Genomic DNA, 144,179 nt, shown 5'->3' with positions numbered 1-144,179 from the left:
TAAGAGTGAAGGAGAGAAACTGATTTCATTTCTCTCAGAGAGGAAATGACAGGCAGAGGAAATGTCACTTTAGGAATCCCGTGGGTGCCCCGTGTTCTACTGCCACGCACCCTGCACACTTAATGGAATCTGTGCACTTCTGGTTTCCATATCAGTGGAGCTGAAATGTCAGGGGAGTAATATGGACATCCCCCTCCTGACCCCTCAGGCTTAATTAATGATCCTGGACACTTCTCTATGATACCAAGAGAAAAAAACAAAAGCTTGATGGGGATGTTTAGTTTCTGTGATGATGCCATGTTTCTCTGTCATATGGCAGTTGTAGTGTACAAAAATAATGAGCTAATTTTGTATTCATTGTCCAAGGGACACGGAAGTTACAACTCATGTTGTTGTTGTTGTTTATCACTTTTGAGCAAGAATGTGACGCATAACACATTATACCGTGCATGCATTTCAGAACTAACAGCAGAAAATTACAACATATTTATAAGATATACTTACAAAGTTGCAGGATGAACAAACCTGCTGTTGGTGTTAAAAAAATTAAAATGCATGAACAACCTCCTCATGCCTTCCATGCACAACCTGGCTGTGGTTCCACAATGTGGCCTCTGGGCACCGAAATATCATTTATAGACTCATCTGATCTCATCTGATTCAACACTTGTGAATGTGTGTGTGTGTGTGTGTGTGCATGTGTATTTCAAAGCTGAAGGCTAGAACAGATTCAGCTGCAGCATGGATTTGGGGTTAATGTCAGATTTAAACATGAATCGTGCCCAGAGATAAAGTTGAAATCGTTTTTTCAATTTTAGCACATGTTGCTTATACTTTTCTCCTGACGTATCGATTTGGAATGAGCTCTAACTGAGCTAGCACCTTGGTGTTGAATAGAAGCTTCAAAGAATGGACAAATTGACAAATCTCTATGTATGATGGCTATCTTTCTCTTTTTTTTGTAGGACTGCATTTTAGCCATGCCCTGTATTACAGAACTAGAGAGCTGGGTGGCTGACCAGATGCTGGACACAGGCTGCTCTGAGCATGCAGCAAACACCCAGAGGTTTGTATACCCAAACTACCAGCTGATGAACTTGCAGCTACATTGATATTCTTCCACTCACAACTGCCAGTACACTGGAGCACCTTTTAGCATATGGTAGGAGACCAGGAATAGTTCTGACCTACTTGGAGCTTCTGTACTTCACCATCAAACTTCTGTCTCCCTCTAGATTCTGGATTCCCATGCACTGGGTACCACAGCCAAGTCACTAACTTTACTCTGTAAGATTTTCTGTACTCTTCAATATGTACTCAGTTTTTACTGGCTGTAGTTAAGCTTTTGTAATTGTGTCATATCAGAGCATGGCACTTTATGCAATTGCACCTCTAAGCCATGAATCAACCTTGAGAGATTTCCTTTTTCTTAAGGTTGGGATACACTGTATTTGAAAAATTTTCATGACACTCCAGTCATTGTTAAGTAATGTCAAAAGGATAAGAATGTAATACAATATTATTTTAGCAAAAGTAACCTCAATCTTTCTTGACTGCACATTGGAATAATGCCTTTAATGCTATCATTATATTTAAGGCATTACAAAACACTCACAGGGCTGTATTTTTCATGCACTCCACAATATCACATAAACCAACGCACCCAATACTGTTTTTCATTACTTTCTGATGTGGATCGAAAGATCCCCATGCAGTTCTGACTATTGATTGACAAGCCAGGGGTTCTAAGAGCTTTGACAAACAGATATAAGTGGAAATAATCCATGCTGGCCACATCGAGGCTAGTGTCCATTTATATACATGAAGGTCAGTCAATCAATACTTGGTATTAAAACAAGAAATACAAGGTGATGCTTTGTCAGATCAATGTGTGAGCAATCTATCGCTGTAACTCCACCAAGTTCTGACCTTTTCAGTTAAATTCTAAATCTAACAAGTTCTCTATAAGCAACAATTTTAAAATTAAACTGAATGTATAAAATATTTGCTTGAAGCATATTTAACATGCTCATGCAACATTCACATCTAATAGCGTGGATAACAATCCAGATGAACTTAGGTTACAACAAAGGAGATTAATTATTCATAAATCCTCCATGTAGCTGTTAGAAAGCTGTTTTATGAATCTGCTATAAACTAAAGTTCAAGTTAGATGTCACAGAGAAAGGTTACAATTTCAGTTTATCCTATTTTTGCTGCCAATAAGAGCGCTTCTGTGCATGATAGTTCAGCACCATGGATAGCTCCCCACCAACTGCTACTCATGTTGCAGCTTGAGTTCAGCACCTTGGGCAGCTCCCACTGCTCTCACTGTGTGATACAAGGTGCTATGAGCTTTTCTTCTTTCTTTGTTGCTCCCATGGCCTGTTACATGACTACATACCATTGACACAGGCATTGTAGCTACACTGTAGATTTCTGCCAGTGTCCTTGCTAAGTCTGGAACACTTTGGCCTTGTGTGCATTCTTTGCATCTCTATTGTGACCTTCCATTTGTGAATACCACACCTGTTTAATGGGATCTACTTGAAACCTTTTGAGACAGTTTTATTAGTTATTAAATTGCCATTTGTCTAATGAAAAATTGAGAGCATTCGAAGATAAAGCCTGAACTCAAAGTGGCTATCCTTGTGTTCATTGTTCCAGTCTCCTTCACAGCACTAGAGCCATGTCTGATTTTGATTCACTGTCTTCATAGACACTATGAGTCACACAAACAAGCCCTCGGCAAGTGTCTTCACTGCGTGGTAGTTTGGGCTTTCAGTGAACTTTTTAATACACTTATTGTGGTATAGCAACATGCAGGTCTTTGTCTACCTGTCTTGCATAGCAATGCATCAAACACACACACTTTTGTAAAGCAGATAGAAGCCTTGGCTTCCTAAAGGCTGCACACTATTACAGATAGATATTCAAATTTCCCTGGCGGAGTTCTCAATCAAATGCTAATTAAGTTGTTCGAAGGACCCTAAGGCTTGTAGTTGAGAGAAGTGTAATGATGTGGATACCTCGTGTAAACGGCCAGTGTATAACCTGGAAAGGTGAAAAGAGGTCCTGAAGTTGATGTAAACCCCAGGAGTAATGCTTGCTGGAGCGATAAGGCCCTGTTTGTTTTTCCCCTCTACTGCGGTAAGCTAAAAATTGACTGGCACTATCTAAGCCTCTGGCGATTATCTGACGTGCCAGAGGGTTCATGCCGCAAAGACTAATTAGTTTCATTAACTTGCACTCAAGATAAAAAACAATTGCTTTCATGTAATTGAAATGCTGATTTTCCTATCCCTCAGCTCTCCCCTTACCGCTGCCTCGTTTCATTCTTCTCGGGGTGCTATATCTGTACCTCGCCCCACCCCCCCTTCACCTCTTTAGGTTGATCTCACCATCAGCCCTCTCTTAGCCTTTTTTGCTAATTAATTTCGTAATACACTTACACTTCATCAGCTTTGTGAGCTCCTGTGAAAATTGTTCCTGTGTAAGAATGCTTATTTTCGGAGGTTTCACACTTTGGTGATCTTGGCAGCTTCTAAGACAAAACTGAAGCAGTTTTTTAGGGTGTGCTAATCAACACAGAATATTATGTACAAATTCATGATGATTGAGCGAATATTAAAGCAGGTGATTTTTCTTATACTGAAATAACATGTATGTATTTATGTAAATAAAGCTTAAAGTGGCTATTAGTTGAATTACCACGTTTTATCAATCAGGAATAGAGTAAAGATCAGCAACCATATTATTCATATAATATTTTTAGATCAAGTTTCATCAATGTCACTATTATTATGACATATCCCAACTCCACGTCCAATCAGCATCATTATTATCGTCATCATAACAAACAACAACAGCAATTAAGGCTGCAGCATCCATGCCGGTCATAACTGCAGAAGATACAGCAGGATAGCTGAAGCTAACAGCTGCCATCTTCATAATGAAATGTCCCGTTTGATTCAAGATGGAATCCAGAGACTGGTAAAAAAAAACAGTGATCTGATAAGACAGCCGGAACAGCGTGTCTTGTACTTTAACATGTATGTGCACATATGAGAAAGTGCTTATTGACAGAGCTGTAGTCAATAAAGCTGTAGTCAAGGCCACTGCAAACCACACATTTCTCTCTTTTGTTGGTGAAAAAGTCTCACTTACTTCACAGGTTTTAAGCATTCCTTGCCACACTGCACATTTTTGTTCTCCTCTCACCCATGCCCTTTTACTGTTCTGCTACTCTCGGATGTTTTCTTGACTCCTTATTTATTTAGTTTGTCCTACTCACCTTCTACTGTCCGACTTCACAAAGCCATATCATGAATGTCTCTAAGGCCTGAAAGACTGTTAGACTACTAGATTATATATTCCCATAATTATAACAGCTTGTATAATAATAATGATAAAAATAATTATATCTATTTGTAGAATTATAGTTACAGAACAGCTGTTTAAACATTAGACATCAAACAAAATGTGCATTTTTAACCAAGTTTATGCTACTTTAAACCTATATGCAGTTTTTTTCAGCATGCATACTACCCACACAGTATTTTCTGTCACCTCCCACCTCTTCTCTTCACTCCACCTGCTCTCCTTGTCCACTTCCTCTCTTCAAATGGGGAGTTATATTGTTCACTATGGAAACAAGGCTGCAGCTTACTGAACCAAACGCCCCCTACTCCACTCACTTTGCATATAATTTACCCTTTTCCCCTGCTCTTTCGTGCCCACAGGCTTTTGGTCTTTTATAACAAAATAGATGAGGGATGACGTGTGTGATTTTGTTTGGTATTGTTTGGAAAGTGACACACACCAGGTTTTGACAGAGAGGCACAGCAGGGACTAGTGCATGCCCGCTTGCCCTATGAAGAGGTATCGGCATTTCGACCAGAGGGGTCTGGGCCCATCATTAATGACCTTTTCAAACACACTGGCTGAATATATTTTATTGAGGCTTGCACTGTCAAACCTCTCGCTGGCCTAGAGGTGCTTTGTTCTCTGACGTGTTAGCGCTGCATAAATCAAAGATATAAAGATTTTGATATCTTGCTTTTTAACAGCAATACCGAAATAACAGAAGTAGGCACGAATAGGAAAAGGGCTGTAGTGCTATTTGAGATATTTAACACATATAATTTGCCGGTCGCCATGAACAAATATTAACACTAATATATAAACAGATGTTTCTCAAGTAGTTTGAGAGATGATGAGTTATTATTTATCAGCAGCTGCATTCAATATCAATATATTTACAAGTTTATAGTCTTCATTAAATTATTTAATATGTTTTAAACATTTATGAGCTTTCTTTGAGGCTGGCTAGTGGATGATGATAGTTGTTATTGTGGATCAACAAGAAATCTCTCAAACTGTGCTCATACTAGACTATAGTCAAGTGAAATTAATTCATTTTAATTAATGTGGGCAGTTATGATGCATTTGCTCTCATCATCAGTGTCAGTTTAACAAAACAGAAAAGAAGAACTTTAGAGCTTCTTTTGACACCGAATAAAACAAATCCGTAGAAAATTCACTACAACTCATTTCAATTTTGGAGCTTCCACATGGATTTCAGAGCTGAACATACTGAAAGTGATTATGTGCCATGAATGATTACGGGTTAATGCGAACAGAAAGTGACAGTAATAAAGCACCGCAGGATGAACAGACAGACTGACTGGCAGGGAGAGCAAGATACTTCCTCCCTCTGAAGCATTACTTCCTGAATTTCCATTTCAATCACCGGCAGCCTCTTGGGAGGCGCTCGGCCCCGGAGCCTGGGTGGGAGGAGTCAAGCCCTCCGGTTGCCAACAGTGGTTAGCATCGAGCGGCGCAGCCTGACGTCTCTGCATAGTTGTGCTCCTTCTGCTGCTACAGTATATTCTCTTTCACACCTGTGAGGAATCGTGCACACAGTTGGCATGCAGCAACATTCTCTTTCCTCCCAATCTCACCATCTCTCTCCAATGCCCCCACCCTTCTCCCTTTTGCAAACACCTCACTATCTTAAAGCACAATGTGATAACAGCAAACTTCCCTACACAAAGAACTTGAAAATCTTCCTAAACTTTGCCTCCACTTTCCCCCATAGTCATCACTATACTAAGTAGAAAATAATTAAATGCCTCAAACTATAAGAACAACTCAGTAGATTTCTCATCCACCCCGCAGGCTTGTTTCCTGCTACAGCGGCTCAGTCATGGGTCATTTGAGATGGTCTTTACACATTAGTGTCTTTTGGCCTCAGAAGTGAAGATCCTATTTAAGGCGTAATCTAGCCATATAATCTGGGTTAAAAGGAGGCTGCAGCTCCCTTAAACAATACGCCTGCCTTCTCTATGTATGTGACGTGTATTGTATGCCTGAATGTGCTGAGGAGTCAGAGCAGCATTTTCTGTCTGTAAGTGGGATGCACTGATGCTCACTGACATAAATAGGTCCCGCATATTTGGTAACACATTGCCTGGATATATTTGGATGTGTTGCAATAAAACCTCTACTTGCTCTCTCTCTCTCTCTTTCCTTCTCTGTTTTTTCTTATAAGACTGTCACAACTAATATGTTTTATCTCTTTGCGCAAATGAATTGTAGTGTAAAAACTTCTTAATATTCCAATTGTTTATGCAGGCGCAGTCACACATAATATCCTCTTGAGTACAAATGCGCTTAAGGAGAATGTGGATAAAGTGATCGGGGGAAAAGGGGGGGGGGGGGGGGATTGGCTAGAGTAAGTGGTTCCCTTCTATCTATCTATCTCTCTTTCTTTCTTTCTCTCTCTCTATGCTGTCGATACTGTAAGTAAGATGAAAGGGCTGTTTAGTCGAAATACAATAAAGACATTTCTGCCTCCGGACACACTGGCTTAGGATCGATGGCTGCCAGGCATGTTTTCCTGTAACAAACATACATGAATATTATTAGAAGATAGATCTGTAGTTAGTTACAGATTTTTTTCTCCCATGATTTGAAACCAGCCACGCATGAGGAGAACGTTATCTCACAGAGCTTTATTGTGCTCCTTACTGGAGATTAAAGGCATCTGCTACATGTCAGACATGTGATTATTTATGCTGGCACATACTTTACATTGGATTATTTTTCTTTGCTATAGGAGCCAGATATATTTGCAGCTCAGCCCCTTGAAAAAAAATCTATTGATCTATCTATAACAGACTAAATATAACATAATGAACAACACATACAATGAGAGCTGGGAGTTGTACCATCTGGCAAAGTGTGACATTCAGGTTTTTGAATATGGTTATTGCCAACTTTGAATCCTATAGGATTTAAAGGTATAGGCCTGTCAAGTTTTTACAGATCCTTTGCCACTCAAGTATCAGCAATTCTGACCACATGACACTGTCAAGCTTTAACAAAGGTTACATTAAAAAAACACAGACAACAACAACAAAAACCCATCATGCTATTAAGAAAAAGCTTTCACACTTCTTCAATCTAGTCCATGGCTAAAGAAAGCTGTGCCAAAACAATCTTGCCTCAGGAGTGGAATCAATATCAAAGAGGAGCACAAAGACTCATGGCTGAAAGATACACAAAGCTTCCAAATCTATTGCCTATTGTATTGTATGACAATGCATTGTAGATGAGCAACTGCAAATCCTAAAGGTTTTATAGTATTCTGTATGGTACAAAAATGCGTAAGTATTTCTTTACAGTTTTTAAATGATAATGATGCCTTCTACTTGAATATTCCCCAGCTCCAGAAAAACACCAGTAAAAACCGAACTAACCCACCAATTTAGTTCATCTGTAACAATCTGCCCTACTGTGCAGTTCATTTTAATTTGCTCAAATTAATGGTTGGGTTCATTTCTGACACAGTTAAATTAAATGGTTAAATTAATTAACATGACACAACACATTAATTATTGCACAAATGTGGCATGAATAAATGTGTCCTTGTAAATTATGTATTCATAAAATGATCTGACAATGTGTTTATGAGTAGTAATTTATTACCGCTGCCCACTCTGTGTTTCACCTCTAACCAACCCAGTGTCAATGATGGGTGTGGTTGGGTGTGGTCAGAAGTCACTGAAGCAACATCAGATCTCAAAAACAAGATTTTCATGCTCTACGATGGTCAGCATAACACAATACATTCCCCAGGCCACATCCTCCATTTGAGCTTCATGTGTATAGGAATGATACCAATTCTGTTCATTACAGAAATCTTGAAGGTTGAACTGCTGAGATAAGACGATAAGAAAAGCAATATGCAATAATCTGATACTCATTGGCCTTTACTCATATGTACTTGGCAGCGAAATTAAAGACTTGAAATCCTCAAAAAAAAGGTTCTTAATCTGCTTTACAGACGTGTCCTCATCCATCCAAATGAGTTACTGTACTGCTGACTTTTGACAATAAATTTAAGAAGGAAAAATTAAAGGCATAGGTTAAAATATTTCCTAAGGCCTATTGAAAAAATGATGTTGTTTGTTTTAGGTTCTGATAACTTAAAATTTGGAGACATATTTTTTGTTTATCTTATAACAACAAAGTAATGTAAAGTACGTAGCGATGAGATGTAACTTGATCTTGACTTTGGTGTGATGATCTAGTATTAAAGCTAAATATTTGTTTGTCTTTTGCTTTCTAGCTCATTGTGGTTGTGTGCAGATCTTTCTGGGCACATTTCACTCCTGTTCATGTTACTGTCTTGTGTTTTTTTGTGCACATAGAGTGTGTAAATGTGCTTACAAGGCACAATTCCTGTTTTTCTGTTATTTCCCTTTCTGAAGGCAACAGAAGACATCTTATGAAAGCACAGGACTTTTAAATAAACCACACCAGTGTTTGATGTGTAAATGTGTATTCCAGACATGTAAATAGAATGCTATCAGCGTCTAAGCATCTGTCTGTCAGAGTTTCGACTTGTCACCAATGTTCTTCTTCTTCATCTGTGAGCACTCCTCTCTTATGTATGTTTCCTTTCTGCCTTGACAATAAAGCAAACTGGCAAGTGTAGCCGGAGGCAGAGCAAGTGAGCCTTTGTTTAAAAGGTTATACATTCGTGCTCATGCTGATAGAGAACTTACAAGCCCAATGGCTTTGCAACTGTTTGAAATCGTTTCATCTGGGACAGTTTGATCACATTTGCACCTGAATATGACAAGTAAAATAAGCTCCAGATGTTCAGTTTTGTCAGCTGATATGTGTATAAACATATATATATATATATAAATATGTGTGTGCGCATGTGTGTGTATGTATGTATATGTATAACACATATAAAGTAAATATAAGAAATACATTTAAAAAGTCATAAATACACACATAACACATTCATATATACTGAAATCTTACATGCAGATGCACATGCCTCCTTGGCCACAGCAATAAAAGTAAACATCAATTAATGCACCAAAGGTGAGGTTGCATGCAAACGACAAGTAAATGAGGACTGTATTTAGCCATACTTTGGTGACCTGACCTGAGTGGAGTGTACACATAGACAAAGAAGAGATGGATTATGCTTAAGAAGAAGTTTTTTTGCCATGAAAACTTGTCAACATTTGAACCTACAGTAAACCACTGCCTACCCACTACTATACTCTGTTTTCCATGAAGGCGTAAACTAGAGCTACCTCTCTGTCTGCAACTGGTGAGTTTTTCATATGCAAATACATATTTATGGAATGGAGTATCACCTTAAGATGACAATTCCAATAAGATGCATCATAATATAATAACACCCATTTTTTCCATGTGCGGTATAGCTTCAACTTTCCTATATCCACAGTTATGACAACGATGCAGCAGTTTCTCCAAGTCCCAGAAAGAAGAGAAAACATTACATTAACCATGTCTTTATTGACCCATCAAGCAGCTGGCTGTAGTTTTCAATATTTTAAATATTAAACATTTCCATATTATACTTTTAATATTGTGGACATTGTTCCTTGTACCGTCTCTCTCCCTCTCCTCTCTCTCTCTCTCTCTCTCTCTCTCTCTCTCTCTCTCTCTCTCTCTCTCTCTCTCTAACACACAGACACAGACACACACACATTGTTGACATTTAAAAGAACATGAGTGAAAGGAAATGGTTGTACAGTTCAATTCAGAATTGCTTATTATTCATGGGCATCTGTCTGTACACACAACCTTCAAGCCACATAACTATGACATACAGGGTAAAGCTTTGCACAGTCTCTGCACATTCTTTTTTTATTATTATTCTGTAAAAAAAAAATCTGCACCACCGGTTCAAATATTATTCAAGATGAATTCCGCTTTAATTCCCCCAGGACCTATGTATATGTGCTGATGCATGTGTGCGTGATGTCTGAAGAACCAGATTAAAAACACATATACATACCGTGTGGCTTGTCTCATGGTATGCGTTCAAATAAGTTCTGTCAGAAAACATAGCCTTTGGAAATAGCCCCACATGAGCGCAACCCCTGTTGGGTGATACGAAAACCCATCTAAAGGTCACACATAGTGAAGCCGTGGCTCTCCAGAGCTGCCACTGTATGATGATGATTTTGCCACCACCACTGTTTACTTCATAACTCAAAACATTTGTTCATTTCATTTGTGGCTTTTAGAGGAACTAAATATCCCAGAGATGTTTAGCCCTTTAGATGTCTGATCTTACCATGAGCTCATTAAAAATACATGATCTGTATTCCAGTTTTGACTGTTGGATAACTGCTTCGCTCACTGTCTCTCTCTCTCTCTCTCTCTCTCTCTCTCTCTCTCTCTCTCTCTCTCTCTCTCTCTCTCTCTCTCTCTCTCTCTCTCTCTCTCTCTCTCTCTCTCTCTCTCTCTCTCTCTCTCTCTCTCTCCCTACCATCTGATGGAATTAAAAAGTTGTTATTCACAACTTTTAAATATTATAATTCCACCCCCAAGGGGATTTACATGCACACAGTATGATGGCAACTTGTCAGTGGCTGCTGTAAGTATATGTACAGTAATGTATATTTCAGGAAATATGATGTGAAATGGAAACGTTTTGTTAATACCATGCATATAAATAGTTAGTATTCGTCTCCTTATATGTATTGAGTTCTAATAATAGCTAACAATTTAGTAAAGCTGATTTAAACATAATTAAAGATACATTTAGATAATTAAAATGTAAATAAAGACATGATTAGTTTAATGAGTGTAATAGACTAAAGTGATAAGTAATCATGTAGTTTTGTGAATTGTTGAGATGAAATAACACAATGAAAATGTTAACATGCAGATTTTGTTAACCCTATTTAACCCATGTTTTTACCATTTTAGTTAGCTTGTGTGTTAGCATGTTAACACACATGCTAACACACATGCTAACAAATGAATTGGAAATGAGGTGGCCATCAGCATCAAATCCAATAGTTTTAGAGTCATCAGAGCCTAAAGAGTTAGGGGTGTTGAGAATTGTGGCACTCATTGTCAATCCTTGATCTACTCGGCCTTGGATTGCGCCTCATGTGGACAAAATGAATAAATGTAAATGTATGGATAACCAAAGTCATGAGAATATTCCTCTGGAGCCACCTGTATCAAATTTTATGGCAATTCATCACACAGTTGTTGAGACAAGAGTTGTGGAGATATTTCAGTCTGGACCATCTGTCTATCTGTCAGTGCGTGTGTGTGTGTGTGTGTGTGTGTGTGTGTGTGTGTGTGTGAGAGAGAGAGAGAGAGAGAGAGAGACAGAGAGAGACAGAGAGAGACAGAGAGAGACAGAGACTCTGATTTCAGTATCGATATCACAGATTTCACACACCAGGCACCGAACTGTCTGAACACTTTAAAAGAAGCCCCTTGCAGCAATAAAGCCTCTCTGTCTTATGCCAACAGAGACTCATTCGTGTCCAATCAATGTTCTAATTGCCTGCAGAACTATACCCTTTGGCTTTGATTTGAAGTAAAATATATCTCTTCCTTTATTCGTCATGTATTTCGGGTTGTTCATACCCCGTCTCTAAAGTCATACGCCAATCCCAGGTGAAAGGTCTGAGTTCAAATGTTGAAGGACTCATAAAACAGTGGAGGGCAGGGAACTCTTCCCACTTACTTGCACTGCAGCATCCATAATTAATGACCCACTATCAAGGACCATCGCAGCTGAGAGCGACAAACTTGGTACAGCATGCATGGTCATTCCAGGTCACAAATCCAGTGATCTATATTTCAGGAGTTATTTTGTGAAAGTGAAGCCCCTCTGTTCTTTATGATGAGTTATGAAAGATTCCTTTTTGTTTTCCTCTATACTTTTTTTAAAATGTAAGTGCTTCATCAATATTTCATGCGGCCGGTCTTCCTGTCTTTTGTGTGATGGCTTTGAGGTTAGCCTGCACTTTCCCTACCTGAATCCCATGTTTTTTTCATATCCACTCTAACAAGCAGCTATGCATCCACAACGCATTCCACATTGTATTGTCCAGAGTATTAGTTTATGATAATAAACTGTTGTTCAGATAAAGAAACATAACATCCAGAGAACTAAGAGGGTAACAGTTACATAAAGAAAACTGTGTTGAGTTCTATCCATTAAATGTTTATGCTCACTCTTCCTATTGAGGTCAAAAGCTCCAATTTCACGCCACTTGCTTTTTAGAATGAGGAGCAAATTCCCAGCACTGTAATGGATCTACCCTGGAAGTTTTGATAACCTATCACAAGTAAAGGGGTGCTCATACTGAGAATAATATGCTAATATTGCAGCCATAAATTGTGTTTATATGTTCTGTTAAAGAGGGGATGCACGTGTCAAGATCATGCTGTGTCAATATAGTTCTCTGCTTGAAGTTCTCAGCACTCCAGCTTTTGGATGTACAACACAAATTAGCACAGGGTCAGGTGGGGGTATCATTAATTAAAAGCATGTGCTCCACGGAATCGCCTCTCTGCAATGCAATAAAACAAGTTTATAGGCCTCCGCTGCCCACATTCTTTTTCCCCACTTTTCATCTTTATGACAAAATACCCTCTCCCTAGTCAAAGCATAACTCTCCCTCCGCTGACAGCTCCAGGATTACAACTGTGGGGAAGAGGGTGAGGTGAGACGGAATGGGAGGTAACAACTGAGCTCCTCAAAGTCATCATGGCAGCCATAGATTACAGAGTATCCTCTCCCTCACTCTTCTTGGCAAGCGGACAGTGGGCAACTACGTGCATGCTGATCAGTTGTGGGAGAGATGAGGGAGAAAGGACGGTAAGGCAGGATCGTATGGCCAGAGCCTCGAGAAGAAAAGCCACCTGATCCCACAGCTGCTGGTGCAACCCAGGCGCCTCTCACTCTCCCACTCAATAGGTGGAGACAGGAAGGGCTGGCGTGAGCTGACTGATATGACTGGAACCAAAGCCATGTTTTCATCTGCTTTGTGTGTCAGCGTTCACACCATAGGCTGTGCTCATATACGTAGCTGTGTCTGGAATAGCTCACATCAATTCTTGGATGCAAGGTATCAGTGTCACAGACATATTTCCTGTTATATACGAATCCTACTAACACATCAGTTGCAGTGTGTGTATTTGTTTGCTCTGTCATGTTTCATGGTGGTTCCCAACCTTTTTTGTAGTAAGTACCCCCACAGTCTTATAAGACAGATTCAGCTACCCCTTTATCATACCCCTTCTAAAGATGTGAAAGCACCTCGTAATATTGTTTGATAGTATTTCCCCAAAGAAAAAAACACAGTGGCTGTGGTAGATCCACTGATGTACATGCAAATGATTATGTGGATTTTTGACTATTTCTTCATTTTTTTAGTACATTGGGTGGGTACTGTTGAAGTGCAATTGAACATTTCAATTATGTATTTATTATTTTTAGTAATTACCTGCATGCAAACTAGTTTTCGAATATGTTCAATTGCAATACTCTGTGATAAGGTCAGTAGAAAGCTAAGGTGTATGCAGTCGGCATGTAGTTGCTGGAAGCTTACTGTTTATAGTGACAGTAAATATAGTAAAGACTTACTCCATAATCTTTCCAGGTATCCCCTGCTAACTGCAGAAGTGACCCCTGGCTTGGAACCGCCATGACCCTGTGTCATCTTTGCTGAAAAATGGCCACTGTGGTCACAAGTGGCATTTAAATGACCAGGTTAAATGCTGAATGTAATGTACATCCAAGCAATTGCATCAACTAACTGAGTAATGTCAGTTACACAGAGATATTCATCTAAAGTAGCTCACCCTAGCCACAATAAACTACATACAGCACCAGACGGCTGTAGCAACAAAACCCCATTGTGTGTTGAAATGAAATGTATGTTCTATTGCTTATGAGTTAAATTTTTCATTTAAGAGAATGAATCAATCCATTTATTCTCTCAAAAGCTACCTATTCTTGCTTTAGAGCTAGTTCAGCCAAGCAGCCATAGACAACATTATGTGAGCTATCTCAGGTGGTTTAATACTTTACTTATTGTCATGGCAACGCTGTAAAATGACATGCCTTTCACATGCGTCAGAACCTGATTTTCTGTGGTCCATAAGTTCAGACAAGAAAAAGAAAAAAAATCAGATGTCATGCTGCTCTTTGCATCACATTGACTAGAGAATATCAGATCTGTGTCACCCATGACAAGTGACAAAAATCAGAATCGGGAGGCTTTTCAGCTGCAGTGTGAATGTGCCCTTGTCTTTCCATCTGTCTATCCTGGCTCTATTTCTCTGCTCCCTCTATTGGCTGTGTCTGCCTGTTTCTGCCTTTGCCTGTCACCTTACTATCATTTTCTCAACGTCTTTCTCTCTCTCTCTCTCCCTTGACTGGTCTCCTTTGAACACATTTCCTTTACTTCTGCGCTGTCTTTCGCTCTCTCCTTCCCTCTCTCTCTCTCTCCTCTTTTAACACCATGATTTTGTCCCTTTGGAACCTGACTCTTCTCCTCCCAATCCCAGATGGATTAACATACATTACACATTTCACAGTGACTCTGTAATAAAAGACTGTATTCAGCTTGTTTCTCAGAGAGCAGAAACCAGTATGCACATCTCCCCAAGGTCAGTACAGACCTGAATAGCCCACCTTAATTCATTTTGGGGGTGTGCCAGTACTTTGGCATGCTGTCTATTTTGCATCGCCTAGTGGCCCAGGTGTTACTTTTAGATTACACTGTGTGCTCACACAGGCAAAGAGAAGGGCTGTAATCAGGTTAGCTGAATAAAGACACACAGCTCCTCAACCCCTTCATAAAATTACAGCCATTGTCACACTCAAGACCATTTATCCCTGAGACTCTCTGACGAGAAACATGGAGCTGCGTGCGACTGCGTCTAGCTGTGAGTGTGTGAAGGTAAACACGATGGCGATGCAGCTGGAGGTGTGCTGAGGTTGAAAGTGACAGGACAGCAGGCTGCTGCAAGGTGAGAATAGCTGGCTGAATCACCATCACAACATGCAAAAGACAGTCCATCAGACACAATGTCTCAACACTCACCCGGACCAGTCTTCCACCCTCTTCACAGGTCTCTCTGGAGACATTTGGCAGACAGTAGAGCATCTGCCATTATCTCCAAATTTAGTTAGGATTCCCTTGTTCCCTTGTCACTGATCTGTCTGTCCGTATTATGCAATCGCCCCAGCAATACACACACATACTGTATATATATATACAACACTTCACACCGCTGCCTGTCGGTCTATTAGGGAAATCACTCAAACAAACTGGAGCAGTGCCATTTCACACTGTGACCTCGCCACCCACAGTCTAAAAATAATTAATAGTGTTGTAGGAAGAAGCGGCACACATCACTAAATTTCATCGTGTTTCAGTGGGTGAAGACTAAACAATCAATGAGAAATACCTCATAAAATCAGGCCTAAGGACAATATTATGGTGGAAACATAAATGTTCTCTCTTTGCCTTGGGAGAATGGGGAATCGGAGTTATTGATGTTGGCCCTGGACTTGTATTTGCCATTCAAAAATGTATTGAAGTTGAATTACAAAGTGTAGATTTGAATCAGATCATATACTGAGCATGCGTGAGGTTTGCAGTCCCTGGTAACAACATTGAAAGGAAGTAAACACCTCAATATCTCTTGCAGTAAAACTTAAGGGATCACTCCGGTTCATTACAAAATTGGTTTTATACAAACTTCTAGTTTAGCCAAACTTAGTTGGAACAGGAAAACTAAGACAAACTGTAAGATTACAAAGCAAACATTGTAAGGGACTGAGCTGGCAAGCAAGAGCAATTACAAATAGTTTCAAAAAGGAGGTTTTATTTATCCCAAAACAAAAACATTTTAACTAGAGTTCTGGTAACTAAGTGTGTTAGTGATGTTCTGATAACTAGATGTGTAATTAAAGTTCTGGTCCCAATTTAACCAACATACCAAACTGACCTAACAAACTAAACACAATGGGGAATATATATAATGTCTGATCAGACCATTTGGTAACAAAAGGTTGACACACGCACAACACACTACCAACTGAACTACAAATACCAAAAAAACAGGACAGTTCCTCCAAAGGTTAACTTATTTAAATATTAACCAAAGCAAACACACAGTACCAAATCCATATATATTCTATAGAGAAAATATCTTAAAGAATTAGATGTAGCAGGAATTTGGTAGAGTCCGATTGGCCACTAACCCTAACCTTACTTAACACAACTTAACTAAAGATAACTTGAATGTCACTTGTATAAAAGTTAAATGTGCATGCTACAAATCAGAACTACGGTACTTTCAAAAACTGCTCAATAAAGTATAAGTATGATGTACAAAACAAATGTAATGTAATATATATGTTTGTGATGAAGATAAATGAAATACATTAAACATTAAATACATTACATCATTGTGTGAGACCATCTCAGTCTATTACAGTGTATTTCCTATTACCAATTTCCTGGTTCAACTTTGACAGATTTTATGTATCTCAGTTGTGCATGTGTATAGTTTTCCTGTGTAATAAGAGAATATTACCTGCATTTTAGGTGTACTTGCTTTCAGTTGTATTGCCAAATAAACTGGGAAAAGTGGGTAACTGCCCAGGGGGCCTAAACCCCTTGAGGTCTACATACTTTGATTAATAGCACATTTGTTTGAAATTTTCACAGCTGAAGTATAATATTAACTATAACATGTTCTCCTCCTCCTCCTCGAGGTCCTGGACTTGATTTGTTGTAAAGCTGTGTTTTCATCAAATTGCACACATAGAGCTGAGGGCACAGGAGTACTGTAAGGCTGCAACCAACATTATTTTTATTATCAATAAGTCTGACATGCCTTGATTGATTGTTCCGTGTATACAATGTTGAAAAACAGCAAAAATGGCTCGTCATTATTCTGTGAAGCCTAAGTGAACATATTCAAATGACTTGTTTTGGCACTGTCAGTGTTGAGTTTACTGTCATGGATAACTGGGAATATTAGCAAATACCACATCTGAGAAGCTGGTAGGCTACTAGTGTATTTTGAGCATAATCAATTGTTGCCATTTAACTTTCTGTCAATCATTTATGGAGTACTATGTCATTGGGGTCAATAGGAAGCCAACCACAAACACAAGGTGGAAATGTACTTAATGTCTGAATACACCTCCTTTACCACCTTTCAGTTATTAAGAAATAATTGATAAGAAGATAATTCTAACTGTGATTAGAGTTTTATATTTTCAGTTTATGTTATGATGTCAGAATCAAATGTGTTTGTGTGATATTATTTTGGAAAAGGTGTGGCATTCGTTCAATGGCCCAGTGTGTAAAATCTAGTTGCATCTAGTTGAATGGACTTGGCAGAAATGGAATATAATATTCATAAGTATGTTTTAATTTATGTATAGTCTAATGAAGCTAAAATTAAGAATCATTGTGTTTTTGTTACCTTAGAATGAGCACTTTATATCTACATAGGGAGCAGGTCCTCTTCCATGGAGGCCGCCATGTTACACTGCCAAGTTTCTACAGTAGCCCATAAAGGACAAGCTAAACAGTGACTCCAGAGAGAGCCTTTTGTGTTTTTCTCGTTTTTTCGTCTTTAGCATCTTTCGCGTCTTTCGCGTCTTTCTTGTCTTTCGTGTCTTTCGTGTCTTTCGTGTCTTTCGCGTTTTTCACAACAATCGTAGGTTCTACGCACTTGGAAGGGGAAGGTGATGTGAGGTGGATTCAGTTGGTTGTAATCTGCAATCTCGCCACTAGCTAGATGATACTAAATTCTACAAACTGGACTTTTAATTCACTGGTGAGGCATTTACACATTTCTATCGGGTTCCCTGGAAAAAGAAGCAGGAAACGTGAATGTGAATTTCTTTTCTTTTTATCTACACTTTCCATTCCCGTTCCCCTCCTTTTCCCACTGGTTAATCCCATCTCAAAATGTGCCAAGTTGTGCAAGGTGGATTTCAATCAGCAGAAGACACGCATCTGCAACATTAAGCCTCATTAAACCTCAGGATGTTCACTTTATGCCACAGATGTCCCACAGCTCTTACCTTTTCCCATCACACCTTATGATTGCATGAGCAGAGACCAAGGAGCTCACAGGGATTTGTTTTTTCTCATGGAAATAAAGGTGTGAACACTTTTTTTTTTTTTTTTTTTTTGCACCTGTGCCTTCTGTAGTTACGGAGGATTAGCAATCACTCAATCAACTGTAATAACACTAATTTAAAAGTTTTTAAAAAGTGCTACATACATTTTGTTATTGTTGTAAGTGTATATGCTGCATGCGGCCTCTCAATTATGCATCATGAATAATATACACAAGCACAAGATCTGTATGCAAACGCAACACATCCGGAGTAGCCCAGTAATTGGTTTTATGTATTAAACTTTCCCCCAGAAGTATTTCTTCTCCTTGTGTATGCACTGACCCAAAGTTATCAACCGACAACCAGGCTGGATCAGGGATTTAAGATGAATAACATAAATCAGCTTACACACAATAACACAAACGGTCTGCCAAATACAGAGAGGCGCTGTCAGCACTTTGAGAAAGGTGGCAGCAGGAAACGAGCTCCACTGACAGTGTAAATCATAGATCAGTTCATTAGCAAAATGGCACTGATGGATTTACATTGGGGTCAGAACATTACCAAGCGCCTGAAGGATCCTGACTCTTTCCTACAGTACAACCTTGTGTAATGTTCTCGCGCTATCCTTTTTTGCTGAACATTTAATTTCTCTGTTCCACACCTGAGGCGCTAGCAGAGGAGATTTACACTTAAAATATGCCATGAATGAACAAGTCTTTCTCCCATCCAAAGTATAACATATAAGATCATAGCACGGCAAAGAGAAAAATAATTAAAGTGATGACATGCATCCTTACATAGAAGTCTTATTTGCATTCTGTCACTGTGACAAAGCCTCTGATGTTATTGCATAATCTTAAATCCTCATTAAGTCCCCACAGAAAGCCTATTAGTGACAAAAGAATATATAAACCTAAAGATATCTACATATGGAACAATTTGCATGTCTGTGAATTGCCAACATAAACGTATGTATCTGATTTCATGTCAGGACACATAGTGCTGTGGTGGCTGAATGGGCAACATTGCTTCACAACAAGAATGCTCAGAGAAGTTTTCATGCTGTCCTTGCATTTATGTAACGTGTGAATATGTGTACTGTGATGTACTGACAACCTCTTCAATCTGCCTCTGGCCCAAAGCATGCTCTTTAGAGTCTTTATCTCTGACGATCCTGAATAGGTGAATAAGCACACAGAGGTTGAATGACAGAATATCATATTCCCATCATTTTCCACAAGCAATCATAATATGAAGCTCATATATAACAAGCTGGCTATGATGCAATTACAGAATATGGGATTGTTCATGAGTGATTTTTGCCGGCGTAAAAAGCCTCTCTGTGTGTGACAAGGAGAAAGTAGGTTGTGAGACACAGAATATTTTCTGCACAAAGGGTTCTTTCTTTTCTTTTCTTCCATGAATTACCTTTTCCTGGAACCTTTTCCTTTGAAAGTCAAAAAGGCATTCATGTGAAATGTTGAAACTGTGAAATAATGTATGTGACGTTTTTGATTCATGAACTATTGACAAGTTTCCTGGCTCATGCAGGCAATATCTGGCTTTGATTAATGACTCTCTTAATTGCTGTCAGTTCATGACATTACACTATTCACGGCTCAGTGTACAACTACTGTATTACAATAATTTAATCATTTATATATAGATTATATATAGATGGTTCTGAACTGTGGTGGCACCACCTCCATTCATTGAATAATCAATTAATAATGAATCAATAATTAATTAATTAATAATTAGGAGGAAAAATAATTACATTAAGTCAACTAGTCTCATACCTAAAAGTTCTGAGCTCTGAATACAGGGGCCCTCTTCTTTTGATATAGCAGAATATACAGATACAACAATTTGGTTATAAAACAAGATATTTAAATGGTATATGGACTGTTATGTACTTATATAGCACTTTTCTAGTCTTCTGACCACTCAAAGCGCCCACTCACACACACATACACTAATGGCAAGGGCTGCCACGCAGGGTGCCAACCTGCTCATCAGAGGGAGCTAAGATTCACACACCATTGGCGCAGCCATTGGTAAATTCAGGGTTCAGTTTCTTGTCCAGTGACACTTCAACACAGACTGGAGGAGCAGCGAATCAAACCGCTGATCTTTTGATGAGGGGACAAGTCACTCTGCCTCCTGAGCCACAGCTGCCCCATTTATTTAACTGTCAAGGAACAGAGAGAAATAGGGAAAACTATACAAAATACATATCTACAACTGTAACAGATGATGAATGACTGAATGAATGAATGATTTAATTAATTAATAGGTAAATTACTTACTAGGTAAATTAAATTTAAAGTTATTGTTATTGCCAACAGAATAAATGAATTGTTTTTTGTTAAAAAAAAAATTAGGGTCCTAGACAAAAAAATAAGGGTCCTAGACAAACTATAGCCAATAATAGATTATTTTTTGAATAGCTCTTGCATCAGCTGTGAGACACAAACATGGTAGATGGTTTTCCTTCTGTTTCCATGGTGATGAAGGCTTGATGATGGGCAGACTTCCCAGAAAGCGCCAAGCAAGGCGAGGCAGACGCGGTTATCCTTGGGTTGCCAGAGTGACAGCCAAATGAGAAGCGTTGCAGTATGTTCAGTGAAGCAGCTTTGGTTCACTGTTTCTTAGGAGGATGAATCCAGTCTCAGACTAGCTGAGGCTGTGTAGTGGACTCACGCTGCAGGAAGGTGTCCCAGTCTCTGTGGATTCGTGGCAGGATGCAGAGTTGGATGCATGGAGCTCTAAACTAATCAGAAGAGTCCTTGGAACAGTTTTTAAAAAGTTTCACTAGCGTGTTCTGTCTTTCTTCTAGTTGAGAATTATTTTCTGGAGATTGTATCTCTCGTGGGTAAATGAAAAAGACAACGCCTGGAATACAACACAAGCCATCACAGCTGGTAAGGCCAGAAGAAGAAGAAGCAACAGCCGTCTGACAAAGAGTTTCCATAGTCTAGGATGTTTTGAAAGAAAAAGGATCCTTAGCGCTCTTTTGGGAGAACTTCTAATTAATTCTTTTGTACAGAGTGAATGACTGACTTTCAAATAAAAGGCAATAATTATATTCCTAGACTATATGAGAAGTACATGCACTTGCAAATTGAATATATTGAGTATACACTGAATGTAAAATGATATATTGCTAACTCGTTTTCTGTTGTCAATGCTACAACATCATGAAACACTAGGAAAACAATTCTAAATTGTAATGTTGATTAACCAACTACAATACAGAATAAAATCAATAAACCTTCATTTTCTTATCTGTAATTAAATATTTAAGAAAGCATTATCCTAGCAATCAAACCATAGCTAAATAATAGGATTATACTGGTTGATATCAAGTAATTAAAATGCTGTAATAGGTGCAACTTATAATTAACAGATTTTGAAGCAGAGTTTGAATTTCCTTAATATCAAACTAATTAAATTGCTCTAACAAAACAGTAACAGTTAACATGAGTCACATTTACAGATTTAGTGCATTTTGTGACCAATGAAGAAATATGGCTTCTCTTAGCAGAACTTAAGAGACAGTGAGCAACATAAAAAGACAGGATGGTCCATTCATGTTGGTGCAGTCTGCATCTGAAAAGAAAAACAAACCGGAAGGCACAGGTTTTTAGTCCTCTTCAGGTCTCCTTGACATCCTTAAGCCTTTGGCTGAGAGGTCAATGGGTGCGTGCGTGCGTGCGTGCGTGCGTGCGTGCGTGTGGCCGCTTCTGCACCTACACAGACAGACTCTTAGACCTAAAGAAATCCTGATGCAATCCAAACCTAATCCTAATTCAACTTCTCTTTTGTTCCTGAGTTTGTTCTCCTACATGTGACATGTAATATCATTCATTGCCTCCGAGGACATGTGTGCGTCACTGTCTGTGTCAGAGGTGTTCAGTGTTGACTTTCTGATGCTATAGGCCTACCATGGCTGTGTTGTGGCTCTCACTGAGTATTTCTTTTTGGAGCAGCAGTACCCATCTGCTGCCCGCTGAGAGCAACTTAGTCCATACAAGGTCAAGTAAAGGTGAGATACTAGTCTCTTTGGCCCTGGTGTATAGTCTGCTTTACTACTGTGTGAGAAGTGTATTCTGGGCTCTGCTCTCACTCCACCAGAGTAGAATGAGTGTCACTCCCCAGAGAGAAGCTGTCATGGGCAGGAAATGTGCTCTGAGAGGAAGAAGGCACAGATTCCACAAATCACTGACCAATGGCTAACACACACAACTGTTAAAAAAATAAAAAGAATGAATGGGAGGCAAAGAAGTTGAAGCAACAAAAAGCAATGCTTCTTAATTAGAAAAGGTTTACTTGAAAGAGTTTTTATCAAATCTTGCGGCAGGTGTTTATTAGACATGAAATTCTGTTCAGAGATGAACATTCCCTCCCTGAGGACCTGGAAGAGCCACAAAATTACAATTACACACCTGGAGAATTCTGCACTGGCAATCAGTAAACACGATTAAAAAACATTAAATATGAGGTGGTCTCCCATGAATCTCAATTTTAGAAGAACCATGGTAGTGGCTGTCATTGTTTTAGGATTTCTAAGTGGCTTTGAATGGGTCGGATAAGATCTAAAACAGGATTATTATTGCCATTATTAATTTGGTTTTATTTGCTCAACTCAGCTTCACACTTCAGCTTTTGTTCATGATTGCAGTCTCTACCATTAATTAAAGAAGCCCCAGTGTTTATGATGCGCATTTAATGGCTGACTGACACACATCTTAAGTAGGTGGGGTAATGGAGGGGAATATTGTATGGGTACCATTCGGGGAAAAAAAAGTTTTTTATTCATTTATTCATTTTTTTTCTTTTGACTTTCTTGTTAAAGTTAAGCATATCATGCTTTTCCTGATTTTCTGTTGTTTTTATACGTTTATAAGATGGTTGTCTGTGTTGAACGGTGTCAAAGTTCCAAAAAACGATGAACGTATGTAATGTAAACACTCCCTGCAAGTCAAAAGCCAGGGTTTCAGCTCTAGAGCTTCAAGCATGCCCACAAACATCTGTCTTTCCATAGCTGCTGTTGCTACGGTTGTTCCATGGGTTGTACAAGTTGTCCACTCACATATGTTGGATCGGATTCAGGGTTGAACATGTACGGATGAACAGTATTTGAGCCCATTTTGAGTTTCTGAGACCAAGTTTCTATTTTGAGTAAAGGAGGAGAAAAATAAGTGAAATCCTATTACTATTGTTTGTTTACATAGCCTCTGGAAATACTGGATGCCTGCCAGGGGACCAATCAGAGCAGAGTGGGCTCATCAGCAGGGGGACCCTAAAGAGACAGGATCTAAAATGGCCTGCTTCAGGCCTGTTGAACTGAGGGGCTGCATAAAGATCCAGTGTAAGACAAATCAGAATTTGTTTTTTTCTTCTTTTTTTACTGTAAATCATGCAAAGATAGAGCTCCAGATAATACATATAAACCTGGAAATGCTATTATTAAGATCTTAAATGAAGTTCTAAAAGTATTAATAAAAACAAGATCCCAAAAATCATAGTAACTTTGGACCTTAACAGCCTTTAGACAGGTGTTTTGACAGTAAAACCATATGTTGGTTATAACTTGTTTGTTAAGAGAATCACAATATATGTTGTATAGTAACAAGGTTAAAGGGATAGAAATGTTATATTGCACTTCCATAATGTTTGTGGATCCTGCCATGCCTATAATAATAAACACTCATGTCTTTAAAACTCCAGAGTCCCAGTGTGTAACCAATAGAAAAATGTCAATTTCTCAGACCCAATCTGAGATTATCCAAGCTGACATCATCAGACTAATTCACTCCGATTTCGGAAAACACAGGATGCATCTTACAACTTTCCTGTGCTCTTGTAAGGTTTTGTGATTGAACAGCCACATTGCTATTCGATCAAAGAGGTAGAGCTTTCAGAGAGAGTCAATGGTAACAGAATAATGTACCGCACTGGAAACACTGAGTGGCATCAACCTAAGAGCGACCTATGAGCAGAACCTCTCTCTGTTGTCTGGGAGGCAGTTTTGTACAGACATTGGTCTAAGTGAAGACAGAACTCTTGGTTTGGGTAATGTTATGAGCAAAAAAAATAAATAAATAAACTGATACAAGCAATAAGCTAACATGATACTAATTCTATTAATTATGATATTTTTCCAGCAGAGAGGGAAGACCACCTGCCAAGGTAGGTACAGTAAACAAGCCGAGTCATGTTGCTACCGACTGACGCTGCTGCTTCAGGATGTAGATTTTTATTTGCATATTTCATCATCTATTTATCACTCTACTACAGGAGAGCGGCATGCAGATAGAGTCAGACTTTTCCTGTGAGCTTGATGAGAAGAATCAAGAAGCTCAGCATCATTGTTGTCATCCATAAGATCTTCAGAATAAAAGATCTTTCCCCCACCAGCAGATTCACGGAAGCCCATTGAATTCCTTATAGTTAAAGGGGTCCTGGGGCTCAAATCCCAGGCAGATGTACTATACTGACTGAGGTCTTTCTTTCGTCTTGTGTTGTCAGATTAAATCTACTCCTGTTGTTCTAAATTGGTATATTTGCATTCACTTTAGATGCATTTGTGCCACCACAAAATGATATGCATTGTATATAAACACAAAACCAGATAACGTTTCTTATATACATGGGGTTGAGAAACTTAAACCAGATTTTTAACATACAGTAATTGTGTTAGACTTAAAATCAGTCAAAGAAAGTGCATTGATTTCTTGCTATGGCAAACCTGCAATATTAACGCTTCGCACCATCAATATCATAACAATAACAGCAACACATAATACATAATTCATGATAAACATAAATCCGGAGCCACTGGGTTTTAAAACTAAATAACTTCCTTTACTATTTTGCTGGGTAAGGGTGCATACACGTGAAAGGCTGTGCACATGTTTGTAAATGCATGTGTATGTATATTCGTGTTTGTGCGCTACATGTGGACTCATATATTTAAGGTTTCGTGTGTGCGAAGCGCTGGTGCAGGAGAAACGTTCACTGGAAGCAAAAGCGGTGGAGGCGAGGGCAAGATGACTGCACGCTTGGCTTGTTCTCCAGGCTCTCCCTCAGAAAAACAATAGAATCTTTTACTCTGCCTCTCCAAGTAGTGGGTTGTAGATTGGCAGCTGCCCAAAAAAAATGCAAGGTTTAATAAAGTATCTGTATGTGGGAGGCCTGGCGCATATGGCCACAATAAATTCATTTAGCACCATCAAAGGTTTTGAAATATTCAGATTTTCTGGAAGCTTTGTATTGGTGTGGGGGTGTGTGCCTACCAGGGGGGTCATTTCAGTCCTTACATTAACATAGGGATTATGTCATTTTGCCATTCCTTAATTAATTTCTTTATCGGAAGGACAACAGTGTGATAACACTCCTAACAACAACGAACAAGCGGATATATGATCGTTAGGCTAGTATTAGCATCGATATTTGATGCATAACAAGATGGTGTCAGTTTTAAGATAAGAATGTTTTATGGTATATGCTGAAATGGTCCCTGAGATAGAATCATCTAACCACTATGCTTTTATGAATTATGAATATACCCTGAAAGTAACACATTAGTTGTACTTGCACTGTGAGACAAGTGCCCTATGGAGGTAAAATCAAAACAGGGAGCTGCTTTTAATTTGACACTCCCCTAAAGGCCCTGTGATGTATGTTAAGTGCTGTGAAAGGTTTTATAGCCATTTCTGTTGGTTGCCTCAGATGCGTTTTATGTTGTATACTAATTATAGGAGGGTTAACATAGATGCAGTGAGGAGATTTTTGTTTGATAGCAAAGTTACACAGCTGTTATCATCACATACTGCAGGGTAAGAATAATGTACTCGCTGGCGCCACAGCACCTCACTGCTTAAGTGCAAAATCTAACAATGAAAGAATAAAATGTTCTTTACAATATCCCACACAATGGTAGCAAATGTGTTGTGTTGTCACATCGTCTGAACTACATGGCATGGTCTTACAATACCAGAGTGTACAGAAATGTCAGCCCTTTAGTGTAACGAAAGCTGAGTTTGCACGAAATTGAGAAAGCTGAAATATGAGGAAGATAGAGTGAGAGGTGAAGCGTGAGTGGGAGGGGTAGGGGAGGGTGCACAGACACAAAACAACATAAAAATGATAGAGGCGCACTGGAATCCAATTTAGAGGTCTAATCAGAGCAATGCTAAAGGAGAAAGAAGAGCAGAGCTGAGGTGGAACAGTGTGTCTGATGAATTCTGTGAGCACACATCAACAGCCATCTCTCCCTGCATCATGGATAAGATGGAGATTGTAAGCTTGGCTGTGACAATCTCTGAATGGTGGCAAATCGGACATAGTTATTTAACACAAGGGGTCCACTGATATAAATCAGGGATTTGATTATACACTCTCAGAGAAAGAGTATAGCAGAACTGTACCTTTTGGAGTGCAAAAGCGTATTACTCAAGCTGTGCCTTATAAATGAACACAACTATTTGTACCTTTTATAGGGACAATTGTGTACCCCAAGGGCCCAACATGTCCCATTAAACAAAGCATGCCATATTAGGGAAGGAGTGAAACATTTGAATTCCCCACCATTTTTGCATTTATTCCTTTTTGGTCACTGCAGTTCATTAGCTCAGTATGTAACTATGTCCACATTGGATGATTGCACAGCTTACAACTGAAGTCTGGTACCAACATTCAGAACCAATACATGAAATAGTACCATTTACATAGCCAGGATGGCAGAAAGTAAGAGTGGATGTCAGGATCATGGATGGGCATAGAGCTTGCCTGTCTTTTATCAAGGAGACTAAAGATCACCTCCATCACAAATGAGGAATGAATGTTTGTTTGTTTTATTAACTGTATCCACAATCTTTCCCTAAATGTTAGTCAATTTTTGTTGCCTCACCATAACATACCAAACCAAAGTTGTTGTTTTGTTGTTGTTGTTGTTGTAGCCGAGATCTTTACTAAAGTAATCCTATTGTAGCTTCCATGCAGAGATACCATAGAAAGAAAGAATTTTTAAACACTTACCATTTGACATAATAAAGAAACTTAAAAACCTGCACGATCTTTGTTTTTTAAAATCGCCCAAACCAATTGTCCTGCCTGGTGATAGGATTGCCTTATTTTTGGCATGGAGAGGTTACAGATAGCAGAAATCTGTCTTGACCAGGGCTTTTTTTTCCAGACTAAATTGAGATAAACAGCACTCCTCAAATCAGCAGGACTTACTACAATAACTGACCAAATGTTCCTGTGGTTACATTTGCACAAAATAAACAAAGTGGAAATTCATGTTGCTTTATTTCTGAACCACCAACGTTGCCCTCTCTGTCCCCCACCCACCCCTCACTTTTGTTCCCCCATTACATCCACTTACCCTAGTGACGACAGCAACTGTACTTTTTCTTCAGGCTGAAGTGGTACAAATCGCTATACCTAACCATCAAAGTGTACTTTTGTGTAGTGGATGGGAAGGTACAGTACAGACCCTTTCCAAAAAATTAGAATATCATGGAAAAGTTGTTTAATTTCCATAATTCAATTCAAAAAGTTAAACTTTCATAGATTATAGATTCCGGGCCCACAATTTAAACGATTTCAAGTATTTATTTATTTATTTTTACATAATTTGGGCTTCCAGCTCATAAAACCCACGAAAACAGGAATTCAAAAAATTAGAATACTGTGAAGAAATCAGCCCAAATTTTGCAGGGCATGAATGTTTTAAACTGAGTGTCACACACTAATCATCTACTAAGCTCAAAACACCTGCACAGGTTTCCCCAGGTGTCATTAAATTGCTTCAGTTTGGGTCAATTGTCTCAGTTCGGTACAATATTGGGAAGACTGCAGACATGACAACTGGCCAGAAGACCATCATTGATACCCTCCATAGGATGGGTAAGCCACAAAAGTTCATAGCTAAGGAGGCTGGCTGTTCACAGAGTGCTGTATCCAAGCATATCAATGGAAAGTCTAGTGGAAGGGCAAAATGTGGCAGGAGAAGATGCACCAGCAAAAGAGATGACCGTGGGCTTCAGCGGATTATCAAACAGAGAAGATTCAAGAATCTGGTAGAGATCCAGAAAGAGTGGAATGAGGCGGGAGTCACAGCTTCAAAAACCACCACATTCAGACGCATCCGGGAGATGGGCTACAACTGTCGGGTTCCTCGGGTCAAGCCACTTCTGAACCTGAGGCAATGTAGGAAGCGTCTCAACTGGGCCAAGTGATGAAAGTAAAGTGTGCCTTTCATTCGGGAATCAAGGTCCAAGGGTTTGGAGGAAGACGGGTGAGGAACAGAACCCAAGCTGCTTGAGGTGCAGTGTGAAATATCCACAGTCAGTCATGATTTGGGGTGCAATGTCTGGTGCAGGTGTTGGTAAAGCCAGAAGCACCAAAACCTGGTCTGATGCCCATGCCATCACAGTGCATGACTGGCCAGCCAACTCGCCGGACCTAAACCCCATTGAGAATCTATGGGGTATTCTCAAGAGGAAAATGAGGGGCACCAGACCCAACAACAAAGAAAAGCTGACAGCAAGCATCAAGGAAATCTGGGCTTCCATAACTGCAGGCAATGCCACAGGCTGATTGCCTCAATGCCACGTCGCATCGAGGCAGTGATTAAGGCAAAGGGATTCCCAACCAAGTATTGAAGATTGACATATCGTTTTGAAAGTACCATATTTTGATTGATTTGATGTGATCCTAATTTATTTCTTTTTTTTCCTGCAAAAACTGAGAAGTAAATAGTGATTTCTTCACAGTATTCTAATTTTTTGAATTCCTTTTTTCGTGGGTTTTATGAGCTGGAAGCCCAAATTATGTAAAAATAAACAAATAAATACTTGAAATCGTTTAAATTGTGGGCCCTGAATCTATAATCTATGAAAGTTTAACCTTTTGAATGGAATTGTGGAACTTAAACAACTTTTCCATGATATTCTAATTTTTTGGAAAGGGTCTGTATGTGCCTAGGTCTGAAAAAGACCCATTATTTATCTGTTACGGTGCAGCTTTGACAAAATGTACTTTTCTCAATAAAAATGTAAGATGTATGTGCAAGGGTGTAACTTTGGTTTGAGAAGGGGGAGGGGCACAAAACAAGGGTTCTGGGGGGTCCTCCACCATAAAAATGTTTTCGATTTGAAGTCCTGTATTTTTATACATACATGTAGGTACTATGGTGATACAAAATCCAGGAAATAGTGAAGTTGGTCATAATGATATATTCTGCCAGAAAGTATATCATCTACTTAGACTGGTAAAATCTGTACTGGATAATCTCAGAGAGGGCAAAGTTTCTTTAAAACACAGTTTCAGTATTGTGAAAGCTTGATTCTATTTGTGAAAAACATTAATTGTCCGTGGAGATGACGTTGTGCTATTAAAAAATAATAATAAATGAATCTGCAAGTGGGGAGGACGCAAATGGGATTTTGAAAAGTGGGGATGACATGTCCCCCCTGTCCCCAGTGGAAATTACGCCCCAGTGTATGTGTATTTTCACGTTGTGGCCTATGTGTCCATGTGGCATTTTTATTGTACAAAACCTTCCCCATCAATATCAGGCTCATGTTCCTAGTGCCCACTGTTTACCCACAATCAAATAGTCAATTCTCTTCACACATAGGAAGCAATTCATCTGAGGTTTATTAGTTGGAAAGTAGAGATGCTGTTTCTTTAATACATAAAACCAATTCAGTTTTTCAGTTTTTCAGTCTTTCATAGGAATAAAAATGACCTTGGGTTTGACATGGCACTGGTGCAGCACTCCTGTAAATCTGAACTTGACACAAGATTGGGCTCAATCAAAGCTGGTCTTGTAACCATGCCCTAACCTCAGAGAACACCAATTGTTAATGTTCTTGTAAGTGTCTTACAGCTCTCCTGAAGCCAGATCATATTTCATGTTTTTATTGAAAAGAGTGCACATTTGAGTTCATAATCGCCTCTGCATTACGCCAGGGGCCCATTCCTCTCTGGCTTCTCTGATTTATGTTTCACTAATCTCTGCTCATGCTTGTATAAAGTGTGAATGTAGCTAGTGGCTGACGTGGATATCTGAGAGCATTATAAAGCACTACAGGGAGTCTCTGGCTTTGAGAAATTGTATGGATGGGACAGTGCTGTGAGTTTACAGCAGGGGCACGTTCAGGGCTGCAGTTATCTATTAGCCCCAACTTACTGTCAGGGAAAGAGCAAACCACAGAATCTTAAAACCAGATTATGTTGTTCATCTGCAGTATATGTTGGGTTGGGACATTGAAGTTGAAGTTTTTTATGTTTTCTTTGGTCCGTCTGGGATCTGCACATACTGGGTTGCTGTTGAGATTCTGTATTGAGGTGGACTAACTCTGATTCGATTGGGGTTGTTTTCCTGAGTGTAATTTGCACATCAGGGAGAGAGTTCCAGCTGTGATGAAAGGAAACTGATTCATAATTCATGGGGTTGTAAATGTGGGTGCGACGGGCTAATGGCTGAAGTGCTGTTATATAATGAAATATAGCATAATGAAATTTAGGAATACGGTATGACCCCTGTGATAGAAACCTGGGTTTTCTAATGAATTTGTCCATACATGTCAAGTTAATTTTGTTTCACCATAATGTAAGACGACCTCTTTTTTATTCAAGGTGAAGTGCTTGCCAAGCATGTATATCCTGCTGGCATCCAGAATAGAATTAAGTGGTATAAACAAAACAACCACACTTGTGAAATATCCACTCTTATTACTGTCAGTATCTAAAATGGGAACAATTGACATGCATCTCTCTTTTGAAGTGACACTTAAGACTCTGTTAAAGCACAGGTCAGACATTCTTGCAAAAGAAATCATTAAAAACAAGAGATGAAAGAAAGGTAGAAGGACAGATTTGAGAGAGACAGGAGGATAAACAGAGAAAGAGTGGAAGAAAGAGACAGCCATAGCATGCTAAGGAAGCACAATTCCTTTGTTCTCATGCCACACACAGGAAAAGGCCACATCAATGATGTTGGCTGTTTCCAGCGAATAGCATAAAAGAGAGAGGGAGAGAGCTAGACGAGAAGAGGGAGAAAGTGAGCGTAATCCATTTGATATTCTGGAAGGGACTCAGTCCTCCCTGTCACCCGTCCATCCTTCCTAGGAAACACAAAGAGCATTATGCATGAAGCCCAGAAGGTCTCTGAGCATACACCATGCTGTCGCACGGCTCCACCGTACAAAGTCACTTCAACACCATTTCTCTAGGAATTCACAATGCTGCATAACACAATAAAATACGTCCAAATCAATGTGGGGTTAAGAGGTGATAATTCCCATAGCTTTTGGACTTGACCACCTCCCACTGCTCCTATTGAAGTATGACTAACAGTCAGTCACCTTTCAGATATGACATCTTTTTCCCTGTAGGTGGAGGTTAAATAAAAAAATGTCATGGAGTTATAAAAGATATTCAAATGCAAATGTGTCCTTTTCTTTTGAAGTCTCAAAGTGCTGTCTTGGATTTTTCAGATTTATGTGGATTTTCTCTTAGGTAGAAGTGCAAAACTTCCTTATTCTGCTGTAAAGTTTAGTGATGAGATGCAAGATGGGGATGTGGCAACCACCCAAACATTGTGAGCGTGTGTTTTGCAGATAGAGTTAGAGTAAAACACACCACAGGGAGGGGAAATAAAGAAAAAAGATCAAGCCTGAATCAGATCACACACAGAACAAGCTATGCGATGGCATATCTCGATAAAGAGCTGGCGAGACAGAGCCATGTTCACCTTGCATTCATTTTTGGTAATGCAACTACAGGCACAAATCCCAGCATGTCAAGCAATCTGAGATAAACAAAGATTTCCCTCTCACCTGCTTGCAGACATGCATATTTGTGCAGACAGTTTTCAAATCTTCGAGGGACATTGTGGCACTTTGTCTCCATTTCTCATATCTGCATGACTCAAGATTTATTCTCATCATTTCTTAAGTGTTCTATAAAAGGACTGGACAATATTAGCTGTAATACATAATGATACAGTTTTCATAATGATGAAGGGAATGATAATTCATTTACTGTATATATGGGTTTTGCTTTGTTAATTCCTAAATTTTGTAACAAAGAAAGTGTTAGATCAGTCAATATGATGAGGGACAGTGCCTTTTGACTGACTGACAAATCTGGATTTGACTCCCACACACCTTCAGTACATCTTGATCAGTGGGAAAAATATTTGCATCCCTCCAAGTTTAGTCCACTTTCATTGTTCAGTTTTCACTGTAACGTTTTATTGTTTTCTTTTATATGCAAATGTGTCTTTTCCCTGTAAGCTAAATTCTTACCACTCAGTGTACCTGATTTTAAATAAAGCCGGTGAAAGATTCATATCAGTTTGGGGACATTTTTAGTGCAGGACTCAACCCTATGGTGCTTAGTAGTATATAGTGTTGCTTTGTTTGCCAGTTTGTGATGACACCGTCTTCCTGTTCTCACTAGTTTCCTCCCACAGTCCAGACATGCAGGTCGGGAGATTAAATGAATCTAAATTGCCTGTAGGCATGAAGGTGATTCTGTCTATATTGCTCTTGTATTGGACTGAAATTGATGCAGCATTTTTTACTGACTCTGCTTGTGAATTCTGTATTGAGTGCCATGCCCTTGTAACAAGATACACTGAAGATGCAACACATTACTGTCACATTTGTGGCACCAAACAGCATGGAGATGCCATAAAGTATCCTCTTATCTAAATACTATGAAATTCAATTCAAGTCCATTTTGTTTATACAGCGCCAAATCACAACAGAAGTTATCGCAGGGCACTTTTCACTTAGGGCAGGTCTAGACCGTACTATATGTTGTTGTTATCATCACTGTATCGTCACTATGTGTCTGTGTAATGCTGCTGCTACACTGTAATTTCCCAGCTTGGGATCAATAAAGTATATCTATCTATCTATCTATCTATCTATCTATCTATCTATCTATCTATCTATCTATCTATCTATCTATCTATCTATCTACTCTTTAATTACAGAAACCCAGCATTCCCCCATGATCAAGCACTTGGCATCAGCGGAAAGGAAAAACTCCCCTTTAACAAGTGCCATGGTGTGAGTCTTTTTTGTTTTCGGTCCAGTGTTCTTTGTCATTTCAGTTGAGTTATTTTTTGTTTAAAGACCACCCCACTTGTAATAGTAGCTTTGCAGTGCCCGGGTTTGGGTGCTTTAACTCTGGGTATGTGTGTTTGGATGAAGTGGGAGGTTGATGGGGGTTGATGGAGGTTTGGAAGTTCGAAGGTGGCATGCGCAGTATCCACTCGACTACCAAGTCACCTACCTGGAAATGTTCTAATTGTTTCGGCTGACACAGTCCGGCGTACCAGGGCTGCGAAATACTGCTTGGAAATCATAAGAGTGTTTTGGCTGGACAGGCAAGGCCAGACCCCGTGGGCTCAAGCGTCTTTGCCGCCTTTGGACGAAAATTCCAAGCCACCATCAGGCAGTCAGTAAGCCATTGTTCAGTGGTCAGTTCCCCCGGCCTGCGGGTTCGCCTCTATGGCTGGGGAGATTACTTCCTTTCTCCCTATTTCTCCCCGGGCCGCCTGCTTTGTAGTGAGATCCAGATGCCCCGTCTGTTCCAGTAATCTTGTCACGGAGCCCGTTGCGGGGTTCATGGGAGTCTACTCCTAGCGCACGCGGCGCAGATTCGTCAGAACATGAAGTTTCTCAAACCCTACCGACCCCACCCTGGTCTCTCTGTCATCTGCCGGTTAATCACCGTGAACTTGAGACTGTGTCAAGCTTTGGTCCCTGTTGCATCAAAGCCACGGGGTGGGGTGGCGGCCATCCGCCCACCCCACGGCCCGAGTGGCTGCAGCAGGGGTCTGTTGTGCAACCCTCTCACCCAAGGCATTCCCACATCTGCTCGTGACTGAGGGCTACTTGATTGATCCCATCAGTAGCAAGCCTAAGTACACTCTAAATTAGAAAGGCTTCAGTTAATGTGCATTCATCAAGAGCCATAACACATGGGTGCTGTCCCCTGCCACGCTGCGGAGACCGTGATGGGTGGGCAGTTTGATTGGGGCAGTACACCTGATGAATGGTTATGCAGGGCTGGACAGAAACCTCCCATAGAGTGGAAGAAAACATTTTACTTGAGCTTGATTTTCAGTAATAAAATTGCATGTGAACTCAAATGATTATCAGTTGTCCTTTGGGTTTGAAGCATGAGGTAAAAACTTAAAACTGGTCTGTGGCGCTGAAGCGATGTTGCTCATTTTTCCTATCCTATCATCTGGTGTGTGGTGGAAAAGTGACGTCTCTCTTTCATTCCATCTTGTCAGCATCTTGAGTTTTAAAACATACTTTATATTTGTATATTGGGAGAATTCAAACATACAAAAGTAAAAGCAACAATTGCATTAAAATAATGAAACATCTTCAAAAATAATACATCATTAAATAATCTTGACAACAAAAATATAGAGTATAAATCTACAATGTTAATGGAAATAAACCTCAAGCAGAAGAGGGCTCTAGATGAGCGGCCATCTGCCTTGAACGGTTGTTATACACATTCTATTTACAGATGTTCACAAAAGCCCCATACCTTCTCATAATAAAGCTGCCAAGAAAAGGCCTGTGTGATTGCTGAGCTTTGCAAGGGGCTCAAACACACATGTCACTTAGAATTCAGCTGTGTCACACCCCAGACCAAACCAGTGCAGACAAATATTGGTTTTATGTCAAAAAGCTACTTGAAAGTTGGATGTGTTAATCTTCCTGCTAATGGCCTGGCAAAGGCCTCCTTATTATTCTGGCCCCAGCTTCCCTCAACCGAGGGTGTCTCCACAAGGTTAATTAGTGTAGGGTCCCCTGAGATTCCCCACGCGATGTAGGCTTAGGATAGTGGAGGTGCCTCTACACAAACAAGGTTAATGGAGCCACAGATAACTCCCTCCTTCTCTTTCCCTCACCCACATGCAACGAGAGTGTTACTGTGCCCTAGTTATTCGTCAGCCTTTAAAAGAGCTATATGTAAGAATTGCTCCAGCCTGTCCTGTCTCATAAAACCACTTTGTACCTAAAGAGGCGATAGTGAGTCACTGATGCGTCCAGTCTGCCCTCAGTTTAACATGAGAGAGGGAAGAAGTAGCATTGCCCCGAGCAACCAGCAATGATTGCAGAGATTTTGAAGCATTATTATGTCACTTAAGTTTCAATATTTTTTCAGGTTGGAAAGTAACCAAATGGAAAGTTTAGCTAGCACCTGTTTTAAGTTAGCCTAGCTTTAGTTAGCTGGTCCATTATCTGAAATCATAGCAGCCCGACTCCTAAAATGATCAACGTCTGTCATCATCCTGGGAAGCACATGATCTGATTAGCTGAACTGTGAAGCTCTTTGGTAATTTTTGGTAATCTAACGTCTTCATAGTATTTTGATATGATGACACCACAGCATAGATTCATGTTAAACAGTAGGCTTCTTGACATCTCATGTTAGACGGAGGGTAGACTGGGCACTACAGTGACTCACTCTCATCATGTCTTGAAGTATAAGGTGGTATTATGAGACAGCATACAGCACACAGCACATAGGGTGGAAAGGCTGACTGCCTTGGGAGCTGGATCTGTAGGTATTAGCTATTGAGATGACATTCACATTTGCTTGCGGTCATTGCATTATTTAAGCAATACCTCAGTTGGCAATGGGAAATGGCAATATGGTAAACAACCAACTGCTATTTCCAGCCATATTATGTGAAGAAAACAAAGACATTAAATCATCATGTGTCAGTGTGCAGAAACAGCAACAACAGAAAACATTTTCGCTTCTAAAAAATGCATTTGGATATCATTGCGCCCGGAAAACCATTTTAGGAACTATCATCCATCAATGATCTTGCAGCGTAGCAGCTTTTCTGATGTAGGCAATAATGTCCTATTGAGCTAATCTCGAGCCCATGGGTCTATCTTTACGAGGCTTAAATCAAAGAAATAAGACACACAGAGAGAACGGGGCCCTTCGAAGGTCACTGTGTTACAAATGACTTTGCATCACGAGTCACACTCTGAATCGCACCCTTGAATAAAGTGTGTCTCCGAGCCATTCCCTAAGGTGTATGATTAAGCACGCTGCACCTTGCCATGTGCCATGTGCAACACTCTTCCCAACCCGCCTGCCCCACCCTCCTCCCACCTCCCACCTCCGTGACCTCCGTCAGGAACAACATGATTTATCACACCAATATTCCCTTCAGTACCATCCTGATTGCTTTGATTCCTCTATTGACATTTCCTACCATACCACCTGCATGCATTTTTCATGCTTGTCCTGGGATGGTGAGCACGCATCCACCAATGATAGTCATAAAAACGCTCAAAAAGAGATACCTCATCTCACATGGCGTGTCTGGAGCTTTATGTGCAACAATCATGTTTATTTTATGTTCCACGAGTTCACAGGCTGCACAATGCAGCCCTGTCTATCGCTGCACATCTCCTTGGTCATTTGAAGATATCACCTTCAGAGAGAAAGAGATGAGAGGCATCCTGCTGCTTCTTCGAGGTCACAGGCAAGGAGGGCACTGATATGCTGGAGGTTTGAAAGGGGAATGAAAGGCAGGAGAGGAGCAGCTAAAGGTTTTAAAGCATGACCCAGTCCCCCCCTTTGGTGACAAAAGGGGGCACAGCATGTGCTGAGGGGCTGGTGAAGGAATCTGGCTCCTCTCACTCTCATATGCACATCTGAGCACGTTCACAGTCTCTGCTGGCCTTGTCACTGTGTTTATGACTGTTTGTGTCTGCATAGTGATGTGTGTCTTCGTGGGTGCCCGTGCAGGTTTGTGTTTATCAGGTGTGATGCCTGGTTTTGTTTGGATTACAAATTCTCCCTTGGTGCAGTGAGCAATGCTGTGTGTGATTCTGAAGCCTGAAATGAAACAGGGCTGTCTATCGTAGCCAGCATTTTAGAAGTCATCATTTCATTCTGTTGAAGTTGGGAGTTTGTCAGCATTTGTTTTTCATTGTAGGAACACAAGAAAGTTGCCCTACCCCCTCCCTGTGCAGTGCAGCAAAACCCCTTAATGGATATGATCTGCATGTTATCTCTGCTGTAAATACGTTTTGAAATCCTACCAATGATCCTCCATGCACCCACTTACATGCATACATGATTAACAGATCAATCAGATTTGTGAGTGCTTCTCTCATATGATATCATAATATTATGTCTCCCATGCTTTGATCCAGGCTGGTTATTTCCATCCAGGGAACTGCAGCAAAACCTGCAGGAATATCACACACTCGAAGAGCCAACACTTCACAAGCTCTGTCTGATACATCTGTCTCCAAGCATGGAGACCCACTGACTATGTTATTCCACAGCACATTAATGGAGGGCCTCCAGCTGAGTGTGGCTGACAGACATCTGGGGGAGAGAGATAGCTAAGATGTGGCAGCTCCTGTCGTTGTATTGATTCACTCTCCAGCACTGACATTCAGAGCAGACACAAGCCAAGCTTTGCCAATCTTATGTTCTTGGGCTGTTATGGATTTTATGGTGGAAAAGTGAAAGTTATTGTGTGTGAATCGAGATGTTGTACTCAACTCTGGGGGGGGAAGTCTGCCCTGCTCTTCGTCTCGAGTGAAAAATGTTTACTGTGTCATAATCTCATAATAAACTCTTTGGGAGGGAAGGATGAAAGGGAAGGCTCAGGCTAATACATATGCATAGCTGTGACATTGTGAACTCCAAGGGTTAGTGCAGAAAATGATGACTAATTATGTTTGCCGTCTGTCATATCAAAAGATGTGCTGAGTACAGGATGGCGATGACCGTCCCCTCCTCTGCCCATCTCTTTCACTTTCTTTCTTTGTCCGATCTCCGTCAGTCTCAGGTCTTTGTAGCGTCTTTCTTGCCTATTTTAATTTCCTGTCAAGCAGTCTGCTTGCTGTCTGTGTGACTAAGCTGCTAGATTCCTTGCTTGTTGACTCAGCAGTTAAGTGCATTAATTCCCCATCTCGCTCACTCATTTGGTATTCTGATGGATAGAAAACAAAACTGTGCTCTGGCTAGCTAAAGCCACATAAATCTATATGTAAACATATAATGAAACAGAGTCTAAAACTCTAGCTTTGTGTTGGATCACAGCACTGTTACAAAGCTGAATAGCTACTTTCACAACTTGATTGCATTTATTTTCCCTTACTCTTATATGCACTGCCTGTACTTTGGGCCTCAGGGCATTATATACATACATTCACGGAGGTCAAACTTAGTGAGTTGGTGCTTGCTCATGTCTGCTTTTCTCAAAGGCTGAGAGTTGGGCTGTGAGTGCAGATTGTATAAAATGGAATTGAACCTATCTGCATTCAGTCGGAGAAAAGGTCATTAAAGTGTCCAGGCTCTGTGCATGTGTGAGAGGGGGAGTGTGAGACAGACAGACGGAGAAGCAAAACCTTTTGGATGATGTGGATTTTTCTTTCTCTCTCTGGTGATCTGCTATGCTGTCCAGCCAGTCACGTTAATGAGATGGGCAGAGCCCTGCTGTCATTGTCTCATTGACTTTTGAAGAGGGCTATGTAGTCAGAAGGACTGAGCTGAATACTCTTTTGAACCCACATCTGGGAAATATGTTTAACAGGCAGGTCAGAGAGAAAACGAAACACAAAAAGAGGCAGATTGAATAGAAACAAAGCAAAAAGTGATAGTAACACTGCGAGTGGAAGCAGGGAAAGAGGGAGACACCTGAGATTGAAGTGAAAAAGAGAGAGAGAATGAGAGGGCTGGCAGACAAACAGAGATGGACAGCGTGGTCCAGAATCTGGGCAGGCTCAGGGTGTCAGCTCCAGCCCTGTGGGTTGTTAGCTGAGCACCCTGCTGCTACTTAAGTGTGAGGGAAGGGTCAGATCTGACCACACGGCCTGTTGGGAACTGCGGCTCTCCATCTCTGGTGTTATCACTGCTTGCAGCTCACTGAGTGGAAACTAACGATAGATTATTGAGGGAAACCGCAAATTAGTTGCTCTGCCTCCACATTCACTGGTTTTCCTCGGGGGAGATGAGCAGAGGGAAGAAAAGATGAGACGAGAAAGAATTGAACTTATGATTACCTTTAGTTTAAACCAGGAAAAACAACCAGAGAACATGATAAAGATTATTTTCTTAACTTAGAACATGTGTTCAGAAACTGGTGGCTGAAATCAATGTTACAATGCCATTAATCTTTATCTACACATGCTATTATTCAGTTTTTATTCTTTTATAACATATTATGTATGTTTTTTACAGTTTTCTTATATTTATTCACACTCCATGCTGCATGACAGCTAAAAAGTAAAGGTTTGTTTTCTCTATAACTCTTTTACATCATCTTAACTGATAATAGCTCTCCTGTATCACTTACATCAACAGGATAGTATGAAATAAGTACAGTACACTAATGTTATTTAACAAAGTAGTGGTGTTACCTTTTACAGTGTAATATGAATAGGAACATGTCTGGATAAGGGGTAATGTTAGCAAAATAGGAATTACTGTAAGTCTCATTCAACTTAATAAAAACGACCTAAAAAAACCATAAGCATGTCTGCTACACAACACTACACCACACACGTATGCAATGCTACAACAGGTTAAATCAAAATCTCATATCACATTTCAGCTTTAGCAGAGGTCTTCCCCAGAAAGAGTTTAAGTCTGCTGTTTAGTGTGTTGGCTTTAATCCATTGATTTGATTTCAAAGCCTTAAAGCAGTTCAGTATAGTGTATTTTACTATATAATCAGTAGCTTCAATTATATTTTGTCTTTTAGATTTTATTATTTATGAAAATGAGCACACAGAAGAGATTTTATTTTTTGTGTGTGGATGAGATAATGATTATAATAACGAGTAATAATATAATAATATTATATAAAGAAAAACAATATATTACTGGAGCTTTTTTGTAGCTTTTGTGTGAAGTGCTGCATTGTCTCAAAATCCAGACTTTGTTGTAAATTTAAGATGCGTTGTAAGCAAGATAAAAACTACCACAATTGCTTTGTATTCTTGGAGAATAATGACATGATTTCTATCACTGGAGACAAAAACACAGTTTTTGCTCTGCGAGACAGGACAACATCCCAAATGAGAAAAGTTGAATTGCATTAGTAAGGGCCATTGATATTCTGACAGTCTTCTCTGAATATCAATTCTCCAGAGAGGAGAAAAATCCCTGGTGAAACAAAGAAAAAAAAAAAAAGAAGGAATCTAAAGCCTAAAAATGTTCACGTGAATCATCTTTTAGTCATTCTGCTTGGCTTTGGCTCTTAGTGAATTTTTAGACTTAAGTTATACATGTCACTCTTCACTGACAGGAGACAGGCCAGGCATTTTATGCATTTGGTAGAATATGTTGACATACTGGTACTGAAATATTATGCCAGTGCAGCACTTTTCACTTCATTTGTGCTTTCACAGTGGTTAGTTTAAAAAGGCTGGCAACCAAAAGACTATTTCACTGTGTGGACTTCGGATCACTGACTATCAAAAGCTCTCACCCAAAAGAAGGGGGTTGAGAGCAAAAATATCAAATAAACATGAGGCAAATTCCCTCCCAGTTGACATTAAAGCAGTTCACATTTGCACATTTTAAAAAGTTTTCAAGGTTTTACAATGTAGATTTAGTTATTTAACCATAGCAGGGCTTAGAAAAAAGATCTCTTGGTTGTAGTTGTTCATCATCCTCTCCACCCCCTCCGTCTTGTCCTCCCTAGCCTGCTGACACTGATGGTTTCTAAGTGAGTATCTCATCCCTCTCTCTCTCCCTCTGTCATAATCATTGCTCTTTATGATCGGTTTGCCCTCTCTGCCCTTTCAAGATGTGGCATGTAATGAGGGCTCTGGAGGACTGTGTGAGTGGGCTATTTAGCTATTCAGACAAGATCAGCTCACACATCCCACGCTCTCTAACTCGACTCCCTACCAATACCTCTCAGCTGAGCGCAGTGATTGTTTGTCCCGCTCACAAGGTCAGGTGCTGCATAGGGCTGGTTCTGCTCAGACATTGAAAATCCATGTGAAGCCTTTTAGTGTCTTAAATAGAGGATTAAAATGAGTAATTTCAGTACTTTATTTCATAGATTCACAAATTCACAAAGTGTTGTGATTATTTTAGAGAGTTAAATAGCTGCAAATACAAAAAAAACCTCAAACTGATAATAATCATAGACTGCTGTGTTAACAAATGATTAAATAACTACATTTTCATGTCAGGTCATGTAAATTATCCATCCTTTAAGAGGTTATTCAGACATTTATCAGCAACAAACCATCATTTCTGCATGTACTGTAGTCTAAACCCACTAACACACAGCACAAATGCACATTATTCATTCTCTAGCAGTGCAAGCTGAATCATAGACATTAGAAGTCTGCACTGAACTGGGTGGACTTGTTCAGCTAAAGAGCAAAGTATACTTCAATGCATATAAATTCATTATGCACACTGACTTACCTATCTCAAAATTTCAGATGTTAATTTACAATAAACCAATGCATTCCTACCAACATCCTACAGTACAGCTACTTCCAACCCCCCCCCCACCCCCCACCCCCCCCACCCAAAAAAACAATAACACATCAGCCTCATGAATGTTTAAACATATAAAGACAACCTACTTATACTAAATCCCAAAAGATCTGCTATCATCATTTTTTTGTATAAATATAAATACTGTACATCCACACAGCCTCATAAAAATGTAAATAAATAGATATGGCTTGTTCGAGTCATACATAGGCAATGCAGTCCTCCGAAATTATAACACTTTTATTTGTCATAGTTTATTTTTCTCCTCTTGTTTCAAGCTTCAGAACCATTTTCACTATTAACTTTAATTTAACTGAACAAATTTGACCTCTCTACACATTTGTCTAAATGCTGTTTCAAAGCCTTTTCCACAATGTCAAGAATATAATTCTAGTGAACAAAAGAGTTACAAAAGTAAAGCTAGCCAAAGATTAAGACTTATTATTACTGTATTTGTAAGTAAAGTAAACTCCTCTTAAAGTTGAAACCCTTAACCCCCTCACCCCCCAAAATATATGTGTGTATGTGTATATATGTATATGTGTATGTATATGTTTGTATAAGTATAAGTATAAGTTTAAGTATATGTATATGTATATGTATATGTATATGTATATGTATATGTATATGTATATGTATATGTCATCAGTGGTGGCTATGGCATTGCAATGAGTGGAAAATCAAATACTGAGGTATAAAGATATAAAAACAAAATGAGCATCAGACAAAATATTATTCTCTCAAAGTTATGAAAAAAAGATCAGTTATGCTGATTATATTTTTATTAAACAGTTGAATGTTAAATATAAAAAAAGCATTTTTGATAGTTATTTTAGATTGCGGCATAACCTGAATTTTATTTCATTTTCATTTTATGTATTTATATTAACTTGACTATGATCACATGACATGGATAAAGTAGCCTACAACAAATGTGACTAAAACAATGTAAGGATATTTTTTTAAAAGGCACCTAATTTAGAAATAACTTGGATGGAAAAACACATTTAAACATACAATAGTGACTTAAAGAATACTGTTCATTTTATTATTGTTCATTAAATTAATTTATACATTGTCTTTGTTTATTTCTTGAGTTTATTGTAATTATATTTGATATGTAACTATATTGTGTATATTTCATTTTATGTTTGTGAAGCACTGTGTAAACATGTTTATTTGAAAGGTGCTATATAAATAAAGTGTATTAGTGTTTTACTTGGGTGAGTAACTTTCTCTATAATTCATTATGCTTACATTCTTACATTCAAACAACATATAATACTCATCTCCTAGACAGTTTTCTTGTCATTACAAAGGTTTCTATGCAGCCTTTTATACCTTCTGTTCTAATGACCTTGAGAATTCAGACATAAGACATTTTCTTTGGTCTAAGTAGACTGTGAATGTCAAACTAATAACAGCCTGTGAGTGCATGCTGCACATTGAACTAGGGGGAGTGTGCCTGTGTGTCTTCTTTAAGCACCGCCCATGTCCGCCGGTTGACCTATGAACGGAGACGTTAACGCGCACATGCTTCCGACGTCACCTCTCTTTGGTCATCCGTGTCAACCATGGCGGCATCCGTGGCATCCCAGGCTGCAGCAAGAGGACTGAGGACAGCAACCTCCAAGCACATACTTCTTGACAAACTGAAGGTAGTCATACACCTGTCATTCCTCAGAGTGCAGCTCTCTTCTGTCACGGTGGTCTCTGCTGCTGTACGCCCGCTGTTAGCGTGTCGGCGAGCTGTTAAGTGTAGCTACCCTGCTAGCAGGTTAGCATGTGTGAGTGAGCAGAGGTTTGACAGATCAAAGTTGAACTGTGGGACTCTGTGCTCAGAAAAACCTGTAGTTGTGTAATTCACGCCTGTCTTGTAATAACAGCAGTTCTTCTTCCTCTTCAAAAAAAAATAATACACAGCTTGTGAGAAGAAAACTTAATTAAAATGTTAAATAAGTGTTACATTATGCTCCATTTAATCATAACCTGTCACTTTTGACCCTTAAAACCCTTATAACCTCTAATGTATGTTTGTTAAAAAAAAAACGTTTAAGTGTTTTGTTACTTATACAGTAGGCTGTGGGAGCACCTGGTTCATCATTAACAGCACAGACATGTTCATAGTTGAGTTGTCATACCATCTTAACATGTGAATCTGAACCCTGCTACCTGGGAACATCAGGACGTTTCTGAATGCAGCACCGTTTCAGATAAGACCACAGTCAAAAGGTTGACTCTTGCACTTTGATCACTCAGTGTCTCTTTTTTGAGCTGTGAACAACAGAATGAATCTGATTAGGTTTATCTTTGTACACGGTGGCAAATGATTGCTGTTACATTGTGAGCCCCTCTGCAAACAAAGCATTAGCCAAAAATCATTAAAGAGAGAATGGACACAAAAGCTGCTAAAGCCACAGAAAAGCAAGCGGGAATAAATCTCCCAGTATTGTATTGAATAACAAACAAATACACTTTTATGGTGAACTAAGCAGTGTTGTGTCTTTTGTAATAAATTTCAAAGCTTCAAGACAACCAAATGAACATATCAGCATGTAAGCAGCGGCTCAGTTTGATGTTTTTTTAAGTTACGTCTCTATTTGAAGCGCGTCTGTACAAACACTTATAACAAAAGTACAAATATTCTGGCCTAAAGCACAAAGCAGGAAACAGTAAACACTTGTCCAGTCAAGTGATTACAGTCTGTTTGGCACTGTGGTAGCTATAATATAGTATAGTTGGGCTTTTGCAGTCTTGTGCATGTTATTTTGTAATGTCTGCCTTTGCTGTGTGGCTTTGATAGATTTTGGCACTGCTGAAGCCCTTTTGACTCTTGGAACTTGTTTTAAATGGAGTGGAAAAGGGTGTTTTTTGATGGCTGGTGCGCCTGGAGCACAGTGGTTAACAGTAAACACAGGCTTAAAAGCAGCAAATGTGATGACCAGGGAGCAGCTTTTAAATATATCTATAATGTGTTTCTATTAATGAAAAGCATTAAAAGATATCAGAAAAAAATGAACAGTTGCCAGTTATGTTTGAATAGAAGTACACACCAGCTACTTAACAAATGTTTGGCATGCTGTACCTTTTACTGTGCTGATTGACACATTGAAATCAACAAATTGTTTCAGCAGTGGTGAGGTCAACGTTCAACTGTCTTTCAGATAGTATTAGGTGATGATAGCGGGCTGATACAGAAAAGGGCAATTATTGATGAGTGATTATTTTTTTGACACCGATGCATTGTATCTGTATTGCATCATATGCAATCGCTGTTCATAGGAACAATATCACTGATGCAATAGAACTATTTCTCATCTGCTGATAGGGAACATGGTTTGACATTAGCAGCTCTTCATCAAACATCATCATCGTTATGGCTGTTTCTGCTTGTACTTTTTCTCCCTGCGTTATTTCTAACTGATCCGCTCAACGCAATGCTTCAAATATGTGTATATGTATGTAATATGTTGTTGTTTCAACCAGTTTTTAGAGCTCTGCTAATTCAGTGAGGAACATGTTTCACTTCCTGTAAAGTCACAATAAAAGTCTCCTGTTATTCAGTCATTTAAAAGCTTTTAATTTGAAGCAGTGGGTTTGCATTGGAGGTAACTTTACACAATTCTGATGCGTAAAGCTGGCTAATCAGAGCAGAAAAGAAACAAAAAGCCATACAGAACGGCTGCATAAAGGATCAGTTTTTAAAACTGTGAGCATTGCAAATCTACTGAAATGAGCATAGTAGGTCCTCTTTGAAGACTGACTTTAAAGTTGATGAATTTATACAATATTTTTAACTGCACTGAAAATCCGTGCAAAAAAAAGACGAGAAATACCACACACTTAGTTTATTACCCGAAGCATCGCAATCTAATAAAGCATGCAGAGTGAAAACACTTGCATCTTAAACACCAGCAATCAGACACGTCCCCTGGAACATGTAACAACGCTCCAAGAGAAACACCCACAACAATAATTGGCATTACTTTTTGCTTTTTTCCAACAGTAATAAACACATCAAATATGCCGTTGCTTTCTAAAAATGTCAAAATATATAGTGATGATATGCATGGTTGAAAATCAGGGATTTCAGTCATCTTGGTTAGTGTATAAGCACTGGAGAAACATGACTTCAGATGATGGCTCTTTATGGTGCAAAGCAGAGAACATCACTGAAAGGAAAGGACTAAAGGCATTCAAAATGTATAGATCCTGGTCAGTGTTTAATGTGACCTTTTTATTGATTAAACCACCAGAGACACATTTTTACAGGAGTTTAACACTTTGTCATATTTTAAATACAGCCCTGAGAGATGTCCACATACTATGAGGCTGCTGAGGTTATTTTTAAGCACTGTTATGTAGTTTTTTACATGCTGCATTTGACAAATAAGATTAAAAATACATAAAAATCACAAACAGTATGTTAATTCAGCCAAAACTTCCTAAAATATACCCCTCTTTGTGCTCCTTCAGAAACTCTGCCCCTCAATTTCATGGACACGCATTGTCAAGGCAATAGCCAAAAGAGAAATATAGAGGAATCCATAGCAGTGCGTCAGCTGAGGGTCAAATCTTTTCCTCTTAGGCTTCATCATGAGTGGGAAAAAAATTTCGCCCCATGTTAGCACAACAGTCCAACCACACTTTCTGCCTTTCCACGCCCTCCCCACTTCTCACTCGACCTGCGATCAGCATCTCTGTCCACAGAAGCTAGAGCTGAGAGGACAGCAGCTGGACAAACTGCCTCCAGGCTGACTGACAGCAGAAATGTACTGAACCGAAACGGTTTCCATGTCGGCTCAACGGGAAGAAATCGACAGTGTTTGTATTTATTGATTCATTGATCTCATTTCCCTGCCCCACTGTAGCGAGTGAGGAGAAAATATGCCTGTAGTGAAACAGGTGAGCTCAAAGGCAGACTGGGAGCCTTGATCAATCAATGTAGATACGGTTAATAAGTTCAAAACACACACATATATTAACATATGTATATACAGTACAGCAGTGATTTAAACAGCTGCCTTTGTTTAAATAAGATTATGCTTGACTAAATGTGTCAGAAACAGACTCGAAATGCAAAAAACAACAACACAGGGTCTCTGTGAGATGCACATCATTCATGTGTGTCAGAAGCGCTTCTAAAAACGCTTTCTATGTGAATTGGTTATGGCCTTTCTCTCTTCAATTCACAACCATTCAACAGGTGGAGACGTTCTCCCCCTGTTGCTGATTGGGTGGGATAGTGTTGTGTGGCTCGGTCTGCTACCCATTTACAGAGTCAGGGCTGTGTAGGAACACCCTATCATTTTTTTTCTTTTTTTGAATTTTTTTTTTCAGCACACACACGGCCTGATTTATTAAAGGTTGTAAAAACGTGTGTAAACTTGGCATCACCTTTTTAAAAAAAAAAAAAAAAAAAAGCTGATCTACTAACGTGGCACACTGAGGGTTGCGTCTTTCAAATGTGCAAGATAATCCGCGCTGTCCATTTAGTACGTTTGCCATAATGAATATGTAATATGGGGCGCTTTTACCCTAGTGTGCACACGCAATTTAGTACTCTGTATTTGGGATCTGAGTAAATCAGGTCCATAGAAAAGACAGTAAGTCGACCATGAGGAGATTTTGATGAATTTGACTGAAAAGTGTAGAATTTTTCTTAAGAATCACTGACTCCACCTTTTAACTTTATTTATTATCTATTACAATATAATTAATTATTTATATAAAATATAAAAAGTAGTATGATTATCTACATAATTTACACAACATAATTTATACTGAAATTACAATATTGTTTTTGTTTTCTTTCTGGTGTCTAAGAAATGTGTGACTTATAGATAATTATTTCCCAAATTTGCTTTGCCTTTTTATCCTGTACCATGTTTCATGTGTGCATCAGCTGCATGAATGCAATACTGTGGAGATCTTCCAGCACTCCATATATTATTTTACTCAGAGATGCACGCAGTTACATCCCCTTAAAAAAGTAAACTCTTGCAAAACTTCTAATCTCGCATTGATACCGCCTGTTTACGTGCTCCTTGTGTACATACGCGCACACACTTTCTCTTTGTCTCCCACTTGTGTGTCTCTCTCTTCCCCCCTCCCTCTCTCTCTCTCTTGGGCCAGGTGATAAGAGTAATGATCAGGGATTCTCTCTGCTCTGTAGCACAGTATCGGAGCCTAAACTGATTGACAGCCCAGGTATCTTCACAATAGAATCAAATCAGCTCTGACAGTATGTCAGCGAACCTGAGGAATTCAATTTGTGATGATTTGTCAACAGCAATACAGAGGACATCACAATATTCAGATGGTTAGGCGGCAGGATGCTCTTATAAAAAAGTGTGGGATGTTGTGTTTTTTTTCCCCTTCCCGTTCTATCTCTCACTCTTTCTCACTCTCATAAATCAAATCTCCTGAATTCTTGTCTGCACAGCGAGATAATCCTCAGGCTGTTTTTCACTGTCGCTGCACAGTGGTGAATTTGTAAACGTTTGCTAAGTTTTCTTTTTTTTTCTTCTTCATTTTTTTATTTTTTATTTTGGAAGGTGTTCCTGCCTAGTAATAACCCAACAGTGTCGAAGCCCAGCATGGTTTGAAGGGAAGCGCCGGGGAAAGAGAGGTGGCTCAATGAGAGTTGGTCCTGAATATTTTACAGAGAGGGGTGGAGAGCCCTCCTCTTGCAACGACTCCTTTTGCTGGAACTTCAAACGACGGGCGGCATCCCCATCTGTCTCAGCAAGAACACATTTACATTTCCTCCCCGCGAGGGATACTGTAGGACGAAGTTAGCTCTAACTGGATTTGAATATCGCTTCACCAAGGTTAATAGCCATTTCTGTAGCTGGTGAGGTGCTTAGGCTTTTTCAATAATTTAGAAGGGCTGCAGTCATTAGGAAATGTTGGCAGCCTCTGAAATGGGGGGGAATGCGATGAGTGAATGCACTCCTATCAGCTTAACTTGTGCTGTTGTTCCAGTGAAGATAATGAGGGAAAAAGTGTGAGTGATGTTAAAAATCAGTTGAGAAAACAATGTCAGTGATTGGTGTAATTCATTAAGAGTGTAGTATGTTGAAGATAGGGTGCAGCTGCCATACTCGCACTACATCATCTTTTGAAATTAGACCTTCAAACTATTTATTTCTAAACTGACACAGTGTGGATTTTGGATTTTGATTTCATAATTCAGAGGTCCTAGGGCCACTCTGGATAAACACTCGTCCTCATCAGCGTGAGGGTATTTGTCAGCCTGCTTGTGTAGTTTTTCTGTTGTCAAGGTAGTGATGGCAGTGTTACCTGTGTGAGTCTACATGCTGTGTTACAGAGCAACGTGGCTCCTGCCAATAGCAATAAAAACCCATGAAAAAAGAGCTACCCTAGAAGAAATAAATTGTCTCCACAACACCCGCAGTTATACTCAACAGCACTAGACGCTTTGACTGGATGTCAGGGTTTGACTAGCTGGTTTGTTTATCCTAGACACGGATGTCTTGGAAGTGTGCAAACATGTCATTAAACTTTCAATAACACACAGTGTGTCAGTGTATTACCTGTAGTAGATTTGTGTTGGCATGTGCCCAGTTTGGAGAAGCAGGCAGGAGTACCAGCATAGAAGCTTACAAATATACTGCTGTGGACTTTTAGCTGCCTAAAAAAGACCCATTTAAAAAAATCAATAGCAGTTTAAGTTTGCGCTACATTTAGAATATTTTCACTGCTTTACCTTGCTGTCAGACAGCCCTTTGCTTCGGTACTACATTTTCTCAACTTCCATATTCCTACGCATGCTGTGCACTGTATTACACTGCAACAGCACTTTCTAACCCTGTAATGCAGTGCGTGGCACGCGGAGGAATACGAATGTTCTACGGTTGAGGAAATGTAGTGCCAGGAATGGGCTGTCTGACAGCAAGGTAAAGTGGTGGAAAATATTCTAAATATAGCATACACTTAAACTCATATTGATTTTTTTTTTTAATTTTTCCTACCTCACTACCTCATACAACCCCACTTTAAAAAATCCAAACTATTCCCTGAATAACATTAATAATAATAATAATAATAATAATAATAATAATAATGCATTTTATTTTTAGTGCGCTTTTCAAGGTACACAAAGACTCTTTACACAGAAGATGAAAGGGAAAAAAGTCTATATAAGAAACAATCTAAAAATACAGGAAGTAGCAGGGGACATTAAATGCAACATTAAAAGCAACTCTAAAAAGGAACTCTAAAAAGGTGAGTTTACAGTAGTTTTTGAATGTGGACAGGTTGGTGCATTCACAATTGTACCATGAACCACACAGTAACATCAGTGACTAACTTTTGAAACTTGAGTCGGCCCAAGTTCATACATGTGAGCTTACATGTACATTAGGCCGACCTTTGACATAGTCGTGCATCCTTGTATTGCTCAGCTTTATTTCTGCGTTATCTTCCCGTCAGACCTGACACCTTTGAACACCGCACCGTACATCCTCTCTTATTAACTATGCTAATTACCCAAATCCCTATCTGTAGAGACACAACAGTCAGGTTTTTTCTTTTTCTTAAGCCTGTCTGCAGGAGATTAGACCTGCCCTGCCTAAAGACCTGCCAATGATGCAAATCTCACTGATCTAAATCCTAGAGCCACGCTCTGCTGCTCCCGCCTCTGTCTCTGCTCCTCTGTTCTCTCCCCGGCTCTTTAACAGACAGATGCCATTTCTCTCTCCATACTCTAATGGTCCGGGGCCTTAACCTTAGCTTTTAAAAAGGCAAGGACCTAGAAAGCAACAAGTGGGAGGCAGCAGTAATTAGAGAAAAAGATACATCTTACATACTTTTGATTATTCAAAATTACCCTGACCCATCGAAGATTTACACAGAAATGTACCACCATTTAAAATACCATTCTGTAGCTATTTAAACCGAAAGAACAGGCATATTCATCTGTATGCCTAGATGTGCTTTATGGTGTAAAATGCTGGCGATTAACCTCCAGTGTTATGTCTGAGAGGATGAGTCATTATGCTCCTCTTAAACCAGAATGGCGAAGAGGCCTGAGGCTTTACCAGATTTACAGTCCAGACTATCCTCGCCATTACTCTTCATCCAAATCTGTGGAGGCAGTGCCAAAACTGTGAATAGAGAGAGGGGAACTTCTGCCATTAACACTCATTCACTTTATTAATTAGAGGAGACCAGGCTAGATAGCTTTTTATAAATGATCCAGCTAATGCTTCACAGGGCACGCCACCGCTACATGGCTGGCTGTAAGTGGGAATATGCCTGTGATTCACACTGGCCTGTTTATGCAGAAAATCCACATCAACTCTGCTTCTTTGCCTCCTCCGTTTCCTTTTTCTCCCCGTCACCTCTCTCACAGCTTACTACACAGCGCTTGTCTAATTGCAAGACAGCCTGTATTTATAAGTTGTTGCAACTGCCACCTCATTAACAAAAAAAAAACATTCTACAGTAATAAGTATGGCAATGATTTTGATAGTCACTGAGTACCACTCTCTCTTTCTCTCTCTGGGATTCAGCCCGTGCTCATGGAAGTGGACACTATAAAGTTCCCTGTTAATTTTTCTCCTGCATGGTTAGCTAAATGGATGGAGAAAAGAGACGAGTTCATAACCTGAATGGGAACAAATCAATTACATAGAATTGGCGAACTGGCAATCTGTTAATTTCTTAAACATTTGATAACGGCCCTCAAGGAGCATTCCGGTTAATTAACTCTGCAGCCATTTGTTGTCACTAATTAGGCAGTGTCATTTCAAAGGGGTTAGGGTCTGGCCATGACAACTAATGAGGATTTTAACCTCACCAGACACCCGGGGATGCTACTGTATAATACGAGATATTCGGCGCCTCTGGAAACTGCGGTCGTCCACTCGCTGCGGTTAGTGGTTTTTGTTAGCACGACTTTGTACTCATAGGAGTCAGGGGTTAGATTTTGGTATTTTTTGTAGGATCACAATTCCAGTTTCTGTAATGTGGTAATTTATGATAGTATATGTAAATGTGGTAAATGATATGTGCATATTTGAATGAATCGTTTTTAGATTTCAGCTCTACTGTCACAAGCTTTGTTGTTTGCTGAAAATGGAATTCACTGCACACAACCTAAACTAACCCTAAACCCCAAATTTGGACCTCATCATGGTGCTGAGGAAAAGTCATTATGATTCATCATCAGGGGAACACAAATGTCTGTATAAAATGTGGACTGAAGTGGTGGACTGACAGAGGGAGAGTGTGGCTCCATGGGTGGTTCTTACTCTCATGTTTCTGCTGCACTATTTTTCTCAGTCTTTTAAAATGTTTCTTTATTCTGGCAATTGAGTAGAAAGTCTACTACTAAGACATGCCTTCTCAGATGCTGGTAGGTGGGGAATACCCTGTGGTCATTAGAAAGACATTCACTATGCGGAAGTTCAGATGCCGCCCCCCCCCCCCCATTGCAGCCTTGTAAGCTTCTCCTCCTTTTCTTAAAAGGAGTGTCATGAAGGCCACATCAATACACATTTGGAGAGTCCTCATGAATACGGTTGCTGAAAAATTTGCCTCTGCGTCAGCAGCAATGAAAGCAACAGACTTTCAATACTTTTAGTCTTCCCAGTAGTGTTCCATATGTATTCAATGTGCTCAGTACTCTAAACCACGTCACTGCTTTTTACCAGCTGAGTGGGCCAGTTGAGATTTTCCTCTAATGGAACCGCACTACATCCAGCCGTCATACTTCCAGACTCGTTAATGATGATAGCCTCTGTGCGAATGGGAAAGTGTCAGTTTATTCTGCTTTATTGCAGCGTTTCACGGTGCATGTAATAGCTTTATCTACAATATATTCATAATTTAAAAACTAATGGTAAAAAAAACCTCTAAAGTCATTTGCTACTTCTGAAGGATGGTGAGTGATGAAGACTCGTTCAGGTGTCTTTATCAGTTACTCTGATCGGCTTTCCAACATGTCCACTGTTGGTCTTTATCATTGGCAGGGCTCTCAGTGCCATAATGTTCTCAAAGCTGCGTGAGTCATACAAAGAAAACTCAGCTTTTAAAAGCACAGTGGGTCATGTATTCATTAATTGAGGTGAACACAATATCATAAACATATGTATCGTTTGTTGCAGTGCAATGAATATATGGGTCAATATATTTAGCACACTCTACTTTACAGTGTTATACAACAAGCAATTTCCTCAGCAAAGCAAATATTGAGTTGAATCACCACTTCTGACTGTTTGATGATTATTATACAGTAATGGTCACAAATATAATAGCTTTATAGTTTTTGAAGGGTTGTTGAATTGGTGTCTGTTATTAGTCATTAATCTACCCATTATTTTCTGAATCAATCGATTGGTGGAATTATGACTAAATGAATTGTAATTAATATGTAAGCAAATGGTTAACCATCAAAACCACCAGCAGCGAGAAACCCCAAATATTCGTAGATGACTTAGAAACTAGGTAATATTCACATTTGAGAACCTGGAGCCAGTCATTTTTGCCATTTTTGCTTAAAAATGACCCGAACAATCAGTAATCAAAACTGTTGCCGGTTATCTGTGTGATTCATCGACAAAACAGCTGCATGTCGGTGTTTGTGAAATTGTATCCACCAGCTGTTTGAAGACTGTGTAGGTGAAATTAAGATCACAATCACTTTAAAGATGTAATATAGCCACAGCAACTTTAATCAATAACGAAAAAAATCATTACTTGCAGCCCTAGTATATTCATCTGTTCATTATTTTCTTGATTGATTGATGAGTTGTTTGGTTAAAAAAAAGTACAGATCAACAGTCCACAGCCCATAGATATTCAGTTTACTAACCCTAACCCCTAACCCATAGAAGACTGAAGAAGCCAGAATTTTTTTACTTGCAAATTGTTCAAAGTGATTAATCAGTTATTAAAGTAGTTGATAATTAATTATCCGTCAATCAACTAATTGTTAAACAACTAATAATTACAGCTCTACTAGATTAAACATCATGAAAAGCCTTCCACAACCTTGCACAACCACATCCTGCATAATCAAATGAATGCATTTAACTAGCTGTCATCTTATTAACGACGATCGCATGTATTTATAATGAATTACCATTAAATTTAACCATTGACCTCCTTTAACATTTATAAATAATACAGCGGCTAAACAGAGAGACAGCCAGGGCTTGATTGTTAAACCACCGCAGTGCTGAAGACGTCTGTTAGATAAACAGCCTATGTTCAGAGATAATGTTCTCTTAGTGTTACGAGCTGCCAGACAGAATCACAACTTCACTCGCCTTTTGCCCGGATCCACGTCTGGCTTCTCTCCCACTCGAGAAAAGAGAGGCTGTTTTTTGACCTGTGACACCCACCCCCCCACTTTTTGAATGTTTTTTTGAGTGACAGATTGACGAGCGGCACGGCATTGACTAGCTGCTGTTTATGGGCCTGATCAAAGGTGATTGCCTGCTTTGTAACCTTTTCCTGTAAATTAAGGCTTATAGCTCTAATAAATTTCCAAAGGGAGCCAGAACCGTTCCATCAGACGCTGACTTTTTGACATTGTTCCTACTCTCTCTTAGTGATAAAAAAGACAACTGCTTTAAATGAGCCCGAGGATATTGACTCCTTAAGTTTAAACAGAAGGGCAAACGACAAAGTACGCGGCACGTCTTGAAAATGACTTTGCAAAGTGCCAAGATCAGACATCCCACTCACTGTGATGACACTTCTCACAACAAGTGCGCTTTGACATTGTGCATCCTGCTCTCACCCGGACATAGGACTGCACAATGGGTTTTTTTCCCCTTGCCTCTTCTTAGGAGAAGTCCTGATGTTGCATGATGCTGCACTGAATACCATATGGATGAGCCAGACGAGCCTTTCGGGAGCAGCGTTCGCCTACATTGAGATTTTGTCCTTCAATGCCACTCGTGTGTCAGTGCAGCTGCGGACAAGGACTTGGCAATCTGATGCAGCTGCTGCCGTAGCACTCCTTCTCCTCTCTTTGTCTTTGTGTGAGGGCGCATTCACTCTGAGTGCTCTGTGAAGAGAGAGAGAGGGGCCGTATGGTGACACAGTGTATTCAGCACATTTCGGTGTCCCAGTGTTGTTGTTTTTTAACTTGTGAATGTCAACTCGAGTCACTATTTGTGAGTTGTTGTCTTTAGGTTTGTTCAGCTACTTTTCTCCCTCCATTTATTTGCATTTATTGTAACATTTATCTACTTTTTGTCAATTAATTGTGTCCAGAGATCACCTCAGATTGTGTTACAGGGCTTAAAAACACAATGTAGCCTATAAGATGCTGAGTTTAGCAGACATCCTCAGCCTGTAGTTGTGTTGGTGTTTTTTTTGTGTGCATGTTTTCTATCTATAAACCAGTTTTACCATCTCAAAAAGCCTCATAGTTGTTATTATTTGGAGATTTATCCACAGCACTGCTAAGATATGATTTGAGATCTGGATTGAGGTTTTTCGGCTTTCAACAAAAGCCCCATGCAAAGAATGAAAAAAAAAAGAAAAAAAGTTAAGTTAGTATCTATATCTGCTTCACTGCATTGCTGTGACATTTTGCGATCACGCGCTGAATGTCAAGACTCTCGGTGCGAGCCCCGCCGAAAGGTAGAATTCTTTCCCGGAATAAGTGCCTCCTCAAAACTACTTCAGCCTCTTTCTCCTCTTGTTTAATTTGAATTTTGTAGGAGAGTTTTGTTTTTTTTCGTCGTGTGCTTTTTGCATCAAAAGCACAGTGCAGGTTTGGAAGAGTGTAAAACAAAATGGAGATGATGGGGAGGCTATTATTGGAGCAGTGTCGCATTAAAAGTGTATGTCTGCATTGTTAGTCGTGGGATATTCTCGTCACAGCTTGAGCTTTAGTCCCTGACCTGAAGGGTAAAGCAGGTACATGTTCAGCGGGGTTTGCTTTTGGAGGTTTCGATGGTGAGCCTCAGACGGTACAGCTGATTTGAGCACAAACTGAGAAGCAGAAAGGAAGACGGGGGGCTTTGCTTGTTGATCCATAAAGCCCGGCTACTGGTGCGAATGCTTACATTTGCAATTTCCACCTCACCCTTTTTTTTCTTTTTTCTTTTTCGTGGTTCTGCATTAGCACTGCTGAGAAATCCTTTCTATTTTGATTAACAAAACAAATGAAACTTTTATCTCATAGCCTACGATATTCTCTACCCTTATTAATAGAGAATATTGCTGTTCATCAGTATCACCACTCCCACTCTCTCTCTTACCTCCGTGCCCCACTTCTCATTACCGGGATGAATTCACGAGAAAGATCTTGAGTGCTTTTGTGTGTATAAGAGTTCGCCGTGAATACTTTATCCCATCTAGGGCCCATGTCAGAGCGCACAACTTTTGTTTGTGCCATAATGTCTCTTCACCAGTGTGTACAGCAGATCCCGTGTGTATCTATCCAGTCTTCTCTCTCTCTGTGTGTGTGTATATTTAAGAATAAGTAGAGCAGTAGTTAGGTAGAGGGACTGGGTAGGATTGTCTCTGGAGTGCTGCTGAGGATAATTACTGTAGAGAGAGTGTCTCAAGGGGCTGCAGACCAGCTGCTTGCCTTCCTGCCTCTCTGCCGTACCGCCATCCGCCTCTTACCGCTCTGTCTTCCAGGGCAGACATCTAGGACTTGGACTACTCCTCTCCTGTCAAGACCTCTGCAGTGTCATGACTTGACTATCTGGCAGCATTAAGCACAGCGAGGAGTGACTGAATACATAACCTTAGTCAGGACTAGACTGAAGTGGATTTTGAGGTAGTAGGGGACTCAGGGGGGATTTCGTTATACAAAAATATCTATTCTCAAGGTGGCAAATTGATCTGTGTTGTAATTCTGTAAGTACAGACTTGCACAATAGGACATGCTAAGTTTGGAAGTACTTTGTTAGTCTGTAAATTCCCATCTGAAAGTTTCCTTTTAGGGTTATACTGTTCGTCATGCTCTGGTATTCATGTTTCTTTAAATAGAAATATGGAGGTTTAAGTTTCTTTTTGGGTTATTTTAGCTACATCTATCATATTTCACCACTTTCAATGATATTTGAATTCATAAGTACATTTTTTAAAAGTTGAAATAGCATGTCTCATAGGTTTATGATTCTGCAGTTATTACGGCCATATAGAAATCAAGTAAAAATGTGCAGTTTACTACTGATTGGAATGTTCTCTTAATGCATTCACATTCAACTGCTAACCAAGAGAGGCAGTATGGCTTGCTTTAGTTAGTTAGTTGGAGAGCTCAGTTGTCAGCAATGTTTTAAAGTGGAAATGGATATCATATATATAACAACATTAAAACACAGCATTATATATCTGTTAATAAAAGCTTCTAAAATGTTCTAAAAAAATATAGAAAGCTAAAGGTGCAATTTTTTTCTACACTATTTGTTTTATTTGAATTTGGCACAAAGTTGCCATACACATTTTTTCTATTTCTCACTTAGCTGCCAATATTCATGTATTTAAGCATTTCTTGTAGGCTTATTTGAGGTGATATGAAGCAACAAACAAAGAAAAGTTGAGTCTGCAGCGAGAAAACAACCCAAACTGGGCTACAGTTGTCATAGTAGTCATAAACAGAACTGCAGGCCAAAGAATAAGTACATGATGAACCAGTTACAGTATGTGCCAATCAAACAGAAGGGTTTTCCTGAATGTTGTTTATAATATTATACACTTATTGGCAACATTACTGTCATCAGCATGAGCAGAACACTATAAGTAAAAATACAACACTGCATGACTGGTTCCATGCAGGCTAAGACCTAGATATACATACATAAGGCATATTATTATTATTATTATTAATGCCAAGCAAGAGTCCATCTTTGATATAGATTGTCAGCGTCAGTGGTTCCACACCCCTTCAAGAATATAACTTGCATGGCCCATATGTGCACAATTACATGTTATATAATATTACATCAAATAATATTATATTGGACTATATTATATCAATATTAAGTTAAATAATATTGGTTCTTTCTTGATTGTTCAGAATAAGAACCAAGAGGTAGTGTGCTGGTTTACAGATCATTTTACTTACAATTGTTGGTGGTTTAAAAGAGGGTAGTGAGACCAGCTATGTTGTAAAGTTTGGAGTCGGTGGCACTGACAAAAAGACAGGAGGTGGAGCTGGAGGTGGCACATTAACACCTTTTCACACATGCGTTGTAACCCTGAAATTAACAGGTCATTATCCAGAGGGGTTGTATGTGTGAATGGAAATTTCCAAATGGTCAGACTGGACTTTACCCTGCAAGCTACCCTTGTACAAAGTCTGTAATGTCTGATTGAGCCCCTGTGTGAAAAGAAAAAGGTAATTTTGCGAATAATTCATAGCGAGTAAGTGGGAATAGGCCTGAACGCTCTGTTGGTAAAATAAAGTTGGCAGTTTTGCAGGTTGGGTTAGATTCGGATGATTGGTTAATGATTTTTTCGTGAGTTATGTGGTGCAGATTGACTCTCTTTGGCCAGTGGTCACAGCCCAACAGGAGCCTCCGTGTTTGTGTGTGTGACAGTGCATGTACAGCAGAGGGAATGCGAGCAACAGGCTGTTGACTGCAGTTCACTTAGCAGCCACCGGTGTCACTGATGAGAAGGAATGTTTGATTCTTACAAATAGAACCTTTAATGTAAATGTCACCTTATTTATTTATCTTTTTAATACGGTGAAAGTTGTTAAAAAAGCCCAATAGATGAACAATAATCAGATTAATCTTGCAGTATCATTATTTTGCCCACTTTTGGAACCACTGGTCTACATGTATGTGTCTGCATATACTAAAAAGTGCTCCAGGTTCCTTTCCATTCTCTGGTGTTTTGCCCAAGGTAACTGTCAGAGCCTGAGGGGACACCTCCAGTCCCACTTGACTCCTCCACTAAGCAGCAGCAGCTGTTATTTTGGGAAGTCTTTTTAGCTCTTTATCATTCCCAAGACGCTTGTTTCTGTTTTTAGATGATGGAAGAGCCGTTTCAAAGGAAGTCTCATACATATTTGTGTGAGATTCCTAGTTAGCTGCTTCAGGAAGGGTAACAGCAGATTGACAGGCGTATTTTGCTGCAAAGGTGGGTCCTCATTTAACAGAAATAAAGATTTTAAAAGTTGACTTGTCCTTTCGGAATATGGCAGTGGCTTTCAGGTCACATTAATGTCACCCACCAGTGGTTTTAGGACATTCTCCCATGTTTTTTGTTTTTTTTTGTTAAGATATTTTTTTTGGCATTTTTGCCTTGTATTAGATGGAGGATAGTGAAGTGGCAGACAGGAAACAAGGGGAGAGAGATGGGTACGACATGCGTCGAAAGGTCACTGGCTGGATTTGAACTAGAGACGCTGGGTTATGTGGCATCCATAGTAACTATTTGGCTACCATGGTGCTCCTCTGCCATGTTTTTAAGTCTGTATTTTACCAGTGTTCCTCCTTTTTAAGAGGCAAGGAATGATTTGTGTATTCTTAATGGTACTTTCCTGTATTGGCAAACATGGTTTCACTTCTCTTGCAATAGAGCTTTTGTATTTGCCAAACTGTGGTATTTATTTTGATAATTTCATGTCAACCTTTGTGTTAATATCAACATATTTCCAAGCAGCATTGATCATATTGAATTCGAAGTGTATGCTGTTAATGTTGAACCTAAGTTACTTTAGTTTAGTTTTTAGTTTCACATGCAAGAGCTTGGACCAGTAGAGTTGAGACTGATATTACCAACAGTGTGTCTGTACAGAGCTTAGACTCCACACTTTGCCAGAATCTGATGGCAGTGCAAGCTTGACTATATTGTTTGTATATTGTGTTCTGGGTCACTGGATTCAATTCTTATTTTTGACCTAGGCCTGCCACAATAATTTCTTTCGTAGGGCGATATATTGTCCCAGAAATAATTGCGATAAACAATATTATTGTCGTTTTAAAGCCATTTTTGCCATTGATATAATATGAAATGAGTCATTAGATCTATCTCATTTATTATTTAATATGTATTTATTGATACCTTCACTGTAAGGTTAATCAAGACATGCCTCAGTGAAGGTTAATATATTGTTTTACTGGAAACATAAATGCACTCTGTTCAATGAAAACAAACAAGCTATTTTAAGGGGGAGAATGATTTCAATCCTATGTCTTATCTAGCCTATGTATTGGTTTTAAATGAAATGATTTAAAGATAAATCTTTGCTAAAAATAACTCTAATAAAACATGAATCACTTGACTCAAATCTACTAATTTAACATCAATTCTAGTCACCTTCATTTTCATCTTCACTCTAAGGCTGAGGCTGCTGTGAAAAGTGCAGTGTAAATGAAGACAATTCATTCATTTGTTCATTCATTAAGCCCATAAACACCTGTGCGGTGTATATAGAAAATACAGCGCTGTCAGTGGACCTTTTAATACTTAATGGGCAATCATCTAGTTGTCAGCTGTGTTTTCCAAAGTAGTCCATCTAATGAGGATGTCCCCTATCTGTGCAGTCAGTGCAGTTCTTAATGTGGTTTGTCATCAATTATTTAACTTATATTTGGTCAAACATTGAACACGACTCTGCGCTCTGTACCGGGCAGAACACAACCTTTTTAGCTGAGCACGCACGCACGCACACACACACACATACATTCATACAGAGCATATGTGGGCTTGACTGTTATATAGAGATATGCACACTTCTCTATATCCATGCTCACATTGTTTTAAAGCAGAGGCTAGCCGTTGTAAATGTACATGCATAGTGAATTGCGGCTTGTTAATCAAAAATGAATTTCATAAAGTAGCCAGCTGGACTTAAATGAGTAGTCAGCTGCATATGGAAAACTCTGGCAAGTAAACCCTTTCAAAGAGCCATGAGCTTTTAATTCATAACAATATTTAGACATTTGAATTGGAATGTGAAAAAAATGAACTTAAACTAAATGAATGAAACATAAGTCAAATAAAACCACACAACCAAATTGGGCTGTGTTAACACAAATCGTACTTTAATATGATATTAAACATATATATTGCAGGATAAGTTGACAACATAATTATGATGACAGGCCTATTTTGACCTGTCAGTTAATATGCCCCCGTGTGTTCCTCTGATACATCTTGTTGACAAGACGTGTAAACAGGTCCCACGACAGGCTTTCATCTTGCCATTTTTCTCCAGTCAAATACAGACCAGGAGGATACACTGACAGATGGAGAGAGATGCATCCAAGCTGATCCTCCCAAGGCAAACATGTTTGAATGGCAAGGGAAGTGAATGTTTTAAAAGAGAGAGAGGAGGACCGAGGCCCGCCCTGCAGGTACCTGACAGCAGTCAAATGAGTCCACAAAAGAGAGAAAAAACTTGTTGTGCAGCTCGGCTTGTTAGGGCTGTGGGATATGTTCCGCTAAAGTGGATATGTAGGAATTGGCGACAGGCAGAAAAGGAGTGAATCCTTAAAGTCGTGTACCCAAAACACACAAAGTAGCACATTGCCAAGTTTTGCTAAACAGCCCAACAGATAAGGACAGCTCCATGTTATCCAAATCCATGTGAGTTTTTTTCCTAAGCTCTGTTGTAATTTTTTCCAATTTAGTCTTTTCAGATTTATTCATATTGCTATTCATTCAGCCCTCAGTTTATATTCTGCCCTGCCATTGAAACCCTTTTAGATTCCTGCAGGAATTACATCATCAATATCGGCTGTTATAGAGCGCTATGGAGACAGACCTAAAATCATATCACCCATTGTACACAAATATATATACTGCAATAACCCAAACATTTTGAATGGTATGTCGTATTATTTTAGATGAGACTGCAGAGGTGACCCTTGGATGCCCCTCATTACTGTATTCAGTTATGCGAGAGAGGAGGCCAATATGGATCAACATGTTCTGTTCTTCTGGAAAACAACCCATTCTGGCCCTAATGAAGTCTCCTGACAGACTCTCACGAGAGTCGGAATGGAGGAAGCATGCTAATACAATGTGCTGTGGCACACAGAGGGTCGGGTTTTGGCATGAATTGTGGATTACCAGTCATGCGGGTTTTGTTTTTAGTCGAGGTCCGTTGATGACTGCGCTCGGCACTTGATTAAAAAAAACGGTTTGGCTCGGCCGTTCCCTATTAGAGCGGCCATGTCAAGCTCATTAGCCTTTAATCACTAATAACCACTACGGTAAGTTGATGGTTGCGTCTCACTTCCTCCATCCTTTTTTTTTTATATGGTTGAGTGACAGTGAACCATTACGCTCGTTCTCCAAGTCTCCACACACGAGCACAAAAACATCATGGTTATGATTAACTTATGAAGAGTGGAGACACTTGTTTGATTCTTCTTTATTATTGATCATCTATGCGTTGGTTTCAGAATGTGATCAGCAAGCCTATTTTTCATGTGCACACATCACTTTACCTTCTAAATACAACATAAAATCAAAGACACATAATAAGAATGACACATCTTAATCATTGGATCTCATATTAGAGAAAGACCCTTCAATTACAGGTGAATATTTTTAAGTTTCAAAGAAAACAACAAAGGTATTTCCAGGAATAGAGAGTTGTGTACAACAAAGGTTCAGGGTGTCTGCAGGTTGTGATATTGATTGCCTCCCCCTCTGGTTGAATGTGTTAGCAGTCAATTCACCTGCAATGAAACCTGTTGATTCCTGATGTATACCCTACACTTCTGCACTATACATAGGTATCGGGTAACAGAGTAATTGTTAATGATGAGCTGAAAGAGTGAGTGCAGCAGGTTTATTGCAGTCATTTTATTCCCCTGCTCTCTAAACCTTCAAATGTTGGCTTTAATTATTACTGTTAAGTACTGGAAGAGACATGCTATTTAATGCAGCTAGGACATGCTGCTGCTAGTCATTATGTCACTTAAGGCAAGTGTAAAAATGACTGCTGTGAGTTATTAAACCATTATCTGCATCGCTTTGAATACAGCTTTTGATATTATGAATTCATTTGTTACTATAAAATTCATGCGTTTGTTCCCAAAAAAACCCACCCAGTTAAGATTATGTTGTCACGCTACTGTTTTTACAGTTTCCACATGACCTTTTTTTCTTCACTCTAATGCCAAATATTTGTGTTCATTCACTACTAGTACCACTATCCCAATTTTCAAGTTGTAACATTGTCCGTCTTGTGTCTGGCTCTTTTGGCAAAAAATAATTCCAGTTTTCTCAACTGCCATAATTTTTGTCGTTCAGTGTAGAAAGGCCCAGATTCAATTTCAAGGTGTTGTGCACAGCTTGATGCTATTTCCTTATTTTAGGGATGTGTGTTTGTCCCCACACAAATGTATTTTTTCCCCAACTGACAAACGGGGACTCAGACTTGTGCAGCTGGATACTTCTATTAAAACCCCGACCCCGCAGAGTATTGACCATGCAGACTTAAGCACAGCTGGTGTGACGGAGCATTTGATTTTTCTATATTTAAGTGGTATTGAAATGTAATACTAACAATATTCTAGTAGTCTACTGTAATGATTATTACATCTATGGTATATTCCCTTGTCTAACAACTGTCTATACATCAGACAAGAAAACAGCTTATACCTTTATGTCTGGTGTGCTCCTAACATACGATAGTGGATAACAGCTTATGTCAGTTGCTAACTTTGTCAACAACATAATGCAGTGCAATCCTGATGTTATAATGTATAGTTTAATCTTCACTGGCTTAGAAAATTCACAGTGAAAGATAATTTACCTTGCAATCCTTGTTTTCCCTTCACTTTAATGGCCTTTCTCTCCTTAATGACTACCTGAACATCTCTCCTGTGAAAACATTTGCATGCATACACACTCACACTCACACACACAACCATGTACATAGTGGCGTGTGTGCTGGTGCTGAGGGAATCTGACTCTAACCCAGCCTCTGTCTCTCCTTCACATTAAAAAGCCAATTTCTTTTTAATAACAACAGCTGGAGCTGACAGGCCTTGTGTCTGCTGATGGAGCAAATGGCTCCAGAGCAGTCCTGCAGCTTAGCCCTGGCTGCCTGCCTCATTACAGGAAGAGGAGAGAGAACGATGGTAGGATGGAGGAGAGGAAGAGGGAAGAGGAGAAAGGATGTAGGCTGTGCACTTGGAGGCAGGTTTTAGACATGTTTTTTTGGGAGTCGTTTAATGTAAAACAGCACAGCAGAGAGAGCACAGCGCTGTGAGAGACGTCGGGCTAAAGAGGAGAAAATGTTATAATTTAGCATGGTGACTAACAAGTTACACTTATATTCATTCTGCTTCCCTCCTTTTCTCTTTCTCCACTAGTCCAACTGGTTGAGTCCAAGGAGATGGCTCAATCTGCAAGAGTACCAGAGCAAAAAGCTGATGCAAGAGAGCGGCGTGGCCGTCCAACGCTTCTATGTGGCTGACACGGCCTCTGAGGCCCTGGAGGCTGCAAAGAGACTCAGTGAGTAGAGCACACACACACACACACACACACACACACACACACACACACACACACACACACACACACACACACACACACACACACACTCACACACACACACACACACACAGTTAACCTATGTGCACTCCACCACAGGGAAAGGAGCAACCTTCCTTATTAGGGTGGGGCATTGCTTGGAATTGTTCAATAATGTTTAGGGTTGCAAAGGGGTAGAACATTTCCAAAAACGTTCCATGGGAAGTAAAGCAGGGGAATTTTGGAAATATTCTAAGTTGGAAACTTTCCATGGGAATATATGGGAATTAACTGGAAATTTGGGGGAATTTATACAAACTACTCTTATCAAACTCTATCAACTGTATACAAACATAAATATAAACATTGCGTTTTGTCATAAGCAGATATGCATGCAAACTAATACAATTTAAAAAAAAAAAAAAGAAAAAAAGAGGCTTCAATAGTCCAGGGTTCTAAAAATCATGTGTGCACAGTGCATGTAGGGGGTGTAGCCCTGCAGTAAGTTTATGTGCTACGTGCATGTGATTAAAGAATAGGGTAGATATTCAGCTGTATTTGCATTAAATATGATGCTTTTAAACAATATAATGCCAGAAGATATTTTTTTTCTAACTATATTTAAGTTTCCTGTTATAGGCTAACAAATAACTGGTAAATATCCAGTTTATTTTTTTATGTTAATTCCCATATATTCCCATTAATTCCCATGGAAAGTTTCCAACGTTGGAAATTCGTAGAATTTTGCAACCCTAATACTGCTGTCAATAAGATATCTGAATGAAGAGAAGCATTTACTTTTGGTGTGTGATACAGCCAAACTTTGATGAAATATTAAAGTGTTAAAATGGCAAGAGTATCATTTCAAACTGGACATATCTGATGAAAGAAAACATGTCAAATAAGTTCTAAAGAAACTTTCAATGTTTTGTTTTCTTAAAAGTTGTCACTACTTGATGCTGTGGACACTTCTTGGTAATTACTATAAAAAAGTACTGAAGTTTGATTCTCAGCAGTAAGCCTAAACATAATGATACGCTTTGAGATTGAGATACGCTGTGTTACAAAACAACTGATGAGTATGAGTGCAACCGAGTAGCATGACTCTTTTAAAACTACTTTGAAATGAAATGATTGGTAATCAAGGTCTTTTGATGACATAAAATGCAGTTAACATAACAAAAGCGGCCCTTTCCTGGAGCAACACAGCAAATCAGTTGAAATACACAGGAAATCAGTTGTTCACTTAAGCCCGTGACCACAACAAGTATCTTCATGTTGTATAGATTTACATGTAAGCTAATTCTTTATTTCTTTAGTGTTGATAATGAGTGAATTTGAGGGTTTTGTAAGTAGTGATTTAGTTGTAATTATTGTGTAATTGTACTGCTGTTGCACTGCAACCTCAACAGTGTTATTTGTGCTACATGGCTGTTTGGCCCTGCTATAGGACGTGTAAATGGCTGTGGTTAATCAGGGTTGAAGTTTTATCAAGTTTAATCGTGTCTTTATGTTGTTTGCGTGTGTGTGTGGAAGCCTGTGTTGTCTGAGCTTAGTGGTTGTGCCTGCTCGGTTTTTCATCACAGCACTCAACCGCGCTAATTTGTTTCACAACCTCTCATGTCCAATTTCTCACACTTTGCATCTTTTTTTGTTGTCGTTTTGGTTTCTCTTCTTTTTTTTGTTTTTATTTATTTTTAATCCTTGGTTACATTTTGGAATATTGCCCCCACACACTCACACAAAGCCACACAAGGAAATGATTGAAACTTTGATTTTATTCTTGTAGCATAAATCTTCACAGATACATTATATTCGCATGAACAAAGATGGTTTAACATACATTTGTAAGCACCCACATATAGATTTCTCTTTCTCATCCTCTTCCTTCCCTGTTCTACTTTCTTCCCACACACCAAACTGCCCAACGTATACACTGTACATTTCCTCCCTCAGCTTTATATTTTATTCAGCGTCGCTCTCCCAACTACAGCAACGGCTTTCTGATAGTGTATCCGTACTGGTTGTCAGCCAGCGAGGTGCCACTCTCACTGCCTTTGGGTTTCAGTGCCTGGAGCGCTGCTTTCAGGGGCCCAGGTTACAATGCAGACAAAGATAAAGTGAATAGGAGGAAGAGGAAATATATTTTCACGATAGTACTTACAGTGTATAGCTTGGTAAAGGCAGAAATGGAGAGCCTGAAAACTCAGAATAAAGGAGTTAGAAGGAAATGGAGACCTTAATAAAACTCAGATGGTAACAATGCTAAGTTTAGATGCGAACAAGTCCGAGAGAATTTGTCCACAGTTGTGACGTAAGTATGGGGCTCAGTTGGAGATTTGCCTTCTTAATGCTGGAAAATTGGCAAATACTACAAATTGCATTTTTGCTTTATTGGGAATTTTTTATGTTAAACTGCTAAATGTGTGAAAAAGGAAAAGATACTTTACACAAATGATGGCTAAAAGTGATTTCTTATTGCAGATCATCCACTGCGGTAAAAGTAATTTTTTGACTGCAGTTGTGAAATAATTTTAGTGGATTCTTCAACCATATTTCATGCTCAGTAGCAGGGAGCTTACACTTTATTTTGTGCTGCATTGCTTTCAAGAAATGGACAGGGCACGTGTTAAATAGCCCAACATCAGGTCTTAATTAACAGCACTGAATTCAAATTAACTCAACTGCGTCCGTGATCACTTGTATTATGAGTGGAAGCAAATTCTCGGCTAAATAGAAAACATTCGCCAACGCAAATTTCTGCAGCTTTGACAGTAAATTAGTTGGCTCAGTAAATCAACCCCCTTTTATTCCCACAGCATACTTAAGATTGCTTTATCTCCTCATCTCCATTTATGCAGGGAGACTTGGTCAGTGTCCTTGTACACGTGTGTGTGTGTGTGTGTGTGTGTGTGTGTGTGTATTTCTCACGCTTTTTGCCACATGTGACTATTGTTGGCTCTCTATTAAAGCACATAAGCCAGCATTTACCGACGCTTCAATTCTTCAAATACGCACTGTCTCTTTTCATGCTTTTACATTAGTGTGTTCAGCTCACTCTCGGTGTCACGTTAGGTCAAACATGAATGCGATAGATACTGAGAGAGAAAAGGGGAGATCAGTAACCTCTTTAGTTAAGATCTGTTGAGCTGAAATGCAAACGGAGGCAGCCAAGCTCAAACTCCCACCGGAGCTCCGTTTCATGGCTTTCCACTGTAGAGGACACAGGGCATAGCTCTGCACACGGGGGGGATGCAGGTGGTTGGGGTATCCGAGCTGGGGGGTACTCAGATTGATTTCTGTGTGGCGCTGATATCCTGCTATGAGCCCTTGGTTCCCTACGTACACAATAGAATGAACCACTCGAGCGTGGGAGCATAGACATAGGAGAATGACATGCATAGGGTAAGCTTACCTGCATATGAGCATGCAAACCTACAGGCATTCATGCACACATGCACACCAACCAGTATTCTCCTCTCCGTTACACTCACTTAACCATGAAGTGGTTAAGTTGACAGTTCAATTGCACCTGTGCTGTATAGAAACTCCTCTCCCTCCTCATGTACTATGGAGTGGTCCAACTCTCCTATAAAGTGGACACAGATTGATTTGTTCTATTACTGCTGAGGGCAAATAGCTTAAAATCTTTCTCCTCCACTATCAAAACATAAACTAAAAAAAGAAAAAATCCGACATGGACCATTGATTCCCTTTCAACTTGAATGACAATTCTTAGGGGAGAATTAACGTTGTGGCAGATGGGTGACTCACAACCAGCTAATGGCTCATGGAAAGTAGGGTTTGATTTCTATGGCCCCATACTGGGAGAGCCATGCAGGGAGTGATCAAAAAAGTGAAAACTTTTTGGAATATGTGCTCCACTGGGACACGGAGGGAATGGCATAGTACCTCCTGCTGTCTGTCAGAAATTAATGACCCAGATCCATTAGTCGCATATGAGTTTTGCATTTTGACAGCACAAGCAGGACCGTAGGTTTGAAAAATAAACTTTTGGACGTTGAAGTTGCATAGTAATATGTAGATGTCATGATTTCCAAAAAAAAAAGTTTATAAGAGGTTAAAAATTCCTCTCATCAAATTTTTAGGCATTCAGATTTATCTTCTTATGGGTGTAAAGACATAACCATATTCATTTATGCTGCCAAAAATGTGCTAAGCAGGAGTAAATGGGGGGAAAAGTATAAGTAAATGTGTGTCTGGCAGACTCAGTAATTGATGTGTTGTAATGAGATGCTACTATGGCACGCTGCAGTAGAGTTTCAGCAGCACTTCTTTTTCTGAGCTTCCTAAAATGTGTCCAAAAAGAGGTATGAATAAAATCAGCCACAAATACTTGTGGTAGTAACCTAACATTCAGCCCATTAAAAAGTTATATGACCAAGGATCTGTCAGTGCCTCATGAAACTACCAATGATTTAAGTTTTCAGTGAGTGGTAGCATTTACTATCAGTGTTTTTACATGTGGGTTTGTGCGTTGTTTTGATACACATTCCTGCTAATGGTTTCATTCCCTAGCAATATTGTGCACCTATTTAACAATTTGTCCCAAAACATCCCCCAAATCAATTTCTTTCTATTCTTATATCAAAATCAAATCATGTTTTCTTCCTGTAAAACAAAATGTGACATACTTATGTTGGCTTGAACCAACGCTTTTCAACCAAGAATACCATGACACCCACCCATCAATCAGTCTTCAACTTTTAGCAGTACAAAGCTGAGATTCATTATGACATGCCCACTTTTTAACGCTCAAATTGCCTGCCTGCCTGTCTATCCTGTTTCACTTGAAAATATGTCACGACACGGAAGTTAAATGCTGTCAAAATGCACTTTCATCTAGACTTCAAAACATAAAAATACTCTGCTAATTAAGAGTTATTGAGTATTAATTTATGTCTTACATGTTTTTTTTTGTGCTTAAAACAGTTCCTAGTTAGAAATCCTTTAAAAAAATGGCATCTCCTCCTTGCCAGAATCCAATATTTATAAATGTACATATATTGTTCATTTCAAAAGTTGAACTGCAGGATATCAGGATGATGAATGTCTGAGTCTCCTATTTCACTGAAAAGTCCATCCTCAGTGTGTGTGCACTGGAGGCCTCAACTTTCCACACCACATTTGTATAAGTAGCATTCTTGGCCATGATTGGCTCCAAACTAGTTGTGATGTCACAAATCATGCTTGTGGGTACATGCCTTTAAATAAGGGGAGTGCAGAGAAACTTTCTTTAACTCTAAATTGTATTCAGTGTGGCTCATCTTATGACTCAGGTGCATGCCTGCCGTGCGGTGTACAAGAGGGGAATTCTGGTTGGGTAATAGAGCAAGACATTCTTCAGGCTTAATCCTGAGTCTTAGTACATCACCTGAGATTTTTGTGACACTTCAGGCATTACTAGTGCTTGGTAACACTATTCAAATAACCCAATTTTTAAAACAACTTAAAAAAAATATGCCAATTGGAAGAGGACTTCTTCTTTGGTAGATCCCCTTCTGAACTTAAAAAAAATATTATAAGTAGTTATTGATGATATTCAGCACCAATGTAAGACTGTCCTGCCTTTCCTTAAGCAATGATATGAGCACACTCACAGATAAACACAGATACCCAGATAAATATTTATATATATCAACAGTATATGTATGCAGGTTTTTCACAAAGCCCTGGTTGCTATCTAGCAGTTTTGAGATATCATAGCAGCTGCAATAATGAATATAGATTTCATGTTGCCTTCTAAGCAGATATGTCAGGCCACGCGCACAAATATACACACACATATACACATACCTGTACACTGCTACAGCCAAAGAGAATGTGATTATACAGTCCACTTTGTATGTCGCCACCCGCTTGACAGATGCATCTATTGAGCAAATCTTGATGGATTTTCAGTCTGAATTCTAAATCAAAAACACATTTTCCCTCCCCTTACTTGCTGTGAAAGCCCTTCATGTCTGCCATGCCTCCTAACTCCCCCAGCAATCACTCATTGAAAAAGCGGCAATGGAAGAAAACAGCGCTTCGGATTCTTATCATCACGGCACGGTGAGCTTGTGCAATGAATGGAAGCAACGTACACACCTGTGTGTACACCTAATATAAGATGAATGAGGAATATGTTGTCCTTCTTTACCATTATTATCTCCCTGACATACCTTTCACAAATTGTGTTGTGATCATATTTTCTCTACCTTGCTGTTTTTGTCGTGTCTGTCTTGTTTTCCGTTTCTAAAGCTACCTTAATTTCTCTCTCTGGTCATTCCTTTCAGTGTACCTCTGCTGCTCTGTTTCACTTATTTGTGCTTAGCACAGCCTCGCTGCTGGAATGACAATTCAGAGTCATTTTAATTTATTTCACTTGGTTATGAATATTCAGCATAAACAGAACAGTTTTTATGCATGGCTGTCAAATCTCATGTGTGCTTATTAGAAGGATAGTTAGTTTGATATGTTGGCTTACTGAATAATATCGAGCTACCTCGACATTAGCCAACTCTTTGATGAGGCAGGTGTGTGTGTGTATGTGTGTGGGTGTGTGTGTGTGTGTGTCTGTGTGTCTGTGTGTCTGTGTGTGTGTACAGGTATTTGGTTATGCTTGTGCTTTTTGGTGACGGTGTGAGGGAGAGGGAAAGAAAGGGAACTATTGGATCTGCTCAACATGTCTCCAACAGCTCAATCTGCCATGCATTGCTGTCTTAAATTGACATGCTTAAAAACACAGAAATGTAGTTGGCTGAAGTAAATATCAGTTCTTACATGTAAAACGCTTCATCAGCCATGCCATGTATGTGTATGTTATCTTTTCCGGAAAAGGTTTTTGGTTACTCGAAATCAGTGGAGGAACACTATGATGGTAAAGGCTTTGAAAACAGAATGCAGAAAAGCAGAGCGTAAGTGGAGAAAAAGTAAACTTCAAATTCACCTTGACCTTTACAAACAAAGTCTTTGTCATTTTAACTATGAGTTACTCAAAGCTAGACAGCGACACTTTTCTGAAATTATTAATAAGAACATCAACAACACTCGCACTCTGTTTGCTATGGTTGATAAGCTTACAAACCCCCCTAAACAGATAGCTCCAGAACTCCTTTCCACAGATAAATGCAATGAATTTGCTTGCTTTTTCAGTGAAAAAATCCAGTCCATAAGGTTAAATATCAACACAAATCAACAAAACAATAAAAAGACGCAATCCCTAAGACCTCCCAGGAATAACTCAACTGCGATGTCAGAATTTAAAACAGTTGACCAAAAAACCATAGAGGAAACAGTTCAGCATCTAAAACCATCAACATGCTGTCTTGACACAATGCCATCAGACTTTTTTAAAACTATTGTGAACTCTGTCCAAACAGATTTGCTACAAATAATAAATAGCTCACTTCAATCAGGCACGTTTCCTAAACCCCTAAAAGTAGCTGCCATTAAGCCACTCTTAAAAAAGAGAACGCTGGATGCTTCCATGTTAACCAACTACAGACCTATCTCAAATCTTCCTTTTATAGCCAAGATCATTGAGAAAGTGGTTTTTAATCAACTCAGCAATTTCTTGAACTCCAGTGGCCTTTTTGACAAATTTCAATCAGGCTTCCGACCTCATCACAGTACAGAAACGGCTCTTATTAGAGTGTTAAATGACATAAGGTTAAACACTGACTCAGGCAAGGTGTCAGTTCTGGTCCTGTTGGATCTCAGTGCTGCGTTTGACACTGTGGATCACAGTATACTGTTGAACAGGTTGGAAACTTGAGCAGGACTCAGCGGAACAGTCCTAGAATGGTTCAGGTCCTACTTGGAGGAGCGGAGTTATTTTGTGACCATTGGAAGTTATGAATCCGATCGAGTGGCTATGACATGTGGAGTTCCTCAGGGGTTGGTTCTTGGACCCCTTCTGTTCAGTCTATATATGCTGCCTTTGGGTCAAATTCTGCAGAACTCTAATGTAGACTATCACAGTTATGCAGATGACACGCAGATATACCTAGCACTGTCCCCGGATGACTACAGTCCAATACAGTCATTGTGTCACTGTTTAGAGCAAGTAACAAATTGGATGAACCAAAATTTCCTTCAATTAAATCAGGACAAAACTGAGGTAATTGTTTTTGGCAATAAAGAGAAGAGGATTACTGTCAGTAAACATCTCGAGTCACTCTCTCTAAAAACTAGCGACCAAGTCCGAAACCTTGGCGTGCTGATAGACTCAGATCTGACCTTCAGCAGTCATATCAAATCAATCACCAAAACAGCCTTCTATCAGCTTAAGAACATATCCAGAGTGAAGGGTTTTATGTCCCAAACAGACCAGGAGAAGTTGATTCATGCTTTCATCTCCAGTAGACTAGACTACTGTAATGGTCTTCTGACTGGACTCCCACAAAAAAGCATTAAACAACTGCAGCTCATTCAGAACGCTGCAGCCCGAGTTTTGACCAGAACAAAGAGATCAGAGCACATTACTCCAGTTCTAAAGTCTTTACACTGGCTCCCAGTCAGCTATAGAATAGATTTTAAAGTTCTGCTACTGGTCTACAAATCACTGAATGGTTTAGGTCCAGAATACGTACGTGTGTACTATGATTGGGTTGTATTTTTATTTCTCAAATTCCATGTTTTTTTTAAAAAAATTTCTGTTGAATGTTTATTTTATGTAAAGCACATTGAGTTGCCACTGTGTATGAAATGTGCTATATAAATAAAACTGCCTTGCCTTGCCTTGCCTTAAAAACACAGAAATGTAGTTGGCTGAAGTAAATATCAGTTCTTACATCTAAAACGCTTCATCAGCCATGCCATGTATGTGTATGTTATCTTTTCCGGAAAGGTTTTTGGTTACTCGAAATCTTTAAATCTGGAAATCCTCCTTTTTAGTGAAGTCAATTAGCCTCAAACTGTTTCTCAGATGGTGTGTGAATAATAGTAGCTCAAGGCCAAGGACACTATTGTTGTGTGTATCTTTTTAGTGATTGTTTTCAATCTGCTCATTTGGTTGCCTGCTCTCTGTGGCAGCTCAGACCCTCTCTATGCCTCTGGCCTGTGATCTGCAAATTGAGACAGATCTCATTGTAAAACAGGAGCCGGTATCTTTCCACACAACACTGCTTTGAAGTGTATTGTGGCGGTTTTGCTCTAGTGCTGATGCTTGTATTCACAGGAAGACCTAAGCATTAATGTTTCACTGTAGATGATTTCGATATTATTATGCGCTTTATTCAGCGTTTGTCAGTCAGCCAGCTTCAGACACCATCAGAAGATCTAGCGCCCTAATTGCTGAGCGTGTGGATGGTTTGGGTGGGCTTCATTGATGGATTCTGATTAAAATGTGTGTATTATATCGTCAGTACATGTTTGATAAGAAATTTCATAACTGCATTCAATCTTCACATAAAAAAAAAGATTACTTGCTTTGTCATCCAGCCGGAAATCAAAAGCTGGTTTATGTACCATATGTGTTAAAAGGAAAGGGAGAGAAAATTTCAACCCAATCTGCAACATAATGGCTGGCTAATGATTGGTGAGATAATTTGATATCCCCTTTCATGGAATCCAATGGTATGGTATAGAAAAGAGTCCTATTCATCGCCTCCTGGATGGACTTCCAGGCACATCCCATGTGTTTCTCCATCCATATCTCATCTACATCGTAGAAGGACATGGAATATAGAAAGAGCCAAGGGCAGTCTCTGAGGACCCAGTGGCGTAGAGGGTCAGGGTACAGTAGCTGTACAAATCCTGTATATTTGTGCTTTGGTGTAAAGAGGAAGGTACTGTATGTTTTTCCAATACTTTCATTACTACAGATAGAGGAACAGTGTTCATGGCAGGTAAACACACTTCAATCTTTTTTTCAGTTGCAGTTCTTTTTCTTTTACAGAGCTGTGTAGAGATGAGCCACTGACCAGAGATGAATGGTCAATCACAATGTGTGCAATACATTAAAATGCAATCTATGCTACATCAATGCCTTTATGCCGCAGTGAAAATATATGTGAACAAAGTAATCACATTATAATACATATAACCGATATGATAGTGAAGGAAAAAAGTTAACTTATTACTTTTTGATTAACTATTTGATACATACAATATACATGAACATCCCTAATATCAATTTGTTTTCTTCGATTTAGAATTATATTAAGTTTTAGTAATATTAAGCAAAGGTCCACTGGATGATTTGTATTGCACCACCCAGTGATCTACCTTCTACTGACTATAAAGTCCATTTTCTCATTATCTGTAGTGGTGCCTTAAAGGTCTGTGGAAGGTGGGTCCCCATAAACAATCCATCTACCCCATTACATTGAAAAGCAAACACAAAAATACCATACTACTAAATACTTTGAAATATCATATGTGGAAGAAAACTAGTTTCATGATACAAGGCCAAATATTTTGCTGTGAAATCCGACACAACAGAGTTTAGACGAGAGGAAAACTGACAGAATATTGTACCAGACTCAGCCAACTCTGAATACAGAATGGTGAAAGTGTGTTACCTGTTACTTTGTTACTGCATTCAGCTTCAGTACAATCCGGTACAAAATGAATAAAAGAAACAGTGTTCGTTCGCAGTTTTTCACCCCATCGTCCACGATTGTTTCCCAAAAGAAGCTGAAACAAAGACGGCAGCCTTGGAGGTTTTTTGACTATCCACGAGCACCGGCAGCTCTGGCAGCATTCAGGCTTTGTGTACAGATCTCGGTAAGTTTGCACAGATCCGCATAACTGATTCCATTGCGCTGTTTGAGTTATGATCCTTGCACTCCTGTACAATATATCCAGACTCAATGAGGAAAAATGTTTAATGAAAATGAAAATAAGCCTCAGAAAAAAAGATGTAATACTTTGTCTCTGCCAACCAACTGCTGTGCTGGAAAACATACTCTCTCCCTGCGTTTCTGAAACACAACATCTATAGCTGATTGGACAAGACTGCACGCAATGCATTCTGGTTGTTGTAGAATTCCCCCCTAAGATCGACATAGGGAATCTACAGTATTTCCACAGTTTTCTCTAGTCATATGACACTCATTTAAAACATAATTGCACATTTCTTCTACATAGGTGACCTAGTTTTAAGAAATCTTCATATCCACAGCGGTGAATTTTCCCTTTAAGTCACGTAAGATGTAGCATAAAACACAAGCTCACACCCGGTGAGTCTCCACATCGTTGCTGGTTATATCAACCGTTCCGCTCTCTCTGGCAGGGTGCAGAGAGGCATTTACACCTCCGACTGGGCATGGTGCTGGCGTATGAAATCATCTAGAGAGCACCATATGCTTCTCCACCAACCCAACACGCTGCCTAGCCCGCACCATCTGTCACAGAAACACTCCTTCCCACCATGGACATCACTACGAGTTGTTCCGAGGACTTTCCTTACCCATGTGTGACGTTTGGATCTCACCCGTGTCCTCCCTCGTAGTCCCCTCTCCTCTACACTGACTGGCCTGTGTGCCAGTAGGGATGCTGAGCTCTACTTTCTCACTTTCTTTCCCTCACATCTGCTTATGTTTTAATTTACTGTCTCCATATAATAGGATTTAGAGGTGGTGTTCTGTTTAGTAATACGAAATGGAAGAAACTAACGAGCCGTGCTCAATTGATATTGAATTTGAATAGCTGAGTGGAAGCATTTTGGCTTCAACTCAATGTAATAAAGGTATCGGTGATTGTTTTCTAGTTTTTTTTATCTATAACTATCTTTATAGTAACATTACCACAACAAGGAATCTGAGGTCACTTGTTATCTTGTCACTCAAGTGAGGCCACAGATAGCACAGTGAATGAACAGGACTATATCAATTCTACTACGTAGCATAGAATTAGGGTAAGTAAGCTGAATTAATTGCATAACATGTTCCTTCTCATTCATTCTAATTTGATTAAAAAGGGACTTAAGTAAAGTGGGCTTTTACTGTTGCAATAGACGGGTACTGAAGCTAACATTATGCAAAATGCACACTAATGCTGAGTTCACACTACACGATTTTAGCCCTGATTTTCCACTCATCAACAGTTTTTGGAGATCGCCGACAAAAGCCCCAGATCATAGGCAAATCGGAGCTATGTGTCGCTATGTGTGAACTGTTCAAAGATGCAATCCGAGAGCTTGCTGATCCCTCAAAGGTATCAAGCAGGCTAAATATCTGCACCTGTCTAGGAGTTCAGGTCCTTTAGTTTGTAAAGTGACTGGCAATGAGGGTGGCAATGAGCTATAGTCAATGAGAGCTTCTTCTTCTTCTAAGCTAAAATGATAAGGAGTGCCTCTTTACATGTGGTTGTTAATTTCTTTGATTTAAGATGTGCAGTGCATCAGGTCACAAATCAAAGAGAGATGTCGAAGCCGTGTCGTGGGTGTCGAGTGGCGATATGCCTCTGTGGCACATTAGCATTGCTCATGCTTCGGTTCCTCTTTGTGTTACTGTGTCCCAACACTTGCTCAATGATAGAGCCATTATCTGGATAATTCTGGCCCTAAATTGCATGTTTTATTAAGACTATTCCATGCGTCATTGAGCAGTGAATTTGTAGAAAGGGATGCAATGATTTTTCTCACTCCCGCTGCCTTTTCTCCCTGTTCAGTCCAGTTGTGTTCCATTTTTTTGCTTTTTTTTTTGGAAGTGTTGTATAGGGCCTAAGTCCCTTGTCATCTAGTTCTGTTAATGCTCTGTTCTCTGTGTGTGATACCGATACTGTCTCACAAATGACTAAGAAATATTTTGGACAAATATATAAACCTCATGGACACACTGGGCCCACTTTCCCTTCCACAAGGGACAGACAAATATATAACTGTCAAACATGGTTAAAACATGGACCATGGCCAGATCATTGCTCACTGCATATCCCCTCCCTCCGTGTTCACACTGTCCCCACTGGAGCCGCCTCGTGCACTTCAACACTTCAAGCGCCTTTTAAGACCACTTTCATCTTCCCCCTTCAGAAAATGAGGCAGAGTCTCTGGTGAAAAGCGCTGACAGTAGCAGTTAGTGCGGAGTAGAGTTGGCTCAACCAGAGCCCTTTCACTTCTGTCTTTGTCTGAAGTGGTGAGGCATAAGACAACCCTCTTAGAACTTTGCGCGTTTGTGTGTGAATGTACACCAGCTGGAGCCCACGTGTCCTTGTTGGTCCACTGGACAGAGGCCACTAAGGCAGCTGCTCATCTATAGAGGCAACTGATCTCACTTAATAATTGGTTGTTGAAGTTCAAAAGAAAATGCAGCTTCAGTCTTATGGGATATTGCAGTGGCATTGTCGCCAACACTTAAGGTGCGTTCCATCGGTGAGTGATGGTACAGTAGCCTGTCCGTGATTGCAACAGTGACAAGAGAGGTCTGTTTAATGATTCATTTCAAATGGACGAGCTTGTGAGTCACTGTGGGAGGAGAAGTTAACTGAAAACATGAGAGCCAAATGATCTCATACGTACTTTATGAAGTTATACGTTATATATATATATATACGCTATGTTGACAAAGAAGCTCATTAACTCTATTTATAGTAATGTTACCTGCAACAGCACCAGATGTAGTTTCAGAGTTAGGTGGGAGAATAGTTGAGTGCACTTAAAACATTTTTGCTTTTTTGCTTTTAATTGATTTGAGACTATCGGATGTCACCTGGCTGCACACCAAATTTCCTTGATGGGGGACTAATAATATGAAATACATTTATATAGAAGTATATATAGTGCTGTTGCTTTTACTTGATTTACTCACCTGATGAACCATCACTGCTGCAATGGATTGTCAGCCAATTTCTTCTTTAATATTGTCTTTAGAGTAGCATCTTCAGCTGCTGCACAGTGCGTCAACCTACGCCAACACGTGATGCGCTGCTGCCGATGTGTGGGTTTAGATGGGAGGAATTGGGGGCAGCTGTTTTCCTACACATGGTATGCTGCTTCTGTGTTTTGAGTTTACAGTCAAACACTAAGCAACACCAAACGCTGCACGTGTCATTAAATTTGACCTTTTATCGCCTTTGCGCAACAATGCACTTGTGCACTAATGGCATCAGTTAAGTGAAACTAATGCAGTAAAAATAGATGTTGGATCTCTTGGTCTGTTGAGATGCAGTATATGTGACAGCAGGTCTATCAACAACACTCACAGGTGAATGAAGCATGCATTTGGATTTAGCTGTTTCAAGTCTGGAGGCTTTTTCTTTTTCTTATACTGAGACAACTACTGGCATTCAGCCACTAAGCACCTTTTTGTGTTTGACCACTTTGCTCTGAGTACATACTCAATTTTCTATCTTTGTTTCTGTGTCAACTATACACTGCAAATGTACTTTTTGCATAAGGAATAAGTACATACGAATAGTAAGTTGTTTGAATTCACACTACTGCTCCTTGTTTATTTGTGTGGAATATTTGGCTATTGTCACTGAAGCTCATATATACTTGAGCTGGTCTTCTTGACAAATGTACAACCATTAACCGTGCTGCTGCTGTTTACGTCTCCAAAGTGTTGTGTTAATAACGAATACCTAAAATGGGTTTCAGTTCATTTACATTGGTATTAACTGGTATTGTCAAGTCAAAACAACATCGCTCTTTCTTCAACACCCAAACAAACTTTTCCTTTCTTTGTTTTTAACCATCTCTTCTATTATCTCTTCCCCACTCCTTGAGTTTTTTCACTCATTTGCTTTTCCCCTTTCGTTCTCATTTCTCTTCAGTGTTTTATTGCCCTCTCCTTCTTCTCCACTGTGTCGTTCCCTCCGTCTTTGAATATATCGCCAAACAACCCTCAATTTATGCCCCGTCCCTATGTGAAATAAACATAGCACTACAGCAGTACCTTAGTGTCCCCGTTTGCCACTTCGATCACATTGTAGAGAAAATAAATGGGAGTATGGGAAAGTAGCTGGAGTGAGCTCAGCACCCCGCTCCCTGCTGGGCTTCTGCTGACGGACGGAACAGCTTTTGTGCCATCGGAGGGCTGGTCTGTCACACAGAGAGACAGATGTTAGTCTGCAGTTCTCCTGTCTCCACTTCCTGCCAATATAATACATGCCTACGTATAATATACACAGGCACAGCGGCCCACTGACGCTACAACGGCTTCATTGAGAAACAAGTTTTAGGCTGTGTGATAACTGCTAACATTTGCATATTTTGTATATGCAGGAATGTTGAGAATCCACAAATTATGAAGCAAACAGCCCTTACAAAGAGCTCGCATACAGACACATGTGCCCGTCCAGATACAGTACAGTAGACACAGTACTCTGACCTCTCTAAGGACCTGTTGCCATCCCATACATTAGCTGGCTCTTAGGTCTCTCGTTTGTTAAGAAAAAAGCAATGCATCTGAAATTGTCTTAACAGCTGTAAATAGGCTTTGCAGGGTAAAGCGGCCTGTCTCTCAAAGAGCTGATTTCTGTAAGCTGCTTAGTGTTTCTACCTCCTCATTACGCACCCTAACCTATTCATGTCGTGGGTGAGACGTGGAATTATTCCTTACACATCCTTTCTACCGTATTAGGATGATACTAATGTGCCAGTAGAAGTGTGCATGTAGCCTATTATTTGTTGTCAGTGTATTTTGCATAAACGCGGGCTACATAGTAGTGTTGTCGTGAGTAGGGAGTTGAGAGTTTATTCAGATTCAGAAATGGGAATACGCGTGGAGCAAAATGTGGAAACACCATTGTGCTTCTCTTGTAGGTCGCTCCAACCATTAGGCGTGCTTTTGTATCAGTTTATCATGCCGAACTGATGGAAAACTGCACAGTCAATAATGAGAAGTGAGCAGCTCATGTTTGTGTATACTGTTGGTCACTTATTGAAACCATTTTAATGGAGATTTTGCGGAGCGCTCTGTTGTCTGCAAACCCAGAGTCAGTATTTTGCTAGTTAACTCTCTCACGATGTGGCTCGAAACAAGCAAATGTCTTCGCAGAGGCTTCGTTCTGAGACAAATAATTCTCCATACAGATGCCCTCGTTCTCATTTAGCTCCCATCATTCCACAACACCATTATCATTACCGTCACCCCTCTGGTTGTATGGCAATGAAAAACTCTCAGCCAGGGGTTTGAACTGCACCCCTCTGTCACTGAGAGGAGACCGGGGCCATCTCAGGATGTCATTAGAAGTCTTATCTGTGTCTGAAAGCCAGGTGGACTTGTCTTCTAATGAGGATTCAGCTGTCACACAAGTGGTGACTGGAGGAGGTGTCACACAGAGGTGCCACTGTCGGTCCAGGACGCCGATATGCTCCTCCACTGAGTAGCAGTGAGGTGGCATCGTTAGAGGGAGAGACAGAGGATACAGGCATAACCAGACAAGACAGAAAGATGGTAATGATATATTTAGTTGTAGCAAACAAAGAGGTCAAATTGTTGTTATCTGTGTTATCTTTTATTTTGTCCAAATCTGTGTTTGTGTCTTGTTATATAAGTACTAGCATTTGGTCCAGTGGACATGCCTGTAGCAAGAGGACTTTGCAATGCATGGTTAGGATTTATCACTGTATGGTATGCCAGCGACTGCTGTGGAAAGAGGCATTATATTTTCAGGTTGTCTGTTCGTTCGTTCCATTCTTGTGAATGTGATATCTCAGGAACACCTTTAGGGGGATTTCATCAAATTTGGCACAAATTTGGTACCACTTGGCCTCAATGATGAACTGATTAGAAAACATGTTTTTTGGCCATAACTGAATAATTCATATGCTAATCATGACAAAGTCACAGAAATATCTAATGAAAATTAAATGATAAAGCGATGACATTTTATATCAAAAAGGTCAGCTTCACTGTGGCATCATAATGGTCTACAGAAACCCTTTTCTGGCAATTAGGCTAATCAATACAAATGTCAGGAGCATAAGGGGAGATTGTGACCATATTTCACATTTAACCAGATACAGATATATTGATATCGGTATATATGTTGTCTGATATGTGTCGATATTTTAAAGCTATATAGGAAGAAATGTACATGTACTTGATTCTTAACTTAAGTTTGATATATATATATGTACATGTTTTTTGCTGCTGTTTTGTTTATAGTTATTATTAAATTCTCAGTGAAGTTTACTCTTTTTATTTACTGATGTAACTTACACTACAATAAGGTTTATTCCTAAACTGTAAAATATGTCTCCATTACATATATTTGTCACAAGTATTTCCCACATTTGATGGATCATTGTAAAAAATGTGCCTTCATGTATATATTCTACAGGTATAATCGGCCTATATATTGATATCAGAATTGTTTTACTCCTTAATATCATTATCGGCATCTGCCCCAAAAGTCAAGTATGATTCAGGCCTTATTTGTGACACTAATCTGTGTTGTCCACCTTGAAACTGTGGTATAGATGTTCTGTGCTGCCGGGTAGAAGATGTGAGTGTGAAGCATCCGCTTTGACTGGTTAGCAGAGGCACACAACTGCAAGACAATATTTGTAGTTGACTTTTCATCCTCAGCTGAACAGGCAAACATGTTTAGCTTTAAGAATTTCAAAGCCATTATATATGTCAAGACAGATGAAAAACTGCAGGTTTTATTTTCTTAGCATTCCGTTTTGGTTCACCTGACATCGCTGCATGACTGGAGAGCCATTTTCCATCTGACCTTTTTGGCAGCCTGGCAGAATTTTAAATGGTAAAAGTTTATGGAAAGCTGAACTCGTCCAAGATAATATCTGCTTTACCGCTGCGGTTAAATGAAACCATCACAGAGGAAGTCTAAACATTCAACACGACCTGTTCCATTTACTGGCCCTGTTGCTGCCAATATGTAATTAAAACATAATGTGGTGGCAAGCTATTACACCGAACACTGCACAGAAGTAAGTACTGGCCTAACGTGACCTTTCTCTACATGTGTTAATGATAGGCACATATTCTCTTCTCTTCTCATGCTATTAGGAAAGCTTATCAGACCAGTTATAAGTCATTAGTATCCTGCATCGCCAGTGGTAGTTTTTTTTTTTTTTTTTGCTACAGTAGGTTATGAGCTCATTGTTCCTAATATTAGCGAGCCATGTATGTGACACAGTAAAAAACCCTCTGGCTAAATGAGTCAAACGCTAGAGCTGCTCCAGTAGCTTTCTGCGGCTATCAATATGCAGTTGACAACATAATTGAAGTTATTTAAAGACATGCCATGTGCCACTAGATGGAAGCAAATAGAAGCCCAGATTGTTCTTTCTACTTGTAGTACTGGGGTACCTCTGAATTATAATTACATTTCGATGCTGGTAACTAATTCCAAAAAATATTGTGAGAAGAATAATTACGCCCACAGTCTTTGCTTTAATGGTCTTGTAGACTGACATTTGAGACCTTTTCTTTTTTTTAAAGACTAATTTCCTCTTTTTTGGCAGCAATCAACACTCCAGCATCATAACCTGAAGGTGTACTGTCAGGATGAGCGCAGATGCTGAAAATGGAGATGTCTTCAGTTTTTTTTTTTCTTCTCCTTTCCCTGTAGTGTTGATGGCATTTATCCATAGCAAGGGCTCAGACTCTCTGTGGTTTTTGATTGTGGTTGTGCGTGCTTTTGTGTTTGTTTTTCTCTTCTCCCATGAGTTTGATTAGTCTTCTCCATTTAGCCGCCACATTACTTTCATTACAGAACACATGCACGCTGGGGAGGGATGCCCTGATCTTTTTCTCGTTCACGCAGATGGTAGCCACGTCTTATTCTCTCTGGATTGGTGCACAGCCTACATCTGTACCTCACCAGCTACCAGCTACCATCAGCCCCGAAGGCTTAATTAAATATCAGACCAAAGCTAACTCTGCAGCCGGCCACCCATAGGCTACATGGAAAAGGAGGAGGGAGCGGGAGAATTTTTAAAAAGTACATAGAGAGAAAGAGGGCGAAAGAGACACTGATTGTTGAAGTAACATCCTCTTTACTGCTGTCATTGGCAAGCAGACTGGGCGTTGATTTGCACTCATTACTGGGAAATGACTAAGGCCTGAGGATGATGACCGCATTACTCCGATCGCATGTGATGTGTCGGGAGATGTTGTGCAATGTTAATCTCCTCCCCTGTGTCCCCAAGATACAGGAAATAAATGGAGATGAAAATCTTACTCCGCATCTTCACAGTGGGCCACGTGTGATACAAATGGATGCAGAGAATCGATTATGCAATGATGCCCCCCCCCCCCAAGAAATAAATGATGTTCATTCAGCTAATAACCCAACCATTTTCTGCAGGAGGTATTTCTAATGATTATGGTCGCCCAAATAAAGAAATCATTTCCGTATGTGGTGCATCAGAACTCTGTGTATTGCACACTTGCGGTAATGAGAACATACATTTTAAGGAAGCACTTCACCATCTGATAGAACATGTTTTGAATTGGTTCTGCGTCAGCATTCATTAGTATGATCTCTCAGTTTACTGATTTTAATATTGCATCCTTTACCGTATTGAACAGCTTGAGTTCCGACTCTACAAACGCCGTCCGCTCGCGTCTCCACTGATTAACTTCAGACACGTGCCCTTCTTTCCACTCGTCTTCGTCGAAGTGTCTGGGTTGAACATAAAAGCATGACTCGCCCTCTGATTTTTACATATACTACTCTTCCTTTTTTTCCCCCGTCCACTCCCCACTCTGCTCTGCACTCATTAGGAACCCAACCTTTATCGGGAGTGTTAGAGGCCATCTCATGTCTGTCATACTACCAGATAATGGTCGCTCTGCTCTTTTACCATGCACTGTGCTCGCTGTGATCTTTGAGGACATCATTATCCTCTCCGTGTATTTTCAAAAGAGAGCAGCGTTTCAGTGTAACCAGAGAGTTTCGTATGATTCTACAGAGATTGTTTTTCCATCAGAACATCTTCGTCAGTCTTTCAGATGCAGCATTCCTACGTTTTATCACATTATATCTCCTGTTCCTCCTGTTTTGTTTCTTATTTTATAGTTTCTTCTTATAATCAGCGCATAAGTCCTCCAGTGCCCATCCATAATCGCTGATATTGCCACAATATCTTGTTGTGTGCTGCATAATAAGCAGGTTTGCTATCAATTACTAGTGCAGCAGGAATGAACACCTGCCTCGTTTTCACCCCATTACCTTCCCTGGCACATTACATGCCTTTTAATACATTTAATATACCTCCGCTTTAAAACCATATCTTGCTTCTTTTTTTTTTAAAAGGTCCTCATCATGTGTCAATAGTCTTACCTTTCTCCACACCTCCAACAATGCAATCTCCCTGTTGGGGCTACATCTTTGTTCTTCTACTTGTTCCTTTTTTTCTTCTTCCTCTCCTCTTTTAAAGGAAAAGTCATTTTCTCTGTGCCGTCCTTCTCCGCTGCACATGCCCGCAGGACACTCTATTTCATCTTGCTTTGAACTCTTTTTAATTTTGCGCAGTAGCAGTTTTTTATTAACATATTTATTCATTTATGACTCCTCTCAAAGCCCTTTGCATACGAGCGCACCTTTATTCTCTCGTTCTCTCTTTCTCCCCTCACAGCTCTCCACAGAGAACGGGCCTCACTAATGCAGTGTTAGTTTAATCCCTGCCACCCTGTCAGAGGCTATTTTCTTGGGGTCTTTTTTTTTGTTCTTACTACAACAGCAGAAAGTGGAGCCAGAGGTTGTTTTTTTTAAATACCTCGGCTCGCCAGGCTCCTGCTCGACGTTCTCCCACCTATAGAGCTCTGCTTTTCACACCAGCGAGTTAGGAGCTTGTCTCCAGCCTCCAAGGTCAAGGCACGCTTCGTACGCCAATCGGCACGGCACGGTGGATCATCCCCTTCCACTCTCCTTACCACCTACTTCCCAGCCCGATGCCAGCCACCTGTCAATGGCTGAACTCACCCCACCTAGATAATGATAACCTAGTCCGAGACCATTTTCCATCAGATGTCCTCACTCCATTAGAATAGGAAGATTGTGGGCAGGATGCTGAACAGACAGCTGAGGGGCCCCCTCCTGATGTGCAAAGGTGGCAGTGACAGCAAAGGGGATGCAGGGTGGTTATATAATTGGAGCAAGGTCATGGGAAGTTTTGCCAATAGTAGTGCAGTTCTTGTTTCCCCTACTTCTTGGACTGAAAATGCTAGTCATGAGGAAACATACCAATTAAACCATATAAGCGCATATGGTCAGTGGAAAGTATATTTTAATGACCATTTTATGCCCATTTTCACTGTGGGAAGTGTCATTCACGCAGTAGATTTTAATTATAGGTCTTGGATTACATTTTCTTCTAGATGGGTGCTGTACTCCATAATGTAAACCTTTTTTTTTCTACACATTCTCTAATCGTTTCACACATCACATTCACCCCTCGTTCTTTCCCTCTTCACATTTTTTTCCCTCAATCAGATGGACAGATAAGTGGCAGACTCAAGGGGGCCTTCAAGGTGCAGAGCCCTATATCTTAAGTGCTCTTGCCTTGCTTTGGTCTGTCTTTCTTTCCCTCCTTTTGTCTCCTCTCATTCTATCGGTCTCTTTCGCTCTCTCTTCCAGATGCCAAAGAGATTGTGCTGAAAGCTCAGATTCTGGCTGGCGGCAGAGGCAAGGGCGTGTTCGACAGCGGCCTTAAAGGTGGAGTGCACCTAACGAAGGAGTGAGTATGTCCCCGTGCGCATGTCACACTGCGAGTTAAAGCAGGAGATGCATATTATTTTCTCCTACGACAGCGGCTTTTGGAGTGAAGAGGCTCAAAGAGCTCTCTGAAGATGCTCCCTAGGCACAAAGACACAGCCAGGATTGCTTTAGCTGCAAATAAACATTTTTTTTTTCTTTCTTCCAGTGTCTCATTTTCCTACAACTACCCTCAATTAAATGTTGAAAAGGGGATTTTAAGGACGTCAGAAGTGTTATGCACCACATACTGAGCTACCCTGATTAGGTTTTGTGCTGCCACTGAGGTTTATTTTGTTCTAGCTTAGAATTACAAAGTCTGATGGGTGTATTCCTCCAATGAGGGCTCATACTCAAATCTTCTGCATTTTTCAAAAGGCTAAACAACAACTTGAAAGAGCTTTTCTTTGCTCAGACGCCTACATTTTCCTTCCACCATGTTTCCAAGTACTAAACTATGTGCTATCTCTTTTTAAGTAAAGGCTCCAACCACTTACTGCCGCCTTTATGGCAAAAAAAAGGTGATTCATGACAATTGTCCCAGACATGTATCATCGTCACCCTACTTCAGGGTTCGGAATGGCCCGGGAACTTTTTCAAAGTGAGATACGCTGAAGTTCATTGTCCCCAGACAATGACATGAGCACACAGTTCACCTTAGTCTCATCTATCAAAGGATGAGTCCAACCCCTGGCTTCATTTGTATTCACTTACAAAACCAGAGCAGGCTTACAGGAACAGGCCGCTTTTAAACAGAGAGAATAAGTAGAGGTTCATTCACAGCGATGTGTAGATGTACCAAAGTGTCTCCAAACGCTGTGCTTTGTCAGAATATGTTACATTAATGCCTAGGAAGTGCTCTGGCATATCTCTCTTCAAATGAACAATGCTCTCAAGAGATAAAGAAATACTTATTCATGTGTCAGCTCACCTGCTTTTTTTTTCATTCTGCATTTCCTAAGTGGTTTTTTTTGTCCTTTTTCATTTTTAATTTTATAAATTAAGACTAATACAGTTGAACCTGTAACTTGTCTTCCACAGTCCTGCGGTAGTTGGCGAGCTAGCCAATAAGATGCTGGGCTTCAACCTGACTACCAAGCAGACGCCTAAAGATGGAGTGAAAGTGAAAACGGTGAGCCACTGCGCAGAGTGAAGGAAAGAAAGATATACTCTGCTTTTCTTTCATTTAGTTTAGTTTTAGTTTTCTGTATTTCTGACCTCATTTCAAGGCATTTTGAGTCCAGTAATGCAATTCTGTAAAATTAATGACTGTGACGGCAGACTGGCTCTATCTTTTTTTTTTGCCGTTTTTGCTAGTTTTAAATAGTAGCTGTCCACTGTTGTTTACTGTGGGTGCACTTGGCTTGTGTTATGGCTGATTGCATAAATTGAACCAAGCCCACTGTGAATTTAAAGTGTTTGCTAAACAACTGTTTCTGTGTGCCACTAACAAGCAAGAATATCATTTTTCTACTTGCATGCTGCATGTAGCAACTCCGCAAAACAGACATTTCCAGGTGATGAAGCCTTCTCTCTGTGGCTTGTGTGTTGCTCTCTCTTTCTCTTGCTCTCTTTCTTTGTCTCCCCCCTATTTTCGTTTACACCTACAATCCCACCTTCCGCACAACACCTGCTCCTGCTGCAGAATCTAGGTGGAATCAACCACCTGTCAAACCTGTCGTTTTATAGATAGCACTTTCGGCAAAGAAGGTTCACAAGCTCAGAATTATCAGAGTGTCTCAGAGGCAGGAAGAAAAGACCAACAACAAAAATGGACAAAACTCTCATTTGATCAGAGTGAGAAGAGACCTCTCAAATTGTCCATCTAACTCTCAAAAACATCCTCTGATGCCTGTAGCAAGGGAGAAATCAGACCAGGCAAGAGCAGCCACTGACTGACCTGAAGGATTGAGTACAGTGATGGTGCAGGCAGAACCTGGTTTATCAGATGACTGCCAGAGCTCAGCTGTCAACCTGCCAATGGAGCTTGAATCAACACTCGAGCCTTACTGCACAGCATAGCACAGCACAGCAGAGCAGAGCAGGGATCAACATTGAAAAAGGGGCAAACCCCCCCCCCCCCTGCATCTCCTACACAGATTTTGCTGTCAGGGTGCTGATAGAGGGATGAGAGGAAAGATAAGGGAAGATGAGCCAGGGTGTAACAGATGAATGTGGGGGAGAAAAAGACAAAAAGGGGTGTGAGGGTGGGTGTAGAATGTGTTTAGTTTGACTAAAGGAACGGGCTACAAGTCAAACAACGTGAACTTGAGAGAACATTTGAGTGACTGGGGGAAGACAACATTTGAACAAAGAGATAGGTACGATGTCTGTTAACATGGAGCATAGAGTAGACCATCCATCATCATTCACTGGGTGATAGGGTGGAAGGCTTGAACCCTAACACTCTATCCAAAAAGCCTGCAGCCCAATTAACTACCACAAAACTGATAGTTTCCTGTCCTTGCTTCCTTTTTCTGCTTATCTGTCCGACCCTCAGTGTAAAGTTCCTCTCTGCTGGCCTCTCTTTTTTTTTCTCTCATCCACAGTACATGAGATTTTTCTCAGCACTTTGCTTCATAGATTCTGCCAATCTATGGATTCTGCTTATTTGCCATTGTGTTCAGTCTTGTGTTGAATATTATGGAACTTGTGCATTTGCATTGTAATGAAAAAAGGCAAAGTTTGCAAATCCTAAATACCATAGGAGGAAGTATTTTTTTTCTTTTCTTATTAGGACAACAGCTTTTACTCTTTAAGTGATCATGAAATCAAGATGGTTTAGTAGCCTCCATCAGCCTTCTCTCTCCTGCTGTGCCATGTCCAGGTAATGGTTGCCGAGGCCCTGGACATTACCAGGGAGACCTACTTCGCAATCCTGATGGACCGCTCTTGTAATGGTCCCGTCATGGTGGGAAGCCCCCAGGGAGGTATGGATATCGAGGAGGTGGCAGCCAGCACCCCAGAACTCATCTTCAAGGTATATCAGTTTTATTCCACGCTCCTCATTACAATATGAGACATATAATGTGCTGCTCATTACAATAATGGTTCTGCAGTTTACCTAGTTTTAAAAAGTGCAGATGTTTAATTAGATATAATGGATTTTTCTTTTTTTCAGTTTAATGGAATTGGTTGATTTTGTCTGGCACAGTTCTCTTTAAAAAGTGTAAATCTTTCCATCTTTCCTAGAAGATGACACTTGACAAAAGTTTGATTTGGCTTGAAATCATGCTGTGACTAAATTGCCCAGAGGGACTTACAGATGGAGGCTGTGCTCTGTTCATATTATCAGCTAATTCAATTCAATTCATTGTCCGGCCCCTATTTAGACTGCCGCGATTAAACACGATGCAACCATACAGCAACACACTGGAGCCTCCCATGAACCAATACACTCATAAAGAAGCTGTCTGTGTTTTAATGTTAATCAATCGACACCTTTCATACATACTAGTGTAGGTAAATGTGCTTTACAGTTAGCTGATTGAAGAGGCTATTACAAAATTTAAAAAACAAATAAATAAATAAATACTCATAATAAACATTTTAAAAGACAAAACTGGAGACCAATACATGCAAAAGAAAATAAAAATGATAAAAATGCTTAAAACATTCAAATAAATAATTAAATAGATAAAAAATAATGAAATAAAAAAGTAAAATAATAGAGAATAAGAGAAAAGGTTTATTACAAGTTAGAGTAAAACATTTGGTTAAAATAGATTGAAAAGACGAAAGAAAAGTAAAATAGAAGATGAAGTTTAATAAAAGCTGGACTAAGGCTTCGTTAAGAGAGACATTCAAAGACAAAAGAAATAAACAAATACAATTGATAAGAAGATAAAAATATAGAATGATAATAATAAGATAGTGTAAAATAAAGTAGACAAAAAATAACTTAAACTATTAAATTATGAATCAGAAGCCAGGCTGAACAGGTAGGTTTTGATTTTCCCTTTAAAAATATAATTAATATTTTTAATTTGATGCATACATTCGTTGTACTCCAAAACAACAACAGGTCCTTTTTTATTGTTCACAGATGTACAATTTTAGCATCACAAATGTTTTTTCCCCCCTTCATTCCATGTTGTTTTTTTGTCTTTCTTTTGCTGCTTCTACAGATGATAGAGCAGATTGTACAAATCCAGCTGAGATTCAGATCACTCATTATATCCATATTGTTTTCATGTATATGTATAATAGAGATTTTAGATTGTATGTGCTGCACGTAGCTGCCGTCCTGCTATTGAACACATATGGCAGCACAGTCATTTATTTGATTGTCTCATTAAAATCCGTATGTTCCAGCATAGTTATATATTTATACAGTTAATACCGTGCAACCCTGAAATCACACATTTTTATACCTTTGATAAGAGTTATAAGAGAGCTTCTATCTGACAGTCAAAGAAACGAGGGTCTTAAGATCATAAATCTATCGGTTCAGACCCTCTTTCTCGTCTCTCCGTGTCTGGAAGCTTACCACTACTTAATTACGATGGCTCACTTCAATATGAACATCCGCTTTGTGTCAAATTATAGCCCAGTGTTTGAGCTGCTCTGTCTCTGACTCCCTTCTTTACCATTTGTTTCTCTCCTCCACTCTTCCGCTCTCTCTGCATCTCTTTATAGGAAGCCATAGATATATTTGAAGGCGTGCGAGACGATCAGGCACTTGCCATGGCAGCTAATTTGGGTTTCAAAGGACCTCTGCAGAGACAGGTAATGGGCACACCGAGGGCTTTAAAGTCACAATGCAAAGAAGAGGCAGGAAGACGTATGATGTGCAAACACACGCACAAAGAGATAGAAGCTCATTCACAAGAAGAGCAAACTTTGGCCATTATCAGTTTTCCAGAGGCAAGTTGTGAAGTGTCACTGCACTTGACTGACTTTGCCAGGTGGTCTATTGTCATATCTGGCAGTGACGCACTGTGCTGTGCCAGGCTGTGGAGAGATCACATCACTAATGGTACCATTACTTGTTAGAACATGCAGCGTATTGTTTTTGTGAGTGAATCATGCAGTAAGAAACTCATCTCAGCGAGCAACATAAGATTTTGAGGGCAATAAAACAAACATTTTTACCTTGACTTTACAAGTCATGCTCAAAAGCAGCTTTAGCTAGTAAAATGAGGCCAGTTAAGAACAGCACAGAGACACTCAGTTCACATTCAGCATGGTATGTATGTACTCAGTTGCAGAGTTAATTTCAAAAGCATTCATCTCTTGGTATCAGATCACTAATTTGTTTTCTTTTCCACTGTCAGCGCAACACGAGAAATCAGATTAGCTCTTAACACGTGGAATGTGTTTAAATCAGCCAAATGAATCAGAGAAGAAAACAGAGAGGCAAAGGTTGCATCCTTTTATATGTGATCTTTTTTTTTTTCTTTTAGGATGCCAAATTAGTGTTGATTTTAAAGGAGGAGGAGATACAGAATGTCATTGACAGTGATGATTTAAATGTGTCTACTGTATTGCTGTATTCATCTTTTGCTCATGTGCTATTTGTAAATATCAGTCTAGCAATAACAAAAAAAAAAGAAAAGGAAAATGTCTTGGTAGAATCTTGTGAAATTTGTATTAGGCACTAATGTATGTCTGAATGTTGTGTTTCTAAAACATGCCTTATTCGTCAGATGTCACATCTTTTGGAAAAAAGTGAATAAACATTTCCCTTTTAGCTCAGAGACATTCATACAAAACAAACCCAGACAACGTGATAGTGAAGGTGATTTGCCATGTTTTATGGAGGTTGTGTGGGAGGCTGAGTGGCCTTGGCGGGGCCGGCTGCTCAGATCCAAACCATCAGGTAATTACTCTCCTCTGTGGACCTCGCAGGCAGCAGATCAGATTAAGAGGCTCTATGATCTGTTCCTGAAAGTCGACGCCACTCAAGTCGAAGTCAATCCTCTCGGAGAGACTCCCGAAGGACAAGGTACCTTGTATCATAGAAAATGTCTGTGTGTTTTCTGTGCATGTCTCTACATATGTTTTTTTCTTGTCGTTAAATTATGTTAAACCTCTGTAATATTTCAATTGAAAATTGGGAATTCATCATTTCAACATGAACATGCAGCCACATATTAATCATGGACTGTGGGATACAGGCATGCTATTTCCTCAGGTCTGAATGTATTACAGAGTGTGAAGTGTAATTGCAACATACTGACGTCATCTTCTTGTCAGCATGACTTTGTCTGGATCAAAATCCAAATGGCTTCAGGGAACAGAGCTTTCCATATTCATAGCATGTTGATGTTTGTCGATGTTTCCTAGTTGTTGATGATTAACTAAAGGCGTACAGCCTATCATCAACTAGTAATGAGGAACTACAAATTACCGCAGCAGGCAGCAGCACCAGACACATCCCTCATTTACACCATGGCCGTTGAAGAGTGACTATCCTCTGGGATACTGTTTGAATATCTAAAAAAAAAAACATCTGCTAAGCTCAAAGCAGGGTGTCAGCAGGCCCATAAAATGTCTGTTAAATTCAATTATGATTACCGTATATTACGTTTTTAGTCACTAAAAAGTCTTAAGCTTAAATTGAAGTTTTAATCTCATCAATTGTATTTATTTGATTTTGTTGAAGACTTCAGCTGCAAAATTGGAAGTTTTGGTAGCTTATAAAACTTTAATCCTGCCTAATGCTCAACATCTATTCTTAAACCAATATACATACTTTTATATGTATTCACTCCACCATTAGAATATTCATCACACTATTCTCTTGCCTTTCTATGTCCCACAGGAACCATTTTCTATAATCATCATCTTATTTCAGATAGTTAGCTGTGTGCTGAACAAAAATACATTATATACACCAACCTGGGATATTTATACTAGGAGAGATGTTTTTAGTGTATTTAACAACAACAACATTGGGATTATTACAAATTAATTTTTAAAAAAACAGATCAACGGGTTAGGAAATCCTCATCCTGAGGTCATTGTCTGGATAGCAGCGCAGTCTCGCTTATGACATATTCACTTGATTGTAATTTACATTCAGTAATTAGATTGAGGATGAAGTTATTGTGCAGTAGAGCGATAAATACAATCTCTATTGTCAGTCAAACTCTTTGTAGTTCAAGTACAGAATCCAGAATCCAGCGCCTCAGCACATCATTATTATGCTGTGAATGCTGTGTGTAAAACAGTATTACTAGTGTAAAGTTAATGGAGCTCTAAATTGGCAGTTGGCCTTTCTCAACAAGTGAGAGTCTCTCTGTTGTCCCCCATTAAAAAAAAAACAAGCCCAGAACTGGCCCTTCTCTTGTCGCCTGTCAGCTGAAACCTACCAGTATAATTTGTCTAAAATATTTAACGGTCTTTAAAAGTATGTAATGTCCCACTTTTTAAAAAGAGCAGCTGGAAGCACTGAACCTATAAAGTATGTGTTTTCTTTTTATAAAGTGATGGTGCAAATTGTAGCTGATACCAGGCTGATTTTGAGTCCGCTAATAGTTTGCACAGAGATTTGGATCACTAGTAGCCATAGCTATGGTTTCAGGCTAAAGTTGTGGGTTCAAAGCCTGTCTCAGTCCAGTGTCTGTGTTCTTTCCACGGTTCCCTTTCCCCCCTGATGTAAGCAGATGATGAAAACACTTGAATTCACAAAGAAACACATAGCTATGGGTAAGTTTCAGTCCCCCCTGTTGTCATTTAGCGCAATAAATTGGCAAAAACATGACAGGAGTGGAGATTTCGGTGTCTTGCTTATCATTCCGATGAGAAGCATTAAACACAGTCACCGAGCGTATCGTAGCTGCCGTGACGCCGCTTTAGTTGAACTTGTACTGAACTTAGTTTTTTCTCCCAAAGAAATAATTGTGATTGTCTCGTCTGTGGCGCCGAACACTGATTGACTGTGATGTGTCCTATCGAGAAGTATTACAACACACCTAAGATGCATCACTACTTTGATGTTATTTAGTCACCTCAAAAACAGATTCCTGTTGAAACTGTACTGCTTCATCAAAGATTGACAAGGGATGTTTGTTGTTTCATGATTTCTTATGAATATTAATGACTAAAATGACTCCTTCCAAACGGCAAATTTACACTGAGAGGTGTGAGTTTCCTTTTTCCACCAGTGTGAAGAAGGTGGCTGTGACAGAGGCAGGCTTTGTAGAGGAGCTTCACATTAAAATCAAGTCATTCTTTCTTTAGATTTGTTCACATGTCACAGGGGAGCACAGCTATTTTCCGGCAGGTACTCAATAGACATCTATTGAAAAGGCAAAATTCTCAAGTGTGGAAAATATTTACATTTTTTTGTCTCATTTGGTAATAGCTGAATTCATTTTGTAGATGGAGTGTGATGATATGTGTCAAAACAACAAACAACAAACAAAAAAATAAAGAAATTGTGTAGTGGGAGCTCTACTTTACCTGGAGGACACAGTATGTCTACTCCCCAGTCCCAGTGCAACCTCCCAGTCCCAGGAGTGTCTGTCTGCTGCATGTTGCATGTCTCTGTGTCTATGTGCTTGTTCTATTTACATAGTTTTTTGTCTGGATATCATTCCCAAAGCCTATTCCCATGTTCCCTTAACTTTCCTCACACTGTTATTTGTGGGTTCTTTGTTAACCTGTTATGTGCCATTCATTCGTTCACATTCAGTTTTTCTAGATGTTATCTTTTAAAATTGTATTCTTTTACATTTTAGTCTTAGTAGTTGGAGCAAATGCAGTTCAACACTACAGCAAACAGTCATTGAGCGGCTACTTAGTCAGGAATACAACAGAAGAGCAAACCAATGCATCTGTTTACAGTGCAGCCAAACAAACTTGTGTTGTTTTAATAAAGAAGTCATTAAGTAATAATTGATGTAAGTATTAATAATAATTAATGAGATCAAACTAAAAACAAAGCTGAATTACATGCATGCATTGTTTCCCATGTGCTCAGGTAGGCAGTTTAAATTCAGTGTGGGAACACTAACAGACTATATAGAGAGGTTGTTACAAAATGTAAAATACATTGAATGGCTTTTGCTGAAAAATTGCTGACTATAAATAGTATCAAAATAAGGTATGATTTGATGCAAATCTCAAGGATTATACATTTTAAACCCTAATTGTTACATTTCTGATTGCTGAATACTCACAGGATATCCTTTTAATCAGAATGTGATATATGGGATCATGATGTGTCTTAGTCTTTTAGTGTCTTAAATCTAGACTTAATTTGAACACTCATATTCCTTCAACCAAGCAAATTATATATATTTAAATTATATATATTACACTGTATAATTATTACAGGTATCCTCTAAAATAGACATTAAAAACCGATCTTGGCTTGTGCATTATGTGCTATGGTCACTATATTTGTGTTACTTTTATTTGATTTGATTTGTTACATTTTTGCCTGCTAGTTTTTACAGGTAGCTTCATGAGCAAGGCTTCTTTGAAATGCGCTCACTTTGATGTGTAAAGGAAATGTCCATTTACTATAATGGTCTATCCCTTAGAGGCAGTGTCTAAAACACATGCCTTAGTGAGCCAGCCTCTGAAGTAATTAAGACCAGTAGGCCGAGGGGACACCCTACAGTTCATTAATTTCAGGTTTTAGAAATGATAATTAGTTATCTTCTTTATATGTGCCTTTCCCTTGCTTGATATCTTCCTCTTTCTCATTTTAGTGCTTTTTTTCTCTTGCTGTCTCTATTCCTAACTCCGTCTTTGTCATCTCTCCATTCTTCTGTGTCTCTGCCCCAGTGGTTTGCTTTGATGCGAAGATCAACTTTGACGACAACGCAGAGTTCCGTCAGAAAGCCGTTTTTCAGATGGACGACATGACTGAGAGTGACCCCACAGAGATGGAGGCAGCCAAGTGGGACCTCAAATACATCGGCCTGGACGGAAACATCGCCTGCTTTGGTAAGGAAAGAAAAACCTGTAACAGAATGAGCTCATTTATGCACACAGACACACACACACACACACACACACACACACACACACACACACACACACTAATCATTAAATGAGTTCTCACATAAGCGAACCCATCCTGGCATAACACTTTAATGCGTCTCTTAAGTCACATAAGTGAAAAGCTCGGACACAGTTAAAACTTAGTTAAAGTAAAAGCAGCCTGGGCTCTCCTCCAGTCCACATTACAAGCAGCTTTCTGAGGGCCCCAGAAGGAATGCTGCCGTAACCAATGCGTTCTAATTAGCCATAATCCGCCCAGAAAGTCTCCAGCGAGCTAGATTGTTAGCATTCTCATTAAAGGCCCCCTCTCTTGTCATAAATCAAAGCTTTTACAGTGTACGGCAGCACTAACAGGTGCTCTCGCTTCTTACCCCGTAGCCTCGTAAACACATTAGATGTCTGCTAGAGCTAAACCCCCACCACCACCACCACATCACCCCCTCACAACACACACACACACACACACACACACACCATCCTGCAACCCCCAGCTCCCAGCATCTCTTAAAGTAACAACAGCTTTTAAGGCCCTGCAGCTTCCATGAGAGCTCCAACAAAGTTACAGCTGTTAAAGCGAATTTCCCTTTTATTGAGACCTTGGTCGAGGGAGCTTGCCAGGACACAAGTTCAGCTTGGCTAAACTTAAACGAGGTAAGACATTTTTGTGCACTTGGCTCCCGCACAACTCAGCGGGGTAGCTCCGCTGGCAGTTGGCTAAATGATGACACAGGCCACAAAAAAAAGCAGAGCAGAACCTCTTTTAATCAATAATCTTTTCCTCTGAAGTCGAGAGTGGAGTCATAATCAAATTTTCTCTGTGTTGCTTGACTCCAAGCATTGAATGTTCCTGATTAGAAGATTTCCACGCGATTCACTTTTTTTAAGCATGACACTTTTTTTAAGCATGACACTTTTTTTTCAGCTATTTGCTCTTTTTTTGGTAGATAATTTAAAGCTGGATTCCTTTGTGGGTGTCCTTACAGTACATGTCATCTTTTCCTTCAGCGCCGGTAATGTAATTTTAATTCATTCATGATCTGCCGCCGTTCTTTCTTTTCTCTCAGGATCTTTTGGTTTCAATTTTGGACTTTAGCCTAGACATAAAGAGCCCGAAATTAGCTTTGTTATACTTAATGAATAGGTTTAATAAATTGTGCGAGAGATCATTTTTAGGCTGCAGCATCATTAACACTCAGTGAATGTGTAAAATGAGTACACCTGACACCACAAGTCTCACTCTGGAAAGCCATTATCCATTTGGCTAAATGTGTGTCTGCTCTTTTATACCGGAGTATACCTTTTTACACCTTAATTGAGCTGACACAGATTTTTTTCTTTTGTGTGTGCATATGCCCCATCAGTGAATGGAGCCGGTTTGGCCATGGCCACATGTGACATCATTGACCTGCACGGAGGAAAGCCAGCTAACTTCCTGGACCTCGGTGGAGGAGTCAAAGAGAGGCAGGTGTATGAGGCCTTTAAGCTGCTCACTGCTGACCCCAAGGTAGGAACAAACTGTTGAAAAAAGTGAGTTGTGTGTAACAATTTAAGTAGAGTCTGATAAGGCACATTGCTTCCTTTATTCTAAAGCAGATCTTCAAAGAATAAGTCAACAATTTAGCCACTTGTTGAATAGTGTTCGATATTGCAGTCATGTATCTTGTCATAGCACATTCATAAAGCCCTGTCTATATGGTTAGCGCGCTGTTACTGAGACAACAGCTCTCATTAGACTGGGGACCTTGGCATATGTCCATGTTTCACCGAGTGAAACAGACTCTGGGAGGCTGTGTGATTACATGCCATCATTTTCAGTTGCAGTGGCATGATAAATCGATGCAGTAAAATGCAGCTTTTAAACACTCCTTACCACATGTGCTTCTACAGATGTACACACACACATTAACACCAACACAAGTCCCTATGCAACTCAGAATGAATGCACATATACAAATTTCATCCAAAGCGTGCCTCTGACTGTCTCAGGATGAGTGGCAGCTTGGGGTGTCTCACAGCTGATTCAGCTCTATGTTCAGAAAGCTAATAACCCCAAACTAAACACTTTGAGCCTTGTAACGGTACTGCGGTGCTGATTGTGTGTTGACAGTCATCGCACAGCTAATTCCCCCTCCGCTGTCACTCCCACATCCCCGGACTGATCTCCGGTTGCTTCTGTGTTAGCTTCTCAGACAAAACTTGTTTGAATGGAATACAGAGCAGCATTTCATAAGTCCCCCCCCGCCCCTTTTTTAAAACCCTTATTTGCACACGCTCATATGACAAAAAAATCTGTATTACACTCATTTCAAAGGACAACTGCACACCTGGGAATTGCCCAATTCAACCACAGCTTTCTAATACTGGCTATGCATCTACCAGACACGTTGGGGTGACAGCGCAGGTTCACTATAGCAAATACACCTCGACGGCAGTTATTGAAGGAGGCACCTCACTGCACTCACACTTTCTTTAGGTTGTTCAGAGATTTGACCAAAAAGACCCTTCTTTTATGTATCTAGTTTTCCATCCTTGCTAGAAAAAAGGTTATCTTACTTCATTTAAACACCAAGTTTTTTTAAATATTTGAAGACAAATATACTATACTGTATTTTGTTACGCATTCTACTCTTAAAGTAGATATTCTGTCGTCATTGGATCCTTGCTAAATTCATTTTTTTCTACTCAGAAGTAGAATATTTTCATGTGACTCACTGTTAGTGATGAGGGTCTGGAAATGGAAGCATTTTTTTAAACACTTTCTTCTTCATATTTATCGCACAGCAGTGAACAGACCAGTGTTGCAAACCTTTTTTATAGATGAATGTTCAAAACCCACCAAGCTTAGCAATCCCAGCAGTTGATACATTGCCTCATTCAAATTTCCACTCTGTGTAGATTTTATTTGGTCTCACGTGAATTCAACTCAGTGGTCTGTTGTGGTGGTGGGGGGGGGGGGGGGGGGGGGGTGGATGCAGTGGATAAAACAGAAATGCGATCAATAGGGGAGAGAGAAAAAACTACAAAGACTTGTCACTTTCTCCTTGTATGATGCCGTCATTTGTTATTATTGAATCTCTTCAATCAAAACGAGCCGGAATTCAACAGACGCAAAGTCGGTTTTTAAAAGTCTGCCTTCATTGCAACCCCCCCTCCCAAAAAAAACCTAAAAAGCCCTGCCGCATGGACAAGAGGATCCTCCTACACCCTCCTACTGTTCCTCCTTCTCTTTCTGTCTTGGGCTGATTCCCCAGATCCAGATGGGGGAGTAAGCTTGCTGCCTGTCCCTCCTGCTGCTGTGTATGGAAATAGAGACAGGGAGCTCCTCCCTAACAGAGAAAACAGTAGAATAGGATTGACATTAAACTGGGTTGGAAGCACCATTAGCATTTCAGCCAGGGGAGCTGAGAAACCTGCTCTGATCTGTGGAGGGAATGTTAATCATTTGACAATAAGAGCGAGAAAGAGAAGGAGAGAGAGAGAGAGAGAGAGAGAGAGAGCTGCACATTTGCATTTGGGTTGTTGTTTTTTTCCCGTTTGTTTGTTTTTCACAAATTACTGCTCCCATACTCCAAAATATGAGTAGAAATTGACATCACGCCCTGGGCTAGATAAATGTGACAAGGCGAGAATGATTGATCGCACCTGTCAATAAGTTATAGTGAGAGTGCTGTTCTCTCTCTTTGCCTTACATATCAAGGCAGTTATAGCCTTTAAATATGCCATCTTTTGTTTACAGAGGAATCCCAGTCACACTGAGTTACTTGCATTGCCCATAATTACTGTTTACAGTTTATTTACAAACAACCTACCTTCTTCTTTCAGCAAAAAGTGCTTATTTACTACATGAAATGATTGCGATAGCTGCCGTACAGATGGCCATTAAGAACGGTGCATACATGAATATGTGCTTTTTTTTATTATAGACCACTACGACTTTAGACTGGAAGGATTAGAATGGTTTATGTGTTGGGAAAAGACAGAGGTGCATTTAGCGGCCCAAGCAGGCAGCACAGCAGTAAATATCACGCTGTAATTACACCATACATTTCCACAAAAACAGGTATTTCGGCGTGTTTTTTTTTTTCCGAAATCTTTCTTCCTCGGTCGCTTTTTTTATGCTTTTGTCTCCCTCTTTCCCTCTCACACTCTCTCTCTCCCTCTCTGTATTCTGGCTTTGATGTCTCAGGCTCATTGTGCTGAGAGGAGTGGAAGTGATGTGAGTGTACTGCTGGCACTGAATAGCAGAGACGGGGCCTGAGATGACAAAGCCTCCTTTTTCTTTTCTTTTTTTTTCTTTTTTCTTGTTTGCTCACTTCTCCAGTACCTACCCTTACAGCATTCATTACCTTAAACATTACTATTCTCTGACAGAGAAAGAGAGAAAACAAATGAAATTGGAGTATACTGTATCTGAAGTGGAAACAAAAGGAGACGTCAAATTGAAATGATTGGACGAAGAGGAAAAAAAAGAATTATAAGGTAGTGTGTAGCCAAGTGCATGTTAACTGTGTGAGATGTTATGTAGCTCAGCTGGGTGTACCAGACTATTCAGCTTTGTTTGAATTTAGGCCCGGGGCTTTTTTAGGCACGGACATATTTATTTTCCATGCTGAAATAAATAGCTCCACTTTCTTCATATCCACGTATAGAACAGTTTGTTGACAGAATGGCTGAATTTATTGAGGTTTCCCCTCACATCACCTGTAGGCATGAAGCAGGAGCAGGCAGCAAATACCAAATAACCTCGTTATTGCCTTGTGCCTGCGCCGTAAAGAAAGTGGCAGATGGATGTTTTGTCCAACTCGACATCCATTTTGTTCTCAGGGCTTAAGGCTGTTTTCTGTAATTTTGATTTGCTCGAGTAAATAATGACATTTCTTTTCTAAAACGCACCCTCGTCGTTGGTGTGGGAATGTACAGTGTCTGCAGCTAAATTAAATCGGTAATTATGGAATATGGAATATGGAAAAAAAATGTCTTGTGATAAGATACAGTAATGTCTTGCAGGGTAGGAATGAAGGATGGTGACAGAGCATCAGTTGTGAAGCGTTTCAATATACAATCAACTTCGCCTCAACTTCGTTATTATATGTTGGAAGTGCATTCCAACATATAATAACTAGGAAATAATGCAATCAACTCATTTTATTTTTCAGCCATGATAATCATAAAAACCTTTATATTGTGTCACCCCTAATCTATGTGCACACTTTAATATGTCTATCTGTGTTAAAGCTTGTGTGTGTGTGTGTGTGTGTGTGTGTGTGTGTGTGTGTGTGTGTGTGTGTGTGTGTGTGTGTGTGTGTGTGTGTGTGTGTGTGTGTGTGTGTGTGTGTGTGTGTGTGTGTGTGTGTGTGTGTGTGTGTGTGTGTGCGCTTTTCTTGGTTGCTACTTGTAGGATTGTTTGTCCCACGCTGCTGTAGTTCATCCTGCGCTGCTGCTGCTGTGTGGTTTCAGGCGAAGCAGACTGAGTATAGGGATGCAAAGTGAGGATGCTGCGCTCTGAGGTGAAAGAGGGACAGATTGGCACATTAGCATTAGTTCAGCTGGGTCACCCACCTCCCAGGCAAATATGGAGGTGGGTTTGTACACTTGTGTTAATGTTGTTGCATAATCACGCCGTTGATCATGCAACATCTTTTCAGCTCCCGCCGGCTTGTGTGTGTGTGTGTGTGTGTGTGTGTGATCTCAATTTGGAATGCCGAGGCTCACCTGTGTGTGTGTGATTGTATTTAGTCTTCCTGAGCCCCCCCTTGCATTTTCACCCCCTCGCTGTTTGTGTGGGATAATTATGCGTGTACCCCGGTGCGTCGGCCCTCGTAGCTAAATCTATGTGCTATTTCCTTCTTTCCAGCTCAGTGATTCCGCTTTAACTCACATGTGGTCCCCCTGTAACCACTTTCCTCCTTGTTGCCGTGACACTCCTGAGCACTGCCTGCTACTATGCCCTATCTCCTCCACAGGGAGCACACTACTATTACTACCTTTTCCAACACTGTTGCCTCTGTGTTCTGTGAAAAAGAGTCTTTATTGGTATTATTCAACACTGCTCACATGCTGATTCATACCCATACACTTATTGTGGCACCCCATTGTGTCCACCAGCCAGCCAGTTATCACTGTTACCTCTTGCGGTTCCTTCATTTCCTTCCATTTCTCCTCCGTTCTCTCCCTTGGCCTCTCTCTCCCTTTTTGTATCTCTCTTTTCTTCCCTGTTGCCTTTCATCTAGCTAAATCCTGTTAAAGTCAATGTGAGGAGCTCCTTTCAGTTTCATGCCTGCTAGCTAAATCCTCTAGGAACCCAGGCACTGCCTTTCTCATCCCCATATGGAGATGTCTTAGCCCATGTGCTTCAACATGTACAGTGTCACAGAAAGACGGTAACTCCGGTCCAAGCCAGGTGAGCTAGAAAAGTGTGCCGTGTTGCAAAAAGTGCATCATCTTGTCTTCAGGCTGCAGGGAGAGGGGAGGGGAGGGGAGGGAGAGCCCTATTTTACACAACTGTGTCCTTTGGGTGTTGCCAGCACATGACTGAGATGGAAATGGCACACTTCATTCACTCACTGCACAGCAAGAGAAAATAGGTGTAACTACATACACAGCATTCCACGTTTTGTATTGTTTGTTAAAGCACATACACACATTAACTCTCACACATACACAAACACATACCCAGCCCTCAAGGGATCCCGACAACTTTTAATCACAAGAGTCACCTGCGATGCGAGAGCCTCCAATAGTGTGTTATTTTAGAAGGAAAGAAATCACCTCTCCGCCTGAAGCCGAGGGCCTGCGGGAGCCGTCGGTCCCCCGTGTTATAAACACCATGCGATGCAAAGCCGTTGAGAAAAGGAGAGAAAGGAGAAAACAAGCTACCACAGTAATGGAGTTCATTCCCAGAGCGCAGAATATTACACAAGTACTAAATAGGGGCCAGCCATGGAGGGACTAGTACTTAGTCCAGCCAACACACTCGTGCTGCCATATCGAGGCCAGGCCACTGAAAGAGTGAACATTGCTTGCAACAGGATGACAGTATAGGAGGGGGGTTTGTGTGCTTTAAAGGAGAAGTGGCTCTCAGGGTGATGCATTTCATTTTTTTTCAGATGTATACAGCACAGGTCATTGTATTGGTTTACCATTATGAGAGAGAGCCTCCACCTCATATAATGGTTTTCCTGCAGATTTGCTTACAGTGCATTAAACTCCTACTTTAGTGACAGATATAGGGTTGGGTTTTTGTGTGTCATGGGACCTCTTCAGCTCCACTACATTTAGAATCTCTGCAGCAGCGTGGCAAGCTTGTGTTATAGGCTAAGAGTGCACTGACCCTGTGTTAGTCCTTGAAATGTATTCAGCATGAGCCTGATGAAATGTAAATGCTCTGTGTGTACATACACATGGACAAACTCTTCAGCTCAGTGTATTAATGTGTGGGTTGTTTTTTTTTAAAGTTTGAGTACATATAGTGATTGTGTGTGTGTGTGTGTGTGTGTGTGGGGGGGGGGGGGGGGGGGGGTGTATATAGATTTCAAGGCTGTTCATTGAACGCCTCAGAGACATAGAGCCACAGTTCAGAACTCAATTGTGCAGCCACAGTGAAGCGCACATCCATAGACTGACACAGAGTGCAGAACTCAACCTATGCATCACATAGACACATCAGACACAACAGCTTTCAAGCCATTTCTTTTCAAGGCTCAACTTTGATAGTCAATATACATATTTTAAAACATGACATCAGTTTACAGAAGCAACTCTTTCTTGATTTAAATGTATTACATTTTCCTTCTTTTCTCTATATTTTATGCACAAGCCTGTAGGCAACTTTGAGTCATTTTTCCTTTAAATACAGCAGGTTGAAGTGTCGATTGGTAGCGTGGTTGAACACGTAGTCCCTAAAGAATGTTTTTGTTTGTTTTTTTATATATAGTGTATATGCAAATGATAAACAAACCAGCATATTGTTTGAATCTAAAGCATGTTGCTCATCTAGCATGCAAATTGTTTGTTTGCAGGTTTTTGTTTCACCTTACAGCGAGTGTTATAATTAGAGTGGATTTTTCCTCTAACATTTCATGTATCAAGTGTATATGTTCTGTAATTGTAATATGAAGGAATCTGATATCTATTTTCATTATGTATTATATACGCAGCTTTTTACAAAGTTGAATTGCTCTGCTCTCTAGTCTTTTTGCATTTCACATTATTGATTATCAACTCACTTACACGAATGCCTGAAAATACCACCATTAATTAATATTTCTTGACATTATATTACAATGCTATCCACTCTTTACTAGTGCGTCTTGGAGAGACACTGTTCCTCTTCCAAAGTGCGCACTCCTTTAAGACAGCGCCGCCGCCTTTATCTCACAATCATCATTTGCTTTGAATCTGTGGTGAAGAAGTTCAAGGTCTTCACCAGGTTCCTGGCAGCTTCAAATAAAAGTGTATGATCATCATGAAAATGCCATTCCATTAGGATTAGAGCCAGCAGAGCTTTTCAGTACTTCAGCATGATAACAACTTAAAACACACGGAATGTGAAAGACAGCTCAAACTGACTCGGTATATCCTTCACAGTCTTAAGAGCTCAATCCCACAGACTTTGTGTTGAACATAGTTAAAAGGAAAACCAAACAACAAGTGCCCACTTCTCTGGAAATTACTCCACAAGAGCTGGAAAAATGTGTTAGTGATTTATTCCTTTTTAAACAGGGTGGTAGTTACAAATGCTACAAGTGGCTATGTGATGATGTTTGGAGCCCATTGCTTTGACAGTTTTGTATACTTGAATATGCTTTAATTTTCACTGTATTAACAGAACCATTGACATATTATTGCGCAGATTTACTCAAACCTTTGAATGCAATGTCAAGGTTAGAGTTAGGGTTAATCTGGGTACATCTGTATTCCAATGATGTAAGCCTGCGGAAGAGCCAATCAAGATTTTGAAATTCAGTTTTATTGTTATTTTAGCCATTTGTACTTGTGGATTTTATGTTTAAACAGCATTTAGGTTCTGTCACAAACTACCTGACTTGTAGGGAATGATTCAGCTGCAGAGTGTGCATGAATGTAGAACGCAATAAGACAAGGACACAATTATTAGCACACATTTAAATCAATTAGTCTTTCTAATTTCACGGTTGCCTTTGAGTTCAGACAGAGTTGCAGACTTTTAACTTTTGTAGCTGTGTATTGAGACGAGGCAGTCCCACGCAAGGTGACAATAGCACTCACTGATGTCTTTCACACACACCGACATGCACACACGCGTTCCCCTTCGACTGAACTCTTGAACTCAAAAATACACTGTCCTAGCACATCCATGCACGCAGATAACAAATGCATGTGCACATAATGAATTTGGGGAAGAAAAAAATCAAAAAAAGTACACTTTGCACCCACAAGCCATAAGGGAAGGACAAATAGGGTTGTCACACTCCATACATTCTCCCTCTCATTCCTCTCACGAAGGTTAATTTGAGGAAGTGAAGGAATTGTCCAGAGATGCACTATGGAGCTGATGACTCGTCAGATTGATTCGCCCTTCAGGGAACTTATGCCTTGTCTATCTCCTCCTCCCGTTTGATCCGGAATTAGGACGGCGCCGCATGTTTTTTAAAGAGTGATGACGCTTTCCACCACACCATCAGTCGACAACACTATTACTTAACCATCATGTATGCATAAAGACTATGGATTGCTAATGTATTCACCTTATCCCGGCACCTTGTCTTAGCTCCAGTTGGCCTCCGTGTTGATTCTCACACACACACACACACATACACACACTCCCACACAGACAGGTCCCATGGGCATGTCTGATTGAGCTTTCTACAGTCTGCCATTCCTCATCCGTGGGAAATCAATAGAGGATCTGGGATTGGAGCTCGGGCTAATTGAGCTCTGCACTCTCTGTTCTCTTATTGCTGCCAGGAGCGTTTTGTCATCGCAGCACCTGGTTCACACCATGGGGCCAGGAGGGAGCCAGCGAGCGATCAGATAGGGCCTTTAGATGCCACGGGGGGAAGGGGAGCTGCTCGTGATTGAGCGACCTTGTGAAGTCAAGCACCGAGAGGAAGGACATAGCAAAAAAGAAGGGCTTAATTTATCCTCATGTGCCTCTATAGGAGCCGCTGGATGTTTCTGCTACATCACCTGTTGATGGAGGAAATGTAAATGTATTCTCTGTTGCACAGTTTTGGAAGAAGATTGTTAGAATAGTGATTATCACTCTAGCTCCCTTGTAACTTTACTCTCAGGCTGTTTTTCTTTTCTTTTTTAAGTTGATGCACTCAGGCAAGTCCCTGCATCCATTTACATGTATCCAGGGAATTGGGGGGGAAAAAAACCTTAGAATATTGTCTTTGCCGCATCATTAACCCTCGATTTTCTCAAGCTATAAATATTATGCCATGAGAGCAGTGTGCTGTGTTTACACTTCACACATGGTTTGACCATAGTCATGGATCAGTAGCCCACAATAATGCCTCATATTTTATGTGGCATGCCGCTAGCCAATGTTATCCTGACTAAACCGCTCTTCTGTTCCACTCAGCATTATAAATGGAGATTCCTTCCATCCAAACCATCTGCTGTCACCCGCTCCACCCACTGCCACCATTCCAGTTCTCCATCTCTCCATCTGCCCATCCTCCCCGAGACTCACGGGGAGTGTCGCCATCACAGACAGCGCCGTCCAGTGCCGAGAGACGACGCGGCGCAATTACGACTGTTAGACCTCCCTCATTTCACGCTCCCCTGACGCTTATGTGTGCACATGCCGGGGGATTTATTCGAGGCCACTCAAACATCCGGTTGATGAAACCATTCGTGTTTTCTGAGCCGTGCACTGACACAAACACTCTGCCCTTTCCTGTCTTCTCAGGCTATTCATGTTGGCATTATTTTTTGAAGTCACTTGTCGAGGTTAAGGCTGCGTCATTGAAAGACAGGTTAATTGCAGTTGGAGCACTTGACTGTTGCTGTAAATATATTAATAAAGTAAGAAATGATAGCAAGCAAACAAACAACATGCCAAAGCCTTGGAACATTTTTTTCTTCCCATCCACTCTTTAGCTGGAGGTTGTCGAAGTGCACCTCACATCATTAAGTGCATGAGTCACTGCAAGGCGGCGCACGATTCACAGGAGACACGTGTAGAGCAGCGATAATTCAGAAGCGTCACCATACATTTCAAAGCGTTTAGCAAAATGCGCACTGAAAATAAGAATCTGTCATACCAATAGAGGCTCAAAGAATATAAGATGAGGATTCATACAAAATTAAAATACAGGGTTTTAATCTTGTCAGAAATTTAGATTATAGAGCTTATAGCATAGTATTTAACTAGAGCTCAGATACAGTTTTGGCTGTTAAGAATGGAAAGAATGATTGCTGATGCCAATTCTGCTGTAAGGAGATTGTTTAAAAGGCCTAACATGCTATTTGATCTTACATTACATACAAAGTAGAGAACCCAGGGTTTCCACTCAGTTGACTGCTGCTAGCTGCTAGCATCACATCTGCGTCAGGGTTTTCCCAGGCAACAACACAAAAGTTGACTCACGTTTTGGAACCGCACAGAGGCTCCCAAATGCAAATGATTATTGATTTTGAATGAATGGATATTTAGTGTTATTTTTTGGTATTTAAAAAAATAAAATACACACAAATTATGTTATAACACTTCTGAGTCGTCACACTTAACAGCTTTTAAGAGGGGATTGCAGATGTTTAAAATTCTAAAATTGCTTCAAATGTTGCTTTGCACACAGTTAGCAAACAAAGGCATTACTTTGGTTTTAGATGAAAGTGACCCCTCGCCCCTCACCACAAGACAAATAGGTTACTTTAACATTTATTAGTAGCTTCTATATTAGCACCACTTTGTGTCTGACTATGCATGCAGTTGTTTCCCTTGACCTGTCTTTGGATAATATGCTCGTGCTCAGGCTCCTGAAGCTTGTGTTTGTTCCAGCAGGGCCGTAGGCTCCTAACAACTCACATTAACCTTCAGATTTTAGTCAGACCCAGCTGTCAGATCCAACAGGCCTCCTGCCCTCTCTGTTGTTGCAGCCTCCTGGATTTGCACAGGGTCATGGGTTGTGACACTGGCTCCTCTCCACCAGCTCCTCTTTGCCACCCACCTCCATTACACCCTCAGTATGTCACATGCAAGGGCAGCAATAGTGCTTTGCTTTGTCCTTTTTGTTTTAACATTTTAATCCACTCTGGAAAAAAATCAATAAAGTCTTGCATAATAATTCAAACACAACAACAAACACACCCCAAAGACACTGGCTTTCAAATCATGAAGTATACACAAATATACTACAGTTTAAATGTCCCATCCCTCCTCAGTGCCCCCCCATCACTGGTCGTGTTTCAGGTATTTGTTGCTTTGTATGGCAAGACATGCCGGCAGCAGTACAGCAAGAGATTATTGTCAGTGTAATTGGCTTTTCCGGGCCTGATTTGATATGAGCCTCTTGTCTGATCCACACACTTCTTTATTATCGAGCGTAATGGAAAGACGATGAGGCTCACATGAAACATTCGCCTCATCATATCTCCAGAGGAATCACCTCTCGCGTTTCGTTTATACACTCAGGGCTCAGGGTAGAAAGTAGTGTATCTGTGTGAAGATGCAACGAACGCACAAACACAGTAGTAGACATATGTTAGCATTACACAGGCGTAAGAAAGGAAATAATAACGAAAGCTATGCACCTTTTTAACTGTCTATCCAGCAGTGTATTCATTCAAACATACATGCAAGGATGTAGCTAGTCAATACTTCATCATTTGTGTTCAGCTGTCACGTACCACCTCATAGTTCCCTCATCCAGATTTTATTGTTCCTACATTCCTGAAAAGTGACAACCACTGGGAAGTGTTTGGTATCAGCTCGTATGATCCAGTTCAGTCACTAGTATGCCGTCCAGACTGACATGACTGTCTGCTGCTGCAGCCGTCTGCCTTGTTCACCAGGAAGGCAATGTAGAACACGGTTCCCCTACACTATTATCTCAGTCAGTATCTGCTGCTGCCAGAGGAGGATACAGATGGACAAGAGATCTGCACTGGGAAAACTGAGAGGCACTGTAAAGGAAGGGGGGGCGGGATTGATATGTAGCAGAAACAGTTTGTAGAATCAGTTTTTGGCAGGCACAATCTGCAAAATCCCACTTGGTTATACAAAAAATTTACAGGTTATATTCAATACTAGCAAATTGCAGGTTGACAACAAACAAAAAAATAGGCCAGTCTGTCTGAATGTTCAAGTAAGATCTTTCTTTCTTTCTCTCCTCTCCATTGCTGAGATTTAGACTAAACAAGTTAGGATTTGTAGCACTTGCCTTACATTTTTAGAGACTTTTCATCTCATACCTGTCATTTCCTCTCATTCATTGCCAGACTACCGTGGTTATCGGTGATACAGGGTTTGCTTTTGTAGAGATTTGGTTGCCAAGACAACAACCTCTTAGGCCTTTTACTCTCAGATTTATTTTAAGCACTGTAACGCACAGTATCAGGACTCTGAATTATCAGTAAATATCGGATAAAGGTATAAAGTGGCTGCCTCAGACTTGTGCAGATCAAGATGTGGATGAGTGCATCCACTATAAAAATGTTCTCTCATCGTGATGGCTCCTAAATGAATCCCAGTAGATACATTTTTTAAAGAATTTCAGGTTTCCTTTCATTTTTGTAACATCTGCTGCTCATTGTCCTTTTTGATGCAGTTTGATTTAATTAAGAGAGAACAGTGAGCTTTCATCTGCAGGCACAGTAGATTGACAATGAAAACATCTGGTTAGATTGTAACTGTGAGTTTTAAAGTATCCATGTCCACTAACCGCAGAGAAATAATTCCCCCTACATGTGTAATATGTAACCTAATGGAGAGAGGGTCTCGACATGAAGAAAACAGCAAATAACTGATAAATGCGCTACAACATGGTATTTACTTCACCGGTAAATACAATTGGACAGCAAGATGGAATTCTACTGACACTAAACGTTCAATGATGTCTGGGTCAGTGACAAATAAGGGATGGCAAGATGAGCAATTCAAAAATATCTTTAAAAAATGTCTTAAAAGCAGCATCAGGTTTGTTAAAATGTACATTTTGTATTTTTGTTTGTCATTTGAAAGGACAAAGATTTTATGGTGACACCACATTTTTGTCATAATCCTCTAATATATTCTCTCAAAATGGATTAAAAGCAGAAATTTTATGCTGGGTCCACAAAAAAAGAACGAGTGCAAGTTAGTTTATTCTCACGTTTTAACCCCTTTAAATTTGACAAAACCACATGGACACAAAAAAACATAATCGACCCGTCTGCTTTCAGTGTCACGTACCTCAGCTAGTGATTTGGTTACTCAACAAAATTCAGGGCAAAATTGCCAGCAATTACAGAGAAATCCAAATAATGTAAACAATCTCTTGGAGAATAGATTGGACAAAAGTAGATGTGTTTAAACCTGTCATTCGCGACTGCATGCAAACTGTAAAAGTCCTCCCATTCAGCTATCTGAAAACAACAGGGCAGGTGTAGGTGTTCTGTCTGGAGCCTCTGTTGAAGTTAGTCTCAAAATAGATAGACAGAGTTGTCTTCAATGTCCTTGAGAAATAAAATATAACTTGAACAGTTATGTTTTATTTGTCTTCTCAGACACACAGCATAGACTTTCTTTTCTTTCTTTCTTTCTTTTATTTTTTATACCTGTGTTTGATTGTATCCTTTGGCATTCAATCTTTCTTTTTTTTCAGATGCACGATCATAGCATCATAGCAAGCATTGAGAATGGCTGAAATAGTGTGTATAGAAAAAGGAGATGAGAAGAAGACCACTGACAGAGAGCGAGTCAGCAAAAGATTTGAGTTGAAAAGGACGATAAAGAAAGGAAGATGAGAGAGTGAGGAGTGGGTGTAGAGAGCGGTAAAATGGGTGGAGGAGTGGTGGGGGTGCGGGTGTGGTAGAGGGGGCCTTAGCAGTGATTACATTGTCCATCAGGCCACAGGACGGCCTGCATCAGCCCACAGGATTGATGTTTGACAGAATAATTAGAAAAGTGTCTCAGCCTGTAATCACTGGAGCTCATCTTGCCGGAGAAGACTTCCATTCGCTTTCTGCCACACATGCACACACAAACACTCTCTCTCACACACACACACACCCCCACATGCACACGCACAGACTGGCTAGTCCGAACCATCAGCAGCTGACTGTTATATGGGACAGTGGGTTGATAGAGCGGTAAGATGGGAGTGTTCCTGTTTATTCTTAAGGAACTGAAAGAGTTTATCTGCAGAGGTGGGGACTGGGGACTGGGGTGGAGGGGGCGGGCGAGTGTGGCATCTCAGTCACTGGTTCAGTGAAGGCAGGAGTGGAGAACACGCTGGTGATTTTGAAAGTGCTAGAGTTAGGGTTTATGGACTGGAAAGAAATGAATTAAGTGGAGTTTTACTACATCGAGAGGCAGAACGAATGAGATATGGGACTGAAGATCCCCCTAACCCTTCTTTGACTCTTTCAGTACTTTTATGTGTGTGTGTATATATATGTGTGCAAGAGAGGTGCAAGTCAAAGTTAAACCACACAATGACAGATGGATAAATCGTTATACTGCACTTTTTTACTGGTTTTACTGCTGTCAGTCAAGTGCTTATGAACTAATAATCCATCTTTTTAATGCAATATTTGTATTTGGAGTCTTTCACTCCACATTATATGGTCAAACAGACTAACAGCTTCTTTGCTTTCATACTGCAAACACAAAACAAGATAATTGCATCTTGAACAAGACTCCAGAGCCATAGGAATACGTGCTGAACAGTTTCCCATATGTAATATTTATCTTGATCTTATATTTGAAAAGTAACTGAAAATTGGATACTTGATAACATTCATACATAACTGCTGCATTGCTTCTTATATACACGAGCTCCGAAGTCAAATTATGTACTCTACTATTTCAACATATATTTCCAGTTTTATATTCACAGCAATGTTCTTTTTATAAAATATAGATACAATAATATATTCATGTATATATCATTATTTTGCATAACTACTGCTGTTGTGCAACAGGTCAAATAGGTCGGGTCCCTGCTTCAATGGCTTGAAAAGGCAAGCATAAAGCTGAGGATAAAAGACAACGTTTAACCCGATGACATTGAAACCCTGAAAAAATGACTTCATATTGAATCTACCACACAAAAGCCTGATGGAACATGTCTAAACTATGTTCGATAGCCATTAGGTGTAGGAAGACTTGCTAGAAAAGCTCTCGTATAACCAATTGTCACATTCCGATTTTAGGCATTAAGTACTGAAACACCTTATATCCATTGGGTTGTTTAAACTTATTATGAAGCGTCTTGTAGTGAACTCAGTAAGCAGGTATCTTTGTTTTGTTTTGTCAAGATTGAAAGGTGGTATTCGTAATGTTTTCTATTTAATATATACATAATATATTTATGGTATGGCAGAGTGTTTTTAAAGGCCCGTTTACTGCATTATAAATTCTGCTTTCGAGAGATGTGGTTTGGTTTACAGAACATTGTCGTTTCACTGCAGCACATTTTACTTCCACACAACCTTCCCCAATAACTACACCATCTTTCCTGTAATCAAACATCATTTCTGTCACATTGAATCGCTGTGTTTTAGTATGTAAAGGTAATGGAATGATGGTCATTAACCTAATGTCTACTGGGCTATGTTATATCTATTGTTACCAGCCTGAACATGAAGCTCTCAACATCCAAATAGTTAAATTACTGAAGGTCTGAGGTCTTTATTAGCATAATAGCTCCAGCCTGCACCTGCAGTTCAAAGGTCACATTATTTGTCCACCTTATATGCCATTCCTGACATAGAGCAAGCCCCTAGATGAGACCTCCATCGATCTGGAATCTACTCAGCCTCTTCCTTTTCCTCCTGAGGCTTTTATTGGTTTCTCTGATCCCTCTAATACCTTAGCAAACCCTTAATGGCTAATTGATATGCTGCTCTGTTCTCCAGAGCTCCATCAAAAGTCTGCAGGGCAAAATGTCAGCCTTGGAGCCATTGGTGTGTGTGTGTGTCCCCTGAAAGACAACTAAAAATCCCATTCATTTGCATATAAGAGCCGAACACTTCTCCATTTGATGAGGCTTGAGGACATGGGAAAATTTCATGTAACAGCTCCCACTGCAGCAAGAAAGTATTGGGCAAGCGTGCTAACATGCCCAATCAGTGTATGTATCCATGTCTAGCTTTTTGAAAATTAAACTTTGATTGTGCCCATCTGTTTCGACCAGGTTTGGGTGTTTCTGGCAATTTAGCACCCACTTACCCAGACCTCACAGGACCCAGAGGGGGTGAACGCAAGGGAACGACAGAAGGCTGGCGCAGAGAGGCAAAATATGTCTGTCAATTTCTAAGTTACTTATTTAACCAGAGCTGAGTGGCGCTGAAAAACAGTCATCGCCTTTAACTGCTATGATTCAGTCATTGATGAGGATGAAAGACAAATCAGTGGGCTTGTAAAAAAAAAAAAAAGGGGTCCTATATATAGAGAGAGAGAGACGTTTGCAGGGAGCCAGCAAAGGTTGAGAATGTCATATGAAGATAACCTTTCATTCATCAGAATTACAGCTCTCTGCAGTTATTCCAGCCCTGCTAAATTGCCTCTCAAGCTAGCTTGCCATCCAGCGGCAGAAAATAATTCAAGTTCCCCTTCACTTACTTTTATCCATTTCTTTGTGTTTCATGACTGTTTCTCCATCTCTTTCTGGTGTTTATTATAACATCAACAATCAACCTCTTACAACACTGCATTGTCTATAAATTCTACCCTACTAATTATATTCTATTTCCTCTATTGTTGGCCATATGGTGAGCAAGATATGCTACACAGCAAAATCACTGGCGTTAAATTAACTCTGTATTTCAACACTGTAAGTAACACTTCCAGACTACACTTGACTCCAGTATAGTAACACTAATGCATGTAACACAATTAACTCTGAGGGTGTTGAATGTTGTGGACAACCAATGCCCCCTGTTATTGTGTATTGTGCAGGTACACCATGAACAAAATTCATGAACTGACTAAAGTTCAGCATGGATTCATACAAAATTACAGTATGGGACAATGGACATTTTGTCATCAGTGCAATATTAATATTGTCTATCGTAAGGACTGTAGAACATCAGGTCATGTACACAGCTCAGTGTAGAACAGGATTGTCATCTCTAACAATCCTGTTGAACAAAATTATCTTATTTCAACACCAGAACATAAACATAGATCCCAATCTGATACTTTCTGCAGTAGTATTAGTGGTAGAAGGAGGAACTTGTAGAAATATTAAAAGACACATTAAAGTTTAATTTAGCGCCTCGCTACTCTCTAAACTGCTGACCAAGAATTTATAAATAGGGCCAAATTGTAATCTTTTAAAATAAAAAATTCTAAAAATTAAAAGCCAACTTTTTCCCATGTGTTTTGTAAAGTATTTAAAGTTCTTTACTGACTCCTAATATGGCTTTGGTAATGAATCATTAGGTGGTGCTTTTGGAATCAAATTTCATTCTGAAAAGAGAGATTTAAAAAGCTTGTGATTGTCAAAAAAGCAAATCATAGCATACTTTACAATGGGTGTAAACACAATGTCTATTACTTATGAATTTAGAAGAGTAACAAATTCCAACAGCTATCATTCCTGCAAACTAAATCTCCATGAGGAACCATGACTGAACAGTATTACAGCCAAGATCTTTACTGCTGTCATCCAGTTTTAGCACACTTAGCCTGTTTTTCTCTGTTTATATACATAATCAAAGCTCATAATTCTCCCTGACAATGAACTTAGAGAGGATATGGAGTTCTTAATCAAGTACTGAAACACAAACTTTAACTTATTCTTTATCTGTCCTTCTAGTAGATTGTGCACTGTATCTGCTGCATTTGTCTCATATATGGAACAGCTGGAGGGAACAGAGCAGATATCAAATGTTGAGGTCAAAACAGGACTTTGTTGGATGGCACCACAGTGTTCTGAATGAATGTCTTTCAAACGTAGAGTTAAACCTGGATGGTCTTCACTGAAGACTGAATGCGCCTCTGTCTTATCAGTTAAACAAAATTGACAAACATTCCACTAAAGGATTCAACAAAACCAAAAGTGCCATTTAAACCAGAAAAAAGGCTGAAAAAAGCACCTGCATTCCTTCACTTTATAAAATGTTTAGATCATCAAGTTGCTTTACAGATAGGATCAAACCCATATTTATTTAAGTCCTCTAAGTGAAAGAGGGATTCAAGATGAATGTTCATCAACACAAAATTAAGCTTTGGTGGCAAATTTCTCAAAATATCATAAATACAGGCAAGTTTGTGCCCTCCCTTTTTGAGCCAAATGGATTAGCAGTTTCAAAGTCATCATCTGGATCTGAAGAGAATGTTCTTTGTGTGTAGAAACCATCTTTTATATCTCTGTCAAAACCCTCCTGGTGTGGTTTTGCTTTTTTGGAAACTGTTACAGAGTTCACTGTTCCTAAACATAGATGAAAGAAACCTTATGATCGTTGACAGGAACTTGTCTATATGTGCATGTTCTGCATTATCTCTGCGTGTGTCAAAACGCACACCAAGAATATGATTTTTAATGGTTCAACTATTTTCCATTTTTCGTCAAAATGCCTTATCCTTTGTGATGTTGTGTTAAGACATGAGAATGGATTTTCAAGCTGATCAAAACAATCCTCAACCTTCTCTAAGGTTTCTCCAGAGGCGTCAGATGACAAACACTCAACAACAGCTTCTTTTACATGAGCATAGATGTCATTAACCACTTCCTCCATTGAACCAACTAAAAACTGCACAGTATTTTCAGGCATACCTGAGGCTTGCACTTGAGAAATAACAGCTGCACATGTCTAGTATTTTTCCTTTTTTCAATTGGAACGTGTGTAGTGACAGTCAAGGGAGAATCCACATTTACCGGCTATGAAACAGATGCTCCAGGCTCAAACTCAAAATTGCTGTCGAGATCTGAATCAACACAGTCTCCATGTGCTCGATATAAGTGGCACTTGTAACCAGGGTTTGTGCAAAAAAAAAAAACTCTTCACAGTTGAAATGCAAGGACTTCCTGGGTACAAACCATGCTAAAAGTTCACAAGTCTAAATAATTCTAAACAACTTGTGTGGTGTACAATGCAAAATAAAAAATGTAAACATATTTCAAAAGATGTTTTCTCTTCAAACTTTACTATGAAGAATTCTTGCTCTGATTTCCTTGACCTGAGGACCCTTGTTCATACTGCCTACATCAATGCCATACACAGTGGTCTGGATGAATGTGTCGAGGTTGCACAAGGCTTCATCGTAGGACACAAAAGCAAAATGTGCCTTGAAGAGCTTGTCAAAGGCAGCAATTCAGGTCTGCATCATACAAGAAATGACCTTTTAGTCGAGAACAATGCAGAAATTCTGGATGCTGTTGTTTCTTTCTCTGGCACACAGGAGAAAAAGCTGAGCGGGGCCAGGTTCCTTGAGGAAGGTCTCCATGTTCTCCCCACCTGGGAGAGAGAGTGAAAGAATCACATGGAGTAAAATTCTGAATGTGGTGTTGAGTGCCAGCACTGCTGCCTAAAATTAAGAGAAAATATTCCAATGTTTGACTCCCAAGTGAACAATTATTTTTGTTTTCATGTGCACAATTAATTTTAATGAAGACAAAGCTGCTCTTGTGTTGTAATGCCAAGCCTATCTGGAGAAAATAATTAAAAAATAAATCTGCACCACGTCAGGTCCCCTTGCCAGCTCGAAACCGGTATTGGCCCATCATAGCAATTACTTTCACTTATAGGACCATATGAGTGGTTTTTTTTTCTTCATGTTTTAGCTCATTTGTTACATATCACATAGACTTTATTGTCAGCCATTTTCCAAATCACACTGTAGGTTTGATTTGATCATTTTCCTACCTTCAAGGCAGCCACTGGTTTCCATTCATTTCAGTACAGTATGAAAATCAACTTCCAGAGACTTGAAGCTTGCTTGAAATAGGCAAACCATCGCAGTTAACATTAGCCATAACATTAGATTTTCATCCTTATGGCAATTCCAGTCTCTGGAAGTTGATTTTCATACCATACTGAAATGAATGTAAATCCAGAGCTGCCTGTAGATATGTTTTAATGTAAGGTTGGACTGATGTACAGTATCAGGGCTAGTATCAGCATTTTAGGAATATCGGATATTGGCTTCTCAAAGTCTTTCCTCACTGTCTAGTTGCCCCTTTTGCTGAGAACATTCTATTTGATAATTTCATCATGAATGTATTCTTGGTTTTTTAGCAATTTTCAAATTTTAACATATTTAATGTTTGTACAAAATTTCGGCTATTGGCAGCTTCAGTCAAAACATATCAGACCCTAGTGAAACAAGCTTACATCTCTTGCAATGTTGCTATCAGTGGGTCCTTGAATCAGCTGTTTTTTCCAAGTTTTGGTAGATTGAAGTAATATTGTTGGGTGTTACCTTGATGATGATCCTCTGGACACACGTGATGGTGACCACTCTAATAAAGATGAACCCTTTGAAGAAGACTCCTTAACACTGTTGTCTGAGGACACACACAGAGCCTTGTGTTGCAAAATTCAGTTTAGAAGATGAATAAAAAAGGTACATTAGCCATAAATTATACATTAAACAATTCATTTTGAGAGAAATACAAGGCTGCAATTTCAATTGCACTCTTCAGTGAAGACACCTCAGATGACTTCAAAAGTTCATCAAATATGTTTGAATCCACTTCCACTCCTGCAGAATCCTTCAGGGTCAAACAGGTAAAACCTTTAACCTTCTAATTCAATTTTGCCAGGACTAATACAGAAAAGATGACTTCATTAAGGGTCATAACATTTCCAGTTAAACATACACAAACCTTGAATGAATAAACCTATTGGAAGGGAAGGAAGGCCTATATAACACATACTACCAAACAACTTCAAAGAAAATGGTCTTGTTACATTGGCAAAAGTCCAGTCGATTAAATCCAGTAAAATATTTAGTTGATTTCATCAATAAATACCCACAAACCACTGTTGCGTAAATTCAAATTAGCTGGCAGATGTGTTAATCTGCCATGTGCTAATCAACTTAGTATCAGTGGCTACATTCTGACCTTTCAATTGACACCTCACTTGACCCAATAGGAGCTTCCAGTTGCTGTCCACAGCCTTATAATAGTCAATGAGCGAACATGTTAAAAGGAAGTGTCTGTCCCTCTTCTTTCCAAACCAATAGGAACAGATTCTACTGATGACTGACACTTCGAATAGCTAATAAAAGGTTTTTAAAAAGCACATTTGGCCACAACATTAAAATTAAGTCAATTGAAGTTGTTTGCTGCTTGTTTTAAATGCGCAAAGTCGAGTCTCAAAAAGGGAAAAAAGTGCTATAATGTGTATCTGCTTCAGTTACTCTGAAGCTGGAGTCCTTTGGAATCTAATAATAGCCTTTTTTTGGAATATGCCTCAGAAAAACATGTAAAATATTCATTTTCTGTGGTATTATTATCAAATTCAAACTTGAACGAGGCAAGGCTAAATGCTGTGATCCCATTGTGTTTTCCAGCTACAGGTCATCTGTAGGCATCTGTTTGGAAAAAATATTCAGGAAGAAATATAAACCTTGTACTTCATTGTGTTCAAACTTCTATTATTCAGTGCCAGTTGAAATTATTCTAACTGTTGGGGGCGGGGGGGACACTTCAGCGTGTTACCGTTCAAAAGAGACCAGAACCATGCACGCACTGCACTGTTTCCTTTGTGTATGCCTGGGATAAGGGTTTTGAGCTAATTTTTTAAGAATTAACAGGAATGATAAAGGGTTAAAACAATACTGACCCCTGTTGATTTCAACTAACACTGAACAACAGAACAGAACACTGGCAGTTTTGCTGTATATGTACACATGGCTGATAACACATGGTGAAGTGTCACACTAGACCATTATCTTCTGCTTGTTCTTGCTTAATTAGCTGCTGTTGCATTCTCTCACAGCTTGGAAGAGGCCCTTAGGTATGCATGTTCACATGTATTCTTAGTAGACTGTTGCATTGTGTTGTTGGAAGACTTTTTATTGGGCTTAAAGGTGCAAATTGCATGTCTACCATTTATTGTTAAGGGACAGAAGAAGTCTCTAGAGAAACCTCTGTAAACATGTTTAGCCTTTCTTGTCAACTTGTCAAATAGCAATTAGTATGCCTCCAAGATATGACTTAAAGTTCTCTCATGTCAATGCTATATATGCAGAATATGCAGAATGTATCTAATATTGATTGGAAAATGATTACAGTGTAATCAGGCTTTAGACCAAAATTATTCTGAAATAATAATAGAACTTTAGCCATTATACTGTATTTATCATATTCATTTTTCACTGTTCTTACTTCTGACTTGTTTATCCCATCTTTTAAATAAGTTAAACCATAGTAATATTTGAAAAGGCTACAGTTAAACAAGCCTCAAGTGGCGTTTACGATTTTACTGTTCTTTTTTTTAATTGTGGCAGTTGACCATGGCTACTCCTATCCGATATATTTCTCTCTGGCTTTGTTTATCCATTAGTGGCATGCACTTCACTAAAGGTGAGTGGATGGCCTGCACATTTAGACATGCAAATGGTCGGGTGGTGACAAAAAAGAGGTTCGGGCGTTGATTTGCCTTGCAAAGCACACCCATCTGCCCTTTCAATGGCTCATTGGCTCCCAAGATCAGGTGCAATCTGAACTGGAATCATTTGGATAATTGACCTTCTGTGTGCATACATTAGAATAAATTAATTTTGATTGGCCGTGCAGCATTAGGAACAAAGCGGGAAATGTTGGCTCTTTTATATTCAGCTGCTGGTTTGTTGTACCCAGTCTCTGAGGTGATTATGTATGCCATTCCCCAACTATTATGCATTTCTTCAATTTAATCAAATAATTCTTGCTCTGAGCAGAGTAGAGCCCAACACAGAAAGACACTGAACAATACTCAACTTTTTAGGTAATGCTTCAGTCTGACTGAAGAGGTATCTACACAAATCTGAGTGGGTGCACTGCACACAAATGGAAATTTGTATGCAGATATCAGGTGCGTGGGTGGGTTTTTGTTTATAAACCTATGTGTCTGTTCCTATGTAAACATTCTGAAGCAGAGTATTCACGCCTGCCTCATGTGTCCTCCATAGTTTTTCCAATCTCCATAAATGACTTTGCTGTACCAGTGAAAGTGCTCATACTGTGAGCATGTACACCAGGCCCATGTGGCCCTGTATGTCTTATTGCTGCCTGATGGACAGCCATTAACCCTTGGTGACAGGGTTGAGGAATATTTATGTCTGCCTGTCAGCGGTGACACGACACCCTCTGGGGATGAATAATATGCCTGCCCTACACTGGCTCCAATTGTTGAGTCCAATTCAGAGCAAAGTGGTTTGTGTGCGCCTGTTGGTGTATGTGTGTATGTGTGTGCCTGCTGATAGGTTAACAGTGGGTGTGTGTTGGTGCATATACAGTAAGTGTGTGTGTGTGTGTGTGTGTGTGTGTGTGGATTCAGGCTAGAGGCATTCTGATACCCTGAAGTGAGCAGCAGGAAACAAGTTCTACATCCCACACTGACATCTGACAAACCTCCCGCTAACCATGCAGGTCTGTGTTTCTTCAGTCTGTGTCATGCTTGGAATTTCTCTGTTACTTTGTATCTATTTAAATAATGTTGTATATACAGTATTTAAGTGATATTAATAATGCTGATATAACAATACTCAAAGATGATTGACATGCCCATTTTTAGCATGTAACAAGACAAATGAATGATAAAAACAAGGACACAGCTTTAAAAAAAAGTTCCAATGTGTTCAAAGGTTTCATGATGGCATATTTCTACCAAACATGTAATGTTTACACAGCCCACCATAAATGGACCAGTTAAATAATGGAGTGGTTGTGTATTTCTTCAGAACTTTTATTTTAGATGGTATGGTGTTGACATGAGTGTTGACATGAGCAGCAGGTAGCACATTCACACACATGCTCAGTACCTGCTTGATTTGAGATCCCCGCTGCTTCGCGAATCTTTAAATAAATCCTTCAAACCTTTGAACCCACAAGGTGATTCCCCCCGACTGTACCTCCAAGCCAAAACCATGCACACCCCTGCCTCCATTTCCAGGAGAAGTGAGGTGCAACAGCCTGGAAACAAAGTCAGTTTCCAGGCTGTTAGGATTAAAAAGCACAAACATACACACTGTAAATAACACTGAGAAAAAATCTTAAGTTCTTTGTGTAATATACATTATTAGTAGAATGGAAATATTACAGTAATGGCAAATAAAGGGTGAATTTTTTATAACATTCACAACTTCATTTTAAAGTATTATAAGAAAATCCTATAAAGTTGACACTAAAAGGCAGCAGTACAGGCTAGATGAACTACATTGCCAAACACAAACATTCAGTTTGGCCTGAGGCAACAGACGATTGGTCTTGAAATCGAACTGTGTCAAGATGAAAGCTATATATTTTTTATATGTGAATTATGATAATGTAAATGATGACTGAAAGTCTGCGCAGTATGTTGGAGGAAATTTGTTAAGGACACCTTTTATTGAACTCGTTGTCATGTCGTTGTGTTTAATTAGTTGTTCAACTCTTACTTCAATGTGGCCTTTAACACGAGTTGTGGAAGATCAAAAACTTCACACAAATATAGAGTACATAAAAGAATATGATGGGGGGACTGATGTGCAAACTCTTTGAAGGAATATAGAATGGGTAGAGCATTTCAAACAACAATATTGTGACAGTTTTGATTTTTTTTTTTCCAACAACAACAACAAGGGCAAAGCTGCAATCTTTACATGATGATGATGGTGGAGGAATGAGAATGGCACTTGGACAAATCTTGTTTTCTGTTGATGTGTTTATGGCAGGTAGAACAGTGACTGAAGCATCCGGCTTGGTGTCAGCAGTGTACAGTGATACTAGCGCTTTGGTATTAATAATAGCTTAGACACCCTTTCAATTTAAACACAACTAGATACAAATAAATCCTTTCATGATCAACATAAAGCCTTTCTTAAATACATCCAGGAAGATAATGATTCATGTTGTAAAGCACAGATTGCCTAAGCATTCAAAGTCTCAAGCGACTTCATTTTTCTATTGGCATTTTTCCCAACAGTTGGGAATACCCATGCTGAGCCATGCATCCGGTGAGCATCTGCAATCAGAGGTTGTGATGCGCTCACAGCGTGAGTTTTCCCTACAACAGGATGCAACAGTAAAAGGTGTTGTTTACCTTGATGATGTGTTGGAGGGTTGCTGGTTCACACAAACTGCAGAAATTGCCTGCCGCCCGCAGCTCTTCATCTAACCTTTTCAGTGTGGCTGTTTTCTATTTTACTACACAATAAACGCCTCCCTGTGGTTCTGTTACCTAACAGCGAGGGTGCTATCTGATAGATGAAAATAAGTACAGGAACATTGAATGTCATTAGTTACACAGGATCAACAAAAATACTGTCATCCAAACAATAATAGTGTTTTTTCTCTTGCCATCTACGCCCATGTTGAGCCAATCAGTGTAATATAAGACATGGCGTAGTTAGAGGGGAAGACTGTCATGGTTAAGCTTTTATCCCAATCAGGGAAAAGAAATCAAGGGGTCAGCACATGTATTACCTGTGTTGATGTTATAGTCAAAAAGTATATTGTTACAGCTTGACATGCAACCTTATGACTAGAGTATACTGGGTCTGTAGAAAAGATCCTTATTTTAGTCTTTTCAGCCAGTCAATCTACTAGAGCACTTTTAGAATTGGATGGAGTTTTCTATCACAGGATTATACAGAGAATTATCTTCAATCATCTCTGCTCATCTAAAGTATTGTACTGTGGTCCACACTGGTCTACATAAAAATGGGAACAGACTTTTGGTTTTTGAATCCTATAAAGAGTCACCTCACACATAGCAACTTCTTTCCACAAATATTCAGATGAAGACAAAGCTGTTATAGTATTAGCAGTCAGAAAAAGCATGTATTGAATGACAGAATACATACAGTGATTACCAGATCTGTGTCACCAGGCAACCCCCAAATACCTTGAACACAAATTTGTGCGTGTCTGCACCAAAAACAGAAACGAAGGTCATCCAGAAACATTTGTCATGTATTTTTTAGGGGGAAAAAAAGAAAGAAAAACAGCAGTTGTTGGCCCAAGATTGTAATAATGATAAATAACAGATTATCACACTGACATGGACATTTTTAATTGGTCTTATTTTACTGAGCTTACTTTATTGGACTTCTTTTACTGGACATAACAACTAAGAACTAACAACTTTTTTGGTTGTTTGAATGTTGGTTTAGTTTTCTGTTTCTACAACCTGTTAAAATTCTCTTTCGTTTTTTGGAATTTCATAGAGAACTTGGACTGGAAAGGGAACTGTTGGTTTTTAAGGCTTGAAAGTCCATTGGGTCGTTGTGTGCGATACCGGGCAGTGCAAATAAACCTGACTTGTGCAGAATCCCACTGTGCAATGACGGATTGAAGAGCAGTTTGAAAGTACTGCCTTATTTCTGTGACAGAGGAAAGGGGCAGAACGGTTGGTTACACACCGCCGCAAGGCAGCTGTCACAATCTATGACCCCACTGCTCACTCACAACAGGTGGCAAACTTTCAGGCAGTAATGGCCATCTCCAGGATCCATTCTCCTATCACGTAGGTTCCGACAGATCTCACCTTTCCTTATTTCCCCTCCCTCTTTCCTCATCCGCCCATACCTTTTGTACAAACCTCTTTTGGCTGGGAGCAAAGCCATTCCTGCTTTGATTGGATTCTATTCTTTGGCCCGCAGTGAAAAATGGAGTAAGAGAGGGAGCTGGAAGTGGGAGGTGGCTGAGTGCTCATAAAGTAGTCTTGGCCAAGACAGATGTGAGAAAACTCAGGAATGTGGATAAATGTGAACGAGATACAGATGCAAGATGAGGGTTCAGGTTGTAATATTGTATTTCTTACCTTTCAGGACGTGAGGACTGGAGTTGTAGTGTGTGTTGTGGCTGATTTTTAAAAATAATCACTTAGGTTAGAAGCGTAATTTGTTTTCTGAAAGAGGAACTGAGATAATTTACCCAAAACAAGGGTGAATATTTATGGAATTTCAAAAGAGCTGGATTACATATTTCATAACATGAAATCAGGCTTGGTGGAAGATGTAAACCAGTAACAACTAACATAATGATATGTAGATGATAGCCTGTCTTTAGGTTTTACTTCTTTATGTCCTCCAGATGAAACCTTGTCTTCACCAGGCAGGTAGCCATCTGCCTACTGTGTTAGTTTTTTACCGTCAAGTGAAACTTCAGATGCCACTGTCTGTCAAGAGGTGTCTCCGCTTGTGACATGGCCAATCTTTGACATAATGCTCAGTCTGTCTCTCTGCAGTCCCAAGAAGGGGCTGTCATGCTTCAGCAGGCCGGATAATTATTTCCCTCTTATCCCTCCTTGCCAGGGCCAATCCTAGCCTTCAATAGAAGCCAGGGACCGCACCACTTCCCATCACCTCTCTCCGTCTCTTTTCTTCTCCATCTCTCTTCTTCCATCTGTTTCACTTCGCCTCACTCTCTGACTTCAAGACCCTCTTTTTTCATCAGTCTGTCTTTGTGTCTTTCTCTCTTTCTTGTTCTGTATCCTCTCCAAGAATAGATTTTCACAGGCAAAATAGCTCCTCGCTTTGACAGGATTGAAGCTCAAAGTAGTAAACGTTCCACAAGAGATTGCCATATGCACATCTTTATTACACGGTTTGCATTTGATACTCCCCGACACGTATGAAAAAGAACACATGGAAACATGCTCTTGTTTTTCATGCAAGCAGTTGTGCTGTGATCTGAAGCACAATTACAGTGTGAGCAATTTCTAGAAATTCAGTCTTTCCAAGAAACTGTCTGAATGTGCCACTGTGACAAGTGTATGTTTACTTCTATCTTTTGTAACCATGCAGAATATTTCATATTTTGTAAATTATGCAGGTTTTATTTTTCATTTTGTAATTTAATTTTAAACGTGTACCAACAATGCTCTGCGGTTGTAATAACTGTTTACTTGTGTCAGGGAAAATGTCTGTTAAATAATTCCATCCATTTGTCATCGGCCTAGATACGTAGTTCTCACTTGGCTGTCCCATCACCTGAACTAGCACAGCTACAAATGTCTGGAACCTAAGAAACTGACATCAAGTACAAACTACAGATACGTTTAGAAGAATCCTACACAACACATTGAACGTATGAGGCAATTTACTCCCGTTTTACTTCAAACACAATAATCGTTCCCCACCAAACAGCCGTCTCGCCACTCCAAGATGTGTGATTGTAGCCAGCAGGCCTTCCTTGATTTGGAATTTGTGCATGTTGACCTGTGGCCCCAGGGCAGAGCGTGGGGGCCCCCAGCAGATCGAAAACAAATAAACAAGGCCTGCCAGAGAGGGATGTGACAGTACAGGCTGTCTGCAGTAGATAAGACAGAACAATAGCCCTTAATAGGCCACAGAGAGACACACACCCATCTCCAGCCCTGCCTTTTTCTACTCCTATCTGCTTGCTGGTAACAAAGGAAAACAAGATGCTTTCCCTTTTCTTTCTTCCCTGCAGAGAGATTAGCAGCGCTTAACAGGGGTATGGGCATGAAAATGTGTATTTGAGTGATAATTCAGCAACGCTCGCACAACTCGTGACAAGGAGCCTGGTAGAATGAGAAGGAGTACAATGCTTTTACTTCCCTCCGGGCTGAAACTTGGAGGAGAAAAGTACATCATATATGTCAGCTATTTATTAGTCTGTGGAAGGAATATGTTGCTATGCACAATGTGCAATGTTGCTTTCCAGCGTTGTCTTTATATTTCAGGTCCATACAGACAACCATTGATGTGTAACTTCACTTTCCAGTGTCCATAATACTGTAACAACACATACATATAATATAATATGTCAAACATGGATCCAAGACACATTTTAGGCTAACACACAGATAGGAATACAATATTAGACTACGTGAGCATGTCAAATTGTCTGGGTTATATTTCTTTCTTGTCCTAAATGCAGTTAGTGGGGTTTATAACAGCAGGCAGAAAAGCCTGTTTCTCCTGAAGCCACTTTTTTGACTTTGACACAAAAAAGCCTTGGCAGGGAATCGGAATGCCAGCAGCAATGATCCTATTTTGTTAAATTTGAATCATTTCACCAGCGCCCAGGTAGAAGACAGCGGCTCACGCCATAACACTGCCTGAAAGAAGATACAAAGATCCCCTAAAAAGAGCGACTTGGCACATTATACCTGATGCCTTTATGCTGAGCTCTGATGAAAGAAATCCACCCTGCTGCCAAGTTAGCTCACCTGAAATGAATGCCTTTAAGGAAAAAGAGGCTGTACTTGGTTCGGTGACAGGAGGTAAAACGCTGCTGAGTGCGATGTTGAAGATTTAAGACGGATCGCAATGTCCAATGCTATTTCATACCTTAAGGTAGGATTTCTGAGACACTGAAAGCCTGAATGGAGCAGAGCAGTGCTTTTGATTGGAGAGGACATCAAACCAAGAAGATTGTTCTTAAATGTGGCTCCCATTCTTTTGGGCAGTTCATCATTGTTACATTTTAACCCCATAAAGTTCAGCAACACGCTTAGAGAAGGCAATATCTTTTGTAACTAATAAGCAATGTGCAATTTTTAAACTGAATGAGCCTTCACAGAAAGATGAATCATTTTCCTTTACTACTTCTTCAATTCTACCTTCAATGTCTCTATATATTTTTAGTCTGACGCTGCTTTCCCTCTGGTCACACAGTATTTAACCACAATATCCCCGTTCAAATGACAGGGAGGTGGTTGTGTGTGGCTTTGGATCTAGAAGCTTTACTCAGCATAGGCAGGTGTGATAGAAGTACTTTAAGTCAAATGTTTGCTTACCTTCAGTTGTCAGTTTGTACAGGGAAAATAACATCCCTCTGGTTGTATACCTGAATACTTACATGTAAACCAAAACCAGAGGAATTACAAGAAAACACAAACTTCCAGCAAAGTGTGACTCAGTCCCCGCAACATCCATATTTCTATAAACTGCATTTACTTCCGTGCCAAGCAACATAAATCATGTCTTATGTATCATTAATATACATGGGTGTCAATAGGAGACGCATGAATGGAAGAAATATGGTTCTTCCCAATACAGACAGAGTTGAAAAATGGGCTGCAGATAGGAGGAGAATAGAGTCTTCTCTAGTGAAGCTATAAAAGGCATCTAAATCTCTACTGCCCCCCAGTGGGGACCACATAATTCAGTGTGTGTGTGCTTGTATTTGTGAATGTTTGTTGATGTTTGTGAGGCCCTTAGTGTAACCTTACAATGTGATACAGTATGTGAAAGCTTCACCCGCCCATGCCCTGTGTTGTATAATGTGTGGACGTCTCCTTTATATACAGACATTCAAGTCAAATATTGTGCTGTATCGCCATGACTCAGTGCTTACTGTGTACATGAAGAACACTTATGTAAATCTTTATTGCAATACTACATACACTCCTTACCCCAATCATTGCATATGAGAATGTTTGCTTCACAGGACCCTTGTTAAAATCTCTGCACATGTAGTCAGGAGTGGAGCTAGACTCTCAGCACAGAGGGGGCAGAGTGTCCTCAAGGGTCCCCTTCTGATAAATCATTTTAAAACCCACAGCCGTAAAATAGCTGATATATTCTATCCGGTCATATACATAAGCACAAATTGTCAGTTACTGGACCAAGCAAGCCTATGTTTAAGAAAGCATACAGTGAAGCCGCTTTGTCAGACAAGCTTATTCTGAAGAACAATAAAAAGAAAATAGGTTGCTATTTGCGTTCAAGTGTTTCAGCACCAAGGACAGCGCACAGCGTTCTATGTGCATCAATTGACTAACCATTCAGCACAGCAACCAATCAAATAGACAACCACAGGTCAGGTGCACTGTGTCACTTCTATGTCTTTCTTATACATAAATAACATAAACAACACCAGAGGCAGTGACATAGACAGGTATTGAGAAGCAGTGAACATGGAGTTAAACAAAAGATTAATATAACCTTCTGACTGATTTCTTCATGACCAAAAGACTAATTATTGACGTTTCACTCATCAGTTGTTGTCTTTGCTCAGCCTGTTGTAGCTTAGTGGAGTCCATTTGTGTGGTCCACCATCCTCTATAGAAAAAAAATCATACAAAAAGGTTAACAAACTTTGTATATATCGCAGTCTCTTTTTAAAACTCCGTCCTCCTATCCGTCATCGTAACAAATCTGCCAACCACATTGTCTTTGTCAATGTTTATGTCCTGCTCAGCACACAACAGAGTAAGGGTGGAACAGAAATAGCTCTTCAAGAGCTTTAGATGGCTGAAACTTTGTCTTGCAAGATTAATTTACCACAAACATAAAAAGACACAAATAATGTTATAAGTTTTCAGCGAAGTAAGTCATAAACTTCGAATCACTGCTTCTGCAGTCTTCACTTCGGACAGCCACTCTGCCATTGCGACCCACATTCTGGTAGGAGGGGGGATTTTGTCCTTAGTGATAAGAACTACCATAGAGAATGAATAGAAAAGTTGAGAGTTACCCAGTTGGGTCACGCACTACGACCCCAGCGGCACCCCCACTGAGCATGGGCCCTGAGGCGGTCGCCCCCTCTGCCCCTGCGGTCACTCCACTTATGCATGTAGTTCATAGAAATTTAAATCTGTTTCATCTCTATGGTGGTCGGGCTTATAGCTGTACAGGTCACACACAGATTCAAGCCTAGGGATGTAGTCAATGATATTCAAACTCCAGATATCTCCTCTTCATTTTTTTTAAATTGGCGCTGTATAAGTTCATGGTGGCAGGCAGCATCAATGTCGACCCTGTGCCCCTGCTGTGGGCCACAACTGCTCAGGGCAATAAGGAAACACACACTTATCACATGTGCCCTAAGGCAGCAAATAATATAGACACACACACACACACACACACACAGTGAACTACAGATCACACCTTACAGGCTGTCAGAAGAACTGTTCGATACATTAGGTTTGTTATTATCACACTGCATCTATCAACTATGCAGCCACAGTTTCCCACTGTCTGCCACCTTTCATACATGTACACCCTCGCCAGTCATTGAGTAGACCATATCACATAATATAGTGTCTGAATGTAGCTTTTTTTTAACTTTTTTAATCTGTAGTAGAGCTGTACAGTCAAACGTTTGGACACATTTTCTCATTCCAGTTAATGGAAAAGTGTGTCTAAAGTTTTGACTGGTACTGTACACCTGGCTGTGTACCTGTGATCCCCCATGTTCATGCCTGTGGGGTTTGTCAGTCAACACAACTCATCAACACTAATAGTGTCAGTCCTAGGTAGAATGATAGCTGATTCAAAATAAGAGAACCAGCATATGATTGTAAAAGTTACACATTGCAGACACTTTACAAAGTGACATTGACAGTTTAGAGTTTTTCAATAGTTAAAATTAAAGTTAGAAACAACTGGAAGTAGACAAATGCATAAAAATTACCATAAACAACAAGAATGTAGTGTAATGAACAAAGTACTAGAAGGTTAAAGAGGCTCAAGTATTTAGGTGCTCACAGAAGAGCTGAGTTTCAGGCGTTTCTTGAATGCGCCAAGGGAGTCAGCAGACTGTATGGAGCTGGGTAGCTCATTCCAACGTTGCAGAAACACAAACAACAAGAGTCCAGAAAGTGATTTCATACCAGGCAATGATGATATTACCAGATGTCGTTCATTTGCAGATTTGCAATGTGAAATTATGAGACACACTATCAAAATTACATAATGTTTGTCTCACAGATATTTGTCAATATCATGTATTAAAACACTTCCACTCAAGAGTTAACTATACTACTACTTTTTTTTTTTAATTGTATGTTTTAATGTTTCCAATATTACTATAATTGGGAGGCTTTTATTGTAAGTTTTTTGCTTCTAATTCTTTCTGTTAAATGTTTGTTTTTATGTAAAGCACATGGAGTTGCCCCTAGTTATGAAATGCACTATATAAATAAAGCTGCCTTGCCTTGCCTAGTGCTGAATGAATATAAAAAAACAGTACAGTAAACTGCAAGCAGCATTAGCAGCAATACTCTACTATACTATACTATACTCTACTCTACTACACTATACTATACTTATTACATTAGTTGTCAATTAACTGAGTGGTGACATGAACCTAACCTTGGTTAAGTTGATTGCAAAAAAAAACCCATTTAAAATAGCTGATAATTTGAAGAAAAACAAACCTCTACCTTTGTTATCTTTGCTAAGTTATCATTATACAAGTGAAATAATGAAATCTGACGTGTCCTGCTAGAGAAGAAAATAGACTGCCATTATTAGCCTTCACTTCATCCATTCTTTTTAATATATCAGAACATCTCATCATGTATTTTCACTTTTGCAATCTGCAAGGTCAAGATTTCCTTGTTATTTCCTCATTTTAACATCTGAGTCCAGTTCTCTTGTATGTTGAGGTGGCTGTTTATCTGCCTTTTCTCCTTATTTTTTGCATTCCTGGTCACATCACTGTGTGATACTAAATCAACATGAAACAGTTCTCCATGTTGACCCAGCAGCCTGCTCGAGTTCTTCGCATGGCGACTGAGTCTTTCTGCTCCAGCCTACATCTGTGTTTGTTCTTGGAGCTGTCTCATGGTCCTGTGTCATTTGCTGCTGTTTATAAGGAGATGCTCATTTGGATAGCATGTAGAGGACAATGCCATGGCTGTCGCTGTGATAGCTATCCAAGTCCTTGATCTCCTCTCCCTGTAAACATCATTACCACACACTGGAAACATACACATTCACAACAGGCACGCACATGCACGCACACACCCACAAGCTGCTCATCCAAATCACCGCTAACAGATTAGCAGTGATTATAAACAAACATGGAGGATTAATCCTGTGTGCTCTCAGTCTACTTTTCCACTGAGCTAGCCAGGGTAATTACCAAGTGCTAGATTGTTAATGTAATCTCACACTCACACACACACACACACACACACACACACACACACACACACACACACACACTCGCTGCCTTGCTTTGCTTCTTAGTGATATAAGTTTCGTGCTCATTTTGTGAGAAAGTTGAAGATATCTTTAGCTTGCAAAGAAACTGTAAGACGGCTTCTTTCTTTGCAAGCGCAGCGAGTCAGCACACTGCAAAACTCAAAGGTGTGTTCTTGTTGCTGCTGAGGAAGAGTGGACCCTTTGACATTTTCAAATGGTAACAAGTGAATTTGAATTCGAGGGTGATTATCAGGGTGGGAATTCCACTTTTTTGATCAGCAAACGACTTTACGTAGTTCATTCTGTTCTATGAACCAGTCAGATAGCTACCAGACCCGAGTGTGTAAAAGGGTTTTAAGAGATAAATGAGATACATGGCACAGCTAGCTCTGTTTGAAAAGCAGCCGGGTATGCAGCTTCTGTTGTCACCACTTCCCATTAAAATATTGCTTTATTATTTGGTCCCAGTGTTGCCACCTTTACCTGCTGCTGGCCTCTTAACTTCTGCAATATATCTCTTTTATTCTGGCTCCATTGTGACAGTGTTGTATAGCCTTGGGATATGTAGCCTCTGAGTGCACGACCTAAACCAAGTTGGCGGTGGTGAGGCTGTACTATTAATGTTTTCTTTGTGAGATTTCAGTTGGGGTTTTTTCACAGATGTGCTGAAGCAGGTTTCCAGCTATATTGGTCGCATGTACAGTAAATGTTACTGTGAGAACCTGAAATCTAAATCTGCCAATGGTTTCTTGTTTTATGCTTCATTGTAATGGCTGTTTGACATTATACATGTACATCCATTGTACAATATCACTTGGATTTGGCAACAGGTGTTAAAACACAAAAATAAAATGGTTATATGGTCAAGAATCACATGCATTTCGGGACTGTCGCTTTTCAATGCTGCTACCCTGTTGTCACATGCAGATGGTACACTGAGTTTTCTGTTCATATGCTGGTGTTTCCAACATTATTTAAATCCTTTCTTTATCTCTTTGATCTCAGGTTGAGGCCATCCTGGTCAACATTTTCGGGGGGATCGTCAACTGTGCTATCATAGCCAACGGCATCACCAAGGCCTGTCGAGAGCTGGAGCTGAAGGTGCCTCTGGTGGTCAGGCTAGAAGGTGAGGAATAATAACACACACACACACATGCAGAGATCTCATTGTGACCTGTCTGACCCTCTTAGTAAACCTGTCCCAGGTGACACTCCCACTCGCATATTATATACTGCGCATCATCCCCTTCAGAATCACAGATCATTGATCTCAACCTAGCGTGTGTTGAAAGCACTTGAACTTAATGAGGATTCCGTGATGTTGGATAATGACAGTGGCCTCAAGGCTACAGTACACAACCAAGTTCACACCACCAGCAGTCATTGTCACTCATCTTGATGAGCTGTTTAGCATACTGTACATTTTGAGCTTGAGATAAGCAAGCATCTGTCACACCACCGTAGGCATCATGCAGGCAGATTGTGATTCAGCCAATCTCTAATAGAATTTCAAAAAAATACAGTGTAATATTATCTGTCTTCAAACAGGAATTTTCCTAAACCTCTATGCTATATTATTACTTTGACCTGCTAGTCCAATATACACAACCTAGATGGCTACTAGCTCTGTCTACCTCAAATAGTGCATACTACACAAGCAAATAATCACTAATTATAAAATGATTTACATTGTATGTATTTGTAAATATATCAATTTACAGTTTTATAGTGATAATTGATTATTAAAGAGCGCAGATGTACCAGGATTTAAAGCACCTTTTCCTCACCTTTTTTCAGACTTTGAAACCATTATATTATTTTTGCTGTGATCTCTGGAGCCTATCCATCTTCATTGTGGCCCAGTGTCCCAGTGTCCCAGTAAGAACAGCAGCAGCAGCGCATTTCTCATACGTGTCACATTCTGCCGCGCCCGTCATTAGCAGCAGCCAGAATAACAGTAGAGACGGCACTGATTGGCTCACCTTTCAACCTGTATATGCTAATGAAATGTGTGTCAGTTTTGTGTGTGTGTGTGTATGTGTGTGTGTGTGTGAGTCTATGCCTGTGTCTGTAGGTGTGCGTGCATGTGTAGAATGGCAGCAGTGACTCCCGGAGGCGCGGGGGCCAGTTGGTGGTTAGCTTAATTGTCAAGATCCTGCTGAGTGGTGTGTCCAGAGCAGCCGTTCATACTGTATGTCCTCACACACTGCTAATATGGTTTGTAGGTCAGGGTACGTCTGTTTTGAGAATCCAACTGTATGCAGGGGTATTGTAGAGAGGTATGGACATGGCTGTTCAGAGCACAATAGTATATGGAAAGTTTAGTTATCATGTTAGTGTGGACAATGGTCACCAGCCCTTAACAATGTAGAAAAATGTTTCCACTATTTTCCACATAAACAAAAGCAAGTGTCATGGAGTAATATTAGAGCATTTCGTCTCAAATAACATTGCACCTAAACCAAAAGTGGAGCTACAGCAAGGACAGATGTGTGGCTACAACCCAAATCCCACAAATTACCACTGTAAACAGATTAACAAGGAAACATTGTTGCCAGTTCAGATACTACATATGCATCTGTGTAGTTTGTATCTGACATCTGTCCTCATGTTGCTGATTAAACACACAGCTAAATATGCAGGATGTTTAAATTTACATTCGCCATGTGGCTGAAGGGCTGTGGTGAAAATAAACCTAGTTCATTTACTGAAGCTCTGTATTTAAAGGTAGTAGAATTTATTGGCATGTAGCAGAACAGATTTGGCAGTAATGGAATATAATATATTTACCTGAACAGAAGAATCTTTGTGTTTTCATTACTTTAGAATGAGCCCTTTATATCTACATTGGGGCTGTGTCCGAAATTACTTCCTGTTTACTGTTACTGTGTAGTGCATTGCATTTACCCTCGGCCATTTTATTTGATTGTGTGTAAACATATCCACTATATATATTTTGCGAGTTTTGGGGCCACCAGGGGAGTGGTAGTCAGTTGGTTGCAATCTGCAGCCTCACCACTAGGTGCCACTAAATCATACACAGTGGACCTTTAAGTACAATTTTGGGGTGCTTGTATTTCACTTTACTTTTTCCATATTATGTTACTTGATACGTCTACTCCACTCCAATATTTAATGATTTACTCCACTACATTTAATTAGTAGGTACAATTAGCAATTACTTTTCAGATTATGATCTCCCATCCGAAACATATCATATGTTACAAATTTATGTTCATAGTATCGGATGAACTGTTATCAAATTACTAACAGATCAAATAGCTTTACATGAATTCGTTTTTTAAAAAGATCTCTAACTCTAACTATTAAATAAAGTAATAAAAATTATCCAATAATATAACACTGATAAGGTCCACCCTGCATAACAAGTAATTTGTTACATTTTGTTGGTAATAACTGTTTTTAACAAGTGAAATTTTGAATGGAGGGCCTTTGATTGTAAGCATTTCTATTTTACTAAAGTAAATAATTTGACTGCTTCACCACCACTGAAGGGTGACTATACAGCTGCTGAGATTTGTCGCCGCAGAAGCCACTACATTGGCAATCAAAATAGAACCTTAATTAGTCACCACTCATTTCTCATACTAGGCCCTGTAATTCAACCTGACTCACAAACAGGCAGAGTCCAGAAGGTCACTGCTGGTGGTTGATTCAACCACGTTTTTCTGGCCCAGGCCTAATCCAAGCTTTAGCTGTGGGTCATTACATCCTAGGCTGCAGTCTTGTGGAGAAGATTGGTTCAGAATCAATCAGCTCAGCTTGCTAGGCTGACCGCAGGGCAGTGGGAATGGCCCAGCACTCTTCAACAGGATCAGAATGGATTAACTGGCACACTTTTAATTGGGAAGACTCTTCTAAACGGCCTGGGTTGATTGCATTGGTGGAGAGTTGTGTATTCCCATATGCGGGCAAGAAGGGGCATGCGGTCTAGATGCCGATGGGAGCTGAATTAGTTGATACGGGTGCATGAGGTGGTTTTTTTTTTGTGGGCTGAGAATGTCTAACTAAAACACACCCTGCTTATGAGCCACTTCATCAGCCTCTTGTTCATCCATTGCAAATTCCTCCAAAAGATTTAACACAGGCAGAAATTACAGATGCCTGTACACACTAATGTTTAGGGTATTGAAAGTACCTGAGGAAGTACTGCACTGCCCCCTTTGGCCACAGTATGAAAATGAAAACACTACACAGTGAAGCTGCTGTCTCCCACTTTGGAAAAATTCTCCTTAAATAGCCCTCAGGGTCCGGGAAAAAAGGTGACTGCATTCGCTTAACTCGGTTCGAGGCCTATTGATTTACTGTGCCATTCCACAACTGTCAAACAGTGGAGGCTGTTTTCACCTTAAAAGGAGATCTGGCCATTTTTTCCTCCCATTTAATTAAAAAAGAGGCACAAAGTCCTATAGTAAGGCTTAGATGGCTCCTTCAGTCCTGACAGTGTCATTACAGCTTGAATACAGCCCTCTGCTGCAGCATACGTTCACACATAAACAGATATACATGTACACACACACACACACACAGTTTATATACACCCACAATGGCTGGTTTTGATGCTAAATTCTGACCCCTGCTTTGGTTTTCTATAGCCTTTATGGTGTAAATACTAGTTTTTTATGTGATATCTGATAGCTATAGGGTGTATGTCCCTCTTAAACAACAGTCTAGACAACACAAGAAACAGGAAAAATCTGATTAATGAGTGGCTAAGAACATCAAAAGAAAAGCGTATGCAGCGTTAAGGAGTATCCCGCTCTGCGTTCAGATGAGAAGCATTTGATGTTTGACACACAGGATGAGGAGAGAAGGAGCAGGTCTCATCCATTTCTGCCTATGAAGAGAAAAACTCTCTAACTGTTTGGTGCTGATTATTATGAGGATTAACAATCAAAGTCAGAACAAGTTTGATGACATTCAGTGATGAAAGAAAATGTTCTTAAATCAATAATTCAGGGTAATTGGAGTGAAGATACACAGAGAAGCAGCTATTTTCTGTTGCGTGATACAAACTATGTAACCTGATGTGTGGTGTCTGTTCTGGAATATTCAGTGTTACTGTGAAGTGTTTGTTTCATCTCTGTATCTGCTTGCCCATTAAATTAGCCACACTGGAAAGTTTATTAGATTAGTTTGGTGTCTGTCAGTGACAAAAAATATTAGGATAATCTCAGTAGTGAGCCTGAACACATAAACTGTAGGAAGTGTTATAGATACATAAAATTCTCATTCACCTGTTTCAAACTAGCTTTACAAACTAATATGAAGAGCTGCCACACTGTGCATTCAAAAAAAAATTTTGCCAAAAGAGTGTAACGATTCTCAGGCATACTGGTAATCATAGAGGTGCAAGTCAAAGGTAACTGGACTCGCTTTAAGCTCTTAAAGATAGTTTTTACCTTTTTATCCATAAAGCTTCATTCAGTTCAGAACCGAAGAAGGAAATCACAGCAGGAGAAGCACAGGTGTAAAAAAAGGAAACCGGTGACAGCGGAATCCCATTTAGCTGCTTTATCTTCAGGGTGCTACTATAGACATTTTTCACATTAGACATTTGGTCATAGCAGGAGGTTGGTGCTGTACTGTTACTACTGTAATGGCATTAATGACGGCTAGGTTCCTTGGAAGTTTCTCTGTAAGCAAAGCCAGTGAGCCAGCACACACAATACGAGGGTCCTGGCACCTGCGCGTGTAAATAGAGTGCGGCTGTGATTCATGTATAATTAAATGATTAATTACACCTGTGTATTTCCTGATATGACACGTTGACATATCTGCTGTCAAAAAGCTCTCTCACAAAGGCATCGTTAATATTATTAGCAACACCAAAGAGTCATTAACTCAGCAAACTGACTCAGTAATGTCAGTAACACACCAACATCTACTGTATGTAAAGTATTCTATCATTACTCACTACTGGTCAAAACAAGTAAAGCTTTAGCAGCAAAACCCCAGAGTGCGTTTCACTTAACAAGACTGTAACTCCTGGCTTTTATCTTTTACCTCATACAAAAACACACACTCCCTCTCGCCCATACAGTGTCTTTGTAGGTGTGAGACTACAACAGACACTGTCCTCTCATCAGATCTAATCTTCACTAAACTTAGCTTGTGAAGACAGAATCAGTCCCAAATTTAGGAGCTGCAGCATCAACAGAACTCCTCCGGCGCAAGTCTCTGGCACAGCCCCAAGCCTTATTATCCCCTTGAAATACGGTGCCCTGTAATTGACTCACACATTAAAGTGACATTTTCACAATAGTCACAAGTAAGCTTGCTAATTAGAGCGGCGATCCAACAGAAATGTGTTGTGAAGTTGCAATATATCACATGGCATAATACTTAGCGCTGTTTGGTCTTTTGTTGGTTTGGCTTGATCGGTGTGTTTCAAGCCTCGTAGTTGAGTACATTTTTTTGGTAAAGCTGGAGAGTTGATACATCGTTTCAACAGTTTTGGTAAGTATTCAAAGTGTTGAGAAAGCGGTGATGCTGTGAATTTGAATCCCAATAGATGCTTGTTGGAAAACAAAGTTGATACCAGCAACTGAGTTTTGCAAGCCAGAACAATCCAAGCTGCTTTAATAGTAATTAATTAAGTCATTGATTGTGATGAATAACCCCATCAGACTCTGAATATATTGAACATTTACTTTATAACATCAAGCTATGAGTAAAAATCTGTATGTTAAGATGGAGATGTTAAGATTACTTCACATGTGTGCATAAATACATCATACTGTATGTCCTTACCCAGGCTGTGAGTAGGTCTCTGGCAGCACCTAGTGGCTGCAGGTGAACACACACATTCATATACTTAGCATACTCTACACACATACAAATACACAATCACACACACACACCTAATGGCGCTGTATCCAGCTGGGATCTCTGTCTTCGCCTCTGCTGCTGTGAGCTATCAGTGCTCCCTACCGCTCACATTGGAACTGCAGTCAGCTCTCACACACACACCCACACACACACACACACGTATGCAGAAAAAAGCCCACACACGTCAATTCATGCCTCTTCTTTCTCACTCCCACCCCAGATGTGTGAATAACCCCTCACACGCTACATGGATGACACAGGTAGCACAGAAGCAGCGGTGACTAAACAATGCCGCACACACACTGTTGCTGCTCATGAATATTTATGAGATGAAAAAATAGCACACAGAAAAAAAAATGCATGTGTTGTTTACTTTATTTCAGTGCTATATACACTTTGCATAGGGATATTTGTCTTTTCAGAATACCTCTTGCATTATGTATTTGCTGTTGGCACATATGGCTGCTTCTCCCACAGTTTTATCTCCTGTTGTTTCAAGTTTGTTGTTGCTGCAACTTTGTTTTAATCGTCTGACAGATAGGCCTGTCAGTATATGATAATACGGATCTGTCAATCCCAATGAAGTCCACAGGTCAGCCTATACAATGTAAAGCATATAGTAAATTTGAGCGACAGCATTAATGCTAGATTTGTCTTTGGACGCACAGAGGGAGTATATTCTCTGCTTGGGACACCCTACCCCCCCCTCCCCATTCCTGCACCAGAGCAAGGCCTCTTCCTGCTCTTATTCTAATTAATTACAAAGCAGAATTGATTGTTTTGGAGTGTGAGCCTGCAGAAATGTGTTTGGAATGACTTATTATCTGGCTGGACAAAAGAGATGAAATATTAGGCGTTAAGTGGCGCTGGTAATAGAATTCCTCATGAAAGGTCTATTGATCAGGGGTGGCCAGGCCTCCGGAGAATTCACATATCATGCAGTCTTAATTACACGCCAGCCAGGAGAGCTAAGGTCAACCTGTAAGTGTCTGAGCATGCACACACATATGCACACACACACACCTACACCTTCATTTAACATCACAGAGACTTGACGAGTGATTACAGAAAGACAACGATGCGCACGAGTGGCGTTGATAACTACACAAGACCTAAATGAGACAATATGTAGATGAGAATCATTTTTTATCACTGTTACTGTAAAAATACTGACTACATTACACTTTTTAAAAATGGTGGATTTTAAAATAATCAAATGACTTAGTTTTTTATGTTTTTAATGGGATATACAGTAATGGCACAATGCTTATGTTGAAACAATTAAGAGCGGAGAATTGCTGATACCAGATCAGTCAGATCTGCAAATGGCCTTCTCTTTGCCACTGTGTCGTAACATGTACAATCAGTGAATGTCACATAAACAGCTGGCCTTTGTTGTTGTCTCAGTGAGGCCATTTCTGCTTCATTTGACCTTTTTGCTCTTTTGCCCTTTCTCTCATTCACTCCCTTTTTCTTTCCACCACCAACCTCTCCCTCAGTGTGCCGTCCACTGCAGTGCCCCCCTGCCCTGTGTTGTGACAGGCTTGTCAGGCTTGTGTTTGGCTGCGCAGTGTGCAGCGCTGGGAGGCAGCCAGTTCAGTGTGTAGAGCCTCGGGGTTGTGCAGACTGTCTGCGGGTGTCTCTCTCTCTCTCTCTCTCTCTTTCTCTCTCTCTCTCTTTCCTTCTCTCTGCTTGGTTGCTGCTCTACCAGGGCATTGGTGCCACCGTATCACCCAGCACCTGCTACCTCCATAACCTCACTGCAGCCAGGGGAGCACACACACACACACACACACACACACACACACACACACACGTACAAATTGCCCTTTTGCCTCACTGCCATTGTTCACAGACCAAGCTGCTTTCGGATCAGCAGTTGAATTTGCCACCGCTCACCCATAACTCCATCCATCTGCCATCGGTGTGGATTGATTCCTCCAAAAATAAGTCTTTCACACAGCGTGGTTTTTACATCAGCGCAGATGGCAGATCAGGTGCAACCTTGTTAAGACAGTTTTGTGTCGTTTTTTTGTCGTTGCCTCTTTGTAACGCCGTTTTTTCCCCTGTTTCCATTAGGGACCAATGTCCACGAGGCGAAGAAGATTCTGAGCGACAGCGGCCTGCCCATCACAGCAGCGGACAACCTGGACGACGCTGCTAAGAAAGCGGTGGCCGCCATCAAGGAATAAGGAACTCCACCTTCATCTTAAAATAATTCTCAGTGTAGCAACACTACACTCATACAACAACCTCAGATCATCACTCATCAGCCTTTTTCTACCACATGTACACATCCAGGACTTGAAGCTCTAATAGGCCTGTACTTGTTTGTTTTAACACACATAGATTACAACAAGTCCTATTGATCACATCACAGGTTTTTAAGGCGGTGTTCGCCTTACAGAGCCTTACAGTTCTCCATTTTAAACATTTTTCATCAATTTTCTCTCTATTAAATGCGTATCAATTGAGATAAATCACTGTAACTTTCAGGCTTTTTATTTTTTAAATCACATAATGAAAGTCAACATATTCATAGAGCATAATAACGCTCAGGTGATCTCTGTCAGCGATTAGATGGAGCCCTCGTACTTTGTGCATTCCATTTTTCCTAGGCAGAGCATGTGGCTTTCTCTCTCTGCATATTGTGGCATTTGTATGGATTATTGTAAGGTCTGTGAGGAGTATTCATTAAGGAGAGGCCTTCGTCATCTTTCACCTCAGGCCTCGGCTCACAGTGCTTTAAAGGTAACCCAGAGCCTAGCGGTTTAAAGTTGAATTTTCCCAGTGACTTCATCTTTCAAGCTTAAATCCATCCATCCAATGCCTTATCTATGTCTCACATGAAGTGAAGTACCCACTCTTAATGGGCTGTGAATTTTGTACATCATGTCTTATTTGTAAAGTGCTGCTTCACTCTATGATGTACAGTGTGTAACGGCATATATCTGAGCCTATTACGCCAAGGCTAAAGGGTTCGTAAACTATCTTGCCAGCTCTCTCGGTCGTAGCGATAGTTTCATACAGATGTGTTTTAAAGAGAAAAGAAAAGGTCTAGATCTTTTTTGTATAATCATAAATGTATATTGACAGGATATCTTGGATACAGTGTGATAACTGTGTATATAATTTCAGAGATTAAAGAAAATATTTCAACATTGCTTTTTTGGGGTGTCTTTACTCGAATGGAGAGAAAGGAAGAAGCAGGTGGAAAGTAAGGGAGCGAAAGTCAGTCGTTTTACTGATTGTCTTTTTCTGGAAAAGAGTGAATTCGCAGAATAAATCTAACATCAGCCAGGGGAAAGGAAGACCCTCAGCCATTTGTACGGTTGTGTGCCTTTGAGTCCACACTATTGACTGCTGGAGCAAAAGAGAAACACAGCTCAGCCTTGAGATAACCTTTGAATATACAGTAGATGCTAATTTCAAGTAATTCAAGTCAAACATGCTGACATCACCAGCGCCAAACTTTCTTTTGCGTAAATAAACTAGAATCTAGGAGACATGTTGATTAGGAATCTATTTTAAATCAGTTTTTAAATCAATGTGTCAAATTTGGTCAGAATAACATAGTAGTCACATGGTTTCAGGTTACAAAATAAACAAACATGGTTTCAAGAGAAAGGATGCCTTTAATTTCTGTTCCTGTTTGTTTGGATGGGTAAAGCTGAAAATGCAGCGTCTGAAAATGAATATTCAACTATTTCCAGACATGTAGCAACTCTTGTTTATTTTTTATGGTGGAATATAAGGCAGCTCCAGCTCTGACACTTTTTTTAAATTTTTTAGGCGAGATCATGATTAATCCGCACACATTCACAGGCTTAACACTACGACACACATCACTGCAAAGACAAACAAAAAATAAACCGTATTTGGATGAAAAGCTGTTGATCTGTAGAATTAGATTCTGGTTTACAGTGTCAAGAATGAATAAATGAGCAAAGAAATAAAATGCAAATATTTTTAAAATGGTGTCTAGGATGGGGAAATATAAAACCTAATTCTACCTTTTCAGTGTTTTTATAATTTTTGTTATAAAAAAAACATTCATAGTTGCCGGTTTAACTTTTATAATTCAAGGTCATGCTTGAATAATATAATACTGAGTTTTACCAAAGACTTTTCTATTTATCATTCATCATGTTTGATTCATTCATTTGCCATCAAGCTCAGGTTTACCTTAAGAACTCATTATTATTAATGCACTATGTTAAAGTGTGTCATACATAATATTTTACAGCATATCTCATATTAGTCTATATCGTTTTACTCTTCATCAGCAGTTTGGCACACACACACACACACACACACACCCTTAAAAATCCTCAAATCCACCACCTCCAGTCTTCTAATGAAACTCTAGCGTACATCCTCCCAAGAGAGACATGAGAGGAGCGACTGTCCTTCATAGGCCCCCGTATGATCGGCACAGAGCGACAAAGAGTTGACTGAGACCTCTTCCTGTCAGACACACTGACTGTGTGATGGATTATCTGTCAGGCAATCTGAGAGGACGCCCAGACACACAGGATCGACTCCCCGCCTCCATGAAAGACACACACACACACACACACACACACAAAGCATTTCTTTCCTCCTGTATGCACCGGAGAGGAACACTCGGGAAAAAACTTGGAGTCTCTGTCTCAAACCGGAGCGTGTCTCTTGCACACTTGTGTTTTTTTTATGTGACAAAGTCAAGAGGACTCCAGACAGGCCGAGCAATTTGATGTGATTGCAACACATCTTTGTTTTCTACATAGTTAGAAGTCACACACCAACTTTGACATTGACTAGAGATAGAGGAGCGAGAAACTGGTGGCTAACTACTATCATTTATTTGTAATGTATTAATCTTAAGCGTCCCCTATCTCCGAGAGTCATCTCAAGACACAAACTCCGAGGTCTGTGGCTCTGCTGCACCGTGCCAGCCAGCCAAGCCGTAGAAATGGGCTGAAGGGTTCAATAATTGCCTTATTTCATGCTCTTCCCTCCGTGTGTCAGAAATATCCCCGCTGATGGATTGGACGGAGGAATTTAAGGCTTGTTAAAACGGGCTTCTCGGGGCCCTGATATTGTTTAATTCAGTGTCAAGCTAGAGGTCACGATGAAATGTGCACACTGATTTACTGGGCAAAATTAGTGCCGCTCCTTCATATAAATATAGATGAGGGGGAAAGAAGCTTTGGAGGTCAGCCTGAAGACTTCTATCATGTAGCCCCGCTGCTTTTAACTCAGCTAATACGACTGGAAGTGAGTGAAGGGGGGCGTTGTTTTTTAAACGGCCCTTTGGGCGGGCTGCTCCTTTAATTAAGCTGAATTATGATGCTGGGGGAGTTTTATTTTTCACCCTCGGTGACTTGCTTTATTTGTCTCTGTAATTGTCCATTTTGCTTTCTCAAAACGCGGCAGCTTTTTTTATGTGGCTCAGAATTGATGTCAAAACAGTAATTGCCACTTTATGAAGCTGCCGTCAGTGTTTAAGCGTATTGGGAGAGCCGGTGCTTGTGAAAAGCATTCTTTCAGACAACAGGGTCAAGGCCGTCTCTCAGGAAGTATTGGATATTTATTGAGTAATTTGGAAGCAACAACTATGAACATATTAGTTCATAAAAAAGCAATAGGGGTATGAATTGCCTCCAGCTAGTGTACTTCATCTTTCAGGGACAGGAGGTTGCTCAATATTTACAATTTTCTGCCTGTGCATCTGTCGACCAGGCAGTGGACAGATAAGGGGCATGAGCCTGTGTGTGTGTGTGTGTGAACTGCATGTGTGTCAGCATATTGATGTATCCATCCTCATGTGCAGTGCCAGCATGTGATCGTGCATAAGTTCTGGAGCGCTTTATATGAAGAAAGCGAACACATCCTGTCTGTTGGGATCATCCAAGCAAAGCATTGCTGTTTGTGTTTTTGTACTTGTTTGTTTGTTTGTCTTCCCTTCCTCTCGCTCACAGAAATATAAAATGAGCGGGCAGGTCCAGCCTCACCTCCCCACAGCCGTTATTGTCTTACCACCAGCAGACTGAAACCATAAAAAATAGTTGTTGACAGGTTTTATGGAAGGAAAGC

The 144,179-nt window shown here is 39.9% G+C and overlaps 1 protein-coding gene across 1 annotated transcript; it reads left to right on the top strand.

Annotated features, from left to right (window-relative positions):
• The first annotated feature begins 43,589 nt into the window (after nt 1–43,589).
• Nucleotides 43,590–141,260, top strand: suclg2 (succinate-CoA ligase GDP-forming subunit beta). The gene is made up of 11 exons (XM_062444291.1): nt 43,590–43,701; nt 64,330–64,471; nt 85,997–86,096; nt 87,155–87,245; nt 88,941–89,093; nt 90,752–90,841; nt 91,964–92,060; nt 95,855–96,016; nt 97,435–97,577; nt 132,255–132,375; nt 140,181–141,260. The coding sequence occupies exons 1-11, from the start codon at nt 43,618–43,620 to the stop codon at nt 140,291–140,293; spliced, it is 1,296 nt and encodes a 431-aa protein (XP_062300275.1). The 5' UTR covers nt 43,590–43,617; the 3' UTR covers nt 140,294–141,260.
• The last annotated feature ends 2,919 nt before the right edge of the window (nt 141,261–144,179 follow it).

The sequence above is a fragment of the Scomber scombrus genome, chromosome 3 (assembly GCF_963691925.1).
Source record: "Scomber scombrus chromosome 3, fScoSco1.1, whole genome shotgun sequence".
NCBI classification, from domain to species: domain Eukaryota; kingdom Metazoa; phylum Chordata; class Actinopteri; order Scombriformes; family Scombridae; genus Scomber; species Scomber scombrus.
Note: the sequence above shows the minus strand (reverse complement) of the source record. Positions and strands in the feature narration are given on the sequence as shown.

Bases quoted from the DNA above. Each gene is read 5' to 3' on its own strand.
- suclg2 (XM_062444291.1), top strand. From the start codon at position 43,618: ATGGCGGCATCCGTGGCATCCCAGGCTGCAGCAAGAGGACTGAGGACA. The intron at 92,061-95,854 runs GTACCTTGTATC...TCTCTGCCCCAG, and splicing joins AGAGACTCCCGAAGGACAAG to TGGTTTGCTTTGATGCGAAG. The intron at 132,376-140,180 runs GTGAGGAATAAT...TGTTTCCATTAG, and splicing joins TCTGGTGGTCAGGCTAGAAG to GGACCAATGTCCACGAGGCG.